Here is a 144179-nt window from a genome sequence, read left to right on the forward strand (position 1 = left end):
CTCCCCCTATTTTTTAAGAAAGAAATGTATCATTTTGTCTAGGTGAATTTGCAGAAGATCACAGGGCTAGTACATCCTAGCAGTCCAACTTCAAAGCTGAGACTCCTAAAACTTACTTTACATTGATGAGTTCATTTATGACCCTAAAAAGGCAGCCCATCTCCCCGAGGAAATAGGACAGAGAGCACGTGTTAAGAGGGGAGAAGGAGAGGCCTGAGCCTCAGAGAACAGGAGCGATAGGGCAGGAAGGCTTGGGCACCCGTGGAGAGAAAGGATCACGTATAGGTAAAGGAAGACCTCTGAAACAAGCCACCTAGTTCTTACTTTGAAACTCTCTCATTACCTAGATATGATCATATTGAGAGGAGTCAGTCAGATAAAGACAAATAGCCTATGATAACACTTATGTGTGGAATCTAAAAGAAAATAATACATAGGGGGAGTTTCCACCATGGCTTAGTGGAAACAAATCTGACTAGTATCCATGAGGATGCAGGTTCAATCCCTGGCCAGCAGACACGGCTTGGATCCCACATTGCTGTGGCTGTGGCACAGGCTGGCAGCTGCATCTCTGATTCAACCCCTAGCCTGGGAGCCTCCATATGCTGCGGGTGTGGCCCTAAAAAGCAAAATAATAATAATAATCATAATACAAAGGAACAGAAACAAACTCAAAGATTTTGAAATCAAATCTGGGGTTACCAAAGGGATAACTATGATGGGGTGGGGGGGAGGGATAGATTAGGAGGATGAGATTAACTCATACACAGTATTATATATGAAATAGGTAACTAACAAGGACCTACCGTATAGCACAGGGAGGTCCACTCAATGTGCTCTAATAACCCATATGGGAAAAAAGAATGGATATATGTATACATGTAACTGATTCACTTTGCTGTGCACCTGAAACCTACAATATTGTAAATCAACTATACCCCAGTAAAATTAGAAAAAGAAAGAAATAAATAGACCAACTGATGATTCACAATAGTCAAGAACCGGAAACCAACAAAGTATCCACCAATGGATGAATGGATAAAGAAAACGTGAGATATACATATCTATACACATATCTATACATACACATACATATATACATATCTATAAAATGTGTGTATATATATATATGGAATAGTACATATATAATGGAATATTATTCAACTATCAAAAAGAAGGAAGTCCTGTCTTCTACAATATGGATGGAACTTGAGGGCCTTATTTTGCAATATATACATGTATCCAGTCATCACAATGCATGTCTTAAATTTATGTAAGTTGTATGTCAATAATATCTCAATAAAGCTGGAAAACAAAACAAAACAAAAACTTTTTTTTTTTTTTGTCTTTTTAGGGCCACACCAGTGGCATATGCAGGTTTCCAGGCTAGGGGTCGAATCAGAGCTACAGCTGCTGGCCTACACCAGAGCCACAGCAATACCAGATCCAAGCCGCATCTGCAACCTACACTGCAGCTCACAGCAATGCCAGATCCTCAACCCACTGAGTGGTGCCAGGGATTGAACCCGCATCTCATGGTTCCTAATCTAATTCATTTCCACTGCGCCACAACAGGAACTCCAAGAACCCAACTTTTACATTAAGTATTTCTCAATCCAAAATAAAAAAAAAAATCTGAGGTTCACCCTGGATATAGCCTGGTATTGCTAGCTTAATGTGGTCCAGAGAGATTCTTCTGCAGTGAAAATATTCTGTGTATTAATTCCCTACTGCTACTACAACAAATTCCTACAAATATAATGGCTTGAAACAACACAGATTTATCATCTAGTTTTGGAGATCAGAAGTACTAAAATCAAGGTGTTGGCAGGGCTCTATTTCTACTAGAGGCCCTAGAATTCATTTGTTTGCCTTTTCTAGCTTTGTAGGGATGCCTTTATTCCTTGGCTCATGGCCCCAGCCTTCATCTTCAAAGCCAGCAGCTGAGCATCTTCCAATCTCTTTCTCTGCTTCTGTCATCACATGGCCTTTTTCTCACTCTGAACCTCTGGTCTCTCTTATAAGGACCCTTATGATTATCTTAAACTCATGCAGATAATCTATGTAGGAAGTAATTCATCTCAAGATTCTTCATCCAAAATCCTTAACTTAGTCCTATCTCCAAAGTTTGTACTAGGTAATATTCATAGGTTTTGAAGGTTTGGATGTAGCTATATTTAGGGCATCATTATTCAGCCTATGATAGTCAGTGAAAAACCAAGTTGCTATAAATCTAATCTCCTGATTGGAAAGGAACCACAAAGGTTAGAAATCATCCATATTTTTGAGAATGCGAAGAAATGAGAATTGTCCTACACAACCCATGAGTAGTGATGGATAGAGAGAAACTATGATGATCAACGATTTAAAAACTTGTATTTGTGTTTAGCCAACAATTTTAAAAGCACACATCCCTCTGACTGTCCTGCTGTTTTAGGTGCAGACAGCAGGGAAAGGAAGGAGAGCAGAACCACCTTCCTCACCTCTCTGTTTTGCTCCACTTCTCCCCCTGGCTCTATGGCTTTCCTTCCATCCTCTACAAACAGGCAGCACTCTTTCAGCAGTTCTGTTTGTAACTGTACCTGCTCTCATTATGTATATATAAAATCTGTGGTTTTGAATAATAGCACTGAAGTGTAGTGTCCAAACCCTTTTTCCACTTGAAGCCACACAAATTAGAGCCCTGTTTTAACACTGTCCACAGAGTCTATGTGTGTTAGTTAGACTGGGTTTGGCTACAAGCAATAGGACAAGGAAAGCTTCAACCAATCAGGACTCTGTCCTCCCCAACAAGGAGTCTGGGCAAGTTAAGATGGACAATAGCTCAGAGATGCCACCAGGGACCAGATTCCTACTGGCTGCTCCCACTTCTTTAATATGTGGCCTTGCCCACATGGTGGCAGGAGAACCACTGCACCTCTCAGCCATGGGTCCAGGTCTCAGGTAGGAGGTAGGTGAGCTAAAGGACAGAGAGAGTGCCAGCTGGACTATCTCTTCTGTAACATGTTCCCAAAACTCTTCTCAGTGATTTCTGCCTGAATTTCACTGGCCAGAAATGGATCAGATTGTCAGGCCAGCTCCAAGAAAGCCTGGGCAGGCCCGTGTTTTGACTTTCTGGATTCTCCTGGCAGAGGAAAAGAAGGAAAAAAGGAGGGTTGTGAATGGCTCTGGGTAGCCAAGCCTTGGCATCTGCATCTGCACATTCCAGACATCCCTTAGAGTGAATTTCGGGTCATTGAGTAGAAAGTAATGTATATCGTCTGATATGGAACTAAGTTGATCTTAGATCAAAGCCTCCTCTGGTGGTCAATCCCGCCTCCATCCTAGATGCCTGGAAAAAGTTAATTTTTGATAATGACAGGTATCTAGAAATTTGACAGAATGACAGTTCTATGAATTAGAGAAGAGTAGAGTATATCTATACCAGTACGCCACAGCCACAGCAATGGCAGATCCTTTATCCCACTGAGCAAGGCCAGGGATCGAACCCATATGCTCATGGATACCACTTAGGTTCTTAACCCACTAAGCTTAACAGGAACTCCAGAATTTTTTTCATTCTGATAACTTTTATTATTAATTTTCTTAAAGGAATGAAATTTAGCACCTGGAAGATATACCATCTAGCTTCCTATTAGTGATTAAACAAAATAATCACAACAGTTCTTTTCTAAAAGAATGCTCCAAGCAGTATGAAAGTACTAATTCCTGTTTTGATACACCATTTTTTTCTTTTTTTCTTTTTGTTTCTTTTTTTTTTAAGAGCAAGCTGATTTAAAAGTCAGTAATTTAAAAATATGGCTATAGTCATTGTTTGTTTGTTTTTTAATTGACACTATAAACGTCAGTAAGCTGGGTCCTGGCGCCGTGTCTGTCAGAGTAGCTGTGACCTCGGTGGATGATGATGATGATTTTTGTCTCTGGGTTCATTTTCTCATCCGTAAATGAGATTAGTGGATTAGATCACCTCTATTGTGCCCACAGTCAGTGCTTCAAAGAGAAGGTCTGATTTGTATCATCTCTTTGATCTTGAACACTGTTCTTGCTGGGTCAATCCAAGAAGCTGAACCTCTAAGAACTATTGGACAACAGATATATGACAGGAATGAGACCTTGCACAATTGTGGGGGGCGGGGAGGGAACACTGGGGAATTGATGGTCTCACTGGGGAGTTGGAAGATCAGTGAGTACCTGACCAGACAATCTGAGAGGCCAAACACAGGCAGTCACAGAAGAAGCCAGCACAGGCAGAGCTAGTGGAAGGGAATACAGGTGAAGTTGACTGGGCCACAGCAAGGGTCTGGACATAGGTTTGGGCCACTGTGGGTCAGCTGGTGAGAAGTCAGGAAGGATGGTTGAAAGTGAAGCAGAGGAGGGTGAGCTGAAGTGGAATGTGCTGCCACCTCCGACCATATCACCTCCAGGGAGGGAGGCTGCTGCTTAATTATGCCTCCCAAATCTTGCACAAGTTCTCTTTTGGCCACCTCTAACCCGGAACCACCCAAGGATGGGGATTCTAGGAAATACAGCTGCAGCTTAATTATGACAATAATAGAACATTTCTTGCCTACGCCACAGCCTCAGAAACTTGGAATCCAAGCCAGGTCTGCCACCTACACCACAGCTCAAGGCAACGCCAGATACCTGACCCATTGAGCCAAGCCAGGGATTGAACCCACATCCTCATGGGTACCAGTTGGATTTGTTTCCACTGCGTCACAATAGGAACTTCCGAAAATAGAACTATTTAATACCAAGCCAGCCCAACAAAGTGGTGGGATCTTTGTTCTGATTCTCTGAACTATTCAGTCTTTCTACATTCTATACATTTTTGTAGTTAATCTCAAATCCTTAGGGCAGAAAGGTAGGTAATGAACACTTTGAAAGAAGTATGGCTCTGAAAACCTCTGAGGATCTGGGACCATGTGGACAATCTCAAAGTGAAACTTCTGGTCTAGAATTAACCCAACTGCCTGCTCACACCAGCCCCTCCCTCCTCACAGATGCCCAGGCTGTGGGAGGAAAGAGTAGGAGGTTTTGCAGAAATGGGACACGGAGCCAGAAGGGAAGAGGAGGCAGTGGGAGGGAGTGGCAGGTGGAGATACAGGACTGAGAAAGACAGAGAGTTCAGGAGAAGAGAATAGGAGGTAAGAGAGGAATCAGAGTTTGGAAGAAGCAGAGAAGAGCAATGAAAGTTAGAGACACAATACTGAACTTATATCCAGCTGATTGTAAGAATTACCTAGGGAACATTTTTTTTTTTTTTAAAGGGCTATACCCTCAGCATATGGAAGTTCCCAGGCTAGGGGTTGATTTGGAGCTGCAGCTGCCGGCCACGGCCACAGCCACAGCAACTTGGGATCCGAGCAACATCTGTGGTCTACACCACAGCTCACAGGCAATATCAAATCCTTAACCCACTGAATGAGGCCAGGGGTCCAACCTACATCCTCTTGGATATAGTCAGGTTCAGAACCTGCTGAGCCACAACAGGAACTCCCAGGAACTTTCATTTTTCATTTCAATGAAATATGCTATATATCCCAAGGAACATAGATCATAAATATTTAAAGATTGATGCACAATACCACATCAAATATCTGCCACCCAGCTCAAGAAAGAGAATAATGCTCACTGTTAAGCTCCATGAGTGCCCTCCTCAGACTGTCTCTTGCCTTAGGAAGGTAACCTCCATCCTGAACTTCAAGTCCAGAAACATGAGGTTGCATTTCAAAAGCATGCAAAGGAGAGTAAGTGATGGACATGAAAGGGGAGTGGGTGGGTTTTCACTGAGCAATTTTTCTTCCTCAAGAGAAATGTCGGAGTTCCCATCATGGCTCAGTGGTTAACAAATCCAACTAGGAACCATGAGGTTGCGGGTTCGATCCCTGGCCTTGCTCAGTGGGTTAAGGATCCGGCGTTGCCGTGAACTGTGGTGTAGATTGCAGGCACGGCTCGGATCCCGCGTTGCTGTGGCTCTGGCATAGGCCGGCAGCTACAGTTCTGATTTGACCCCTAGCCTGGGAACCTCCATATGCCACGGGAGCGGCCCAAGAAATGGGAAAAAGGCAAAAAAAAAAAAAAAAAAAAGACAAAAAAAAAATGTCAAGGAGGTCCAGTATATTTTGCCTATAGCCTGCTGGGTGGTCCCTGGAAATACTGGTAAGGTCTGAATAAGCTGGCAGGGGTTTTGCAGAAATGGGACACGGAGCCAGAAGGGAAGAGGAGGCAGTGGGAGGGAGTGGCAGTATGGTACAATTCAATGTCATTGGCATTCACTCTGACGGCAGTATGGTACAATTCAATGTCATTGGCATTCTTTTCCCAGGCAAAAATAGTCCTATGGATATTCCACTTAAACAAGCAGAGTAACCTCATCGGCAAATAGGAACTGTCTACCAATTAAAGGCATTAACTGAGAAAGTTTGTGTACACAGAAATTCATTGTTTAATGGCCCCATTGAAACTCTTTCTTTGTCAGTGATAAATTACCAGAACCTTCCCATAAAGAGGGATCTTTTTCTGTTGCCTTTTCTGAGATTTCTAGATTGGTCTCTTTGGGTCCTTTTGGCTTCTTAGGTCCTAAGCAGCCAGTAAATAGAGGTCAGTCATAAGGAAGAGCTTGTCAGTGGGTGAGGAGTGGTACACAACTGAGAGAAGAAAGGCAGAGGGAGCTAGGCTATGACTCCTTTAGGAAAGGATGGTCTGCTCCAGTTTTCAGTCTTTGCCTGTTGTTTACACTTGGCCTGGCACTCAGAATTATTGAGCTGAAATGAGACAGACATAATTGGTCAGCCAAGCCCCCACAGCTTTCCAGTTTAGCCATGCTTTTTGATCATCTACTTTGATTCCAACCCCAATGTTTCCAAACCTCAAGCAGAGTTGAAATCCACAGAGAAATCTCTCCAGCATCCCTACATCTGCCATTTGCAGTGATGACTCAGAAGCGGCCACAGAGCAAGCCCAGCATCCTTCAAGCCTCTGCGTATAATTGCCTCCAGAAGGTCAGAGACGAGTCAGCATTTTCCATCCTATATCTTTGTACCCAGGTTGTCAAATGCTTTGTAGTCAACTCCTGAGCCTGAGCAGACCTAGGTGGGGGTGAGGTTTGAGCAGCTGTAAATGTCAGGCTTGACTTGTGGGAAAACTGCAAACTAAAGGCAGAATGTTTTGTCCCGAGTCTGATGAGGTCAGTGTGGTTATATGGCAGGTTTTCTCAACCTCAGCACTGTTGTCTTTGTCTTCTTCTTTTTTTTTCTTTTTATGGCTGGGCCTGAGGCATATGGAAGTTCCCAAGCTAGGGGTTAAATTGGAGCTGCAGCAGCAGGCCCACACCGTAGCTCAAGGCAACACCTGATCCTTAACCCACTGAGCGAGGCTAGGGAGCAAACTGGCATCCTCATGGACACTAGTTGGGTTCTTAACTCACTGAGCCACAGTGGGGACTCCCCATTGTCTTGTTTTCTTTGGATTTTTTTTTTCATTTTTTAAAGTTTTGTTGAAGTATGTTTGATTTACAATGTTTCGATAATTTCTGCTGTACAGCAAAGTGATTCAGTTATGCAATAGACACATCCATTCTCTTTCAGATTATTTTATCACAGAATATTGGGTAGAGTTCTTTATGCTCCACAGCAGGTCCCCATTGCCCAATCATTCTGTATATCTCAGTAGCATCATTGTCATTTTGAATCAGGCAAATCTTTGTTGTCTGGAGTCCTGCACACTGTAGCATGTGTGGCAGCATCTTTGACTTGCATCCACTAGATGCCAATAGCTCTGCGCACCCACCCCCCATCATGTTGTGATGATCAAAAATACCTCCAGACATTGTCAAATGTTCCCCAGGGGCCAGTTCACCTCCAGTTGGGAATGACTACATATACAATGGGTCCACAGCGGTTTTTCTCAAAACACCACTCTAACTCACCCGTATCAGAAACACCTGGTGGGCTCATTAAAATACAGGGTCTCAGAGGAGTTCCCCTTGTGGCTCAGAGGTAACTGACACGACTAGTATCCATGAAGATGTGGGTTGTATACCTGGCCCCTCTCAGTGGGTTAAGGATCCAGCGTTGCTATGAGCTGTGGTGTAGCTCCAATTCGACCCCTAGCCTGTGAACTTCCATATGCCGCAGGTGCCACCCTATAAAGATAAAAAAAAATAACCCAGGGGCCCAGAGACCATTCCAGAATCATTGGGATGATAACATGTATGTGTTTAATGATTGTCTTAAGGAATTCTTACATACACAAAATTTGCCAACCATGGTCTTCACTAATATTTGAAACAGGGATTTGATAATCCAATAACATTTAGCCTGTAAGTAAAACTATTTTAATATATTTCCTTTAAATGCAGGATTTTGTTTAATAAAACAGCTCCATGTCTCAAGATCAGGATTTGATATTATAACTAACCCTCAACATAATCCTCTCCAAAATAAAATGCAGTCTCGTACCTGGCAGTGATATTCCTTACTGCACCATGTCCCTTCTACTCCAGTGCCCAGCAGAACCTGCAAATCCCACTGTTGGATGTTCCGGTAAGTTTGAGCAAAGAATTCCACTGTTATTATGCAAACATATTACCTGGTAGAAGAAACTCTAAAACTGAGGACCACTTAGCTTTAAGGTTAGTCTTGGCATAGTACATGGAAGGATATAATAGAGATACATAAATCTAGATGTTTTTGTGTTTTGAACAAAAAGTAAACTTTTAAAACTAGACAATCTCTTAAGATACTTCGTGGAAGCCGCCCCAGTCTTAACATCCTTTGGTTTTTTGCAGGGAGGTGGGGAGGGTTCAGGAGGCAATGGGATTGGGTGCTACATGCTTGTGTTATCAGAGTCCTGGAGGTGGTGGTTATAGGAAATGTGGTACATAGACATTCCTCTGGGCGTGAAAGCTGCCCACTACGATGTGGGAGAACTGAAAGTAGAACGAAAAGACTCTAAAAGTTAACAGAGCCTGCCTTCCATTTTTACTTAAGGCTGACTCTGCCAATAACCACAGTAACTTTTGTGATGCGCTTACTACGTGCTTAAAGGGCATTATCTCACTTCATCTTCTCAACGGCTAGGAGGCAGACATTCCTATGATTCCTTCTGGCAGATGAGAAAATGCCAGTTTAGAGGTAGAACATGCCCTGGATGCAGCCCTCTCTTCTCTAACCCATGCTCTTACCCCTGCATGATGGGCTGCCTAGATTCCAAAGAACTGGACTTGGAAAACACCCTCTAGGGAACAGAGGTTCACGGGCTTCTGTAAATCTGGCAGTTGCTCTATTATAAGAGCATATGGCTTTTGATTTGGTTCACAGTTTGGGCTTTTCTGTTGCATCAGGTTCTCATCTGCCTGCAGAGATCGCAATGGGCAGTGGGATGAAGAAACAGAGCCGTACCAGGGTGAGGTGGGGACTGGAGGAATTCAGACGGGGTCAAGTGGACCATCCCTGGGGATGGTCAGCAAGGCCAGGTGCCCCAGGGACTGCGGGACTGAAGACAGTTCTCCCCACCACTGCTGCACATGTGGGCTGGAGCCCTTGAAACATCAGAGCCATCCAATTTCCTGCTTTGTGCTCTGCCCTTCTGCTGGATATTCCTTTTTGTGCCTGCTTTTCCTCTTAGAAGATATTCTCTTTCATGTGAATTCACTCACTTAAACATAAAAGGGAGGCAAGGAGGGTGATTCCAAGTGGTTTTTCCAGCTCTGCAGCCCCAGAGGAAAGGTTGAATCTCTGGAGCTCTGCAAAGACCCCAGAGGAGCCGGGAGATCTCGTGGGGGAGAGAAAGGGAGGGCTGAATGGCAGGTGGCTGTCAGAGCTGAGCCTCTGCAGAGAAGCATCAGCAGGGGTGGCTGTATTTAAAACAGGAGCCAGGCAGAGGACATGTGGTATTCTGCTTGGAAGGGAGAATTTTAATATCCAATCAAATGGGTTACCATTAGGATTTATTTGGATTGTTCTAATCTGTGACTCCACGATTCCATCATCTTTTCCTTCCTTTGTGTTCGATCTCCCATCTCACCTGGTTTGAAAAAGAGCCTCCAAAGAGGCGGACCTAAAGCCATGACGCTATGACAGTGTGACTTTTCTAGTTGCGAGCACACTGTATTACCCGGTACCCTGCTTGTGCCTCTCAAATTCCATCTCCTCAGGTAACATAGGGAATGTCAATCAGAACCTAAAATTGAGCTATATTTGTCTTCAAAACATATTATGTCCCTCCAGTTGGACACACCCCAAGAGGTCCAGCACCAGCCTGAGTTTGCAAGCAAAGCTGCCCATATACAGGTCCATTCAACCGCTCCTTATTCCTTCATCCTGTAAGCCACTTGCAAGTCCAAAATACTGTGCCCAAGGGCTTTTCTAGTACCTACTTCTTGCCACTGCAGTTTAGTGTGCTGATATTTCTCATGGGGTGGGATTTGGCTCTAAGTGAGCCACCTAACACCTGTTTTCCTATGCAAAGTGGCAGTCAGTGGGGAGGATAAGCCTTCATTCCGGAGCCCTTGGGTCCTGCTCTGTGTGAGCCCACCACTCCAACCCAGTTAAGTAGATGGGTGCTTCTGGCTTTGGGACAGAGACCTATCTATTACACTTGATGAGAAAAATGCTCAAAGTTGAAGAGAAATAAAGGAGACAGACTTGGTTTCCACATAGGAAGTGACTTGTTTAACACACACACCACTGAAAGAGCCCTGTCTGGTAACCCCAATTTCCATTCATCCAGCAGAGAGCAGCCACCACCTGGAGCCCAGACTCTGGAGCTTGCTCTCATAAAATAGTTTGCTTTTTAAAGAATCGCATCCATCTCATCTCTTGTAAAGACTTCCCTCGGGGAGTGTCTACTCTCTGAATAGCCACCTCAGAGATAAAGTGCTCCTTCTACGAGAACTGAGCTAATTACATTCATGTCTAATTCAAATGATTCCTTTTATCATGATGACAGCAGACTTCAAAATTGGTCAGATATTGTAAGGGGATTTTCCTTAATATGAGCATAAAAACATGAGAGAAAAGCAGACCTAATTACTGTGTCCCAATGCTGGCAGTGTTTTATTTCCCCACCCTTGCCCCCTTATATTGGAAGCATTGAAAGAAAAATAGACTGACTTAACTGTTAAGTTTCAAATTTGGGGGGAAGGAGCTAGGACTCAGGATGAGATTCATTCTGCGTCGTCCTATTTCCATATTTGGAGATATCCACTGTGTCTGAATTAAGGAATACCATGGAAAAGCTCCAAAGTATGAATATTCAAACTTGAGAAAGTTCAAAATTTGAATTGCAGTCTAAGAAATTGCTCCTTGTTTTGAATCATGCCCTTCAGCTTGATTAATGTCTTTCCTCCTATTTTATTGCAGTGTCCTCTGAGCTCATGGTGTGTAAAGACCCCCTTCTGGGTGCTCAGTTTCCATAAACTTCATCTCCTCTGCAACCATCAGGCACCAGGTACAAACCCTTCTGAACTTAGCAAGTGGGGGCACCACTGGTTGGATAGGATAGGAAAGGATGGGATGGGATGGGATGGGATGGGATGGGATGGGATGGGATAGGATAGGATAGGGACAGGATAGGAGTCCCAGTGCACACAGCAGCATGACCCTACAAAGTGACTTAATACTAATGGTTTCACTCTCTGCCTTCACACCTCCCCCTTCAGCCCCCATCACAGCTTTCCCTGCCTCCTATTCCAGAGATGATAAGAACAAGTTTCCAAGAGGGCAATGCATCATTCTGTGGTACCATTCCAATCTTCAGCAAGGGGAAAAGATGTGAATAAGCAGGACACTTTTTTGCATAAGCAGGATGGAAGATACTTCCATGGCATGATTTTTTTAAAAAGCCTAGAAGAGCTATCATTTTAAAATCTATTAGTCTAATGGGTTAATCACGTATTTTAGAAAACACACAGGATGAAAAGAACCTGAAGAAACATGGCGAGGATACCAACACTGTTCATTCAAGGGACCAAGAACTTATAATTTTGCCCCAGACCATCTTTCAGAAAAGATCTTCTTCCGCCTTTGACTCCACCTGGGTGTAAGACAGCCTGCTCAATTTCATTGTTCTGGAAACTCTTTCTAGGAAAATCTTGATAACTGATACAATATTTATTACTTCTGGTGAAGACAGGAAAGAGCGGGGACTTTTCCTCATTTACAATTCATTCAAATTTTATTAATTTAATGAAATTCAGTAATGTTCCATATCCGTTGGGCTTGATTGATATCTCTGTTTTGAAGAAGGTATAAAATTATCCTTAATATTTATTTTCTTTTTCCTTGAGGGAGTTACACCTAGACCTCCTCAGTCCATTTCCGTATAAATACAAGAGTGATACATTATGTATGTTTAAAGTTACCATGAAAATTTGTATGCAAATACCAGGAGTTTCTTGAGTGGGCAAAAACTCTTTGGACCTTAGAGCCTGGTAACCTGCAACCAAATGACAGGGCTCTCTCAGAACACCCTTGTAATTCAATTGTCTGAATACAGATTAGTGATAATCCTGGGAAGTGGTGAACTGATTTTGTAATATCAGCAATGAGAAATTTATGACTGAGACTTAATATTTCAGGATTACTCTGCCCTTCCAACTAACTATTGGAGACCAGCCAGCAAGCTGTAGTAAAAAAATAAATATTACAGTTGCTATGGAAACTGAGATCACCTTGGAGATGATTAATGCCAGTAGGGCTAAGAGTAGAGGCTGCAATCACATCATTTCTCGCCAAATTAATCGTGATCAAAGAGCAACAAACACTTTTATAAAGACTCACGAGCCCAAATCCTCTTTTCCAGACTTAAGAGTATTATCAAGTTTTGTTCTCTCTGAGTACGGAAGTCTCCTGGTAAACAGCTATATTTCCATTTACTGAAAAACTTTTTTTCTAGTTCAAATGTTGGAGCTGTTGAATGACTCTTCAGGGTACAGAAAAGAAAGTCTACTTCACAAAGGAAAACTCTCAAGCATTTTTTTTTTCTTTTCTTTTTTTCTCTTTTGCTATGAATCCTTATCTTTTGAGAATTGGGTGAATCTAAATTATTCTGATCTCTGAGGTTTTAACAGTTTGTGGCTTTTGCACAGATTGCCCTGCTTGACAGAGCTTTGCCAAAACTATCAAATATAAGATGTTATCAAGAACGTCTGTTATTGGAGAGGAGGAAATTATATTGTGTAAACAAAAGAGTTCTTAACAGAATGTTGAAACAATGAAAAAAATCTTTGTTATTCATGAGCGGTTGGAAATTAGGCCGTCCTGGCTTTGTTTTGTTTTATTAAAAATGTTTATTGAAGTATAGAGTTGATTTCCGATTTTGTACAAATTTCTGCTGTTAGGCTGTCCTGGTTTTGCTTTTTGTGTTTTGTTTTTGTTTTTTGTCCTTTTAGGGCCACACCCATGGCATAGGGAGGTTCCCAGGCTAGGGGTCTCATCAGAGCTGTAGCCACTGGCCTATGCCAGACCTACAGCAACGCCAGATCCAAGCTGCATCTGTGACCTCCACCACAGCTTGCAGCAGTGCCTCCACTGAGTGAGGCCTGGGATAGAACCCACAACCTCATGGTTCCTAGATGGATTCATTTCCGCTGCGCCACAATGGGAACTCCTGTCCTGGTTTTAAAAGACAAGAAAGTCATTATCAACAAAGATACTGTTTTAGTCACATATTTCTCTTAGAAATTTAAGTATCAGAGGGAGAAATAATGACAGAAATAGTTGTGTCTTCCAGGTAAACACAAATAGTTGTGTTTTTTCAGGTCCCAAGCCTGCGTGTCTTCTTTTTCTCAAGGAAGAGTTGTGTTTTTCATAGTATTACCTGAAAAACAGGTAATAAAAATTGATAAATTAAAATATGATTAAAAGATTAAAATTGATAAACTAAAATATGATTATTTAGATGCCTGTCATTTACTTTATAATACTTCCTCCTGGACCAAGTGATATTATTCTATGTACATTAATAGCAATGTGTAGCATGGCTTCTGTAGCAGAAAATCTGAGAAATTGCAGAGGCTTAATTCAAAGAAGATTATATCTCGATTCCTATACAATCCAATTTTAACATCCCACTTAATCTAAACATCACTATTTTGGAAAAACAACTTTCCCCTCTTTCTATGTAAGAAAAAAACCTGGTTCTTCCTTATGGTGTTTCTCTCTCCTATGATTCTACCTTTACTACTCAGACAAAAGACTTCACTTCCAGTCACCAAATATGTGGAGGTTTTTTCCCCCACACCAAGCAACACCAGCTGGGTGTCCGACAACTGAGCTCAGTTCTAACCCCATCTACCAGGAGATGATGTCATATTTCACAAGTAATGGCTCAGTCATGCAAGACCACCCCACCCCCCATACATACACAAAATTCAGATGCCAATTACCTGTGCTTCTGACTGACCAGCTGTAGATGGGAGGTCCCAAGGACCCCTCCTTGGATTCAATTAATTTCTTACAGTGCCTCACAGAACTCTGAGAAACACTCAAGCTTATCAGTTCTTTAAAGGATATGATAAAAGATACAGATGAACAGCCAGATGAAGAGATACATAGGGTGAGGTCTGGGGCGGTCCCAACTATAGGTGTATCTGTCCCCCTGTTTTATTATCAGAAAAGGCTTATTAGCATTGGGGTTCAACCAACCTGGAAGTTCTCCGAACCCCCTCCTATTGGGAATTTATGGCTGCTTCCTCATGTAGGCATGATCAATTATTAACTCCACTTTCATCTCCCTCTTTCCTCTCTGGACAGTAGGGATTGGGGCTGAAAATTCCAAGCTTCTAATCATGGCTTGGTCTTCCTGGTGACTAGTCCCCACCCAGGAGTCACCCAGGAGCCCACCCAGAGTTGCCTCATTAAAACAAAAGATCTCCTAGTGTCCTTATCATTTAGGAAATGCAAAAATTTCAGGAGCTCTGTGTCAGAGATAAGGTCAAAGTCAAAGACACATATTAGAACAAGAGATGTTCCTAGTGCTCTTATCACTTAGGAAATGACAGGGGTTTCCGGAGATCTGTGCCAGGAACTAGGGGCAGAGACCAATATTTATATTTTCTGTTATTTCAATTCACAAAAAGAGACCATGGATTTCATATGCCTCCTTAAGGGGACCCGGTGAAAAGTACACAATACCATCTATAAAATGTTCTCGCCAGAAAACCTCACCCATCAGACAACCAATACACGGGGGTAGAGAAACTTTTCAGATAACACCAAAGGGATGCAATCAGAATGTGAAAAATGATATAGTGCAAATGCTTTGTTTCCTTCAGCAAAGGAATTGCAAGGGGTGGAGGTGGGAGGGGAGGAGAAATCTAAAGGTTTAAAGAGACAAGACATATTAACCAACAGTCCCATGTGGACTTCATTAGGATCCCGATATGAAGAAACTGACAGAAAAAATTGTGAAACAATTGGAGAAATTTTAATACCAAGTGAGCGTTTGATAATATTAAGAAATTCCTGTTACATTTTGGGGTGTGATAATGGTGTTGCGATGAGAGAAGACTTCCTGAGGGATAAAAGCTGAAACAATGGTACACCCAGGGGCTCCTCCGAGATAATTCAGAGGGTAGTGGCAGTCATGATGAGACCCTTATCTTTTTTGATGTTTAAGTCCCTTAGCACCAACAGAGACTTTGCTAGTGAGTATGATAATATTAGCTGTGACTTTCCATTGTTAAAATGAGTGGCTTTCTAAAAGCACAATGGATGTGAGAGATGGGCTTCCTTTTATGAAATCTCAAGGAGGATGGCTAAAATGCTTCAGATTTATTCCTACACCTTTTTTTTTTTTTTTTTTTTTAAGGCCCACAATTCTACGTATGGAAGTTCCCAGGCTAGGGGTCAAATTGGAGCTGCAGCTGCCGACATACACCACAGCCACAGCAATGCCAGATGCAAGCCACATCTGCAACCTCCACTGCAGTTTGTGGCAATGTTGGATCCTTAACCCACTGAGGGAGGCCAGGTATTGAACCTGAATCTTCATGGATACTACTAGTAGGGCTCTTAACCTGCTGAGCCAACAATGGGAATTCCTAATTCTTTTTTTTAGTTAAAAAAAATATTTTTTTGGCTGCATCTGTGGTATCTGGAAGTTCTCACCCCAAGGATCAAATCTGAGAAACAGCTGTGACTTACTCCAAAGCTGGGACAACACTGCATACTTAACCTACTGAATGAGGCCAGGGATGAACCTACATCCTCATGGACACGTTATGTCAGGTTTTTAACACACTGAGCCACAAAATGAACTCCTATTCCTACACTTTTATGAATAGTTTTAAGAGTCCGTGGATCCTTTTATTTCATTTTTCATCTTTCGCCTGAAGGAATGATGCCTTACGTGTTATTTTGAAATTGTCCTATAGCCAAGATGTTGGTTCCAAGGATTCTAGTTGTGTCTGTTCCTTTTTGAAAAACGGAGTTGTGACTCTAGATGAGTGAATCTGAAAGTATGATGTTTAGCGGCTTCTGGGGGCCCTCAAGACTTGAAAGCGGTCCATGAGGTCAAAATTATTTTCTTGATAACGTTATGTGTTTGTTTTTCTCATTCTTATTCTCTGGTGAGTATACAGTGGAGTTTCCCAGAGGCTCCATGATAAGCAAAAACATTGTTGCTCTGACCGCTGGAGGGAGGAGGGCTTTTGTTTTTAAAAGTTGTCAGTTTTATCTTCTAATGCAATGAATACCCATAGATATAAAACACATAAACAAAATCTCTTTGGAGTCTTCAATAAATTTTAAGAAGGTACGTTTCCTGAGCCCCCAAAGTTTGAGAACCCCTTCTTCAGATTTTTATCATGTCTGCCTTGATCGAAACTGTCATGGAGGATTTTGAGGGGATCGAGGACATGCTACCCCCCAATATGGCCCCTTGGCATATTGAATATCTTAAAATGAAGGAATCTGAGAAAAGAGCAGAAGCAGGGAGGTCACTCTGATATCCCCACCTGCTCTTCTTCCCTGAGAGCAGGAGATTTATGTCCTTGTGACAGGCACCCTCCCCATACCTGGAGGAAGGGGGACATTCTTATCCCAGAGACAGGGGATGTGGGACTGAGAAGGCTGTGTAAACAAACCTTGTCACTTAGTCATTCACTTCCCCCACCCTCATCCCTGTCCAAACCCTTTGTCTCCTCAGTTCATCACATATTTATCATCCCTTTATCTGAAAGAGTATTAAAGGCTTCCTGCTCTGGTCACTTCTTCAGGCATCTTCATTCTCTTGCGAAGGTTCCCATGTACATGTAAAAAATTTAATAAAATGTGTGTGCTTTTCTCCTATTAATCTGCCTCGGTCAGTTTAATTTTCAGACCTGACCAGGGACTCTAAGAGTGTGGAGGAGAACTTTTTCCTCTGCTGCAGTATAATAATAGGAGCATATAAATTGGGAGCGATGGGGAGGATTAGAATTTTATCCAGCTTGCAGAACCATTTTTCTCTGACTTGCTAATTAATGTCTATCTTGTCACAGGACTTGGTCAGAGCCTTGCCTTCATTATAACCTGGCAGCAAGGAGGAGACTAGGTTCTGTAACTCTTGGTGAGGATTATAATCAACCAAAAAGAGTTTCATGGGTATTTGGGCCCACATTGCTAGGTCAGCTTGTAGTGGTAATGAAAACCATAAAGCATAGGCTCAGGAGACTTGGAACAGAGAGCTGGGGAGCTGGAGGCAAAAATAAGGTGACTGAGAAGATAGAATGGAATCCAAATTCAGGCAGAGAAGAGAGGAGGAGGAGTTGGAGGAAGGGCTCATAGGGAGGGAACACAGAGATCGGTTCTAGGTCCTAGAAAGAGTAGGGTCTGAGGCGTCAGCTCCTCCATTCCCAGCAATTTTGGGAAAAGTTCTCTAGCAGCTAAGCCAGCCCTGGCTTTCCTTTCTTGAGAAAGAAATTTCTGGAAGAAGAGTAGAGCCTGAGGAAATATTCTTCCCCCTGCCCCAACTGCCTGCAAAGACCAGGATGGTGTACTGGAGAATAAAGACATTCATTCCAAAGCTAGAGATAAAAGGCTATAAATCAAAATGTAATCAACTAATCTGGTCATTAGCATGAATTACCGTTTTAGATCTCTTCCTCTTGGGAGCTCAGAGGATGGAGGAAGTTGTTGTAAAGGGTCCTGTGTAGAGATAGGAAGAGTAGCGAAGCCTGAACTGGAAAGAGACATATATTAAAAATGTCTGTATGGCCCCATTGAGGTGGGTTAAGTAACCCTCCTTCCCTGGGTGCTTTTTCAAGTATGGTTAAGACTATGTGTTGCTCTGCTTTTCAAGTTTTGAGAAGACTTTGTTTTAGCCTCAGGACTGTTTTTCTTTTAAATAATGATTTTAGAAGTTCTGAGAAGATGTCACTGAGAAAGAAAGAAACTTAGAATATACTCAAATCCATTCAGATAGAGGTGACATGACTTAATTTTTCAGTTTCTGGATCATCTCAGAAACACTTTTCAAAACTGTTTGCCTTTGGTCTTCCTGGCCTCATCCAGCCTCTTCACTCATCTGAAGACATCGTTTCCACCTACTCATCCCTCATGTTGTCAGCAGTGGGTTCTGTGCATCCGCAGGGTAGAGCAGGCCACAGAGGCAGAAGGTGACCAGGCTGGAGTGGATTATTAGTGAAGAGCAAGGTGTGAGCACAGTGGCCATTTCTACACAGTAAAAGACTTGGTTATTTGAGCTTGTAAACCCCTTGAAGGATAGGCAATGTCCTAGTTTGCTTTGCTTCCACAGCACCTAACACAATGCCTGGTACCCAACAGGCTCTCAAAAAGTGATGGTTACAATGACTCTCTGAGTGTGGGATTGTGGGGGACATTTTAGTTTCTAAGTTATATGGTTCCATTTTGTTGGGATAGTGTATTTTAAAAAAAAATGATTGCAGATCTGGAGTTCCCATTGTGGTTCAGTGATAAAAAACCAAACTAGTATGCATGAGGGTGTGGTTTGGACCCCTGGGATCTGGCATTGCCCATGAGATTGGTGTAAATCACAGACATGGCTCAGATCCTGCATTGCTGTGACTGTGGTGAAGGCTGGCAGCTGTAGCTCTGATTCAACCCCTAGTCTGGGAATGTCCATATGCCCATGGGTGTAGCCCTTAAAAAAAAAGCAAAAAATAAAATAAAAATTTTTTTAAAAAATGACTGCAGTTTTTTCCATAACCTGCAATGCCACGCAAATAATTTTAAATGTATAAATAATGGTTTAAAAAATCCTGAAAGCAAAGGTGACGTAGTAGCTTGAGGTGTCAAATGAAAAGGAAAAACCTAGACCTGACTGAGAGACTAAATAAACAGGGAATAGTGGCAGGGGGAGCAAGACAGGGAGATGTGAAAGACATAGCTCTGATAGGAAACAGCATCCATTGTCCAAATGAGACAGGACCAGTTACAGGTTCAAGTTATGCCTTGGGGAACGGGAAAAAGAGAGCATGAGAAAAGAATAAGCCACAAATAATTATCTCAGTGTCTAAAATGAAGAGATGGACCAAGGATTCTCTGAGCATGCCACTTGATATAGGGCAGGGGCAGGCATCTGAGGAAATAGCATTCTCAGCAAAAAAGCACACCCTGTAGAGATACTTAACATGGGCAAATGCTCATGTTCAATGGACAGGAAGGAAGGTGAGGGGATGGAGCTGAGTGAGGTGGGTAGTAATAGATGAGGTCAAAGATACAGTGAGGGACAAGTTACATAGGTCCTGTCAGGCAGCCACTGCAGGGTGTGAGGAGACAAGGGATATGACTAATCCAGCTGCCATATTGACAGTGGACTATACTCAAGGATGGATGTACAAAGTCCAGTTATTTCACGTCAGAATTCCAGGAAATAAGATGATGAACTGAAACAGTGAAGGTGGTAAAAAATGTTAGGATTATAGATATATTTGGGGAGTTCCTGTTATGGCTAAGCAGGTAAAGAATCCAACTAGTATCCATGAGGATGTAGGTTCAATCCCTGGCCTTGCTCAATGGGTTAAGGATCTGCTGTTGCCATGGCTGTGGTGTAGGCCCACAGCAACATTCCTGATTTGACCCCTAGCCCTGGAACCTCCATATGCTGCAGGTGTGGTCCTAAAAAGAAGAAAAAAAAAATATATATATATAGAAACCAGAGCCAATAGCATTTGCTGAAATACCAGGTGTGGGGTATGAAATAAAAACTAGAGTCGATGATGGTAAGGTTTTGGGGCTGAGCAACTGAAATGATGGCGTCACCATTAAGTGAGAAGGGGAAGACAACAGATGGGCCAGATTTAGAGGGGAAGATGGGAGTTCAGTTTTGATAAGTTAAATTTCATTTGTCTATTAGACATCCCAATGGAAAGGACAAGAGTCTGGAATAAAAGGGAGATTTGGGGAGTTATGGGCATGAGATGGTTTAAAAAGCCATCTGATTACTGAGTAAATGAGAATAGATACAGAAGAGAGAAGAACTAAGAACTGAGCCCTAAAACACTCCCATATTAATGAAGAAAGGGAAAAACGAGCCACGGACACTGAGACAGGACTAATGAAGTAGGGAAAAAACAGGAGGATATGGTGTTCAAGAAACCAAAGATGAGGGAGAAAAAAACAGACAAATGAACCTGGTAAATGAGCAAGAGGATGACCAAGAGTGTAATATTTCCCCATTTTCCTTACTTCTACTTGATCTAAATTCAAACTACTTCTTTTCTCCTTGCTTCCAATATTTCCCAAACTATTCTGCAGATTACCATTAAGTTTATTTTATTTTTCCCCCCAGGGAAGTGATTTTATTTTATTAATTTTTATTTTTTTATTACTCAAATGAATTTATCTCATCTGTAGTTGTATAATGATCATAACAATCTGATTTCACAGGATTCCCATCCCACAGCCCAAGCACATCCCCCACCCCCCAAACAGTCTCCTCCGGAGACCATAAGTTTTTCAATGTCTGTGAGTCAGCATCTGTTCTGTAAAGAAGTTCCGTCTGTCCTTTTTTCAGATTCCACATGTCAGTGAAAGCATTTGATGTTGGTGTCTCATTGTATGGCTGACTTCACTTAGCATGATAGTTTTTAGGTCCATCCATGTTGCAAAAAATGCCAGTATTTTGTTCCTTTTAATGGCTGAGTAATATCATTGTGTATATGTACCACATCTTCTTGATCCACTCCTCTGTCAATGGACATTTAGGTTGTTTCCATGCTTGGCTATTGTAAATAGTGCTGAAATGAACATTGGAGTACATATGTCTTTGTGAGTTGTGGTTTTCTCTGGGTAGATGCCCAGGAGTGGGATTGCTGGATCAAATGGTAGTTCTGTTTAGTTTTCTGAGGAATCTCCATACTACTTTCCATAGTGGTTGCATCAATTTACAATTCCACCAACAGTGTACTAGTGTTCCTTTTCTCTATACCCTCTCCAGCACTTATTGTTTATAGACTTTTTGATGATGGTCATTCTGGCTGGTGTAAGGTGTTACCTCAGAGTGGTTTTGATTTGCATCTCTCTAATAATGAGCGATGTTGAACATTCTTTCACGTGTTTCTCCACCATCTGTATGTCTTCTTTAGAGAACTGTCTGTTTAGATCTTCTGCCCATTTTTTGATAGGCTTGTTTGTTTTTTTGGTATGGAGCTGCAGAAGTTGTTTATAAATTTTGGAGATTAATCCCTTGTCAGTCAATTCACTTGCAAAGATTTTCTCCCATTCTGTGGGTTGTCTTTTCATTTTGTTTAGGGTTTCCTTTGCTGTGCAGAAACTTTGAAGTTTGATTAGGTCCCATTTGTTTAATTTTGTTTTTGTTGTCACCTTTAAGTTTATATTCTTAGAAAATCTCCCTCAGTGTGTTTTTCTTTTTTTTTGAAAATGAAGGCATCGAGCTTCCTGACTTTAGACAATAGTACAAAGCTACAGTCATCAAAATGATATGGTGCTGGCACAAAAGTGGAAATGTAGACCAATGGAACAGGACAGAAAGCCCAGATATAAACCCAGGTACCTATGGCAACTAATCTATGACAAGGAGGACAGAACACATAGTGGAAGAAAGATTGCCTCTTCAATAAATGGTGCTGGGAAAACTGGAAAGCTACATGTAGAAGAATGAAAGTAGAACACTATCTAACACCATATACAAAAATAAACTCAAAGTGCACTAAAGACCTAAATGTAGGGCTATAAAACTCCTAGAGGAAAACATAGGCGGAACACTCTTTGACATAAATCACAGCAACATCTTGTTTGATCCACCTCCTAGAATAATGACAATGAAGACACAAATAAACCAATGGGACCTGTCATTATTGTCAATAATGACAATAAAGACCACAAATAAACCAAACTCAAAAACTTTTGCACAGCAAAGGAAACCATTAAAAAAAAAATCAATGTGTTTTTCTTATGCTTACACGGCCTAATCACTAGCCTAGGAAAAATTCCTTGGCCTGGTTCCTTGGCTTTTGAAATTATTGCTAATGTGAACTCCATGTTCCTTGGCTTTTGAAGTTATTGCTAATGTGAACTCTGTATTCCTTTCCAACTTACCTTCAAACTCAGTACTCCAGACAGGCCACATGTCTTGCAGGCTTTACTTCCTCCTGGTTCTAGGTCTTAACCTTGACTGCTATTTCCCTCTAAAAGATTGTCCTTGAAATATTTCCTTGATTCATACCAACCCTTCAAAGTCTCCCTCAAATTGTTTCTTCCCAGAGAGAATTACCTTTTATTTATTATTTATTTATTTATTTATTTTAGGGTCACACCAATAGCATATGGAAGTTCCCAGGGTAGGGCTCAATTCAGAGATGTAGCTACCAGGCTACACTGCAACAACACAGGATCCGAGCCACATCTGTGACCTATACCACAGCTCACAGCAATGGCAGATCCCCTACCCACTGAGTGAGGCCAGGGATTGAACCACATCCTCATGGATACAGGTTGGGTTCATTTCTGCTGAGCCACAACGGTAACTCCCTTTCCTTCTGATATTTCTTCAGCTTGTTAAGGATAGTGCAGTTCTCACAGTTGGTTCCCAAGGCCATCAGCAGCATCCCCTGAGTGTGTATAAGATGTTTAAGAATTTCTTTAAAAATCTATTTCTTTATCTATTTAATAAAATGAATAATGTTTGGAGTTCTTCTCACTTAACTTGGATATTTGCATCTTAAATTTTCCCACTCTTCTGGTATCTGCTGTTAGCTCACTGGTATAAAATTTCATTAAGAGTAAGTTTCTATTTCAGGTTTACATCTATGAAATGAAGGTAATTTGCATGCTCAGGCAATGTTAGAATTCCTGGGAGACTGGAGAATGAGGAAAAAGTGCTGTATCAGTCACAAGACCTTGGTAAATGGATTGTAACCTGCGATTTTCTAGAAACACTAGTCTGCAGATGATAATTTTGATATATAAATTCATGAAATGGAAATATTATGTACACCTGGATAACTGCTTTGTTGATGAAATGGAAATAACTGCTTTGTTTCGAATAGGACCCAGACCTTAAAATTAAAAGGCAAGTATATTGGACATAAAGATAATATGAAGTTAATGTTTCAAAAAGGCAATTGACCAACTCTAAAAGAGTTGAATTGATTTTGCATTACACAAATAGATTTTCTTTTTTTAAATTTTTTTTTATGGCTCACCTGCAGCATATGGTAATTCCTGGGCCAGGGAGTGAATCTGAGCCACAGCTGTGACCTATGCCACAGCTGTGGCAACACTGGCTCCTTTAATCCATCGTGTGGTGTTGGGGATGGAACCCTCATCTCCACAGCAGCCTGAGCCACTGCAGTTGGATTTCTAACCCACTGTGCCATAGAAGGAACTCCACAAAATAGTTTTCCTATCCTCTATGTTTTTAAAAAGATATACACAGCTTTTGAAATCACTTTATTCATTCTAGGATCAAATGACCAAGAGCACCACTGGATTAATTCCTTCTTTACCTTCCAGCAATTGGTTTATAGGTCAGTCCATGCCTTGTAGTCCGGTGAAACTTAAAATGTTATAACCAGCCACATATGTTCTCCCTTTCTTGTCATAGAGTCCTTTGCAAACTGACCCATAAACATAGGACAATGAAATACAGACTGTATTTTCCACTGTGAAAAAAAAGTACCTTAATTCCATCAATAACCCCTGGGAGCCTAATATGTGTCAGCACTGTGCAAGACTCTGAAGCATTCTGATGGGTAAAGTTTGAAGTCTAGAAGAATAGAACTATTGAGAAAAGAGTCTACAAAGACTGGGTGAAAAATCAATTCCAGACTTCCCTCAATTTTCCAGTATATGGATCAGTGACACCTGAATTGACAATAAGCTCCATTCTGACCAAGAGTCAACTCTTGGTGGACTATGGCAACCAGAGTGAGAGAAGAAAAATAACAAATATAAAATGCATACTCTGAAATATCCCCATTGTAGCACGTTCTCAGATTTTCTCCCTTTGCTTCCAATGTAAACCCATGGCAGTGTTACTATGAAATGACAGAATGGTCAACACCTCTCCTTTAACTCATCACCCAGGGGACAAAATCATCACACCCTGTTAACAAAAGTAGTAGTGAAAAATGTAAATAAATTTTAAAAGTTGAAAGAGAAGAGCATGAATAACACAGAGATTAAATGCTAAATAAGTAAATATGTGAGAGCAGGCACACTTGTAGGAATAGACCCTTTGGGTATAACTTTATAAACATACAATAATTGTGTATCAGAATTTCTTAGTGTATCATTGCCAGAACTCTAGAGTAAGAAAAGAATGGCTTGTATGAAATTTACTTTGTAAGCTGCTGGACAGCTTGTCAGCTAATATAAAACACAATGTAGTGTTCACACACCAAAGAGAATATATTTTACTTAGATTACTTCATAAGATAATTTTTTTTCCCTGTCTCTTAAGCAATAATGATCATGCTAGACTGTAAGGGAGAATTATTTATAGCCTATATTGAATATGATCCATGTTCTAAATGTCCTCCATATTTTTTATTCATATATATTTTATTTGACCCTCTTAAGGCTCTGAAACAGTAATAGACTATAATAGTCAACTCATAAAATGCAAGAGCCTTTGAAAGATATTTCCTTAACTCAACTAACTGGCTGGAAAGTTAATTTGACTGCTCAGGTTATTAACATTGTAAATGATAACACAAGGTAACACATTTGGAATTTGGAGATGCTTTAGGGAAAAATATATACCTAATAAATACAGAAAATATCTGAGGGCAGAAAAAAAGGGATTTCATTTTTAAGATAATAATCTCTGAACAGCTCTGAGCTATTGATGACTCATTAGTGGACAACCTCAAATTAATGATTAATTCTCTAACCCTGAGGGCAATTGATTCAAATAAGCTGGATAGTAAACACTGTACATGCCTACTAAAATATATTTTAAATCAACTAAGAATATTGTTTCACTGCTTCAGTGATTAAAAATTATAAGCTTGGTTTTGTTCCAAAATTAAGTATAAATGGAATACCCTTGGCTGTGCATGGGTTTTCAAAAAGCAGAAAAAAAATATGCCATTCTCTCCTATCTCTATTCCCTAAATCCCTCACTTCTTCCATCCCTCCTCGTCTTCCTGCTTTCCTTCTAGTATGTGTGGTTTATTGAATATGGATGCAAAGGACTCATTTTAGTTCCACAGATCTTGCTAAAGATAATATAATGGCTCACAGGGGCATAATGGCATAATTTTCATGGCAGAGTTACATAGTTAAACCATCAAACACAGGAAATCAATGTATAAAATAAGTACTGAAAATTCTCATTCTAAATTCTATGGCTTCTCTCCTATCGTTCCCTAGTACATCACCACCCCCATCAACCCTACACACACCTCTGTATGTGATGAAACAGTCAAACTATTTTCTGCCTGAAATGTTAGATACTTTTCTCTTTACCAGTCCTAATGAACCCAAAATCTATTCATCGGATTTCGAATGTATGGTTTTTAAAAAACATTTTTTAAAAAGCACAGTTTGATTTTTTTAGTTTTAATTAAAGTGTGGCTGATTTACAGTGTTCCTCCTATTTCTGCTGTACAGTAAAGTCACCTAGTCATACATATATATATATATTCTTTTTTTTTTTCATATTATCTTCCATCACGTTCTAACCTGAGAAGTTGGACATAGTTTCCCTGTGCTGTACAGTAGGACTCCATTACTTATCCATCTTAAATATGGAATCTAAAATATGGCTCAAATGATTCTACCTACAAAACAGAAGCATAATTTGATTTTAACTGGTGTGGACACTGGGAATCAACAGTCCTGGATTCAAATCTTGATTTTGCCATGAACTTATGTGTCACCCTGGGTGTCGGTGCCCATGTCCTTATTGCTTCTTAATTTCAGGTTGGATGTTTCTATTAAAAAGGATTCTATCTTTTGTGCCACGAATATTGTGACCTTGTCTAGATTATAAACCATCATATTATAAATAAAAGCTCTACATTTTGCTTAGAATACACATGCTCCTGGAGACACAGTCTACACCATGTGGTGATTAAAAAAATAAATAAATAAAAACTAGAGTTAGAGAGTTATTACAAACCTTAAATGGTGAATTAATAGAGGAGACAAAAATGAAAGTAATTTTCTTAATCATGTCTGTGATAAAGCAAGTTCTGAATTAACAGGTAGTAAAGGGAAAGGATAAGAGGAGAACACAGAAGCTTAAGGTTATGGGAAAAACAAACGAGGTGAGAATGACAAGATCCTATGTGTAGAGATGTATCATCTTTATGACTTATTTTCTCTTTTCTTATATTGTCAGCAATAGAACAAACACAAATGTAAATAAGTTTATTAAGGATGTGTGTCAAGAATAGGAATTAACCTGCTAACAGGTTGAGGGACCTCATATTGTCATGTTAATGAGTCCTATCCTTGGGCAGGTCTGATTTTTATTTTTACTATTATTTTTAAATATTTTAAAATTGAAATATAGTTGATATACAACATTGTATTAGTTCTGGGTGCACAAATTCAGTTTTTTTTTTTCAGATGCTTTTCCATTATAGGTTATCACAAGATATTCAGTATAGTTCCCTGTGCAACACAGTCCTTGTTGTTTATTTTATATATAATAGTGTGTATCTGTTAATCCCTAATTTATAATAACTTCCTAATTTATACCCCTCCCCGCTTTCCACATTTTCCCTTTGGTAACCCTACGCTTGTTTTCTATGCTTGTGAGTCTGTTTCTCTCTTGCAAATAAATTCGTTTATTAGATTCCACACCCAAGTCATATCATATAACGTTTGTCTTTCTCTTTCTGACTTTCTTCACTTAATATGATAAGCTCCAGGTCCATCCATGTTGCTGAAAATGACAATATTTCATTCTTTAATTTTTAAGTTACCTCAGGATGACATCAGCTATCGAGTAAAAGACACTTCAGTTAAGTGGGCCTTTTTTTCCCTGGTGCCATCATCCTGGGATAAAGAGCATATAGAGAGAAACCAACTGAGTTACTTTTGTTTTTGTTTGTTTGTTTTGTTTTTTGTCTTTTTAGGGACAAACCCACGGCACATGGAGGTTCCCAGGCGAGGGGTCCAATTCGAGCTGTACCTCTGGCTTATGCCAGAGCCACAGCAATGTGGGATCTGAGCCGCATCTGCGACCCACACCACAGCTCACAGCAACGCCAGATCCTTAACCCACTGAGCAAGGCCAGGGATTGAACCTGAGTCCTCATGGATGCTAATCAGGTTTGTTAACCACCAAGCCACGACGGGAACTCCCTGTATTACTTTAGCTTGAATTGATTTCACAAAGGACTTAAATCATGAGATGGGGATCCAATATCAAGCTTATATACCCTGTTATTGATATAATGTCTAAAACAGGATTGCTTATAAGGTGGGGGAAGGCTAACAGGGCAATTCATTGACAGTAAGAGACCGAAGAGTCTATGTTTGGCTCTTATAGTTCGTGCCTAGAGAACAAGCGATTAAGATCTTTGAATAATCTAAACATCATAGTTATATACCACTGGGCAGATCAACATTTAGTATTTAAAGTGCTTAAATAAAGTTTTAGTAAACTGATGGATTTTTCAAGAATTTATTTACTTCTTTTAGTTATTCATGGGGTGTTTCCGTAAGGATTAAAAATACGTTAAATTACGCTAAAACAAGTAGCTAAAACCATCTTCATCTAGTAAATTGTTAAATGCTGGCACGATACCATTTTGATACAAAGTTGTGCTAAAAATGCTTTTCTGTTTACCGATTTTTACTGATAACCACCGTTTCCTCTAAAATTCTGTAGATAGAAACACTTCATTTGAGCCAGAAAATTTTATAACTGATGGAAGCTCTTAAACCATCTATAGGGTTTTCTACTTTTTTGTGTATCAAAATCAATATTTCCTGCTTCAAGGAAGCTCTACTGCTTTTGTTTAAATTGTTATATTATCAGTGCTAATGCACATCTAAAATTGATCACCCAGAATTCCCATCGTGGCTCAGCAGAAATGAATCTGATTAGTAATCACGAGAACACAGATTCGATCCCTGGCCTTGCTCAGTGGGTTAGGGATCCAGCGTTGGTGTTGCCATGAACTGTGATGTAGGTCACAGATGCGGCTCAGATCCAGCATTGCCGTGGCTATGGCATAAGCCAGAGGTACAGTTCTGATTCGACCCCTAGCCTGGGAATTCCCATATGCTGTGGGTGCAGCCCTAAAAAGACAAAATAAATAAATAAATTAATTAATTAAAATAAAATTGATCATCCATTCTGCTTTGGGCTACCTGCCATCACCTGGTGTAGACACCCTTGACTCTGCTTCTAAGTCTGCTGACTACTGACTGGCTCACTGTTCTGAAGCAGCTTATCTTGTTTGAGGCAAATATTAAACCCTTATGGCTGCTGTAACAAATTACACAAAACTAGTGGATTAAAAGTACCTGTATTTATTCTCTTACAATTCTAGAAGCCCCGAGTCCATTTTCACCAAGCTAAAGTCAAGGTGTCAGCAAGGCTGGTTCTGATAAAGACCCTGAGGGCAGAATCCATTTCCTTGCTTTTTTCAGCTTCTAGAGCTTCCTTTCTTGCATTTCTTGGCTCATGGCCTCTCAGAGCCAGGACCTTAGCATCTTCCATTCTTTCCCTGCTTTGGTTGCATCATCTTCTCCTTGTAGTCAAATCTTCAGAAGCCTCCTTCTTATACAGACCTTTGTGATTGCATTGGGCCCACCTGCATAATCTAATCTAATCTCCCCCATTTTAGGATCCTAAACTTAGAGTTGAAAGTCCATTTGCCATGTGGGACATGGACATTTCAGAGGGCCTTTATTCACCCTACTACAAGAGGTATATATGTAGGGTGAGGACAGGGTAAAAGTTGAAAAGCTCTTAGGTGAAGCTTTTAGAGAGTGATACCTCACATAAATTGAGTGTTCACGATGTGCCCACGGTGGCACCATCCTGGACCCTCTGTGAGCATCAGACCATTTAATCTATGGCCATGGACCTTCATCCCAGGGCACCAAGAACCCCAGGTGTTTAGAGTTAGAAAGGACTTTATGTTGTTAATTCATCTCACATCACGCTTGAGGAACAAATCTCAAATTTAAGAAATTAATTAAAATTGAATGAATTAAAATTGGAGAGATTAAGTGATTTATTCAAGGCTACACAGCTGCGGTGGCAAAGTCATTGGGGGCATACTCTGCTCTTTGCACCTAATCCAGGCTAAGACCCCTCGGCTTTCCCACTTCTCAAGGGCACACCTCATGTTATGAGCACATTCTCAAACTCATATATCTAAATCCTAACCTACTGTACCTCAGAATGCAACCATATTAAATTAACTTGTAAAAGTTAATTAAGGTGAAATAAGGCCTCTAAGGTGGGGCTTGAATCCAACACGGTCATAAGATGACAATGACACATGTGGTCATAAGATGACAATGACACACCAGAGGCACAAAAAGAGTGGCCTTCTGCAAGCCAAAGAGACAGGCCTCAGGACAAGCCAAACACTTTGATCTTGGACTTCAGACTTGTTAGAAAATAAATAAATTTTTATTGTCTAAGCCACCCAATCCATGATATTTTGTATGGCAGCCTGAGCGAGAGAGTCCATATACTCCAAGGAGTCCATAGGCCTTAGAACTCTAAAGGACTAGAGGCAGCCAGTTCATGCTCCAGATTCCTGGGATTTCCCAGAAGAAGAAACGGAGTTTATAAGCAATTTGAAATATTTATAAAAGCCTAAGGGAAATGCACAAATAAATCATAACTAAAATTCTAGGTTTCATTGCTTTGGGGTAGAATTGCATAGTCAATATGGCAACATCAGATATTTCATATTCATCTGAAGCTCTACTTAGCAACACATGTCTTAGATTAATTTAAAATTAGAAATTTACTTATATTTCATAAAGTTGATTTGTCTTGTAAGTAAAAAAAAACCAGGCTTTTGGACAGAAAGGAGGCCGAAGAAAAATCACTGCTTCCAGCCCCCAATTCATTTATTTAAATCTTCCAAGATCCATGCTGTTTAATCCTCTTCAAATTGCTAGAGCTCTTTCAGGGGTGAACTGAGAAATTATATGGCTTTAGTCATTTGTCACATCAGGGGTGTTAGAGCCTTTGTTTTCAAATCTGGGAGTATCACTGACATTTGCTAAAATGCTATGTATCTGGTTATTTTCCTGAAAGTCAATGAAATTTTAAGTGAAAATGATCCCAAGTGTATTAGTCAGGGTCCTCCAGAAACTAAACTAATGGGATACAGACAGATAGATATGTATTATGAAGGACTGGCTCTCCTGATTGTGAAACTGAGAAGTTCTACAATCTGTCTACAAGTCAGAGAGGCCCAAGACAGCAGGTGGTGTTGTTCTAGCCCACATCCAAGGTCTAAAAACCAAGGGAGCCAATGGTCTAGGTCCCGGTCTGAGTCCAAAGACATAAGGACCAGGAGCACTGACCTCCTAGGGCAGGACAGGTTGGATGCACCAACTCAAGGAGAGAGAGAGAGCGAATCCTTCTTCTGCCTTTTTATCCTTTTCAGGCCTTCCATGAACTGTCATGTCCATCCGCATCAGTGAGGGCAATTTCGTTTCCTCAGTCTACCAATTCTTTTTTTTTTTTTTTTTTAAGCTGTGTATTTTTTCTTTTTTTTTTAATTTTTTATTGTTATTTCCCCAATACAATTTTTTTCTATTGTACAGCATGTTGACCCAGTGACACATACATGTGTACATTCTTTTTTCTCACATTATCGTGCTCCATCATAAGTGACTAGACAGAGTTCCCAGTGCTACATGGCAGGATCTCATTGCTAATCCATTCCGAAGGCAATAGTTGCATCTATTAACCCCAAGCTCCCAATCCATCCCACTCCCTCCCCCTTGGCAACCACAAGTCTATTCTCCAAGTCCATGATTTTCTTTTCTGTGGAAAGATTCATTTGTGCCATATACTCAGTCTACCAGTTCAAATGCTGGTCTCTTCATGAGATACCCTCACAGACACACCTAGAAATCTGGACATTCCTTAGCTCAGTTGACCTGACACATAAAAATTAACCATCACATCAAAATAACAAAATATGAAAATAGCTTAATTCAATAGGTAGATGGACATAGCTCTTTAACCTAATAGAAGCAAAATAAAAAAGCTGCTGTACCCAGTGCATATGTTAGAGTATCAAGCACCTTCCATAGAACACATATGAAAGTTTGAAAAACAGCACTTCCAGCAGAAATGTATTTTATTCAAAAAATAAAAGCAACTATAGGAAGAACACAAACTTGTATTAAGACTGGAGATTTATTCAATGCTTTATCATAAAACATTAAGCCCACTCGATTACAATACACGGGCTTAATGTTCTAACAAGTAATACTGTGCCTCAATCCAGGGAAGCTTTTGATGCCAATACAAGGTGGAACTGCGGGGAGCTACAAATACAAAGGTATCTTCCTTCTCCTTTTCCACAACAACTGCAATACTGATGTTCAGAAATGTTCAGGCATTGGGAAAAACCTGTAAAATTTCCTGAGTATTCCATTAAATATTTTTTTAATTAGATTACCTTATTGAAAAACAGGAAAAATTCTGGTGGAAAATCCATTTTCATAGTTATTCTCTTTGATAACTGAGAGCCACCATCCTAAGTATTTATTACACCATAAGAAAGTCTTTGGAGTTGTCATAAGGCTTTCTAGCACAAGGTAAATTTCAAGGCAATGTATCAAGGACTAAATTTTCTACAACGACCAACTGAGTGATATGTGCAGATGAAAGAAATGTCAAGGTTCACTGATTCTTTTCCGAATAACAGGATCTAAAAACTATCGGGGGAGAAACAAAGATGTGGGAATTAGTGGATATAAGATAATTACAGAGATGACTAGAAGAAGTTACTTAAAACTAGTTAGCATTAACTAGCATATAATATATTTTCATTCATTAGTCAATATTTTCTTCATATACATAATTATTTCAAGATAGTACTTCTAAACACTAAATTGTTTCTTTCATGTTTCTAGTCAGTTGCAAAGAAATTCCCATCCTCAATATCTAAAGTTACAGCTACTAGCATTTTGATATTTACCCCTAAGAATATCTGGCATTCTCAGCCATTGCTCTTGAATACATGGTTTCTTATAAAATATCACTAAAATAGAACTGGTATTGAAAAAGATACCTGGAGTTCCCATTGTGGCTCAGTGGAAACGAATCTGACTAGCATCTATGAGGACGCAGGTTCGATCCATGGCCTTGTTCAGTAGGTTAAGGATCTGGCATTGCCGTGAGCTGTGGTGTAGGTAGCAGACACGGCACAGATGCCCCGCTGCTGAGGCTGTGGTGTAGCATGGCAGCTGTAGCTCTGATTCGACCCCTAGCCTGGGAACCTCCATGTGCCGTGGGTGCAGCCCTAGAAAGACAAAAGAAAAGAAAAGAAAAGAAAAGAAAAGAAAAGAAAAGAAAAGAAAAGAAAAGAAAAGAAAAGAAAAAAGATAACACCTACTTAGAGCTCAGGGCCCTAGACACAACCAACTTAACCATTTAGTTCACATAGAACTAAACTAATTTTACCAATTCACGTTTTCTAGCTTGCACAAAAGCTAGATCTTTTCCCTTTTAAATAATTTAACCAATACTATATAAAAACAATTATTCAGAAAATCACACCTAGGATTTACATTCACAATCATTTAGAAATCTACGTTGAGTTTTGGGCCCGAATTTGGTACTTCTCATCCACACCTTGGTACCCTGCCTTTTCCAAACTGGACATTTCGTTCTATGAATATGACCATCAATGAAAGAACTTTAAAGTAAAGAAAAGGAACTTTAATTTGGATGGAAGTATTTTGTATTCATATTAACAAAAGAAAAAGTGCTTTCTAAGGAATGGAAAAAACAAAATCATATGTGATAATATAAAGTACTGCAGTCATAAGTAACCCAAAGATATAACCATCTCCATTACAGAATTTAAGCAGCCAGGCCTAATACACTACAAATTATTTGATTAAAAAGGCTTATAACCAAGGCTTTAACAAGGAAACACTGGTGAAAATAGGTTTAAAATATACAGCCTTGTAAAATAATAAATTTTTCAACATTAAAACCTTGTTTCAGAAGTTCCCCGCTTCAAGTTGTTACTCAAAAACTCATCATGTTCAAAACTCAAATTATTGTGAGATCTTGAAATCATAAGAAGCTTCTCCTTATTGGTAAAGTCTTTCTTGACGGCAGCTTGGGGCACAAGCAGCCTCTCCACTGGGTCCTCTTTGTTCTCTAGTTTCATATACCCTTTGCTGTTGCTTCGATCCAACCGAGGCCAACTTGGATGTTTCCGCTGTTCTGCTTGAACAGTTAGGGTGGAAGGACCTCGGTCTAAGTCTAAGGATTTTGAGTGGGACGAGAGCAAATGCAAGGATGTGTTGGACCCAAACTGTCTTCTAGCAGCCCCAGGAGACAAGAGCTGTCCAGCCCCAGGTCCAAGGGCCACAGAGGACTTGTACTGACTTGACAATGACTCACCAATGGAATTATTCCTTGGAAGAATCATACTGACTGGCTGGAAGGGCTGACTGCTATTGGGTAGGGGGAGCATCAGGGAGTCCATTGACAAATTCCTTGACCTACTTTTAAGGGTATCAGCATCCTCAGTGATGTTGTCTATACTGGGCTCATCAATAACACAGTTATTAAGTTTGATCACAGGCAATGTAAAAGCACTGATGGATGATGACACAATTGACTTGGTTTCACATTTCTTAGGGCCACTGGACTTATCCTCAGCTGTCTTGGAAGGAGGTGGATAGAGGCCACACACAGAGGCAGAGTTGTCAGAGAGCAAAGGTGGTATAAGATGCCCCAAACTCTTACTTTCATTTATCACAAGCTCATCTTCCTCAACAGAACTGTCCATCCGAAAACTGCTCCTAAAACCTGAAAAAGAAGCAATGGTGTTAGCTGCCAGTCTCGAGGCACAGGAGTTCCCATTCTGTTTTACTTCTGTTTCTCCCATTAAACCAGTGTAGATGCCGTTCATATGCTTTTGCTCCTTGATTCTTAGCGTGTGGATATCAATGACTGTGGAATAGATATCCCTCATGTGTATGATTTTGGTTTCTTTGTCACGATTCTCATGAAGAATGGCATTAGCACAAATGAAAATGAAAATGCCAATCCCCATTGTGAAAGGGCCAAGCATTTTCATCTTATCGGAATGCAAATGCTGCTCAAAGAAGCGAACCACCACACCGCCTTGGTTCCGGATGACCTCAGTTTCGTTTGTTGACAACGTTGTCTCAGCATCAATAAAATGTTCTTTCTGGGGCCAATATCCAAGGACTGCCATTGCAATTCCTACAATGGAGATAAGTACTCCTAAAATGAGAAAAAAACCAGATGGGGAATAAAGCCGGATTTTGCCTCGAACAACCACAACATCGGCCCGTGGTCGACGTCTGACTGGTTTCTTTTCCTGGGCAGCAGGTGATGGGCTGAGGTTGACATGATGCTGTGATCTGGCAGAGTCTTGCCTTTTCAAGGCAGCCAGGCCAGTTATTACTCCACCAGTTGCTATCATAGCTCAGCCTTTTATTCTGAAAAGAGGAGAAAAAGGTGACAATGTAAGTCCATTCTGAGGTATGTTCATCATTTCAGCCATTGCTTACATATTTTTGTTGTTGTGGTTCATATACTGCAATGGGGCAGATGAATATCTTTTTAATTGACGTAGTTTGGGTAGAAGTTTTGTTTATCAACTAAAGTAAAATTCTGGAGATTTTTTTTGCTGAATTAATATTTCTATTAATAATGAAATGTGAGCTCAAAGTATATTTTACTTAATTTTATCATTTGTTACATAAAACAGTTCCCTGGTCACAAGACACACATATTCCCTCCCTCCCTCTCTCTTTCTCTTTCTCTCTCTCTCTCTCTCACATACACACTATTTGTTATTTTAAAGAAATAGAAAGATCCAGAAAACTTACTAGGCACCAAACGCTATATTTATAGACAGAATATATTCCAGCAACTCACAGTTCTAAGGCCACTCTTGTGAAAGTCACCAGTGAAGTCTTAACTATCACATTTCATTCTCCTGCTCAATTCTCATCTTCCCTTCTTCTCTGTTTCCATGATATTTCTTGATGCCCTCCTTTCTCGAAACTCTTTTGTCCAGCTTTTTATCTAATCTTCCGGCTCTTCCCTGACCTCACTGACTATTTCAATTCTGGCTCATCTTCCCTCACCTAAAAGTAGACCTCTCCCTAAGTCCTGTCCTTGGTCATCTTCTCTTGGCATTCAGCTTCCCTCCTACCCCTCTACCATTGCCTTTAGGCTAATGAGTTCCAAGTCTCTATTTCAAACCACAGCCTGAGTTTCGATTTCACATTTCCAAGTCTCCACTGGGGAACTTATATACATACACTCATGCTCCACCAGCAAAGGTGAACTCACCTTTTACCAGTATTACTTGACTTGTCTGACTTTTTCAGCGTTCTCAGTTCTCAGGCTTGACTCCTCATAGTTCTCTTTAACTCCTCCCTTCTTCCTCTCATTTTACAACCAAGCTCTAAACCTTAGAAATGTTCATGAAAGAATGTCTCTCAGTTCCATCCCTTCATTCCAATTCTGCTCCTCCCAGCCTAGTGCAGTTCTTATTAATTCTTACCATTTATTACCATTATAATAACTTTCCAACCAGTCTTCCAAATTCCATTTCTCTTCCTCCACAATCAAGCTTACATGCTGAGGGCGGATTAATTATCCTAATACAGACCTCCAAAGAACTTTGTTTAAAAACTGGAAGTATGGATAAAATATTTCTCACTACCTGCCAAAGTTTTAATTGGGGATTTCAAACCCTTGGAATTTAGCTTTATCTCTGCTTGCTTTCATTTACATAAAACCAAAACGCAACAATATTCCCTATACTCCATACTAGACTGTTTCTGAGATTTTGTTAGTAAAATTTCATCTAACCCCCTTTTCTTCTCCCCCCATATTTCCCATATTATCACATACTCATTAAAACTAATATTCCACTTCCTTCATAAAGCCTTCTCAGAACTCACTAAGCAAATCCTACAAGAGTTCTTTCCTCAAAGCCTTTCGTCAAGTTTTCTATGGTAGCCACTGTACTATAATGTCTTAGTTCTTCCACTTCTTGTCGAACATCAAATTTAATTCATATTTTTATTACCAGAAACCTTTAATATAAAACACATAGCTAGTGTCACAAGATATTTGCTAAAATACTCAGTAAGAGAGTAATATTTTTCCTGAGATTTGCTGGATGACCATCATATTACTATACTAGCTTTCCTAGTTAAAAATTTGAACAAATTTAATACCAAACCAAAGCAACATTTTGTGAGTTGGTAAAATATTTGTCTTTATTTACAGTGAATAATTCTCAGGCTGCCAAATCTGACTGGTAGGAAGCAGAGGATATTTTCAGACCCACAAGGTCTCTGGCATATTTCTGAGAAGGTTTCTTCATGGCACTGAATTCTGTCGTGTAAGTTCTCCTTTTGAATTTCTATTTATAATTTCTGAATTATGTTTAAATAAGAGAGTTGTGGATGGTATCTACAGTTGTAGCTAGCTAAATTAGCTGGTGAGTAAATTTAGCCTTTGTTGGAATTATAACCTGGAATAAAATAGTTTAATGTTGGAAGAACAAACCATATTATAACCTATAGCTCTGGTCTATGGAATGTAGCCAAGTATACATCCTACAGTTTAGAACTTCTTTTTTTTAATTTTTCAAAAATTTATTTATTTTTAAAATTCTATTGGAATTCAGTTGACTTACAATGTTGTGTTAGTTTCAGGTGTACAGCAAAGCGAATCAGTTCAACATATACATATATCCATTCTTTTTCAGATTCTTTTCCCATATAGACCACCGCAGGGTCTTGAGTAGATTTCCCTGTCCTATACTGTAGGTTTTTGTTACTTATCTACCTTACATATAGTAGCATGTATATGCCAATCCCAACCTTGGCTAAAACAAAGCTTAGTGTCAACCTATGTTTTCTTGAACCAAAAACAGTTTCAGGAGTTTTGTTTTGTTTTGTTTTGTTTTAATGCTTAGATAAGATAGCAGATATCCCACTCAATTATTTCCATACGGAAGGATAAAGATTCAGCCTGACATCCTTCTGAATTGAATGAAAGCAAAGGCAAAAGGCTTTTAAATGGTTTGAAAGCAACCACCATGAATTGCCATTCCATAGACATTCCTTGTCTTCCCCAACTTGTTAAAACATTTTCTGCTAGTGATGCCATATTCTATTCCTGAAGCTGATAGAAAAAAAAGGGGCTGGAAGAGAAAAAATCTACATATTTTGAGAAAGACAGATGAGGAGAGGAAGGTGGAAAAGAGCAGCCAGTGACCAGACTTTTGTGAGCAGGCAAAGCCAGTTAGATGAGATGGGAAGAAAAGGCAAGGGCAGACTCAAGAGTGTGAATGAATGGAGGAAAGACCCCTGGAGGAGTTTAGAAATCAAGACTAGAACGAGGGGGAAAGGGAAGGCTCACACAGCTTCTGCAGCCAGTGGACCCTGGCCTGGCAGACAAGGGCACCAAGATGCCCAAGGATTAGCGAGCTCAGGTTGGGAGCCAATGTTCTTAATTCAATTCAAGACAATTCGACACTAAGTGAGCCTCTTTTAGGACTCGGGGCCCCACACTTACCCTGAGTCGGGAAAGTAAAAGAGCACAAACTCAGTCACTGCTCCAAAGAGCTTGAAAGCTAACCAAGAGCCTGAAATAGCTACATAAAACAGAATGCAGTAACCCCTAGAATAAAAGTTTCAATCAGGGAAGACCTTGACAGTAGGCTTCATGCTGGCAATAGCATTCTAACATTTATCACTGTGAATGGCAAAAAAAAAAAAAAAATCAAGTGAATGGACTTCAGGTCAAGAGAAATAGAGGCTGGGGATGGGAGCACTGGGCTGCTCTGAGCACACAGACGGCTCGAGGGAGGGGGCTAGAGAGGAAGGAGAGAGCTGGGTCCTGGAAAGGAGCAAGAGTCATTCCCAAACACTTGAATGGTACTCTCACATGCAATGGGTTTGGGGGAGATTGCAAAATGCTGTTGTGGTCATCTTAAGAAAATTAACCTCAACTTGCAGATGAAAGCCTTAATGGGGGACAGATATTGGGAAAGAGCATGCGGAGGCTAAAGACGTTTTTCAGTAAGAAGGCTAGTGAAACTCTAAGACCTAGAGGCAGTGAGTACACATCTTCATCTGCACCATCAACTTAGTCCAAAGTAGTCAGTATACACAAAGACAGCTTAAGTCTCCCTTTTTTATTTATGCTGCAAAGCCCCATCTTCTTGGACCACTTGGTTTGTGGGGTTTTTTGGTGGTGGTAAGGGGTTGCAGATAGGAACCCTGTCAACTCCAGTCTTCTTATTGTGACAAATCATAGCATTTTTTCTAAGTTTTAATAATGGCAATCATAGGAATAATAGCTAACGCACACTGCTTATAGCCAGGCACCATTCTAAGTGTTTTAGGCATAAAAATATATTTATTCACACAACAATTCTGGAAGTGGACAGAATCATGATGATCTCCATTTTACAGATGAGAAAACCAAGGCTCAGAGAGTTTAGATAACTTGCCTAAGGTCACACAGCTCGGGGGTGGCTCCAGAGCCTGTGCTCTTGCAGAATTTGAGATGCAGATGGGCTTCCAAATCTACTTTCACTTGAGGTCTTCTTTCCCTGTCTGTTTTTCTTATTTTGATTCCTGTTTCTCTCAAATCACCAGACCCTAAAGAATGCTTTGTGCCTTTAAAACTAGGACCATGAACCCACTGACTTGCATTTCTCAAATCACACTGACAACCTGGGGAAAACCACGGGGAGTAGAGGACAGTGAGGCCCATTCTTGGGTGAGCATCAGCTTGTCACATCTGCCAAAGTCCCCTTCAGCACAGGAAGGTGCTGGCTCAGAAGGGTCCACTCTCCACCCCCTTTCTCCCCTTCTCTCTACCCTCCTCGGTGGTGTAGGACCAGAACTTACTTCCTCAAACATCCATGCAAAGCATTTTTCTACACTGAATTTTATTTTGTTAACTTGACCACAGAGTTTTTGTTGATCAGTCTCTCTAGATCTGAAGCTTCACTCAAACTTTTGGAAAGCAAAGAAAGCCCTGTGGTAGGTATTCCACCAGAGACTCCCTCCTAGGTGGACATTGTTAATTTGTGTAGACAGTCATTCATGCAATTAGTAAAAACTGATAATCTGGTACTGTAGTAGACATAGGACTCAAAATGTGTATTCTATCCTGAAAAATATAATGATTAGCAGTGATCTTGTTGAGGAGGTCATTCAACTAGTTGTAAATAAACCTAACCATAGGGTCCGCCAGACTCAGCATTTCCATATTCTCCAAAAAGGTATCATCATTTTGTCAAATGCCAAACTAAAAGACAGATATACTTGTATTGACAACCCAAAACAAAAAACAATTAGTTTGGGTTAACTCTTGGCTGCATATAGATGATCCTATTTTTCATTCCCAGTGTTCATAAATCAGCTACAATTTTATCAGCAACAGCTATCAAGATTTCCAGCCTAAATTTTGCACAACACACCTTCTGCTTCACGGTACAAACCAGGATCCTTCTGGGCTATCTCCTGAACTTTGGAATCATACCCATTCATGGCAGATCTCAGAGATTACCAGTGGGAATCCAATCTCATTTGCTGTCTTCCTCACTACAGACATAGATTCCTGCGTTCTTTCAAGCACTATGTTACTGTCTACCTTGGGTGCATCTCCCCTCTGGACCTTGTTTTTTCTATGGCAAATCAAAGAAGCTCTTTGCTCTTGACTAAGAAGATTTCTGCCAGTGTATCATGTATTAACACTACACCATCCCACCTAAGTGTCAAGTTCATCCTCTCCTATTCTTGATCTGATTATATTTCTAAAAGCCTTATTGTTGTTGCCCTTTACCCTTTTCATAAGCTTAAGCTTTCTGGAATTTGCTTTCCATCGCACTAATCCATGCCAGTTTTTATTCACACCCCGTACACTTAAGTCTTCTTCTGACCACAATGACCTACTAGTCTGACCACATGTGAGCCTGCTCTACACCAGACGTGATTCTAGATGCATTCTGATACTTATGTCTGCGGTAATGGTAGATGGTGAGACGAGCAGAGTTGAAAGCTTTAGAAAACTCAAAACATTCCTTTCAGCCAGCTAAGAACCAAAAATGTTGTCTAAGATCCAACAGTGAATTAGAAGAAAGAATAGGATTGGAATTCAAGTTTTCCAACTCCCAGTCCAATGTTCATTTTTGGTTAGACATTTCTTTTTCGGTTTTTTTTTTTTGTTTTTCATGCCATCTCACTCTACCTCACAGAGTGCTTGGAATGTAATAAGTTCTCAGCAAGTTTATCTGCTGATAGTGAACTGCCTTGCTGAATGCTTGAATATGAGTGAAATATGTTAGAGAATTCCCATCGTGGCTCAGTGGAAAGGAGTATGACTAGTATCCATGAGGAAGCAGATTACATCCCTGGCTGCATTCAGTGGGTTAAGGATCTGGCATTGCTGTGACCTGTGGTGTAGGTCACAGATGCAGCTCGGATCCTGAGTTGCTGTGGCTGTGGTGTAGGCCAATGGCTGCAGCTCTGATTTCAACCCCTAGCCTGGGAACCTCCATATCCGCAGGTGTGTCCCTAAAAAGACAAAAAGTAAACAAATATACAAAATAAATAAATATGTTAGGCACCAGGGACACAAAGTTAATAACACCCAGGCCCTGATTTCAAGGAGTGTGGAGTCTAGCTGGAAAGCTGTCAAAGTACATGGTTTTTTTTGACCGAACCCATGGCATGTGGAAGTTCCCGGCCAATGATGGAACCCGCACCAAAGCAGCAACCCAAGCCACAGCAGTGACAATACCAGATACTTAACCTGTTGAGCCACCAGGGAACTCCAAGGTACACACTTAAAATGAATCAATTGCTCTGATGGAGGTATACCAGAGAATGCCCTTCCACACCGTCTGGAGGAATCAGGGGAGACTTTTGAGAAGCAGCAGCAGGTCACAGAGACATGGCGCATCAGGAGGAGTTAGCCACACAGATTCTAAATCATCCTCATTCCTCACTGTTTGACAAAGGTCCTTGCCCTATGGTTTTTCTTCCTCTTCTCAGCTGAAGTGTGCTTATTATTTTAAATACATTTGATAATTGTTTTACTTATACGTCTGAATTTTTATTCTTATCTTGAGGTTTAACAAGTTGCCAGACGGTAAGGCTATCTGCCAAAAGGAAGTAAAAATTAATCTAGGCCTTCAGGACCAAACAAAAGCATTACATAAAACCCCCATGTGGTATCCACAAATGTGACAGATGGAAATATTTTCTGTTCAAGCTAGAACAGTTTTAGGACTTCCTTCCCAGTAGAGACATTTTAAACTTTGAGAAGAGGATTTCTAATTTATATCTTTGCCAGAGTTGAGAGAGAAAATGCCTATGGGTGACTGATAGTTCAATCATATTAAAGTTTAAAAATAAGAATAGAATAGAAATCATTTTGTCATGTGTCGCAGGATGGTTTTGTACATCAGCCTTGGAATCAGCAAGACAGGGGTTCACATGCCTGTTTTATCACTTGATACCATGCAATCTTGGACACATTGTTTTAAACTTTTCTTATCTTAGTTCCTCTACCAGTAAAGTGGCAAACTCCTCTTTAATTTGGAGTATTCAGTACAGCGGGGTCAGAAGACCAGGGAGGACTTGAGTCTCTACACTGCACTTAATAGTCATCCTTGGACAATGGGCTCATCCTCTTGGAGCCTCAGTTTCCTCATCTGTAAAAGGAGGATAGTAATAGTACCTATAGGGTTGTTGTAAAGCAAAGGCAACAATAAATGTAAAGCATAGCTCAGGGTCTCAGAACTAAGGTCTACACCAGTGACACAGCTGTGTCTGACTTTAAGGTCTTTTTAAGGATAAAATGCATTAATTTACATATATAGATAGTGTTCCTTATGGCGTTGTTTATAGTAACTTCTCAAGAAACAATAGCTACTATTATTAGCTCTTCGTTGTTCAGTATTATTAATCCCTTCATTGCTCAGCTAGGCAAATCAAAATATATTTTAATATATTGTGTTAAATAATTCATGACAGGAAATTATGACTCCAAGTTTGTACTGGGATTTAGAGTCAAAAACTATCTAAGTGGAGTCTATGTATTTTAGTGGCCGAAGCACTAATAATTTGGTAGTTGAAGAGTTGAGTGTATGTAAGAGAGAGACAGGTGGGAAATTTATTACAGAAAGAATAAAGCATGATTTTTCTTTTTAATTCATTCTACTTGTTGAGATTTGGAGACTTGTCTGTGTCAAAAATAATAGTACTAATTTAAAATCAAGGTAAGAAAGCCCAAACCGGTTCATCTGATGTTTTTCCTATCTTCATGATGCAACTGAATCAAATGCCTGGGTAATCTGATCAATTCTGCAAGCACCTTCCTGTTTCTACTGGACATCTAGACATTTAAACAGTTTGAAAATAAAGAGGAGTATAGGGTTTGGGGATATGAGGACTAGAGAAGATGCTGTAAGAGTGATATAAATTGAAAATTTACACAATGTGAATTTTGTAACATGAAGTTTAAGCTATGATTTTATGTACATTCTGAAGACCTTTGCTGGCCTGCCTTGGAGAGAATGGTTTCTTTTCTTTTCTTTTTTTTTTTCTTTTTTGGCTGCCCTGCGGCATATGGAGCTCCCAGGCCAGGGATCAGATCTGAGCCGTAGTTGCAACCTAAATTACAGCTGCGGCAACGCTAGATCCTTAACCCACTTGCTGGGCCTGGGATTAAACCTGCGTCCCAGCACTCCCAAGATGCCACTGACCCCTTTGTGCCACAGCGAGAACTCCAAGAACAGTTTCCTAATGCTTAGCATAGTTGTACTTCCACATGAATGCTAGAACCAAAGAGAAATATAGATTTTTTTTATAATTAGCAGCATGATACTCAAATCATTAAAGATAAAATATCACGTACACCCAAGTGCCTGCTAAACATGCAGACAATGCTAGGAATGAAGAATGCACTTGGAAATCTATGTTATGTTCTTTGTTCCAATGCTTTCATAACCTGCCAGCCTGACAAACTCTAAAATACGAGCCTAAACCAATTACAAGCTCTGTAACAATGACATGGAGCAATTTCTCTCCAACGACTAAAAGCCATGAAGCCCACAGAACACAAAAATCTTCAGGAGGCCAAATAACAAATCCATAATAAGCTGTTAGAAAAAACCCTGCTGAGAGCCAGTAGGAGACATTTTCCACAGGAACAGAAAAAATCAGAAACCTATTTCCCCCAAAGTCGAAATACCCTCCCTGCCCCGGACCCCAATTCTTCACATCTGGACAAGTTCTTCCAATGACTGTCACAGTCGCTGTTTACTGCATTTCCTGGCAGGAAGTTGACTTGAAATTGGTGTAAAGAAACTATTGCTAAGGAAGTCACAAATTTACTAAGATGCAGGAAATTAGCTGAGATATTCTTGGATAAAGAGCTGAAGTATTTAATATCACCACCTAGACTTTTTATGTGGATCCATCCTCTATAGGAGAACATGTTTGGTAACTTCATCTCTAAGTAAGTGACCATGTTTTTGAAGACCGTATTGGAAAGTGAATTTCTTTTCCTTTTTTTTTTTTTTTTTTTTTTTTTTTTTTGTCTTTTTGCCATTTCTAGGGCCACTTCCCACGGCATATGGAAGTTCCCAGGCTAGAGGTCTAATCGGAGCTGTAGCTGCCGGCCTACACCACAGCCACCGCAACGTGGGATCCGAGCCGCGTCTGTGACCTACACCACAGCTCACGGCAACGCCGGATCCTTAACCCACTGACCAAGGCCAGGGATCGAACCTGCAACCTCATGGTTCCCAGTCGGATTCGTTAACCACTGTGCCATGACAGAAACTCCGGAAAGTGAGTTTCTAATAGGTAGTAATGTCCTTTCTGGTGATTTTAAATGCCCAAAAATCTAAACAAACTGCTGACATACCTAAAGGACAAGAGAAAATCTGGATGGCCATAGTGAGTTTCAATCCCAGTTGCTCCACTTTCTAACCAATATCTTGTATATGTCTATCAGTTTTGCACATAACACAGGTGTGCCAATACCGTTCAGAATGCAAAAGATCTTACCTTATTCTCTACTGCACATAAGGAACCATCTCTCACCAGAGCAAAAACACCATCTAAATTAGCACTGAGCCATGCCATCTCTTAATCCATTGTAACAGTATGGTAGTACCTCAAATTTCTTATAGTTTTCCAACTGACAGTAGCTCTAAGCTACATAGCATTTTTAAAACCCTAGAAAAACATAAGGAAATAGTCCAAACTATATCATTTCCACTAGAGAATTTACTTTTTTCCCCCATAAATAAAATCTGAGCAGGATTGCCTTTCAAGTAAAATAGAGGTGTGGAGGCCTTATGAAGGATGGCAAAGTGAAACTGCTCACAACTCATACACACAAAAAGAATCACACAAAAAAAGTTATTGGATCATGCTAAATTTCTACATAAATATCAGGATAGCTGGCATTGTTATACTACTACAGCATCTTATCTAAAAAAAGGTTTATTTTATGTCATACCTTTTTTTCTTTTTGGGTGTGCCCATGGCAAGTGAAATCGAACCTGTGCCACAGCACCAACTCAAGCCACTGCCATGACAACACTCCATCCTTAACTCGCTGTGCCACAAGAGAACTCCCTGTCATGGTTTTTTTAAAACATTGCTCCTTATCATTTTTTGTTACTTTTTGTTTCCTGAGTATTTTATCACTGGGTTTCTATTGCACATCAGTATTTTTTCTGTCACTATCATTTCTATCTTCAGAGGGTTGTTGTTTGGATGTAGAAAGGCAACTGATTTTTGTACGTTAATTTTGTACTAAGCTACTTTACTGAAATATCTCACTTAAAAAAAAACTTTTCAGTTCATTCTCTTAGTTGTTCTAGAAATAGAATTATATGATCCAGATATATTTTTGCCTCCCTTTCCCTGATTTTAAACCTACAATAGCTATTATCTAACTGTATCATCTGGAGAGCAAAGGTGAAGAAGTAAAAGCAGGGGTGACATGGACATTCTTGCCTCGCTTCTGGATTGAATGGGAACTGTTCCACCACAGAAGAAATACCAATCAATCAATGCCTGTTTTGACTTAAAAGATTTAAGAAGGAGTTCCCATCGTGGCTCAGTGGTTAACAAATCTGACTAAGAACCATGAGGATGAGGGTTTGATCCCTGGCCTCGCTCAGTGGGTTAAGGATCCGGTGTTGCTGTGGCTCTGGTGTAGGCGGGCAGCAACAGTTCCAATTAGACCCCTAGCCTGGGAACCTCCATATGCCGAGGAACAGCCCTTGAAAAGACAAAAAAAAAAAAAAAATTTAAGAAGATGTAGTTTATATACACAATGGAATACTACTCAGCCATAAAAAAGAACAAAATAATGCCATTTGCAGCAACATGGAAGGAACTAGAGACTCTCATACTAAGTGAAGTAAGTCAGAAAGAGAAAGACAAATGCCATATGATATCACTTATATCTGGAATCTAATATATGGCACAAATGAACCTTTCCACAGAAAAGAAACTCATGGACTGGAAGAACAGAGTTGTGGTTGCCAAGGAGGAGAAGGGAGTGGGATGCACTGGGAGTTTGAGGTTAAAGGATGCAAACTATTGCATTTGGAGTGCATATGCAATGAGGCCCTGCTGTATAGGACAGAGAACTATATCTAGTCACTTGTGATGGAATACGATGGAGGAAAATGTGAAAAAAAAAAAAATATATATATATATGGTGACTTTTCTGTACAGTAGAAATTGACATAACACTGTAAATCAACTATAATGGAGAAAGTAAAAAATCATAAAAATTTTGAAACTAAATTCATGGTTACCAAAGGGGAAATGTGAAGCAGGAGGGACAAATTAGGGTGTTGGGATTGACATACACACTACTGTATATAAAATAGAGTGTTAACAAGGACTTACAGTATGGCACAGGGTAATCAACTCAATACCGTATAATAACCCGTATGGGAAAAGAATCTGAAAACGAATGGATATAAGTATATGTATGACTGATTTACTTTGACATACACCTGATACTAACAAAACTTTTGAGGTCAACTATACTCCAATTAGTTTTTTTTAAATCAATGCCTGTTTTACTGAGGGTTTCCACCTAGACTTCTGGGATTCAAAAATAGTTGATTCAGAGCTGTTGCTAGAGAGGAAGAGGAAGATGGAGAAAATGGGCAAAGGGTAGAAAAGAAAGAAGAAAGACAGGAAGAAAACCCGGAGGGCGAGACGGAGAAATGTACTGGGAGAGAAAATTATGGATTACTAGTGCAACGTTAACTATCCAAAAGCATGAACAACTCTTGCATATGTCCTTAAAGGTCCTTATTTCTTTTCATCTCTTCTTTTAAAAAAACATTTACATAAGGACAGGAATTGTCCTCCTGGAGTTGGTGGAATGACTGAACCTTCTACAATTCTGACTCTAAATAAATCAGCGAAAAGGGAAAAATTGACAAGAATGATAGGCTGCATAACACGTCAGGAATATGAAAAAGGCTGGAAAGAATGCTTGGCAGTAAAAATGATTCAAGGGAGACCTAACCTAACATCAACGGGGGATAAAACTCTGTTTCTAAAAGCATTACACATACACTTTACGACTTTCTACAAAGGTAGGTTATTTGGGGGGTCATGCCTGAGATATTTTTAGCTCCAAATATCTGTTATACTTTAAAATGGTTGGCTTCACTGATAATTTTCTGTGAGAGGCATCAATCCAAGAGAAAAATGGACAGAAGACGTTAATAGTGAAATCATAGAAGAAAAAACTCAAATGTCCAGCTAACAAATGAAGAGCGCACATCAGTAGTAAGCAAAGAAATGCAAACTGAAGCAATTTCAAAAGTAAAGTTATAACTTCACTTGTTAATTGACATTGACACAAATGAAAAAAAGAAGGATTGATTAGGCTCATTACTGGTGAGATGTACGAACATAAACTCTAATCAGCTGCCAGGGAGAGGACAAATTGGTACTTTTTGAGGTTAATTTGAGAATGTCTTTCAAAGTGTAAATATCAGTTCCCTTTGCCATGCCCCCCCCCCCACATTTCACCTCTATGAAGACATCCTTTAGAAAGACTTGAAGAAGGATACATAAAAGTATGCATTCAGTGCTACAGTAAAGACAACAGCTTGAGAATAACTTAAAGGTTATCAGTAGAAGACTGGTTAAGTAGATCGTGTTATATCTCGGTAATAGATTATTATACAGATACTCAAAATGATTAATATAGACCAATAAGGAAAATTTTCACATCGTGTTTTTGAGATTGTGCAACAGAAAGAGTGAGATGGTGTTTATGTCAAATATACAGACTTGTGTTTGGATAGGCATGAAGTAATGGGAAGGCCACATCACAGCTAACGGTGCTTGTGCTTGAAGAGTGGGATTGTGGGGGATACCTAACAGAACCCTCACTTTCTACATATCCAAATACTCTCCTTTTCGCGAGGTGCAGGCACTGCTTTCATTCCATTTCCATCTGGGGGTTCTAATTAAATACAGAGCAAAAAAAAAAAAAATGCTGAAGCTTGAAAAATAAGAGTAAAAGGTAGACTAATTTGATAGATATTTAGGTAGTATGGTGGACTTATAAATTTTAAAACAAATATAATGTAAACTTTGAGGCAAAAACACAGGACTTGACAAAATAGAAAATGGCTAAAATTACAAACTCAACTGAACCATAAATTCAGGAATGAAAGATGGACTTATGGGAACTCATAATCTTGAAGCACAGAAAGCAATTCAACCTACCTGGGTGACCCTTGCATTTACTGGGTGCAAGGAAACAAAGGATGAATCAAGAATTGATATCTGTCTTAAGGAATTTATCATCTAGATCATGCTCAAGGATAATGCTGTGCATTGTCCAGCAAATCCTTTATCAGGACTGATCAGCTTCGTCTGGGTCTGGGTCATCCTGACTTATTCACGCAGCTCCTTCTGGCTTTCAGAGAGGATATGGCTTGATTTCTTTCCCCAAAGCTCAGTCCACGTTGACGACTTTTGGTAACTCTCACCTTACAACTTTGATTCACTTAAGTAAATAAGCTTCTTACGGAGACTATCCTGCAACTTCAGAATTATTATTCTCATAAAGCAGGCAGCCACAGAGGCTGGACAGAGACCTTCAGCATCATTATGAGAAGGAAACTGGACTGGGACTCCAAAATGTTCTTCTACTTAAACTGATTTATATTCATCTCCTGATAAAGATGACAGAGCAAGACTAAATTTCATTTAATTTTCATGCCTTGCAATGACATCTCTGTTCTGCCCCCTCCATTTGCCCTATTTCATCCTTTGTGAGCAGCACAGCCCAATGTCTAGAGTACCGTGAGTCACCCCATTGGGTGAAGGTCTGTCTGGGCAGAACCTTATGGCAAGAGAAGGGTGGGATGGTGGGAAGGAGACAGTTCTGTACTCAAGGCTTACCCCATGCCAGCCTTCTCCCTGCTTAATCTGAACCTAAAGAACATATATTTACACTGAACTTTTCTTCAAGGCATTAACATCCCTAGGGCTTATTTAAGATTTTATGCTAAGGTTGAGCTGTCCTATAAATTCACGTGACTTCAACCTGAATTTTTTAAATGCCTTCAATCAAATACTAATAGGATTATGATGGTATTTTTTGTAATGTCCATGCTTTTTAAATAAATACTTCACATTTGTTTACGTTTTTGATATGTTTTTGATCTTCAAACATAACTCCTACAGTACACTGAAGTATTTTTTAGATTTGCTGTCATTACATGCTATACCACAGGTTTCATTTGGAGTGTAACCAAACATTTATTGGCTTATTCTCATATCAGCTCATTAAATCCTTACAATAACTATGAAAAGTGATTATCAACATCCCCTTCATACCGAGGAGATAAAAGTCCAAGAAAAAATATAATTTGCATGTTCACTGCAAATATAGGACTTCTATATCACTTCTGAAGCCATGACATTACTTCCTAAAGAACTGGCTATCTTCCAAATGAAAGGGCATAGAGAATTGAAGCAATCACTCAGCTCGTTCAGCTTCAATATCCTTGGCTTTAAACTATGTATTTATAGAGTGTCTGGATTATCTTTGTATTACTGTTCAAATGACGAGGAAGACACTCCTTTCTTCCTAAAGCCTGCAAGATAATGAAATCTTGTAAGTAAATCAAATAACTTTCCTAACTCTTCCAGTTGAACACTGACTATGTGCCAGAGCTTGGAAGTGAATCTGACATTCCCTGTGCTCTTATCAGGGTGGGTGCCTAGAGCAGAGGGACAAGCAAGTACTAAGAAGCGTTCCAGGCTTGATGATGGAAGTATTGATGGGGCACAGGGAAGGTCAAAAGGAGACAGTGACCTTGGGGTAGGGGAGGGGGGAGGGAATGAGCCGAAGAGGTTTCATAAAGAAGGTGACCCTCAAGTTGTCTTAAAAGAAGGGAGGAGGAAAAGCAGAGAGGCAGAGAGGAATTCCCAGCAGAGCAAACAGAAGGAAAATAAGCCACAAGTAGATTAGCCATGAATTCAGACTGGTTGGGAGCTTAGACTCAAGAAACATCACTCTCCACCAGCAATCTCCCAAGTGGAACACAGAATTCAGTCGTAAAATCCTTAAGCCTTGCTTGATGGAGATACTAGTCACCCTCATAGCTCCCCAGCCAGCCCTGCCTGCTTGACCCGTGATCTCAGACAGTAATTCCTTCTCATAAAATAGCTGAGGACTCTGTTCTGCTTAAAAAGATATTTTAGGATTCACTCAGACTTAACCAGAATAAAGTTGACTAAACCAAGGTCTTTAGACTTACTGAGATCAAAGTAAATATCAGTTAAATGGTGACTTCTTAATACTGATGAATTCCAGAAAGAAGAAGAAAAGTTCTCTCTTGAATCTTTTCCAAGAGAACTGCCAAGAAGTTCAAATGATTCATCTGGAGATTCTGGGGGGAAGGACATAAATTGAGAAGAAAGAATCAAAAATTAAAAATGAGAAAGGAACTAGTGTTTACTGAGCTCTGATTTACGTTTTAGGGATGGAATACATATTATTGTATTTAGTCTTCAGAAAAAGTCTGTGAAGGAGGAAAAACTGTACCATTTCACTGAAGATCAGAGCGTGTAAGTAATTTGTTCAATACACAGCTAGGAAGCAGAAAAGCAAGATTTCAAGTCTAGATCTGTTTAGCTTAAAATCACGTGACTTTTGCTTCAATCATACTGCATGTTAACAGCCATAGGATTAGGGGAAGGAGGCATAATTGGAGATCTTGAGAGAAAACAAGGAGATGAGGGGGAGAAAGAAGAGTTTGTGATTGTGAATTTAGGATGCAGTGAGGTAAAATACGTCATTTAAAGAAAAAATATGTTATTTAAAGCAAGACATCAAATGCACCTCTGAATTATGCAGCACAGTGCCATGCCCTCAATAACTTGCAGTAGTTGGTGATGACAAAATGAGTTCAGCTTCTAACCTTTATAAAAACCCTAACTTTATAAAAGTTATCAAGATAATACATAGGAAATAATCAAGTTCCTCAAAAACAAACAAACAAATAAACCAAATACCACATCACCCAATGCATAGATAAAATAAAGATCAAATATTCTCCCAAAGCAAGTAATAGATGGTAACACTGAATCTACTTAATTGCTATGCATCCTATTGCTTTGAGGCATAATTTTTAGTATTTTATCTCTTTATTTCTAGAGATTTGACTGTCTCCAAAACTAAGAAGGAGATGAAAAACTGACTCCTAAACTATTACATTGGGAAGGATAAGCAATGAGGTCCTACGTACAGCACTGGGAACTATATCTCATCTCTTGTGAGAGAACATGATGAAAGAAAAGACGAGAAAAAGAATTTATACAACATATACAATATATACATGTTGTATCAGTTTCTGCTATGACTGACACAACATTGTAAATCAGGTATACTTTAATAAAAAAAATTTTTAAAGACAAAGAGAGGATTTAAAACTGAAAGTTATTGGAGTTCCCGTCGTAGCTCAGCAGTTAACGAACCCGACTAGTAGCCATCAAGACGCAAGTTTGATCCCTGGCCTTGCTCAGTGGGTTAAGGATCCGGTGTTGCCGTGAGCTGTGGTGTAGGTCGCAGACAAGGCTCGGATCCCACGTTGCTGTGGCTCTGGTGTAGGCCAGCGGTTACAGCTCCGTTTGGACGCCTAGCCTGGGAACTTCTACATGCCACAGGTGCAGCCCTAAAAAGACAAAACAAAACAAAAAACCCTGAAAGTTATTGAAATATAATTTATGTACAACAAAATGAACACAGTAAATATAAAGAAAAACCTGTCTCCTGTTATCCTAAACTGATAAATAATATTTTAAAATCAATCGGTTTAAAGATTTTACTTTTTCACCTAAAGTATCACATGAGAAGTATGAACTAAGGAAAAGTCAGCCAAAGGTTTTTACTAGCAATGTTTCTGCAAAAGTTTTTTCTTTCTTTCCAGAGGGTAATTTGTTTTTTCTTTTCCTTTTAATTATATTAACATTAATTACATATCAACTAATTATGATACATTCAAATAAAGGAACACTACATAGTTACAGTTTTTTAAATGCAGAAAACCATTTAATGACCGGAAGTAATGTTCAAAAAATATGCTAAATGAATATAAAAAACAATGTGGTGAGCAATCTCATTAATTTGAGAAATATATTTTATACACACACACACACACACACACACGGCTGGAGAACAGACACCAAAATGTACACAGTTGTTTATAGCCTACTGATTGAATTACACAAATGCCCCTGTTGTACTAGAGATATACACAGAGAAAATACCCAGGATTTCCCACTGTGGTGAAGTGGGTTAAGAATCTGACTGCAGCAGCTTGGGTTGCTGCGGAGACATGGGTTCAGTCTCCTGCCTGGCGCGGTGGTTAAAGGATGCAGGGTTGCTGCAGCAGTGTGGCTTGGATTCAATCTCTAGCCCAGGAACTTCCATGGGCCATGAGTGAGGCCATTAAAAAAAGAAAAACCCCAAATAAGCCATTTGGAAAAGAGCTGATTTTATGGTCTATATAAATATAATTTCTAGTCTGCTCATCTATTAATAAATACGCCAAAGAGGACACTTAAAATCTGGACTTTCATTTCTTCAGGCTCATGTGTGTCTTTATTTATTCTCAAAAGTCAGATTACTCTGTTGTTAAGTCGAGATCAACTTCAGAGCTACAGCCATGAATTTAAAGCTTGAATTAGTCAACTAAATGATAAAACTCTTTGAGCAAAATTGCAGACACATTAATTTTATCTCCTACCAATATAGTTGAAGTAATTTTTTGTAATGATTTTGAGAAGGCAGACCAACTAACTAGCTAGATGCCCTGAGTATAATAATAATAATAATAAAAAACTCATAAATTTCTTAAATAGTTGGTTAAATGGTCCAAATGTTTTTGCTACAAGGAAACCATCCCTTTATTGTTCTGACCAAATACAGCCTTCATAAGCGACGGGCAGGCAACTCCCTTGACTTTCTCTCTCTACAAGGTCTTCTGGGATGAGACAGTTCCCATGCGTAGGAACTCATAATCCACAACAATCAAAATAATATTTGGGTAGACCCATCAAAGAGAAGACAAGTATTATAATATCAGAGAGAGAAATAACTGGGATCATTACAACCGTTCAAAAGCAACACGCAACACTGAGCAAAGCCAGAGCCTGGGAAGAAACCAGCCCTGGGAAATGGGGGGTATGATGGAGAAGGAGCACCAGAAGAGGGCAGATAGAGGGGTGCCGCTCAAAGCTTGGCAGCATTGGTAGAAATGCCAGCTTGTTAGAAATGCAAATTCAGCGACCCACTGCCACACCCTGCCTCAGGAACCCTGGGGATGGGCCCAGCAACCTGTTTCCACAAGCCTCCAAGTGACTGATGTGTACTGAAGTCTGAGAGCCACTGGGATGGAGGAATTTTCTTAGACCCAGTCTTTACTCCAATGGAACAGTAAGAGAGACTGCTGACTGTTTCTTCTAAAACAGAATGCTTTTGGAGTTCTCACTGTGGCTCAGCAGTAATGTACCCAACTAGTATCCATGAGGATGTGGGTTTGATCCCTGGCCCCACTCAGTCAAGAGCAGCAGCATAGGCCAGCAGCTGCACCTCCGATTGGACCTATAGCCTAGGAACTTCCATATGCTGCACTTGCAGCCCTAAACAAACAAACCAACCAACAAATAAAACAGAATGCTTTTTCAGGAATGGAAGGAGGTGGGGAAGGGAATGTTGTTGTTAGGGAAATATGACTCAGAAAGACAGTGTCCAGCAGTGCTGTTGTATCACAGAAACGCCTCCTTGCTTCCCCAAGAATTATTGCCAGGCCACGAGGATGGAAGAAATGAGAAAGGAAGAAGTTAATTAGCATAGGAATCCAAGGTCCCTGCAGTGAGAAAATGTCCCCTCATTCTCTCTTTATGGCTGAACTTCCTTTGAATGGGCTCAATACCTTTGTTGCACAGTTATTCTGTTCTTCGTTCACAATTAATGGAGACAGACTAAGTTCCAGATGCTTCTGGGCACTGGGGATCCAAGGCTAAATGATGACAGGGTCTTCACTTTAGAGGTGCTCACAGGCTAGAATAACACATTTAAGATGAAAGTGCCAACTCACATACTTAAATGTAATCAACCAACCATCCATCAAAAGACCCAATGGCCAATTCTTTGCTATTTAGCAGGAAAGAATTTTTAAAAAAAATAAGGCAAGAGAAAAGTCTCCTGACAAGTAAAAAAGGGGAGACAAGAGAGGAGGACGAAGTGAACCTATTTTTGTCTAAACTCTTTAACTATGATCTGACCTGCTTACTATAAGCAAGACTTTGCAGCTAAACATGGTGCAAAGGAAGGTGCAGAAACAGGGTTGGACACTCAAAAATAATGAACTTGGCTCCATACAGTGAAATGTATCATTCCAATTCTCTTTGTTCTTTAGCAGTTTATACATAACAGATTTCCCATCTGGACAGAAAAGAATAACCTGACCACTGTCACCTCTAAGTCATCTGAGTCCTGATGTTGTATCTGTGTACCACACTGAGGTTTTTTCCCTCATGCAAAGTTAGGAAGTCTTGCAGCTCTTTTGTTTTCCAGACACAGGCTTTACTTTAAAAGTTTTATTTTCTTAGGGGACACACAGCCACAAACTGGAAGCAGATTCAAGTTATCATTATGAACAATGTTTGTAAGCAATGTAACTTATAACAATCTCTAATATTTACTCAGTCCTTGTAAGGTAGCAGGCATTGAGCTTAGTGTTTTATTTACATCCACTACATTAACCTTTCTGACCATCCTAATAGGGCAAGATGGTGATCATTAGGGCTGTTCCCCAACATTTCAGTTCTCTTTCCAAGTCTACAGGCCCATTGCTGGATTTCACTTTCTGAATCCTATGAATTTAGGTAAGAGAGATGGCTTGTCCTGGTCTGTCAAATGCAAGTGAAAGGATGTATGTCCAAAGACAAAAGCCTTTAAGAGCCAGTGTGTGATTTGCTATGATCCTTTCTCCTTGCTATGATGATTGACAACCTCCCAGAAAGTAAAAAGTCAATCATCCCAGCTCCTCGTATGTATGATGTAAAAGAGCTACTGGTCAACCCACAATGGACATGAGTGAATGAGAAATATATCTTTGTTATTATAAATCACTGAGACTTGGGGGTTGTTTGTTACTGCACATAACCTATTCTGACTGATACAGATAGGTACTACTGTTATCCCAATGTTATAGACAGAGAAACTGAGAGTCTAATGGGCTGAAAAAATAACTTAATAAAACACAGAGGGTTGGTGTCATCAGGTAAATGTCTTTTGTTTAACACCTGATCCTCTGGCTTCAGGAGCCAATAGAAATTCATTAGCTGATTCCTCAAAGATTCCCCCTAGTGGCTCTAGTTCCCACTTTGCCAAACTGATATGTGATAATATCGCATGACTATATGGCTCAGTTTGCCCTCATCTAAAGAGATTAAGCACCTTGCCCACTGTGATTCAGCTGGCATGTGACAAAAGGAAGGATACATACCTAGATGTTTCCAACACTAAAGCTTGCAATTTTATCACAATGCTATACTGCTTTCATGGTTAAATGTATCCAGAAAAACTAAAAGTTATTGTCCTTAATGGCTATAATCTTGAGGTAATAAATTTTAAGTTACAGATTTAGGTTTTTACTTGTAAAGTGAAATTACTTACCCTCTCTTCCTTATAGGCTGCTATCAGCTAGGTTGTTCAAATGTTTGCAAACTATCCATCAATAGAATCAGAAGTAGTAAATAGTAAAACTTCAGCTCTGAGACATGGTTTTTAAATGGCTCTAAATAACGGAAGTAATAACTTTGGATTCAGCTCTTTTAGAAGAAAAGCTCTTTATTTCCATTATTGGGATGAAAACATTTCTAAAATATAATGCTTCATTCCAGCCTCCTCAAACAATATTAAATATAATTTAATTTTCTCTAGATGACTCACAGTTGTTTTGCTTTGTTTTGATTATGAATATCAACTACGGCATGATTTTCTGTGATACTCTGAAAACCTTGTGAAAAGTCAAGGTCTCTCCTTAAGAGCTCATGATCAAGAATGGGAAATGGCTTTTTAAAAGCAAAATCATGCCACTAGGCTAATGTGGTTAGTGCTGTCACACAAGTGTGGTTCCACAGAAGCATGGAGGAGGGTGAGATGAGATGACTGCTATCAGCTACACTGGCACTGGAAACAGCGGGTAACTGCAACTACCTTTTCCTGTCCAGCTCTTCTTTGGGGCTTTGGCCTTAGAAATGAGAAAGCCAAGCAAATAGATTTATTGATACCGTGTGCAAATTAAAAGCAAGTGAAGTGGGAGTGAAGACTTGGAGGATACATACGCTCTGGGCTTTATGACGTCTATTTAACTTGTTTTTTGAGTTTGGGTGTGTGTGCCTACTTCCTGGTTTTGCTGTACTCTTAATAAGCCTACATATTTCCAGTAAGCATGAAGTATTATCCTAGACCATCCTTTATATGTTAGAGAGCTGTTTTGACATGCAGCATGACTCCAAAAAAAAAGTCTTTTCTAGATTTTGCATTTCGTAGACATTCTTATAATGGAAAATCATTCTCCTTTCTACATTTAAGGGCTTACTGATACATTTAAATGCCTCCACCTGAAATCTTCTTTCTACATATACCCACACATTGCCAAGTCACTTTGAACCTAAATAGACAAGGTTGTTCATGATACTTTCAAAAAACTTTTAAAAGGCACCACTCACTTGTGCTCAAATTTTCATCATTTGCTTTTTTTTAAGCTCAAATTGTCATAATTCAACATCAAAAGTAACTTTCATACCAGTCTTCCATTCATTCATTTTTCATTCATCCTCAAATATTTATGACACATTTACTATGGGTCAAGTACTCTGCTAGGGGCCAGGGATAAAGTGATGGACAACTCAGACTTGATCCTCATCTCCTTGGATCTACCTGTTGAATGGTAAAGGTATACTTTGAACAAATAACTACAAGTGTTGTATGTATCAGGGAATGTAGGGTGGCGTGGAAGTCAATATCAAGGTGACCTAACCTAGTCTGAGAAGTATGAGGTAGTGACTTTACACTGAGATAGTGCAGGAAACAGAGAGAAGAACAGAAAGTTTCAGGACTCTGAAATAGTAGAGTACACAGTTCTCAAAGAAATGAACAAAAGCACTGTGACTCAGGCAAGAGGTTGAATGTAAAGGTTGAAAGGTGGTAAGGGCAAGATCACGTGAGGTTTCATAGTTCATATTAAGGGCTTTGAACTTTACCGTAGGAGACACAATGAATGTGTTTTATGAAGGGATAGACCAGGATCATAATCTGCATTATTATAAGATTCCTGCCACCATAAGAAAGGAGGCAAAAATGGATCTAAGAAGACCCATTAAGAATCCTACAGCAGGAGTTCCCCTTGTGGCTCAGTGGTTACAAAACCAACTAGTATCCATAACAATGTGGGCTTGATTTCTGACCCTGCTCAGTGGGTTGAGGGTCTGGTGTTGTCATGAGCTGTGGTGCAGGTCACAGAGGTGGCTTGGATCATGTGTTGCTGTGGCTGTGGCATAGGTTAGCAGTTGAAGCTCTGATTTAACCCCTTGGCTGGGAAACTCCATATGCTGTAAGGTGTGGTCCTTAAAAAAAAAAAAAAAAAAAAAAAAAAAAAAAAAAAAAAAAAAAAGAAGAGGAAGAAGCCTACAGCAATCCAGGTAAAAGATGATGGTAACTTAAACCAACCAGGGTTGTGGCCATGGGGTGAAGAGGTAGACAGAACTGAGAAGGCAGTTCAGAAGGTAGAATAAAGAGATCTTGGCATTAGAACAGATGTGGGAGGTAAAGGAGAGAAAGTTGTCAAGATGATGCCCACTTGCCGGCTTGAGCAATTGGATAGATGATGGCACCTTCTAGAAAAATAAGGAATAAATGAAAAGCAGCTGTTGGAAGGGAAAGTTTAGTTTTGAATGTTACTGGTTCTTATATTCCTAGAGACTTACTGTTAATTGACCATATGTATACACACACACACACATAAATCTGATAATCAAAAGCTGGAAATTTAATCCACTGATAAAACAAGCATGAGGCTTAATGACTATGAATCATAATAATGTTGTTTTTCTTAATGAAATAGAATCTTTGAATCATTACACTAGTCAAATACTAAATGATGAATGTGATTTTGGAACTAATTTCTGTTCTCTTGCAGCATTATTTATGTTATAACTTGAAGGGGAATCTCTGCAGCAATTAGCATGGAATAATTATTAAACTTAATTTATCATTAAGAAAACAAAAAACAAAAAAGCCTGATTCTAAATAAATGTCTTAATAAAAATCAATGTAATCATGACATTTAAAAAAGGAAAACAGCACCAAGGTCTATAAAATATTCAGTATGTGAAACACTTTGAAGGCTTGGAAGAAAAGCGAATTCAAAATGTTATTGTTATCAAATTATTTCTAGTTTAGTTTTCAAATGACTTGTTTCAACAAAGATGATAAATACAAAACAAAGTCATTTGAAACTTAAACTGGAAATAAATTTGGTAACAATAACAAAACAGAAACAGACTCACAAACAAAGAGAACAGACTAGTGGCTCCCAAGGGAGTGAGGGGAGGAAGGGGAATGGACAGGAGTTTGGGGTTGGTAGATGCAAACTTCTACATTTAAAAGGATAAGCAATGAGGTCCTACTGTACAGCACAAGGAACTACATCCAATCTCTTGGGATAGAACGTGATGGAAGACAGTATGAGAAAAAGAATGTATATATATATATATATGTATGACTGGGTTACTGTGCTATATAGCAGAAATTGACACAACACTGTAAACCAACTATACTTTAATAAAAATAAAATAAAATAATCAAATGTGTTCATCTATCTGCAAAAAAGATGATACCTTTTCACTAATGACATTTACAAATACTATAATACTTCCTTACACACACATAGCACAGTAACTCTTTTACACATCAGATTGAAGTTTCCTTTTAAATAAGGGCATGACCGCAGACACCCTCCAAGAATCATCTTGTGGGCAGCAGGGAAGGAGGGGTCTAATAACACTTAAGTAGAGAAAAAGAGATCTCATGAGCAGAAAAGGGGTGCCACAATTACTGTCATTATTTAGTAACCTAAGAAAGAGGGGTTCAAAGGAGTCCCAAAGTCCTTTCAAAAGTTAAGGATATACTAAGTTATAAAAACTTTGGTTCTCTTTTTTCTAACTACTGACACGTAGTTTTACTAAAATTATAAAGAGCTGACTTCTTCACCAAGCAATGATGCAATTCATTAATAATGAAGCTTGCTGTTGGTCAGTCAAGTACACAGAATTGAGGAGCACAGAACACATGGTTCATCTCTTCAGCTCCCAGTTTTATCTAGTGGTCTCTACAGGGTGCATGGGGAGTTACTCTCTTCTGTTCATCTTCCTGACTTGGTACCTTATCACGTACCCAGTAAGAGGAAAAAACCCTCCTCCTTTGGGCCAGACCTCTGATCTTTCCATCCTCAACTGTCTCTAATTCCCCGGCTCTCTTTTCCTTGCTTAGACATCTTCAGGGGCTAAATTTGCAAGTCCTTACATTCCACTGAATTCTATTCTGGATGGGGTGGTAGGGATGGGTTTTAAGTTCTCATGGATAGATCATCCACAAAAAATAAAATCTTTTATACTGCTCCCCAATAATTTGCAAAACAATACAATCATTTACAGTGTCTTAAAATGATTTACCTCCTATGAGTTAATCATGACAAGAGTCTCTGACTCTTCTCTTCCTTTAGATTTAATATCCAAAGCTCAGTTTGAAAATTCAGGATATTCCTGGCTCCAGAAAAACAGTGTGTCAAGCAAGGAAAAATCTCTCTCCAACCACATATATGCATTTGCTGGATGACTTGTTTATTATGCATTTCCTCCATCAGACCACAAGCTTTAAGAGAACATTTTTGCTCATAAATTCCTAGCATAGCACTTGATGCATAATATACTCTCAAATAATAGTTATCGAATGAAGGCGAAGTCTATAGAGAACTGGATTTGCCCAAGTGATGCTACACAAGTCATTTTCTGTGCTCATGAGGTTGGAATTCGAGAGATAACGTAGGCACATATTCTTGTACCCCGGACTGCACAATGTACATGTAAAGAATTATATATAGTATTTCCAAACACCATTAACAAAAATTCATCATCTTCACCAAAACGGGTCATGTGAAAGTTAAATGGGTAGTAATTTGGAAACAATAATACATTTAATTCCCTTTTCTTCCAGGGTTTCAACATGTATAAATATTCAATATACTGAATATTTTATAGATATTGTGGCTTCTTTTTCCTTTTTACATTTTAAATGTCATAATTACATTGATTTTTATTAAGATTTTTATTTTGGAAGCAGCTGGAAGCAGACTCTTTCTTGTGGTTTTCTTAATAGTAAATTAAGTTTAATAATTATTTCATACTAATTGCTACTAAGACTCTCCTTCAAGTACCAACTAAATAATACTGTTAAGAGAACAGAAATTAGTCCCCAAATCACACTCATCCGTAAGCATCTGGCTCTAGTGTAGATTCCAAGGTTCTATTTGGAATAGGGAAGTTAATGATATCCTAGGCAAACGATGTTCAAAAGCTCTAAGGGAGCAAAACATTTGGTATGTTCCAGGAAAAAAAGAAGACCTATTGCTTGGGGGTGAAAAGCACAAGATGAGCCTGAAGAGATGAATGGGGGCTGGCCATGCAGCTGTACATAAGAAGCATGGAATTTGTGAAGTGTGTTTAAGTAGGTTAGTGACATGATCCTATATGCAGGCATCACTTTGTCAGCTGTGCGGATAATGAATCACAAGGTGTCGAGAATGGCATTGAGAGGTAGAGCAGGTACAAGAGGTTGGTGGATTGGACTAGGATTGAGACAGAAAAGGTTAAAAAGAACAGAACATCCCACAGAATATAATGATCTAGTCTACATAAAGGATAAAGGAGAAGAACCAAGAACATTTTCTGATCTCTGACTGGGGCGATGACTGTCCCATTTATTGAGACTGGGAAGAAGAAGATTTGTGATGCAGAGGGCAGTATGGAGCACCAAGAATTCCGGTGTGAGCGTGCCAAGTTTGAGATGCCCATGGCTTCCAAATGGGAGATGTCACACAGGCAGCGGCTATAGAAGCATGAAAATAGGGGATGCCTACTTGACATCTGCATTTTACATTTCACAGGCATCTCAATGACAAAAGTTTAGCACAACTGAGACTAAAGGGTAGTCCAAAGTAGAGGGAGTCTTAAAGTAATTCCAGGACCAAGATCTGGGCTGGAAATACAAATTCAGGGTCATTAGTATACATCCCACGTATAAAACGGGAAGTACCTTAGACCTTTTGTCTGATTTAAAAGGCCACAGATCTGATGGAATGTAAACGAGGAACTGTTGGTACCTGGACTCTGAAATTTTCATCATGGATTTGGGACACAAAATTCTCTGAAGACAAGTTACTCCTTACTAATTAATGCACATGTATATTTTGAAGAAGATATGCTATAAATATGTTTGCTTATCTCTGAAAGCAGACTCAATTAAACATCAAAGCTTCGCTTTATTAAAATATGTATCTTCACATTAAAAATAAATCTTAAAAAAAACTGACATGAGGAAACTCAAGGAATCATTTCTCTTCAATTATATATTCCAGAACCTTGGTTAAAAAATATGACCACAGATATTCCAAATTTGGCAAATTATATTAGGTAACTTCTAAACCCACATTTTTATTTTTACGTTTTTTTATTTTTTGACTTTGTTTGTTTGTTTGTTCTTAAGGGCACACTTGCAGCATAAGGGAGTTTCTGGGCTAGGGGTCGAACTAGAGCTGGAGTTGCTGGCCTATGCCATAGCCACAGCAATGCCAGATCCAATCCATGTATATGATCTATTCCACAGCTCATGGCAACACCAGATCCTTAATCCACTGAGCAAGGCAAGGGATCAGACCCACATCCTGATGGATACTAGTCTAGTTCTCAACCCAGTGAGCCACAGTGGGAACTCCTAACCCCATATTTTAAAATGGCACTGAGTTCCAAGTTCCTGTTGCAGCAGAGCAGATTAAGGATCCAGCATTCTTTCTGAGATGGAGGTTTGATCCCCAGCCCAGCACAGTGTGTTAAGGATCTAGCATTGCCACAGCTCTGGCATAAGTCACAGATGCAACTCAGATTCAATCCCTGGCCAAGGAACTTCCATATGCTGTGGATGTGGTCATAAAAAATTCTTTTTAATTTTTAAATAAAATAACATAGCTTTGAGTTCCATTCCCCTTCGTGAAAAATCCATTCCTAAAGCCATTTGGTGAGGCTGAGCAAGGCAGAAATCCACACGGAAGTAGGGGAGCCATGATGGCTGAGAGTGGGGTGTCAGAGCTTAGCTAGAATGAGGAAGACATATACTCAGATGGGTGGCAGCCCCAAGCAGGGGGTCGAAACCCAAGTGGAGGAAAGAAGTCATCCCCACGGGGAGAGGGTTGGGATGCCCAACCATAAAATTGCAGGGCCTAAGCAAAGAAAGGAGCAAATTCCACCTGCAGCTATGGCCCAGCACAGGGCATCAGAGCCTGAGCAAGGTGAGGACGCCCTGTGTGAGGAAGAAAGGTGACCTGACATGGGTGTTGAGACCTAGACAGCATGTGGAAGGAGTGCTGTTCCACTGCAGCCCAGTGCAGGGAATCAGAGCACTGACAACTAGGAAGGAGTCCCCAGGCAGTGGGGTGGGAGCAGCAGTGAGGAGAGATTGTGCACTTACTGAGAGGGTCTGTGAGCAGCAGCAACACTCTGCTGGCACACCTATCATCTAAATCTTAGTTTCTAAATACCATTCTCCACTAAAAGAAATCACAGCTTCTGGGGAAATGGCTAATTTCAGAGCTAAGGCATGGAAAATATAAGATGATCTCAGGGCGTTCCCATCATGGCGCAGTGGAAACGAATCCAACTAGGAACCATGAGGTTGTGGGTTCTATTCCTGGCCTCACTCACTGGGTTAAGGATCCGGCATGGCCATGAGCTGTGGTGTAGGTTGCAGACGTGGCTCAGATCCTACGTTGCTGTGGCTGTGGTGTAGGCTGGCAGCTGTAGCTCCAATTAGACCCCTAGCCTGAGAACCTCCATATGCTGCAGGTGTGGCCCTAAAAAAAAGCACACAAACACACAAAAAAATGATATCAGAAAAACATCCACCCCAAAAAAAGTAAGGAAATGCTCAAAGCATAATAGGAGGGTGTGTCAGAAAGGGATAAAAGCAAACTTGAATAAGCTCCCACTGGCCAAATATGGGATAACTGAGCATCAAAATAAATAATGATAGTAACAGATTATAACTCATTAAACTATGAGACTATAATAATATAAACTCATTTATGTGTAAACTGAAAGATATTCACATAAATTCCAAGTACCCCTCACAAAAAACTTATCAACTAAAAATGGAAAACAACGTGAAGCTTTACAGTGGTGGATACCCATTTATCCAGTAACCAAAGTAAATATCATTATCATGAGACGAACTGAAATCATACACTGAAGGACACAATGAGAATACAGTGCCATGAGGGGATCCAGAATAAGCCACTGTGGCATAAAAATTATTTTAAGCTAAAGGCATTTGAGTTCCTGAAATCCCTTATCTGCCTAAAAGCAGAGCCTCTCAAAAGAACTCAGAAAATTCAGTTGTCATAAATCCCATCCCTGGGAACAACTCCAATCTTCTCTTTCAGAAAGAGAAGTTGGCACTACAACCAAACAGATATGGTCACAAAACTATTGTATCTCTCAGCTATTCTCCTAAGGCCTATTTATCTTTCTAAAAAAGTTATTTGTTTTTCCTTAAGTGCCCTTTCTCTCCACTTCCCTTCTAAGAAGTTATTTGTTCTCCCAGAAGCGTCCCTTTGGCCTTCCTCATGCCCTATGAAGATGGCCTATCAACCCCAAATCCTAACTCCCTCTTTGAGTCTCATTTCTTTGTGAACTCCTGTGCCTGTGTACATTAAATCTGTTTTTCTTTCCTCTTGCTAATCTGTGTTTTATCAGCTTAGTGTGAACTAAAACACTAAAGAGGGTAAAGGAAAGGTCATTTTCCACTCCATCCACCACTTCTGCAAGACTCCCACCAAAACCTGAATCTAAAAACAAGGGAGCATTAGACAAATCCCCACTGAGAGACATCCTACAACACCCGACCATGAAAGTTTTTTAAGATCATGAAAGTCTAGGAAAGACTAAAGAAACACTCTAGATTGAGGGACACTAAAGAGACATGACCACTGAATCCAACACATGATTCTCTGGACTGGATTTTTCTGTTGTAAGTGACATTATTGGGACAACTGGCAAAACTTGAGTGGGGTCAGAGAATGAGATGGTAGTACTGTACCAATGTGAATGTGATGGTCATACTGCAGTTACGTAGAGAAGGTCTCAGTTTGTAAGAAATACACACGAAAGTCCTTGAAGGTGAGGGTATCAGGCCAACAAGTTAATTTCAAGTGATTTAGGAAAAAAATGTCCTTTGCATCATATGTGCAAAATTTCTGTAAGCACAAGATTTTAAAAAAGTAAATGCTTCAAAAAAAAATGGCATTGATTTGCTTTAGTGCCCCATCCACTCATCCCAACACTTAATTACTGGTTTGAAACAATTCTCCAGTGTCCACGTGAGGTGCCATATTGAGTTGTCCAAAACTTCCAGTGGACAAAGGCAGCCTCTTGATGTAGAGAGTTGCCAAGTCTACAATCCACTGTGGTTTCCCTAGAGCTACAACAACACTGATAACTTATTCTTAATTAAATAAGAAAGTCATGCCCCCCCAAATTCAATCTTATCAGAATGAAGATATAAGTTCATTAGCATTTCATTTGGGCTTTTGAAGTAATCACTCTTGTCATGTTCGCTGATTATCATTTAGCTTTGTTTAAACAAGAGATCTGCCACATGAACAGGAGCAACGTCTCAATAGTGCAGGGGTCTTAATAATGCAAAACTATATCATACAAAATCCTTTCACCAGATAGACTTCCTCGCACTATTAGACAAGTTCACAGAAATAGGAGATTTTTCTTTAAGTAGCTCTTTTTCATACTTAAGCAACCGATATGCATTCTTCTTAAATGAAAATTTGCCAGAAAATGCCCACAATCATGGTTAGAGCATTAGGACTTAATAGATACACATTTTTTTTTTTAAAGAAAAGTTAATGTTAAAGGCATTTAGCCGTGTATCATTCCGCAGATTTTTAATCCATTCGAATTTTTGTCAGCCTTTTAGTCACCACTTACTAAAAAGATCCTAATGCATAAAATGACAGCAAAGCAGTGCAGCCAAAACCACAAAGCTGGTCTTCAGTTCCTCCCTAAAGCCTGGACCGCACAGGGAATCCCTGTTCTCAGAGAATTCACAAAAGAGCTCTGATCACAGGGACACTTGAAAGTCTTCCCAGGAGATTAGATAACACTCAAGTCTACAATTTAACTTGAACTGATTCATTTTAGCTTCAAGAATCATGATACTCAACCTAGCATTTTATTTTAAATTTATATATAAATGCAGTGCACAATTTTGCTCTTAGTCATGTTATATAAACTGCAATATGACAGACCTTCCGAAAATTAACTTCCATATTTTTCTCATGGTGGAAGATTACAACCTACTTCAAGAACACAATTCAGTGTTTTTACTTAACATGATTTTTTTTTATTAAAGAGGGGAAGTGTTTTTCATATATAAGGCACAATATTCCAAACAGAAACATTGCCTCAAAAATCACATGGTGATTTACTATAATTAATCCTCTTCCCAAATGCTAGGTCATAGGCTTTTAAGACGCTGAATTATCTTCCTCTTTTATCTAACCACCTGCTAGTCATGAGATATCAAAATACTTTATAAGAATGACAGTCAGGAAAAAAATCCTATCTGTCTGAAGCATTTCCTATCCATCAACTCTTTGAACCCGAGCCAATCCTGCCACGATGGGATGTGGGAAACACACTACTAAGTAGAATTAAGCAAGGCTGGCAGTTCTACCCTAGTCCTCCAGAAGCCTGTCGGATCCCTGGTGATCGTAGCGATTAACTCTTATGGAGAAGCTTGGTGTGCCCAGGGGTCCAAAGTGTCCTGAGATCATTTATTTAAGAGGACTTCTGACTTTATAAAACAGTGTATTTCATATAGAGGAAAGCAGGCTAGTTTAGAGGATAAAACATAAACAACCGCTTAAAGATATACACTAAAATTTAAAAATAGACTTGGAGGCATCATGTGTCAGTTCATGTCCTATGGGAAGCAGGTGTCAAGACAGAATTAGAACTACAAGGGGGTGGGAGGGAAACACCTGTGACAGATAAAGAGGGCAGGGCTCAGGAATAGGCAGAGGAAGCCTCAGACCATCATAACTGCTTGGCACACATAAGAGGAGAGAGAAAGGAGAAGGATTGAGTAGGAGAAGACTCAGAAGTGCAGCTCTGAGAAGGTCTTAGCCAGCCTAGCCTCAAGAAGACCGCCCACTGGAACAGTCCCCGTGGGGCAGAACTGGCCTGGCCCTCGCCCCCACTGTGCTCAGGCATTGCCCTGGGACCAGCCCACACAGAGAGTGGCCCTGTGGGAATGCTGTGACAGATCAAAAGATGTGGCACCTGCAGGCTGTTGGCCTACTATTCCTGCAGCAGTTTGCTCCAGAAGGGCAAGGGAGGTCAGAGCACTGCCTCTCACGAAGGGCTTCAACACAGAAACAATGAAAGTAGCTGCCCGGTACACAGGTACTTACCACACAAGAGTTTTCCTGTCATTCTGCTACCTGAAAACTTTTTAAGGTTTTTCCATTTCCACTTAATAATGCGCAGACTCCTTAGCAAAGCACATATTTTTGGGGGGGGATATGGACCCTGCTTTTCTCTTCCTGGTCAACACCGTTTCCACCAAAAATTATAGCAAAAGTGACAGAGAAAAGAGATGAAGAAGGGCTCTTGCATACAAGCAGATAATCTAAATAGGCAGTTTTCATGGTAACTTAAGAAGATATTACATAAATAACATTCCTAACAGAGGCAAGCGTATTTCACTTCATTGAACATACATACTTTTGATAAACTATGCATGTCAACTCTGTAAAATTAAATAAATCGTAAATCTAAGATTTATAGAAATCCCTCGAGTTTGTTATGAGTTGTTTAAACTGCACACACCATATTATTTCTTTTTGGCTTCTGCAGAATATACTGCAATAGGATATATACACTTTGAAAAATCTATATTATAAGCTGAAGGACTGGACCCAAAGAGGAAGGGAAAATATTGAAGATATAGAAAGGCAGGGATAATTCATAGAGGTAAACTCTGGAAGAGAAGAAGTTCCCATTGTGGCTCAGTAGTAACAAGCCCGACCAGTCTCCATGAGGGTGTGGGTTCCATCCCTGGCCTCGCTCAGTGGGTTACGGATCTGGTGGTGCTGTGAGCTGGGGTATATGTTGCAGACACCACTTGGACCCCACGTTGCTGTGGCTGTGGTGTAGGTTGGCAGCTGCAGCTCCAACTTGACCCCTAGTTAGGGAACTTCCATATGCCACAGGTGCAGCCCTAAAAAGCAGCAGAAGAAAAAAAAAATCTGAAAGAGAAATAGAATTATGGAACATTGAGGAAGCTAAATGAGCCTTACCTCCTCCTAGAAGCTGGGGATAAGAATAAAAAGAAGACAGGAGGAGAGAAGGGTGAAGTTAAGTATGAGGTTGAACCAGATGAAACTGCTGATACTGCAGAGAAAAAAGGTCAAACATCAGCAATTTCATATGGATCAATCTCATAAGCCAAAACAATCACCCACGAACTATTTCCTGGAGCACAGCAGGTAATCAATACATGTTTAGTGACTAAAAAACACAAAAATTAAGTTTCCTTAAAGTTGAGTAGATGCCCAAGTAACTCTCATATGTATAATAAAAGGGTTCTTTTGTAGATCCCATCGAGTTAATAATATATCCCTAGTAATATGGAAACAGATCAGTTGATTGTAGGGTTTATACTTCTTTCATCTTAGAATTGATAGGTCCACCAAGCCTCTTTTCTCCATTTTCTACTCAACTGATTGTCATTTTTCCATGAACAGTGTTGTTGTCTCTCCCCATCAGATGCAGAGGGTATCACTTTTCATTCCTTAAGCACTATTTCACTTTTAAAATTTCATTATTTTAATTATTTGAAATGTATCAATATGTTTTTCCCATCTATCACAGAAACATTATTTTTTTTCATAATGGTTCATTTGCTTGTTATGTCTGATATATGTCGATTCTATTTGTGCTAAATACATTAAGTATGTAAACGTATGTGTGTATATATCTAACATGTATATATATTTATATATTTTTAAAAATCAGGAAATCTATGCCCAAAATATGCGTAATCAATATCTCTGGAGAGAGAGCTTATAGCTGACTTCTATTTACTTCTTTATACTTTTCAGAGTTATCCAATTTGTTTTTTTAACAGACAAGTTAAATATTATTTTCACAAAACCACACTACTAACAATCACAAAAACCTCATCTCTTCTTAAGAAATTTGATTTTTGACAACATTTATCTCACCAATTTGGAATAGTCTTAGTTTAAAAAAAAACTGATCAAAATCCAAAAAGTCTGAGGAATTTCTCAAAATTCCAATAAAAATATAAGCAAACAAAGATACATAAAGAAAGAGTTGGTGCAAAAGACTCTCCTTAAAATTTTTAATCTTCTATATTACCACCTGCTAATATCTGCAAAGCACCCATTGTGCAGTATGAAATGCCTGGCTTCAAGCCCATAAATGTTAGAAACATGAATAAATAAAACCTCTGAGAGTGGAGGAAGTTTTTACAAGCTTTGGTTGATATTTTTAAGCTCCTCCAAAATGTAAACCATATTGATTGTGCACACAAGTTCATAATAAAATATGTCTGATACTTTCTTTTGAAAATGATTTGGACACCAAATATCCCTCGTCACTATTTTCACATTTACTCCAGGAAGGAAGATGACGATGTTGAATTAAAGATGTTAAGTTAAAGATGAAGATGACATGTTAGGTTTTAGCCACTAAGGGCATGATCACAAACTTGATATACCTGCCCTTTTGAGAACTGTCATCAAAAAATAATGATTGTCTTAAATGACCACACCATGATGGTCTCTGTATATTAAACTACCATTATGCATAGCACTTGCTTTAATTTCAATTCAATCTTTGATCCAGCTAGGGTTACCTTCTTGGATATATAACACAATCCAGTCAAGGAAGTGTGTGGTGAGACTGTTCTAACATCGTTACTAGCGAAACCTTCTTCACCTGATCAGTGAATCTAAAAGTAATTGTTATGGACAGAAATTTAGTTCGTTTATTTAAAAAAAAAAATCACAGAGAATGCTACCCAATAGTCTGTGATAATCTGGGTGGGGAAAAAAAAAAAAAAAAAACAGAAAAAGAATGGATGTGTGTACTTGTATAACTGAATCACTGTGGTACAGTAGAAATTAGCACAACTTTGAGAATCAACTATACTTCGATAAAACTTTAGAAATTGAAAAAAATGAAAAAAATCACTTCTTAATATCAAGCGTAGTACGAACTTTGTAAAAATGACTTAATTAAGCAGTTAGGATTCTCAACGAGAATCCGAAATAATTTCTGAGCTACTTTCACTCAAATTGGTTGTTTATATAATCATTCCCTCTGAAGAAACAATTTCTGAGATCTGTTCTTCCTGAGCATGCCTTCACACATGTGCTACTCATGTTGCAGATAGTATAACAGAACACACTGTCCAGGGCAGGCGATTGGAGCTGCTTTTCCACAGCCTCCAAAATTACAGATTGATCTTGACATGTTTCAGCTGGCTGGCATTTCAACTAAGGGTTCCAAGCACTTGGGAGAGGGGGAAAAAAAAGACTGAAATGACCCCTTTTCCGCAACTCAGTCTAGCTACAAGAATTAGAGCCCATCCATCCAGCATGACTATATAGCTAGTTAGAACTGTTTTGTGGGGAAAGGAGTGAGGTTCTTTTTTTTTTTCCTCCATTCTATAGGCAGAAAGAACTATAAAGATAGATATTCAACATACCTAATACAATTTACTGAATACCCACTCCTCTCAAAACATTATTATATAATGAAAATAATACCATACAAAGAGAAAAGACCAGCGTTCTGGCACCGGCTCTAGCACTGGCCTATGGCAAGTGGCCTTAGGCAAATAACTTAAATCTGCTTGGCCTCAGCTTCCTGGGAAATAAAGGCAATGGATCATATGAACTTTCAAATCCTTTCTCACTTACAAGTGTAAGATTCTGATTCACTGTTCGCTAAAGGGTCTTGAGACTTTTGCAAAAAGGCAAGTAAATCACACCCACTATCCTCTGTTTACCCAACACCATAACCTCTATTCCAAAGAGAGAACGCCGAACATCCTGGAAGCTCCAGAATGTAAATTCAGCCTTCACTCCAATGCGCTGTACACACCATTTGATATCTTAACAAATGCATTAAAAATGCCAAAAAATAAATAAATTAGCAAGGGCACTGTCAACCAGACGTGAATCGAAGAGGATAAGCTCTGCCAAAAAAACGTCCTCCCACATGTAAAGAAACTGGTAATTGGAAGTAAGAGGAATCCCCCACCTCCAGGAGCAGACCGTGCAGAGGCGGGGCGCCCCTGCCAATACCCAAACCTTTGCCAGAAGCAGAAGCAGCGTGGGGAGAGAAGAAAGCTCTTCCACCTCCACGACTCTGAGTATTTACAGGGATTCATTCCAGTTCCTGGCAAGAAGCTGCTGGCAGAAGTAAGTATTCCCTTCTGTAGGAACAGAAGGGAATTTCAGTGTGATAGCTGTGAAACAGCAGAATCAGACCAAGCTTTAGCAAAGGGTCTCTCTTGCCTATCAGTCCAGCCCTGCCCTTGAAGCAGTCTTAGCCTTACAGAGTCTGGGTTTAGAAGAAGGGTATTGGTTTCTTCCACATAAAACAGTTAAGAGCCTAATCTTCTGGGGTCAGTATAGGTTTTTGGAGAAAGGGACAAATACTGACTTCAAACTCTAACTGACTCACAAATACAGTTGATTGACTCCCTAAATACAACCAGAGATGTGATTCATTGCTGCGTCACCTCAACAGCAAAGCCGTGTACAAATAATGGGGATGGAAACTCATTCATTATTCTAATTAAAAACGGCAACATGTGATACTCAATCTGTCAGATCGAAAAAGGAAGAGACATTCTTTCTCAGACAGTGAGGTGACATTTCAAAAGATAACATGTGATTAGAGATTTTTCCAATGTAAAAATTTATAAAAGTAGATATTTGAGCAATAAAGAAACACGTTCTTTGACCCAACATGGTTCCTTCCATGAAATCATGGGTTAAAATGGTTAGGGACGTTGGTGCTGAGAACGCTGTATTCCAGGTTTCCCTGCTTTACATGTCAGATCTGAAAAATAATCTTTCTGGGAAAAGGACTCTTGAGACTATTGCTTTTAGCAGCAAACTAGTCTAAAAATGCTTAGGTAGAAAATGACAAAACACCAGCACCTTTTTTGGCTGAGGCCATGCGATCCTAAGAGAGTCTGGTCCACTGAACACAATCTTTCATCAGGCTCTTTACATGAAGCTGTGACGGGCTCTGGAGGCTTGAAACGGATGGAAAACATCTGCCCACTGCACATGTGCCTTTGATGTTTGAGCGGGTCATTTCTGGCCCCCAGGCCATGATGTGACTCCATTTGTTGAAAAATGACTTCATCTCTGTTGCCAAAAGTATAGACCTTTTTAAACAGCACTCGACTGTAAGAATTGATAAATTTTTTCTTTTGGTGTTTCTCCCTCCTGAGATCAAGTTCCTAGAAACCAGCAAGAGTAAAAGGAGGCAACATGCCTTAACCCCCAGACCCTTTGATAGGCCTCCCTGTGCCACCTATTACAGATGATCTGCCTTAGCTAAGACTTCGAATTTGATCTTACCTTCAAGATGCCATACCTACTGATGACTGGATTCCATCCAATGGAGAACCTCCATGGTTTCCTTTCACTCCTAATTTTGCTGATTAATTTTGTTGATTTATGCTGATTCTGTTTTGTTCCTGCCATTTTGTAAGCCCACACTGCCTGATTCAATCTTCTGGAATCCTAGCTTTCATCAACTATAAATAGGTATTAAACCCTACTATGTTGCCAAGAAATGAGCTACTCAGTATAGAAACCAAAATGAGTGAGAAATCAAAACTAGTGCAATGTCAAAAACTCGCAAGTTAGGAGTTTCTGTTGTGGCGCAGCAGAAACGAATCCAACGAGGAACCCAGAGGTTGTGGGGATTGATCCCTGGCCTTGCCCAGTGGGTTAAGAATCCAGCATTGCCATGAGCTATGGTGTAGGGTGCAGACACAGCTCAGATCTGCGTTGCTGTGGCTGTGGTGTAGGCTGTCAGCTGTAGCTCTGCTTAGATCCCTGGCCTGGGAACCTCCATATGCCGTAGGTGCAGTCCCAAAAAGCAAAAAAATTCAGAAGGGAGATGGGAAGAATCAGCACGAAAGCATGGAAGCATGAGTGGACATAGCAGGTTGGATTCTGATGGATAAAGGGTGTTGGGATGCTACCCATGGTGAGCCAAAAGATAAGCAGGTCACCAAGGGCCATTTACATCAGGCTTAAGAGACTGACTTTCATGATAAAGGCAATAGGAGACACTAAGGAGTCTTGTGACACTGGAGGCAGAAAGGCTGGTTTTAAAGACTGCTGTGATAATGCAATAAGCAAGAAAGGATCAAGGCCTTCACTGAAGCCATTGCACTTGAAATGGATAAGAAGGAGCCACACAGAATTGAAATGACAGATGGGATTAACTACATTTAGAATGGGTAAGCAATGAGGTCCTACTGCACAGCAAAGGGAACTATAGCCAATCTCTGATTGGAAGACAGTATGAGAAAAAGAATGTATGCACATGTTTGATTGGGTCACTTTGCTGTGCAGCAGAAATTGACACAACACTGTAGATCAACTATACTCTAATTTTAAAAAAAAGAGGATTTGGAGGGATTGGCTGGGTGGAAACAGGGAAATGGTGAGGGAAAGAGTAAGAGATGGTTCTCAAGTACCTGGTTTCAGAGAGTAACATCATCTACCATTTATTAAGAGGGCCAGGCACTATTTTCTAAGTGATTTGCATGCATGACCAAATTTGATCTTCCCAACAACCCTGGAAGATCAGAATCCATTTGATAAATAAAGACAATGAGGGAACAGAGGAGAAGTCATATGCACAAGGTCACTGAGTTATCAAAGTGCAAAGGAAGATTCTGACTCCAGAGCCTAAACCAGTCCTTGGGATAAAGAATCCTGAAGGAAGTAAGATGATGAGTTCAACTGTATACGCACCGGGGTCTGTTTCTGGAGTTGTGATTTACCTAAGACAAGCTCTCTAGAGTGGCTAAGAAGCATGATTCCAGAATTAATATGGAGGTTCTAAGCTAAAGATACATACTTAGGAATCTTCAGGGCATGGGTGGTAGTTGGACTCTGGGTGCAGAAGGTGTTATAACTTTTAAAAAAGAGGTGGACATAAAGAGGTACCTTTGATCTCTGCTTAGACCTTGGAAGCCTAAAGTCTCAAGTATCTAAGGCCAGATTTCCCTTTACTTCGAGTGAACCCACTGCATGATGCTGCTGATGACCTGGACCTGGGAGAGGAAAATCTGAGAAGAAGCTGGTGGCATTAAGGATTTCAGGAAAGAGACTTGAGGTGATGGCAAGCCCTTGCCCTTTATGTCCAGAAGAAAACAAAAAAATCCACTACATATAATGAACCAACACAATCACTATAACTGGTCAGTTCTTTAAGTATCTTTTCCTTTTTGTCCTTCCATATTCATTGCACTTCTGCCCCAGTGGGAGCTGTGGCTCAGTGAAAGACATAGTACTGCCCTCTACAGGACGGGGGGAGGAGCACAGGCAAGCTGATAATCACACACAAACCCAGGGATGCCGCAGGACTGCTATACACAATGGTTCCCAACTGCAGGCAACTTTGTCCCCAGAGAACAAGAGGCAATATCTGGAGATATTTATTTTATTGTTCAACTTGGTCTGTTCTCAACACTGAAGTTACTGGCATCAATAAGTAGAGGTTCCCCATCCTGGGATGCATGGGACCAATCTTCCACAACAAAGAACTGCCTGATCCCAACTACCAAGAGTGGGAAGGTTGAGAAATCCTGCTGTAATGAAGGAGATCAAAGCCCAGGCCAGAGGGACCAAACACTCAAGGCTGCCCTGCACGATCAAAACACTGGAATGGATTCCAGAAGGAAAATGCCAGGCAAGGAATGGAGATCTGATCTTAGTGGACCCATGTTCCTTGCTGAGCAGTATTTTTGGCACAATTCCAATCCATTATCAGCTTTACTTAAATACCTACTATATACAACGCATTCTCCCCATGATATGGAAGACAAATAGTCATAAGACAGCATTTGCCTCCTTAAGTATATAAAGAATACTAACTCCTATCAAGTTTTTTCATATGCTTCATCATTTAATCCTCAGAGTAATCCTGTGAAGTGAGTAGTACTAGACTCACTTTGCAAATTCAGAAATGGCTCACTGAAATTAGATGACATACTTCAGACCCCAAAGAAAGTGGCTCTGAATGCTGGAGTCTCTCCAGTGCTCCTCCCACCCTCTGCATGACAGCACCCTACAGACTGTGGGTCACATTCACCTGGTATGACAACAGACACTGGTCGTTTCACCAAAATGGGACACATTAAAGCTTGCTCTACAGTTACAGTGAAGAAATTCAAAATGCTTCTTGGTTAAAACTAGATGGCTGAGAGGTATCATAAGATCTCATTTCTCAAGGATCCAGAGATAAAATAAATAAAACTGTATGACTGATAATCATGTCTATTAAGCTCTGAGATTTTGTAATCAAAGAAAAGTTAAATGATAGTCAAAAATAGTTTGAAGGCTGTGGTGTATTTAATTTTATATACTTTTTTGGAAACTGAGCGAGCATTCATAATAATTTTCAGTTTTCAGTTAACCAGAACATCCAAGAAACCAAACACTTCTGGCCATTCTTGATGTATGCTTAATGCACTCATAAGCAGAATAACTTTTATGAGTAATTCTTAAGTGTCAGTATGAGCGCTTTTATGTAGCTAAGTCTTCCTAAGTAAGGTATATGAACAAAGAACTGGAGTGAAGATCCTATAGCTTTTCTATAACAAAATAAGCCCATGTAACGAGCCCATGGAAGCTTGAACATATCTCCCTTTGCACAACTGACCCAGAAACTTTACCGAGAAATTTCGAAATTTTTCAGAAAATCTGAAACTTGGTAAATCATCAGAATCAATTGATGCTGTTCTGGCTGTGATCTCCTGTATCTAAAAGTAATGGTTTCTCAATATTCTGGAGCTTTATCATTGTTTTCTTCCTATCATATTCAAAATTTTTGGGTTGCGGGCCCTGGAATCCACATTAACTTTCTATATTACTTTCAACTTTATATACTATTTTCCTCTCAATTTTTTATGAGATGATAGAGTTGTCAGTTGAGGGAGGACATATTGTCAAAAAAGAAAGAGCTCCGGTGACTGACCCCTTATTCAGTGAGCAACCAAAGAGAAGATTGTTCACTTTTCCAGGATGTTCTTAGATGAAGAATTGTTACCTTACATGGTGCAGTGAGAATCAAATGAGAAGGCATGAACAAAGCAGCTCGCAAGGTACATGGAGTATCTGTTGTACGTACTAACAAATGTTAGGCATCCTTCACAGAAAGATGAAAGTTGAGTGCTAAAGTAACATCTTCCTTGCATAGCCCTTTATATTAGGAAAGGCTGCCTTTCAAGGGGTCATGTACAGTGCAGCTGGCTTGGGGAACCACACACAGTTCCTGGTCCTAGCTTTCCTTGACCCTTTTCTGTAGGTTCACACCTCCCTCTTTCTCAACGGTATGAACACTGGAATATCTACTCTCCTTATCATTCCCAACACAAGCCTTCACTGCCTGTTTCCAAGTCTATACTTGGCATTCTGGATGGTGTGCTGCAGTAGAACATGCCCTGAGCTAGGAACAAGGAGACCTCTGGCCCCTTTCCAGTCTGGTTCCTACTTCCACTAATACTCCACTGATATCTTGCTGTATGACTGCATCTCAATTCTAAATCCCTGTTCCCTCATATGTCACATCAGAGGACTATATTATAGTCTATCCAAATCCAATGATCTAGAATTATAACCTAAAATTATGTATTCAAAGGTTCTAATTTTTTTAAGAGGGGCCATGAAAATGTCACTGACATTTTTAGTTATTTAAAGATAATGAAGCTAGAATATAGTAGTATTTTCTTTCTTTCTTTCTTTCTTTTTTTTGTCTTTTTTTTGTCCTTTTCAGGGCTGCACCTGTGGCATATGGAGGTTCCCAGGCTAGGGGTCTAATTGGAGCTACAGCTGCCGGCCTACGCCAGAGCCACAGCAATGCCAGATCCGAGCCACGTCTGCAACCTACACCACAGCTCACGGCAATGCCGGATCCTCAACCCACTGAGCGAGGCCAGGGATCGAACCCGCAATCTCATGGTTCCTAGTCGGATTTGTTTCTGCTGTGCCACAACGGGAACTCCTAGTAGTGTTTTCATATTATGTTTATTTTGTATTTATATTCAATACACTTTTACTGGATGAATGATGAACTTTTTTTTTTTTTTAATTTTTCTTGGAATTCCTGTTGTGGCTCAGGGGGTTTAGAACCCAACATAGTGTCCGTGAGGATATCAGGTTCAATCCCTGGTCTTGCTCAGTGTGTTAAGGATCCGGTGTTGCCACAAGCTGCAGTGTAGGTCGCAGATGCAGCATGGATCCCATGTTGTTATGGCTGTGGCACAGGCCTACAGCTGCAGCTCCAGTTCAACCCCTAGCTTGGGAACTTCCATATGCCACATGAGCAGTCATAAAGAGGGAGAGGAAAAAAAGCTTTCTTGTCTTCTCCTTAAACATAATAATTGGTGTTAAAAATATTTCCATTTAGTGATGGACTGAATGCTATGAGTTAATGGTTATGTAGGCACCCATAACTGCAGTGATTAATGTAATTCATATAAACTATAATAAATATGCTTTTTGTAAGGATACTAAAGCACTTCTTTTTTTCAGTCTTGGTAATTTTAATGTTTATAATTGAGTGATGCATGCATTATTTAAGTACTGGAATTATTTAAAAAATCAAATATGTACTTACATACATAAAAACTAGTAGCAATTGTTTCTGATGACAGGATTGAGAAAGCATGATTATCTAATTATGCCACTCACTAAAAGAATCACCTTATCATTGCTTTGCATGCAGCTGTCCAGGTTTCCCAGCAATACTTGCTGAATAGACTTATCAGAAGAAGAAAAAAAACAGGGTTATATGAATTTAGATTATGGAGTGATAACACACACAATCAAGAATGCACATATAACATCGATCGACACTGAACTTATCTAAGCAATGAGTTGTCATACTCTGAAGATAGGTCCCATTTTCCCTAAGGACAGATATAATACTTCTCTTGATAATTCATTCTGGGGATTATCAATTTAAGAAACAACTATATAGCTAACTTTCGAATGTTAAATTTAAGCACGTTTCTTTTTTTTTTTTTTCCCTAAAGAGGGAGAGATCTGATTCTTACATTTGAAAGCTATTGATATAAGCCTTCTCTTCTCCAGAATTATCCTAGTTCCTTTCACATTGTGCAACTTCTTAATCAGGCCTTTCTGCTCACCTAGACTTCAACTCCCTCACTTCATGCTTCTCGTGGAGATCACTAACACAGACGTGATGCTCTCCACAGACTGTCCACTCGTGTACCATTTTTAAGGACGTTACTGATGTTTAAAAGTTCATTCTCAGAGTTCCCATCGTGGCTCAGTGGTTGGCGAATCCGACTAGGAACCATGAGGTTGTGGGTTCGATCCCTGGCCTTGCTCAGTGGGTTAGGGATCTGGCATTGCCGTGAGCTGTGGTGTAGGTTGCAGACGTGGCTGTGGCTCTGGCATAGGCTGGCAACCACAGCTCTGATTCAACCCCTAGCCTGGGAATCTCCATATGCTTTGGGAGCGGCCCTAGAAAAGACAAAAAAAAAGTTCATTCTCCTCTTTCCTGAGTGTAAGCTATGTTTCTCCTTCCACACCCACCCAACCCATTTATGAGAACACCCACCTGTGAAAGGAAAATGATCCTGAGAAGCATAAACAAACTGTAAATTTTCAATTCTCTGAGACACTGGAACATCTACCTCTCATATCTTTGTATTCTTTTCTAATTTCACAAAAGCAAACTGGATTTTGAGACTTCCAAAGAGAAACACCATCCCCACCCCCTACAATTGGAAAGGGCTCTGAACCACTCTAGTCAGAGAGTTTACACCTAAATGCTCCCAAATCTAATTGACAAAGAGCCTCAAGCATAACTGCTTCAAGGAAACATAGTTACAGGTTTGGAAACCAGCCCTATTGCAATTTTACTAGAGAATTTCTTCAATAGTTTGAGTCCCCTGGGCTGCACCACCTGTAAACAAAGTTGAAAAGTCATGTGATTGAGTCCACGTGACCATACTCCAAAGACACAGGATGGCCCACTCTTTGAAAACCCTATCCAAAGAAAATATCCCTCTGCTATAAAGGAATTATGGGAGTTTTCCCAAAGGCCTTTAATATTGTTATGTTATTCTTATTATAAACACAACAGGGCTGGGGGACAGTTACAGACATGTAACACCACCTTCTTTCTTTTCAAGAATTTCAGAGCCTGTGTACCACCGACTTCACATGACATAGTATCACAAGATGACAGAGCTAGAAAGGACCCTAAAAGTCAGATCATTAAAGGGCCCTCTGCTACCCTCTTACTTTAATAGCCTTAAAGGATTATTGATGAATGAGCCTTGTGGTGTGACTGCCTTCACAACTGAAAGGTTTCCAGTTTTTCTTCACTCCTCGAGGGAGTGCCTGGGAGTTCTGCAGGATCTACAAGAGGACTTGGCTTTCAACTGCTGCTGATGAAGAAAAAGGAATACTGACTTTTGAGCATTGTTTTAAAATAACAAAGCAAAATTTACAAATTTGTTTCATCAAAAAATGTTCCAGAAAATGATAATGAGGTTTCCTTTAGTAATTCTAAAGGCAGACTGTAAACGTGAACTCTTAGGGCAATCAGAGCTTGCTCTGACAAACAGAATCCGTGTCCAACACAGCTTTGCCCATGGTGGCTCAAGGGGTTAAGAACCCAACTAGTATCCATGAGGATGCGGGTTCAATCCCTGGCTTCGCTCAGTGGGTTAAGGATCTGGCACTGCCACAAGCTGTGGTGTAGGTCACAGATGGGGCTTGAATCCCTTGTTGCTGTGGCTGTGGCATGTGCAGCTCCGATTCACCTCCTAGCCCGGGAACTTTCACATGCTTCAGGTACGGCAGGAAAAAAATGAAAAAAATAAAAGGAAAAAAAATTTTTAAAAAAGAAAATGTTCCAAGGTTATATCTGTTGAGATTACATTTTTACTGGATTCTTTTTTCTTTCTTTCCACTCTTTTTCCCCCCTTGGGGAGGGATGTGAAAAAATATTTCAGTACTAATCATCTAGAGTAGCTTTTAAAACCTAGAGTTTCATTTCTGCCCAAGAAGGTTGACGTTTGAAAGGGCTAGAGAGTGAGCAATGTTGCATGGATGGGGGTGGTAGGTGGATGGGTAAACTGGCATTTGAGCTGATGAGGTTAGAAGGCTTCTCTAACCACTTCCCCACATTCTCTCTACTGGTCTGAAAAGATAATCGATTCCCAAGTGCCAGTGTTTATGGCTGACAATAATAAGGTTTCCTTTAATAACACTAAAAGCAGACTATAAACCAGCACTGTTAGGGCAATCACAGCTTCCTCTGACAAACAGAATCCGGGTCCAGCACAGCCTTCAGCTGTGCCCCCAGCAAACAGCCACCACCCTTTCAGCAGAGATTTCAAACACCCAAGTGCATCGATATCACGCACCCTTCCTCTGAGCCCCTGTCTGACTTTGCGAGAGATCATTTCAGGGATGGGGCTGGGATTGCCTCAGAGAATGGAAAGCAAAAAGGTCTTTCAATACACTAGAAACTGAAATATTTTTCAATACTTTATAGACGTCTTTCCCAACACTGCTGTACAGACCCAGATCCAGACACGTGTGTGAAATAACAAATACAGGAAAATTCTAGATAATGTAAATGTGAGAGCCTTTTGCTCACACAATATATCAACAATCTTCCTTAAAATATCAATGGGATTTCAGAAAAAGAGGAGTTTCTTCCTCAACTGAAGAATAATTTGCTCAGTGTTCATTTTGCATTTCAAAGCATGACCAAAGGGTGAAAGTTTGCCCCTAAAAACTCATCTGAAAGTTCTTCTCTTGTGGTTTATTTATAATAAAGGGAGATTACATGGTGTGATGCGTTAGTTGATGCTCAGACTCGTAGAAAAGGTTTTCAAAAAGGAGAATGACAGGCCAGATCACTGGTTGCCATGTTATCACCCTCCTTTTATTCCAATCAGAACATAGTGTAATTTTAAAATTACAAAAGTGCAAAGAGATGAATATTTCCTTTAGACAATGAGCTTCTAATTAGGGGCATTTTCTTTGGGGGATCTGGGTGGAGATGAAAGACCCAGAGTGATGAGGAACAGTCCTGCTCAAGAGCCTCTCAACAAAACGGTCACTTGATGGTACAGTGTTTTACCAGAGTAGCGGCCTATCTTTATAGTCCATTAAAAGTATTTATTGGAGGAATTTTGATTTGGCAACATAAGACAACTGCTTTATGTAATAAGGTTAACAGAAGAAAAGGCCTGACTAATCCTGACAATAAACTGTTCGGAATTTAAAGGAACTCTGTTAGATCACTGGAAGAATAAACAGATTATAAAATAATCATAAAAAGCCATCTTCCCAGTGACAACAGGCCCCCAGAGCCCTGAAGTCATCCTAAGCTGTCCCTCACTCACCTCCAGGCACAGGGTCCCAGTAGGGAGCCCTGCCCCCCATCTGATCTTGCAGTGGCTTCATACGATAAGAAATTGAAGGCTTTATTATATGATCTCCATGACTAGTAATTCCCCAAAAGTGCATGCTTGGAGCATAATGTTAACAGGGAACAAGCCCTTTCTAAATAAAGACTTTTTTCCTGACTACTTTCTTCTGTATTTATACCCAAAAGAGCGTATTAAACCTGATGAATGGTCTTCCTGTTTTTCTCTCTACCACTGGATGGGATCCTATTAGAGCTAAATCATTTTGCAAAAAGAAAATAAGTGCTCTCCAAATGTAAAATTTTGTAACATTAGGAGAAAAAAAATCCCCAAGTGTCTGACACTGTAAGCTTCTAGGAAGAGGAAAAGAAAAAAATTCCATAAGAAAACTTCAGGAGAATCAACTACACTTTAATTTTAAAAAATACAATAAAAAATAAGAAAATAAAAATGTAAAAAAAGAATTAGGGGATCATTATTATTGACACGTTATAAGTGTGATCTGATGATCACTTTAAATATTAAACTTCTTTTTTAAAAAAATACCAAAATGTCCAATGATTCATCTAAAAACATGCTTTTCTTTCCCAAGATTGCTAGGAGATAGAAAATAAAGTTTTAACTATCCAAAGAATCAATATTTCCTTTTTTATTAATTAAAAACTATCATTAAAAACACAGGTAACAGACCATCATGCAACCTTCAGAAAAGTATGTTTACCAAAAATTCATCAATGTGACAAATGTTAATATTAAACTAAAAAATATATATTAAGAGTAAACTTATTTTGTATAAAATACTAATTAAAAATAACTTACAACCTTGAGAAAGTACTTAAGAAGTGACTTCTTTTTCATATTGTTTGAATAAATTATTTCTATAGACTTTGTGGGTCCGTGGGCCCTCAGAGTTTGAATATTTGTCAAAATTATTCAGAAAATTTGAAAAAGGGAGTAATAATCCTTTGTACTCATAACGACGACAGTGTTCACCACTTTTTGATGTCCATTTTTATCTCTATGCCAATCAAATGTGATTCACTAAAACACTAAGAATTAAAACTGGAGACATTTATTGGGTTTTGAGCATGACAGCTCATAACTTATTGATCTGCATTTTCAGAGAAACTGGAAAGTACTATCTAGATCAGAGCTGAGTTATGAATTATGTTTGGGGAACAAGACTATTTGTTAGTGCCAGGCCCTCAAGTGTTCAACTCTCAAGTGTATGAAGACGGCTTCATGATGTTTCAAAACATCACAATGCAAAAGGCCAAGTAAAGGACTGGATTATCTATTGTCATTGGTCATTGAATACTCCCCATCTGGCTATGCTCTGGAATGCCAGGGTGCCCAGCCTGGCTGCCTCATACTGTTTCATTCTGCTCAAGATGCCCAGCCTGGCTGCCTCATACTGTTTCATTCTGACTTCTTAGCAACCATGAAGAAGAAAACTTCTAAGGTAGCTCCTCCTCTGAACTAGCTAACATGTTTGGCTTGATAAGACCTACCCGTCAATCAAGGTGACACTATCCCACCCAGGAACTCCTCAGAGCTGCTGTCCTAAGTCAACCAAAATCGACAATTCAAAAACTACCTCGACAAGTCTTAAACACAATAGAACAGCACACCTAGCCTCCACGAGCTCACACCACCCATCAGGTGAATTTGCTTCCAGTCTGAGCCCCTTAGGATGCCGGAGCAGGTGACCAGAGGAGCCTGGCCACAGAAGGATGACTTAACAGAAGAAACTTAAGAGCAGAAATTTAGCAGACTTAGGAGCAGAAATGTCCCTGCCCAGAGAATCAGCTTTGCCTCTGCCCCCAAGAAGACAGAGAGAGAAGCTACCTGGAAGCAGGGAAAGAGCACTTCCTATTTTAAAAAGAAAAACTAGATGATTTATACTACTTACGCTATTATGCTAGTTTCAGGTGTACAGCACAGTGCCTCAGTATTTTTACAGATTACACTCCATTAAAAGTTATTCCAAAATTAATGGCTATAATTCCCTGTCCTGGCTGCTCACCAATTTTATACATAGTAGGCTGTATCTCTTTATCCCATACCCTCACTTCTAGTGGGGCTGCAGCCCTCCCTATCTACTGGTCTCCAAAAAGCGAGTGCTCAAGCTCACATCCCTGGACCCGAAATGGTTTTATTTTTCAGTAATATTGCCAATGGCAACACCACTAATGGAAAAAAATAATTCCCCTTCCACTCTCCATTCAACTCTTCTTGTTGTCCTGAGGGAAGCAATGGGTCCGTTTTTACTATTTATACCCTTGGGTCTAGAATAAAGGTAGAAGGTAGACAGGTAACTCTCTGTGCATCAGGTTTAACTGCAGATATGAGCAAAGCACCTCGAAGGTGCTGGAAGGTGCAACCAACTCTCCAGAACAGGTGCAGGAAGACTCCACAGAAAAGTGCCATCAAGGTGGGCTGAGAAGAAAGAAAAGTCCTCCCCCCGCCCCATGAAAGGATTTCAGCTGAGGCAGAGATGATGGCTGTTTCACACACAGCGCATGCGCAAAACAAAGGCAGGGTGGTGGGAGTCAAAGGAAAAAAACGCCAGGTGAAGGACTGGATTATCTACTGTCACTGAATATTCCCCCTTTAACTATGTTTCGGAAATGCCGGGATGCTCAGACTTGCTGCCCTCATGGTCTCTGCACTTCGTGCCCCACGTTGTGCCAGATTCCTTCCTTACATGACCTTTTATAATCTAACCACCCTCCAAGGAAGCCACGGTGTCCCTCGCTAAGGACAGTCAACTGAGGCTTGGTAGGGTTAAGTAACTTGAGCAAGATCATGTAGTTTTTAGGGGGTAAAGCTTGAACTTTCCAATGATTTTCAAATTATCCCTGGCCATGGGAGTCTTTTATCACATAAAATCTCACTTAAATTATATATGGTTCAGATACTCAAAGGTTGTCTATAGATTTTTAAAAATATCTTTGAAGGGGACCCACTTCAACTAGGCAGCCGGATGACAAAGATTTTGGAAAAAATGGAAAAGAGATTGTAGATCAGAGATAGGATCCCATTCAGAGATCATCCAGGCAGGTCGAGTAACAAGCCTTTCAAAAGTTAACCTTTAATTAGCAAGTCCTCATATCTCATTGGCTAAACTACAGAACTAAAGGGTAAAAACCAAATAAACCTTTCTGGTGGCTACACTTGAATTTTAAAATGACACTCTCAGAGTTCCCACTATGGTGTAGCAGAAACGAATCCGACTAGGAACCATGAGGTTGCAGGTTCAATCCCTGGCCTCGCTCAGTGGATTAAGGATCCGGCATTGCCATGAGCTGTGGGGTAGGTCACGGACATGGCTCGGATCTAGAGTTGCAGTGGCTCTGGCGTAGGCTGGCGGCAACAGCTCCAATTAGACCCCTAGCCTGGGAACCTCCATATGCCATGGGAGTGGCCCCAGAAAAGGCAAAAGGCAAAAAATAAAATAAAATAAAATGACACCCTTTTTGCACAAACTGCTTCTTATATGTGCACCTCAACAGAAAAAAAAAAAAAAAAAAAAAAAGACTGTCTCCCACTCCACAGGGATAATATCATGCTATAATTTATGTCTGACAGCATAAGGTAGCTTAGAGACTGCCTGCCACTCAATGTACTGCAGTAGTAGAGAAAGATGGCTGACATTCTAAGAGCACTGAACTTGGGAAAAAGTCAGTAGAGTCCCCAGCACCATAATCCAGGCTGGTGGTTATTTTTCACTCAACTTCTGCACCAGGCACCAGTTATCTAAAGGGAAGTCAACTTTCTCTTTTATGAAAATCCTCTCTGAACTGGAAAACAGCCCCACTTCTCTACTCAAAAGATTATCTTCAGTGATGGTTCGCCAAAAGGCACAGAATTGAGGAAAAACAAATTCTTTTTTTGGTTGGAAATAAGAATATGAATCACCAAATATAGCCAACAGTATCTGGCATTACTTCCCAAGTCACATTGTTGTGGTTTTACATAACTGATGGACACTTACGCCAGGACAGATAAAACCATGGGTATGCTCACCTTCTAAGCATTCAAGTAAGAAGAGAAAGGTGCCAAAGGAGGTGTGAAGGATGGCCATTGACACAGGGGACCCTGAGCAGCATAGCACAAACTCCCAAAGGATTCAAAGTCCAGGAGAGTTTTTCCATTTTATACTTTTCAGTCACAACTTAAGAACCTGACATAGTGTCCATGAGGAAGTGGGTTCGATACCTGGCCTGGCTCCATGGGTTAGGGACCCAGCGTTGCCACAAGTTGTGGCATAGGTCACAGATGCTGCTCAGATCCGCTGTTGCCATGGCTGTGGTGTAGGCAGCAGCTGCAGCTCCAATTTGACCTCTAGCCTGGGAACTTCCACATCCTTCAGGTGCAGCCATTTAAAAAAAAAAAAAAAAGTACTATGGACGTAATAAGCACTAAGGGTTTTGATAAGTTCATATTACAAATAAGGTTATTCTTGAATCTTAAATAATCTCAAAATGATAAAAAAAAATGAAAAGACTATTAGAAGATTAGCAAAACTGGAAACGTAGTTAATCATCTCTAATTTGACAATGCTCACACAAGGAAGATTTACGATTTTTGCACATTAGTTTCATGTACTACCGGTGACTCTCCACTGTGTCTTTCCCTGTAGGAAAGTAAGAACAAGGACGTGATGCTCCCTCCGGGTCCACCGTCATACAGAATGGGCTAAGCTAAGCTCCCAGATGGAGAGGCTAAAGGCAACCTCAAATACTAGGTGTCATTTCTCTTCCATTTTAATGAGCTGAAATGCATTTGTAATAAGAGCCAGGGTAATCCTCTGAGTCTTCCACCAGCTATCCAAGCAACTCTCTTTTCAATTATGTAGTTTCCTTACAGTGTCTTAGAAAAGTAGAGAAGAAAATAGCTAAAACTTTTATTTGTGGGTTTTAAAAAACAGAAAAAATTAACACAACATTGTGAGTCAACTGTACTTCCATAACGTCTTTTTAAAAAATAAAATAAAATGAAATTTGAAAGAAAATTTATCACATAGATAATATATCCTTTAAAATAAAGTTATGGGGAGTTCCCGTCATGGCTCAACGGAAACGAATCCGACTAGGAACCATGAGGTTGGGGGTTCGATCCCTGACCTTGCTCAGTGGGTTACAGTTCTGGTGTTGCTGTGGGCTGTGGTATAGGTCACAGATGCTGCTTGGGTCTGGCATCGCTGTGGCTGTGGCTGTAGGCCGGCAGCTGTAGCTTGGATAGGACCCCTAGCCTGGGAACCTCCATATGCCATGGGTGTAGCCCTAAAAAGCAAATAAAATAAAATGAAATAAAATAAAACAAAATAAAAAGTTATAAAACAAATAAAGTCCTAGGGATGTACTGTGCAATACAGCAACTTCAGTTAATAATTATCTATATTTTATATTTGAAAAATTCCTGAGAGTAGATCTTAAAATTTTCATCACAAGAAAAAAATCTGTAACTACGCGTGGTGGATAGATGTTAATGAAATTTATCGTGGTGAGCATTTCACAATATATACATATATTAAATCATTATGCTGCATACATGAAACTAATATATTACACATCATTTATATCTCACTTTTTAAGTATATATGCAAATGCTTTTAAAAGGTCAAAGACCTACTAAACTGGAAGGCAGCAATGGACCTGATAGTAGAAATAGATGAGTAATCAGCATAATAATGAAACTGACCTTCAGATACACTATTCAATCATGATTTTACTGTGAAGATACGACGTGTGAATCTAGTCTGTGCTCATTTAGCATCAACAACTGGAATTCAAAAAAAGACTTCCAGAAATTTCTAATCCCATCTCACCCAAAAGTTTGTAAGCTTACACTGCATGAAGGTTGTACTGATAGGTTAAACTGGAGACAGAAATTGAACCCTAATCTTCAGAAGGGCTTCAGAAAGAAGCATGCTGCAAACAAAGCTTTCTTGTTAATAGCATGTACCTTTTATCAGCGACACTCACCCCTGGCTCTTCTCCTACCTCCAAGGCTGCGACTTCTCTGTATGTTTCTCTAACCACCTTTAAAAATGTGGAAGTCCCAAAAGCATGCTCCTAAGCCACCTTCTTTGTTCAGTCTTTATTCTCTCCATGGCTTTATTACCAAAGAGAAGCTAAGGACTCTCAAATTTATGTCTCCATTCTAAAAAGTTCTCATCTGAGCTCCACACCCATCTGTCCAAACAACTACTTGTCTTTTCCCCTGAGATACCTCACAAGCAATCAAATGTAACGTGTCCAAAGCTGAACTCACGAACTGAACTTAGGAAATGCCTTCCTCAGCTATGTGAATATGACCACCGTCCATGCTCAAATCTGGGAGGGTCCTGGACCAGTCACCCACGTGCTATCAGCTGCCAACGTCTGCGGATGCTGCCTTCAAAACCTGTCTTTACTCTGTCCACCATTCTCGAACATCACCACCACCACCCAATCAAAGGCCCTGTCATCTCTTCTTTTATACATTCTTGCCTCCTCCAGCCCCTTCACCAATAAGCTCCCGGAATGATGTCCAAATACAAAACAGTTCATGTCATTCCTCTTGTGTTCAAAGCCTGCTCTTTGGCTCAAGTCTCCAAACCTTACCATTTCCCTCACAGCACGGCATGAAGGCCCTGGCCTGGCTTGCAGTCTTTCCTTCCACCCTCTCTGCCCTGCTCACTTTGACCCGGGAACAGGGCTGGCTTCCTTGTTCCTCAAAAACAACCCAACTCTTTGCTTCCTCAACCTTCCTGCTTGGGTCTTTCTCTCTGGCAAGCATCTTCTCCAGACAAGCTCCTCCGGTCGCTGGTCCCATCTTATAAGTTGGGGGAGCCTTCACTAACCTGTGACTCATGACCCTTTCTCTTAGAAACCTGTGTGTCTTCATAGCATTCATCATACCTATTATTTATGATGTACTTTTTGCTCCCTGTCCACGCTTTCACAGCCTTCCCCCAATATCATGCACAGTCAGTAACTAGAACTCAGCAGTTGCTGCATAAGCATCTGTTGACCAAATAAATGCTTATATTTAAGGTTGTTTTCTGGGCATGCTCCAAGTCATGAACCCTGACAGTTCATGACTTTAATCCTGTATCTGCATCCAATACTCAGTAAGTGGACTTGAGAAAAAGTACACCGCCTCTCCAGACTTCACATTCCTCCCTGTTGTATGAAAAAGTCTCTTCATAGCTCTCATATTATGATCTGTGACTGCCTAATGTTTTCAAACCACAACAAAATTATATTCACACTCTAAGTAAAACATCTCCTTTGGGATGCTCTGGGCTATTCCTGCTTCAGTCTTTATCAATGTCACTTTCATCTGATCATATCACTTCTGAGAATCCTGAATTAGAGCTCAGGCCCATCAGGCAGGACCTACAGGTGATGAATGCAGAAGCCTAGGTCTTCAATCACAGCATGTTCCCTTCTGAGACTAGTAATGGCCTTGAGAACTGGACCCAGCAAAGCCCCCACTGTAGGTTACTTCCTGGCAGGTGCTTCCTAGGCTACTCAAAGTCCAAAGTTCCCTGGGGCACCAAGGGCCTCTATAAGCCCCTGCTTTGTTTTAATCACACTGGCCTCTTCCTATGCAAACATTCCAAGCCAATTCCCATTCCCGACTCCCTGCTCCTTCCTCTGGCCTTTGCACTTCCTGTTCTCTGCCTGGCACTGTCCTCCCAACGACATGCTAATGATTCCTCCCCTGCCTTTCATTCAGGTCTCTGCACAAGTATCAGACCTAACGACAGGGGCTCTCGGTGTCTAGGCTGCACTACCAGCAACCCCCATCCCAGTGCTCTCTGTCCCTGAGCCGAGCTTCATTCTTATTTGTCACACCAGACTGCACGTGTCTTGTCTGTCTCCTCCAGCTGGAATATAGGAATCATTAGGAGAGGAACTTGAGTTTGTTGCCTGCTACATGTCCAGTGTCTAAATCAGGAGGTACTCAGAAAATATTTATTGAATGAATGAAGCAAGCAATGAATGAGTGATGCTCTGCTGGCAATCAAGAAGGCTGCGGAATCAAGAATCTGTCCATCTAAGGCTGCAGGAGTATATGAAGGTCAGGAAATTCGCATGAAGAATTGGAAGTGGAGCTTAGGTCCCTCGACCCTAAAGCTGGGGAGTCAAAGGGGCAGGGTTCATGGGGAAGAAGGTAGGGCTGTGAGAGCCGGGGGGAGGCCAATCAGTGGGTCTCCTGCCAAATGAGCACTGAGTGTCTGGCAGTTGGGGTATCCCCAGGGAAATTTCAGTAGAAACGAGCATCAGGACGCAGGTGGCCTTGTTACCTGAAGATGGATGGCAAAGGCTGCCTTTCTCCTCTCTGTCTTCTGTTTATAATCTGTATTTTAAAAATCACTTAACCAAATTACAAACCGAGGGCTTCTGTGAAATTATCCACAGTTTTACTCACTACCATCTCCTTTCCCCAAGCTTACACTCAGAGAGACCCAAAGATCATCTTTCAAAATTCTCACCTTTGCTCTAAGGACTTACCGGATTGCTCTCTGGATTGTGAGTTGCTGCAAGAATCGTGTTAACTCCCAGCACTGCTCATGGTGGACAGAACTCTCCACAAAGGTCTGTTGACTCAATAAGTGTATTTTGGATGAGATCTCCCAGAAGACACTGAGCTAAACACTCATTAACAAACATCACTAATTATATCCTATTATCATCTATACTCCACTATGCAGGTGCTGGCAGAAGAGTTCTGAACAGAGATGGGTTCGAGGATTGGGAGACTCAAAATAAATAAGGAATTTTTACATGTGTAAAATAAAGTGTGATAACACCAGCTGATGCTCATGAAACTTTTATGTAACATGTAGACTTTCTAGAGATTTCCACCTATATTAGAGTGAGGGAGAAATATAGAAAAAAGATAATTATAGCTCTAATTAGATGTTATTTTCAATATTTCCATTTTTAATTTTGAATATAATTGCAAATATTGTTAATATCCAGAGTACAATTAACATTTTATTTAACTCTCTTTTCAAAGAATGATTTGGTCTTTTCATAAAAATAATGCATCTTAAATGTGATTTTCATATTCTAGGGAGATATTTTACTGACAGTATAGAAGAGCCAGTATAATTAATTCAGCAAACATTTACAGAATGCATACCATACACAAGTCACTCTGCCAGGCACAGTTAAAAAACTTTAAGCTTTACACAAAAACTTCAGAGTGGACTGATTAAGCTATTTATATTCTATGGAGAGAACTCTATATTAATATGAAATATTTGGATTTATATTAAAAACGCTTTGAAGGCGGATATACTGTTTGTGGGATGTCTTCAGCCACATAATGATGTGGGGCGCATCTTAAGCAAAACTGCCCAGTGAATTTCTAACGTGAACATTGCTTTTGTTCCCAACTCCAGTACCATCATCACCATGGGGTACTGTTTAGCATCCTTAACCTCACCCTCTATTTTTATTTTCTTATTTTTTGTCTTTTTTTTTTGCCTTTTTGCCTTTTCTAGGGCCGCTCCCGCAGCATATGGAGGTTCCCAGGCTAGGGGGTCCAATCAGAGCTGTAGCCACCAGCCTATGCCACAGCCACAGCAACGAGGGATCTGAGCTGCCTCTGCGAACTACACCACAGCTCATGGCAACGCCAGATCCTTAACCCACTGAGCAAGGCCAGGGATCGAACCTGCAACCTCACGGTTCCTAGTCGGATTCATTAATCACTGTGCCACGACGGGAACTCCTCTATTTTTAATAAATGACCTCAACCATCATGCTCCAAGAGAAAAAACAACCCTTTAATGGCTTCCCAGTGCCCTGAGAATAAAGCCTGCCTCCCCTCCCTCGTATGCAAGGCTGGATGGACTTAGCTCAAAAACCTCAAATGCACAGAGGTCTTTCCTGACCCTCTGATCTACAAAAGCCCAGGCGCTCTGTTACATCAGATTCCTTACTTTCTCATAGCACTTCCTACTTCCTGAAAGGACTTATCTTCCTCATTTAGAATGTACACTCCCCCACAACCTTCATTTTGATCCCTATTCTATCCCCAGCAACCAGCACATTTATTGAATCAATTATTAATTAATGCACTTCCCACAGCGCTTGCATTTACTACTCTATGCATGGTATGAGAACTTTTCTATGTCTCATCAGAGAGCAAATAATAAATGTATAGGTGACACTTTCCTACATGGTTTTTCTACATTATCATGGTGCAAGATGTGCTCCGCCACTTGACCAAACGGGTCATGAACATAATTCAATAGCAACTACTGGATGAATCTCACTAAATAATGATTTGGTAAACTAATGAATGAAAATAATTTTGCTCAAGAGTATTGACTGAGATCCACAAAAGAAAACAGAGTCATAACACTATAATAATATTTTCCTCCAACTTTTAGAAGAAAACCCAAAGCATCTTTGTTGTAGTTGTGAATCATATCTGCAGCCAAATAGCTGTTGTGGAAAAACAGAAACTGGCATTCGAAAACCACCTCGAGTTGACTGCTATGGTACATTCGATCATTCCCTTGTCATCTCAAGCAATGTTTGGGGGCAACAACACATGCCACAGAGGTTGGAGTAAGCTCCAGTTCCTCCTCCTTGTGGATTAAGTCAAGGTTTATCACTCTGAAAACTAGATACCATGATGGACTTTGTGCATCCTTGGGAAAGGGAGTAAAAACAGAAGGTTCAAAATGCAGGATCTTTGTTTGGCTTGTGTTTGGGGAATCTGACTAAGCCAGCAGAGGACCTCTGGGAGAAGGGGTCTCTCAGGTGTTCAGATCCTACCTTAGGGCCCATCGCACCTCAGTTCTACCTGCAGGCACAACCTGCTCCTGAGCTGCCTGCTGGAAGCACAGCTATGAACAGAACAAACAAGGGCCTGGGCTCCCTGACTGACAGCCCCTTCAAACGGTGTAGGCACCATGGGCACAAGAGTTGCAAACATGGCACGATTCCAGGATGCTGGGTCCTGACCACCAAGCTACAGAGGCGGGACTGGCGGAGGGTTTGCTCTGAAAAATGGGGTCCCTGTCCAGCGTCACCTTCATGGGCAGCTTCTCCACATCACCATCCATCAGAAGAGTGCCCTCACACTATGTGCTTACCATCCACTTTTTTTTTTTGGTCTTTTTGCCTTTTCTTGAGCCGCTCCCGCGGCATATGAAGGTTCCCAGGCTAGGTGTCTAAATGGAGCTATAGCCACCGGCCTACACCAGAGCCATAGCCACACGGGATCCGAGCCACGTCGCAAATCATACCACAGCTCACGGCAACGCCGGATCCTTAACCCACTGAGCAAGGCCAAGGATCGAACCCACAACCTCATGATTCCTAGTTGGATTCATTAACCACTACACCACGACAGGAACTCCACCATCCACTTTAAAAGTCATTCACAAGCTAATCTTCTCTCGGTCATGCACCCCTACTGTATATTCAGGACCACTTTGTGAATAATTTTTTTAAAGAGATCGGTCCATCACAACATTTGACCAGTCTCCATTCTAAAAGAGAGGTGTCAGTCACAAAGGAACAAAATCAGCAGTTAGCATACACTGCGACTCATTTTTAAATGGTGGCTTTCCTTATTTAAGAAAGAAAGAGGAGTTCCCGTCGTGGCGCAGTGGTTAACGAATCCGACTAGGAACCATGAGGTCGCAGGTTCGGTCCCTGCCCTTGCTCAGTGGGTTAACGATCCGGCGTTGCCGTGAGCTGTGGTGTAGGTTGCAGACGCGGCTCGGATCCCGCGTTGCTGTGGCTCTGGCGTAGGCCGGTGGCTACAGCTCCGACTCGACCCCTAGCCTGGGAACCTCCATATGCCGCGGGAGCGGCCCAAGAGATAGCAACAACAACAACAACAAACAACAACAACAAAAGACAAAAGACAAAAAAAAAAAAAAAAAAAAAAAAGAAAGAAAGAAATCCCACTAAATAGTACAGGGAACTACATCCAACCTCCTGGGATAGACCATAATGGAAATTTTTAAAAAGAAGGGGTGTGTGTGTGTGTGTGTGTGTGTGTGTGTGTGTACATAACACACACACATATACATGTATAAATACACATACATATATATATGTACGACTGAGTCACTTTGCTGTGCAGCAGAAACTGGCAAAACACTGTAAATCAATTTTACTTTAATAAAATTTTTTTACAAAAGCAAAAAGTAAGGAAGGAAGGAAAGGAAGGGAGAAGGAAGCCCTGGCATAGTGAGGGGTGATTTCCATGCACTGTCATTCCCAAGTTCACCTATTGTGAAAATCAGTTTGGCATTAGTACCGAAAGTCTCAAAATATTCAAAAGCTTTGACCCAGCAGTGACCGTCCATGGATTGTGCTTAAAGAATAATATGAAATAGAAACAAAGACTTCATCGAAATCCCACTTATAATACCCGATATTTGGAAAGAGCCTAAAGGTGCAATTTTAAGAGAATAGTTAAAAAATTATGGTAAATCTTATAATCAAATATTATATAATATTAATAAAGCTGGCAGAGAAGCTGGAAAATATTTAGGACATAAGGTTAAGCAAACAGAGCAGGTTGTAATATGTTATTAACTATGGAAAAACTTCATTAAAAATAAAGGGAATAAAATGCCAAAATGCCAAATGGCTGCTTTCAGGTCATGGAATTATAGGCAAATTTTCTCCCCGATTTTTTTAGACAATGTATTTTCCAAAATTTTCATTGGAACCATGCATTGCTTTTATGATTAGAAACAATAACATCCCTTCAGACATGCTAAGTAACCCTGCTGTATCACAAACACTTGCACATGTATGTTCTGATTCTTGTACTGAGCTGATCTGATATGTGGGTGAGCTGATCTGATATGTGGTTTGCCCAGTGAGCCAAAAATTTGTGCTTCTCCTATGCCAAAATCAGCTTAGAAAGAGGATTGAGATTCCTTGATTCATACTGCATTTCAGCCCAAAGATGCTGATTCTCAAAACCGAAAATATGCCTTAGCAGATGCCAACCTATCAGCACCTCTGTGATTAGCTCACTGCAGAAAAGCCTCCTCCTCCTCAGCATACCTTTTGTCCCAGGAGCCTCTATTATTCTTTATCTATTCACATATCTCTACGAGCTTTATTTAAATGCATCATAATCACTGATTTACATGTGGTTCTCTCATTAAATCATGAGATTTTTGAGATCTTTGTCAACCTGACAGCCCCAGAATCTAACACAGTATCTGGTAAACAGTGGACACTTAAAAATTATAATTCAATAAATTTTTACAGTATAGGTAGAAAATCACCTCAATAACCCACAAGAGGAGATTCACTAACAGTATCCTATTGTAATGGGAATCTTGGTTGGTGCATGAAAGCAGATACACTTTGGAATATAATTTCCAGGTTATGGAAGAGCAGAGTAGCCCTGATATCCGGGAGCTGGCCCTGGTCTTCTCCTGTTGAGTGGAAACAATTTCATAAAGCATCAATATTCACAATGCCACTGCAACCATGAGGGATCAGGACAGAAACAAGATCGCAAATGTAATCATATCAGAACACAAACAAAAACACGAATATTATCCAACTCTTCAAATGACCAATATTCCCCTAATCCAGCAAATGAGTGTTTGCTGCTTCTTTGCCAATTACAGTGCCAGCCTCTCTAGTCTTGCTCCTTCTAGATAAGCTTTATTAAGATACACACTCATAGGATTATCCCTGCTTCAATGCAGAGCAAAGTCCTGCTTTGTTAAATCCTCTCCTAAATCACTACCAAGTCCAAATCCTACAATCCCTCATGTCCTATACACTTCTACTACGACCCCTGCCCCCAACATTTTCCTATGGTGAACATTTTCCCTCATTGTAACAAGCAGCAAACCCAACCTGTTCACCTGCAAGTCATTTCCGAAACTAACATGGGGAAATTGTTAGTTCTCCTACCTGGACCACCCTCTTCTCTTCGCTTTGCCCATACATACTCATCAGAACTCATCTCCTCCTAGAAGCCTCCCCTGATCAGCCTTCCAGGTCGCAGATGGTTCCATTCCTTTTCATTTCCATAACATTTATGTTCAACTGCTACTCTTAAGTTTGTATTTCAAGATACTAGCTAGCACTGTGATCTTGATTACTCCTGAAAGAGCCTTCAAACTCTAAAATATTATTCTACTGTGTAGCTTTAAAAGTTTTAAGTATTTATCTCCCTAAACAGGCTATGAATTCTAGCAAATATGCCTCAAATATTTCTTTTCACTTACCTTTTTATTCTGCTTTCTCTTCTCATACGTATACACAGTCCACTGCACATAGAGGAATCTACATCCAGCCATAAATCTATGCAGAGACCAGTGTGACCTTGCATTTGTTGGAGAATATCACTCACATTCCATCAGTAAATAGTTTCATTTAGAGCATCTTCAAGCATAGACCTCTGTAGCTGGAGTCCACATACTGGCCACACTCAGTGTATGCTCGTACACTTCCTCTCTAACTTTCTCTTTATATGTATCTCTTTCTTATGTATCATATTTCCAGGCAAAGTACCTATATAAATAAAGGTAAATTCAGGCCATGGCAGCTGGCAGAGGTCCCTTCTCTTCAACTGAAATCAGTGACTAAAATTAAGCCCTCCAAACATCTGACTTGCTGATGTAACCGTCCTGCATAATGACAGCAATCCTGTGCTGAGGGGGAAAAAAACCTACTAGATTATTAGGTTTTCTGCCAAAGCTGGATCTAGTCCTGATGGACAATGCTGTCCAGATGACCTGCTCTCAGCTCAATTCAGATGTCTAAACGTTTCCCCACAGTCTCCCTTCCCAACCACATGTCCCTGCTGACTGCCCCATGTCTATGGCTCTGACTTGAAATTGACCTTGCCCTGCCAGGACCAGGATGACTCCCTGAAGATACAAGATGAGGCTGAGATTCAGAGAGATATCCGTTTCCATGACAGCTCCTTCATCTTCCAGTCTGCCTCCAAGAGCTTAGGCAAGTAATTTAACCTCTTTAAACCTTCATTTCCTAGCCAAAAAAAAAAAAAAAAGGCCATGATATATCTCCTCCCAGGACTTTAATGAAGATTTGGTGATATTATGTATCTAAGGCACATGGCAGACACTCTACAAATGTTAGCTCTTTTTCTCCCCTAATCGTGCCTGAGGACTAGTAGAAAGAACCTTGTCTCCCTTTGAGAAGCTGCCCATTATGTCTTCTTATTGACTTAGACCATGAAGAATATTTAAAGCAGGGCAGATGGTACAGTTCCTGTTCTCAGATTAACAATCAAGCTCTGGTTGTTCTATTGATCTGCCCACCTGTTCAACTTCCTGATGCTGCTCCCACCCACTTTCCTGGCTACACTCAAGCCCCAAACCAAGAACCTACGTGTGTGCTAGTCTTTGTGGCACTCTGGCCCAGTTCTGTCGCTGAACGTGGACGTTCTTCACCTTCACCCTGATAGCCTCTCTTCCATCCTCCCTGTCTGACATGGACGTGCAACTCTGGATGCCCTATTGGAAGACCAAGTTTGGGGCCCATCCATCAATATGGCCTGATACACTGCCTTCTGGCCTTGACCTTGAGAGGTGGTGTTGCATAGTTTAAGCACAGGCTTTTATTTTGGACTGCCAGGGTTTGAATCCCAGGTCTACCACTTAATGACCAAATAACCTTGAGCAAGTTATTTACCTTCCTAACTTTTAGGTTTCTCACTTAAAGGGCTTTTATGAGACTTCAATAATATCATGAATATACAGCATGTAACATGGGACCCGGCATACTAGGTAGGTTTTTAATAAATGTCAGTACTATACACAGAAAGGTTGTGCCCCTAAGATGTGTAGCGGCCAAAGGCCTCTTTTCTGTACAGTCCAGCTGCTATGAATCTACTTAGAACATGCAGCCTTCTCACCTACTGGCCCAGCCTACCTTCCTGGTATGGTCCTTCCTGATCTGTTTCATTCTACCAATGCTTCTGTCAACACACAGATTCCTTCATCCTCACCAGACCTTCATAATGTTGCTTACAAATGACAATATTCTAATTTGGGACCCATCATTTCAGGTCTCCTGAGTGATAACTGTAGTCTGTGCCTGCCGCCTTCCCTCTGCACATTTCCCACAAACTCCATGAGTATGTATAAACAATTGGGCATTGATGCTTTGTGAAATTGTTTCCATTCACTTCCTTGTTCAAACTGTCACTGTGTCATTGGATCTACAACATCCAACTTCAGAGTCTTCGATCTCATGATCCCTAGATAACCAGGCACTCTGGAAACAAAATCCCTAGGCTGGAAATAAGGCACAGGGGTATCTGCTGAAAGCAAATGGACATAGGTAAATGGTGGGCTCCTCTTTCAATAACATTATGAGTCTTCTCAGCAAAGTCTGACATGGAGGGAAATTATCTCATCACCAGGCTTTGCCTTAGCCAAGAGAGAAGAGGTCCTACTTCTGGAATTTGCATGGCCTTGGGTACTTGAGTTGCTTGCATGTGCAAACTTCACACTGTTGTGCAAGGAGCTATCCCAAAAAAAGGAGGGGGCAATTCTTCCCAATAATAGACATGTTGTTTTTGATTGGTAGCATCATTGGCTTGGGAGATCTATAAGATCTTGACAGAACTGTCAATAATGGTGCACCTGCCAGTGTCTTCTTCCCCATCCCACTAAAGCACCACATGATCCAGTCCAAGACTATTGCAGGAACACCCTCTGCCAGACATAGATTGATTCAATGACCACATAGCAGGGCCAATCAGAGCCATGTCAGGAGATTTCTATAAATGGGACCTGGATGAGACAAGACTTCTCCTTCTTATAGATCAAAGGCCCAGAAATGCAGGCTTGGAACTACCAACACTCGCCTTTCTCAGCATGTAGAAAGGGGCTTCAGAATGTAGCTGATCCAGAAAGAAGAGAAGCTGAGGAATGGGGAGAGAGAGAAAGAACTCAAACAGACTCACGTGAGGTGTTGGTTATAGCCATGACCGAAGCAAAGTCCACGTCTGGACTTTCCAGTCACACGAGCCAGCAAAACCATTTTCGTTGCCTAATCTAGTTAAACATAGTTTCCTCCTCGAAGGTATAACCAAATGAATCCTGATCAAGTTCCCTCCACAAGAACACAGAGTGGGGGGAAGGGGACTTGACCCCCTTTAGTGCCCTTAATGCTTAGAGTGACAAGGACACTGTAGGAAGGAATGTGCAGATCCACATCTTCACACTCTGCTCCCATTCTCATGAATTTTGTGTAATTTCACCTCTGGTGACAAAGTTTCCAAAGCACAACTTGTTACTGGAACATATCCCGTTAATTAACAGCACAGTGGTCCAAGAAATCGGCCCCCCGCTCCCCAAGAATTTCCTTTTTCCAATTGCACTCAAAGCTCTTGGAAGAGGAGTTCCCATCGTGGCGCAGTGGTTAACGAATCCGACTAGGAACCATGAGGTTGTGGGTTCAATCCCTGCCCTTGCTCAGTGGGTTAAGGATCCGGCGTTGCCGTGAGCTGTGGTGTAGATTGCAGACTCGGCTCGTATCCTGCGTTGCTGTGGCTCTGGCGTAGGCTGGCAGGTACAGCTCCGATTAGACCCCCTAGCCTGGGAACCTCCATATGCCGCGGAAGCGGCCCAAGAAATGGCAAAAAAGACAAAAAAAAAAAAAAAGCTCTTGGAAGAGCCTTATCAATGACTCTAGAATAATCATACCCCAAGACTTTCTGCTGGGGATGGGGAGGGGGGTGAGATGAGGAGGAAGCCCAGAATAGGAGTAATCAAACTAAAGATTAATCAGCGCTCAAGGGAGTTCCCACTGTGGCTCAGCAGTAACAAACCCAACTAGTATCCATGGGAACACAGGTTCGATCCCTGGTCCTGATCAATGGGTTAAAGATCTAGTGTCCCTGTGGGCTGTGGCATAGGCCAGCATATGCAGCTCTGATTCAACCTCTAGTCTAGGAACTTCCATATGTCACAGGTGCAGCCCTTTAAAAAAGTTTTAAAAAAATCAGAGTTCAAGACATTTCAGGTCTTGATCTCACAATTGGAGAGTCTTATCTTCCAGAATGTAACCTAAATTTTTACTCAGAAATTTGAAGCTCCTCTACAATGGGATGCCACTCTTAGCTCTCTCTCCCATTTACCCAGGGTTTCCAAAGTGTGTTCTAGCTTCTCCCATCTCTACAGATCCTGCAGAAAGGCAATGGAGCATACTGGTGCCAATGTGCTTTGCTGTACTAGTCTTAGTTTCATCACATTTCTGCTTGAATTACCTCTGGGGTAATGAAAATCAACCATTATTTGTGAAATTTTGCCATTATTTGTGAAAATTCATCAAAAGTCATCAAGTCCTACATAACTGTCACTGTTTATCATTTTATTACATATTTTGAGCTCATATAATCAGTGATGGGCCAGATGCCCCAGGTCAGATCTCTTTCACCTCCTATTATCATGGTCATTACTCTTTCCCTGTGTCCAGCACAGCCTCCAGTCTGTCTTCCCCTAACCCAAACTCCACTCACCACACCACCTCCACCCCCACCCCCACCGCATCCTGACTTTCCCTCTTCTTAATTTCTCTAGGGCTCATCATGCAGCATTTTTAAAAAAGGATGGAAAGATCACAGTCCAAAGTCTTTGGTCTGTCGACGAGTCCAGAAAAGCCTAGAAATGTATTCAGAGCCACCTAATCAGTGTCTCAGCTAGTGTAACAACTTAAGTTTTCCCGCTCCCCATCCATCGCCCTTGGCATCCACCATCCTGCTTCCCAGTGTGACAGTCCCTTGATGCTCAAGGACCATGCCAGGTGCTCAGTAATCTATGGCACATTTTCCAATTCCCTCCCTGCCATCCTGTAAGCTCCCGTAGGACAGGCTACTTTGCTATCCATCAGGAAGTCTGGCACCACAACAAGGGTTCACCCCTGTTGTTTGAATGCCTGGGCACATATCAGACATTATCAGACAAAACACATATTAAGTCCTGAAATGAATACACTTGATAAAACTGCAAACCACATATTCCTTAACAAAAAGAAGGGTCGGTCCCACTGCAGACTTTTTTTTCATCTCCACACAAGTTCTTTTTGCAAATGTGTTCTGTTTGACATCAACTCCCTAGTGCTATCTCCTATTTAGGTAGAGTAATACCAAATGACATTTATTTTAAAATTGCCTCCTCTTTTAGACTCTATAATCTATTTGATCAGTAATATGCATTACCATGAGGACTTATTTTACCTTCTACCGATTTTAAGAAATGTAAAAAGTGACATCTGCTTTTATCTTTGTTCTTATCTACTTTTCTACATTAAAATGAGCTTCTTTTCCTTTATGCTGAATATTATCATGGAAATCAGACCATTTAAACAAACGATTCAGATCCATTCCCCCTATATGTCAGCAGTTATCTTTCTCTGCCAATGAGCTGTGGTCAAAATTCTGAAACTACAAAAGTCCAAATATAGCAACCTAACTCCTGGGACATTCAAAAGCTTAAGTAATAATTCCTCCCAAGTTGGAGCAACAAGTGCTCCACCTTCTTTACAACGCTCACTCCTGAAGAATCCCTTCTGAATATGGGTGCCTTGGAAATACTACATTTATTTTCCTGGACCTGACTCAGAAGCAACAGGTAAGCTCTCTCTGTGCCAACCGCCTGGAAATTGCATACAGAAGCTTCCCACACAATCCCTTCCTCTGCAGACTTCCCCAGCCTAGGATACAAAGCTAATTATAACCAGGGTTACAAATTATAGCTAAATCATCTCACAATTATGCGCTCTCTAGTAGGACTTCATGAGAGAAAATGATTCCCAACACTCAGATATATATTTTAAAAGTTAAAAAAAAAAAAATCCCATGACATGAAATTCCTAAAGCATTTAACTATAGTTTCTACCTAATAGAAACATAATTTTCTGTTTAGAAGAACATTCGTTCTTCACTTAAGCTGTTTGAAAAGCATGAAAGCAAAGCAAATGTTTCTGTATGGGTAAAAAGTAGTGGAAAAATAAAGTAAGGTTTCAGAAGTTTTGAAATTTAGCCTACCTTTCACAAAACAGTAATATACTCTAGCATCAGTAGTCAAATAACAAACTGAAGGTCATTTTACAAGTGTTTCCATAATATAAGATGTGACAAGCCAGCAAAGTAAATAGCTTTCATAGGAGCTGGTAATATTTATTCATAAAGCACTACAGAAAGTGTATCTCACAACTTGGTTGGACAGTAAAACCTAAAGAGTTCAATATTTTTACCTACAAGTAAGAATATTTGTCAATTCTTTAAATGTTTTCTCTACATGCATCTGTCGACAACTACTGCCGAAGGTCTTCAGAAGACAAAACAAGACAAGAGACACTTTACTTGAACGTATTTAGTCCAACACTAGGTTAAGATGTGCTTGGATTGACTTCAATTAGTAAATTACATGTGTACGAAGCATCTGACTTTTTGGCATTACCAATGTCTCGTACTGAATAATGAATTGTTTTTATTACAAACATCACTAACTCGCACATACACATATTTCTCAATCGAAATCTAGAGGCAGTAAACACACACAGAGACTTTGTACCTACGAAATGTGAAATGCTGGCTTCGGCAATTAATTAGAGCAAAAGAATGATTAATGGAGCAAATCTTGCAAACCCCCGGCCCTTTCTCTTAAGGACAGAGTATACAGGGAGAAGAAGAGTGCTGAATTTGACAAATAATTGCTTCGCCTCTCCATTTTGCCTATGAAGATATTACCACATACAGATATTGCTTTAGGAAATCCTGACCACACTTCGCTCTTTGCCAAAGACTACTATAAATTAACGCCGTGGACATCTTTACAGAGAATGCTGACTCTCTGGAACGGAGACAAAGGAGGGTGTAGCTTGGAGAATCCCAGCCAGGCGCTCCGAGGCTCTGGGTTCTGGGAGGCTGCCCCGCACGGCTCCTCTTGCGCTCTGGGGACCGGGCAGTCCAGAGCGGACAGCGGGCTTGGTTTATTTCCCAAACTTCAGGAGACAGTGTTTATCCTAACTCTGGGGGCCGAAGCGGGGCGAGGGGTTGGGTTGGGGTGGGGGGGAGTGTGAAGCAGCGCCCCGTTTCGGCTGCACGGATGGCCCACCCAGCCCGCCAGCCCCAGCAGCACCCTTTCCTTCCCCCTCACCTGTCCTGAGCGCGGGGCCTCGGGGGTCCAGTCACCTCTCGCGGCTCTGACTCCCGGAGCGGTGGGACGTCGGGCGCGAGCCGAGCGAAGGGAGCGATGGGGACGGGGGCGTCAGCTGGAATCTCAGCAGGCGCGGGCAGCCGCGGTCTCCCTCCCCATCCCCGCCAGGCTTGGGCAGCGGACGCGGAGCGGCCACAGCGGGCGGATGAGTCAAGCGAGGGGGCGGGTGGCGAGGGGTGCTGGCGGGAGGCTGGGGGTGCGGGAGGCGGCCTCTGGGCCGGGCCCGGCAAGGGTCGCCGGGCGGCTGGCCGCAGCCATAGGGCGCACGGAGTCCGAGCGCTCCTGCTCTCGGAGGTCACCCGGCGCGAGGCGCGGGGCAGGGGACAGGGACTCGCTGCTCTCTCGTCGCCGCCGCCACACAAGAAAGACAAAAGAGCCCCCGGGCGCTGGGAGGGGAAAAGTTTTCTGCTTGTCTCCAGAGAGATTTCCCCACCAAACCTCAAGCCTCAAGCGCTGCAGAGGCGGCTGGGGGCGGAGTGCAGGGTGCAGGGCTGGCTTCCAGGAGGGGCGCCACGCGATTGCGATCCGGGTGCGCTCCAATCTCCCGCCGCCCACGACCCGTGGGAACTCCCCCCCCCCCCAGGCCCCCGCCGTTCCACTCTCCACCCGCTTCCTCCTGGAGGACGCAGACAAAATCCAATCCTCCCCCTCCAGGACCCTCAACCCCCACAACTTGTGCCCCAGCCGCAAAGTTGCGCTTCCAGAGCAGGGAGCACTGCAGAAAAAAATCTATCTTTGGGAACAAAATACCCGCTCTCAGGAGCTCTTCTTTGGGTTCGAAGGCCAGAGGGTGAAAACGGACACACCCACCCCCCGGGCGCGCCTCTCGCCGAAACCCTAGGTCCCAGAGTCTGGGTCCTGCCAGCTCCCGGAGCAGTGGAGAAGCCCCAGCTGATTCCCGGTTTTCCTAGAGCAGACGCTGCAGGACCCTTGCTCCACGCCCCTTGGACTCTTTCTTATCTGACTCCTCCTGGGCGGGTCGGGGTCCCCCTGGCGGGCTGCGCGGGCGCTGCGCAAGCCGAGCCAAACCCGTCGCCGGGCGGACACTGTCAACGTCCAGGAGCGCCCATCCGGTCTAGCCCAGAAAGGGACTCCAGGAGCGGGTCCCTCGGGCGAGGGTCATGAGCAGGGCGGACGACAGAGAACCTGATCGTTGAGGACTTGGATGAGCAGTGCTCAGGTTCAACTCCAAACATCACAGCCAAGGAGGGGTGTAGGTTAATCCTCCTTGCCCCCAAACATCCGGTGAGTGGGGACTGTGCCCTATTCACAGAGTAACATGTTATGATGGTCACCTCCTATTAAGCAGAGTCAGAAGTGAGGATTAAATATACGCAGGTCAATTCCGTAAATAAAGTTGTATGTTAAACTCTGAAATACCAGATAGCCCACCCATGACCCTGGCATGTACAGAGCTTAGCCGCCCCCAGACCTGGGCATGGGGTGTACCTGTGTGTCCCCAGGTGGTGACTGGAAGGCAAATATGGCATTCTAGTGCACTGTATCTGTGTTTTTCAACGTGCAGTCTACTAATCTCATTTTCACTTAGAGTTTGTTTCTGGATGTGGAAAATGTGTGGGGTGAGGGGGACAGAATTCCATGCAAAACTTTAACATTTAAAAAAATCTTGGAGGAATTCCAGTGGTGGCTCAGCGGGTTAAGAACCCACGTTGGGGGTGCGAGTTGGATCCCTGGCCTCCCTAGGTGAGTTAAGGATCCTGCAAGCTGTGCTGTAGATATGGCTGGGATCCGGTGTTGCTGTGGCAATGGCTCTGGCATGGGCGGGCAGCTGGACCCTTAGCCCAGGAGTTTCCATATGTCACAGGTGCAGCTGTAAAAAGACAAGAAAAAAAAATCTTGGAAATCAGATATGTGTGGCAATGAGGAGAGACTGCTGTAGAAATGGATTTCTTCAGTACAATCTTCCTGGCTTGACTAGAAGAATTTGGAGATTTGGCACTTTTAGTAAAAATTTCACAATCAAAATGTTAAAAACAGCTAAAGAGGTTGGAAGTTGGAAGGGGGTGGAGAAATGAGTCACCCCTGTAAACCATCTGTAGTTTTATTTTTGCCCCACCTGCTCCTATACTCTTTAGCCCACAGCCACCTGCTCAACTGCTTAGGTGTTCTCACACATTTGTCCAGGCGTCCCATCAAAGGGGTGTGATTCCATGGGGCCTTCCTTCTAGCTGTAGCCTCTACATTTCATAAAGAAATATCCTGAAGCCACATGTCTCTGTAAAGCCCCTGAGAAAGGCTATCTCCTGGTTATGTTCACTAGCTTCCTAGGGAATGAATAATGGGCTCATAGTTCCCATTAAGATCATTAAACATGACATCCTAAGACAAGCAGTGACACATTTAAAAGGGTCATCTAATCATTTTACACATTGAAGGACTGAGCTTCACTCAAAGAGGGACTGGTGAGGGCCATGAAAGAAGGAATAAGCACATTCTTTTGGCCACAAATATTGATGATTCACTTCTGAACTTAGATTTCCGTGATTCAACCAAAAAAGAAGAAGTAGAAAAATGGACTATTTAAGATTACCAGAAGGGAATTATTTACATTCCTTTTTGAAATAATTACTATTAGTCTCAGAAAAGATGGGGTAAAATGTCTTATAAAAAAAGGATTATCTACAATTCAGTAGACCAAGCAACTCCCAAGATACTAGTTATAAATTCTGCTCCGGCATTGAGTGCTCAAGACAAACCCAGGTAAATTATTTAATCTCTGCTAATGGCCAGTATCTCTCTGTCTGAAAAAAGTGCAGTGAAAATACCATGCCAGTAATGGATTTTGAATTTAGCTCCATATCCTCTTTTGAGATAATGGATGGGACCTCTCAATATCAAGCTGCACTGCACTTCACACATAATATTATTTTTGCAGTGTCCTTCTGAGATGTGTAAATTTCCACTAGAAAAGCCCATCTTACAAGAGTGCATAGTGGGAACAGAACATTCCCTATAATTCAAGCTCAACTACCTACTAACAGAGGGACTTTGAACCTCATTTCTTCCATGCCTTTAGTCAGAACAAAGTACCTATTTCAAAGAGTTCTTGCACAAATTAAATGAAATAATACACATAAGACTGTGACACAGATTCTTAACACATACTTAGTTTTACATGCATAGTAAAAAAGAAGACTCTTCCTCTGAAATCAAGAATTAACTTGAGGAGTTCCTATCGTGGCAGAGCAGAAACGAATCTGACTAGGAACCAAGAGGTTATGGGTTCAATCCCTGGCCTCACTCAGTGGGTTAAGGATCTGGCGTTGCCATGAGCTTTTGTGTAGTTTGCAGAGATGGCCAGGATCCTGCTTTGCTATGACTGTGGCGTAGGTTGGCAGCTACAGCTCCGATTCAACCTCTAGCCTGGAGATCTCCATATGCGGCCCTAAAAAGCAAAAAGAAAAAAAAAAAAAAAAAGAATTACCTTGAAAAAAATGTTGAAATATGAAAATCAATATTTTCATTCTTGGTATACTATAAATGTAAGCTGGATAGATGGCAACAGATTTTGAATGGGTTAATTTTGAAAACATACACTGGTATGAAAAATAATAAGTCTTCTTAAATAAGTAGATCATGTAACAAGGCTAAGGGAAAGCTTATTAGAAAGTTTGTGTGGAATTATACTCATTTGCTTTTGCCATAAATGTAGCCCATAGCATCTACAGACCTGAGAAAACTGAAAAAAAAAGCAAAACAAAACCACTCAACCAGAAAATAAAAAATATCTTCAATGGAAAGCAAATGTGATTGTTTGCCAGACTCTTATCTGAATTACTTTGCTCCAGCTGTGAAATAGATTGCCCCTGAGGAATCTTTGCTGGAACCCAGAGTTACTGTTTCAAAGAGGTAAAGAAGGACAAAGTCAAAGAAAATTATCTATCTGAGATTATCTTTAAAATATGGAATTAGGTGGAAGGAATCCAAGGAGAAAGAAAAAAGATAGCAGAAATACATTTAAAAATAAAAATTTTAAATCATTTTTATTTTACTGTTATTTTGACTAGTATTTGCCAAGTTTAAATTTTTTTCTCTCTCATTTGGTGCTATTACTTGACTAATAGTTGAGTAGATTTAACAACAGACATTGTTACTAATTTCTCTTCATCAGATGTGCAAGTTAGATATTTCAAATAGATATTTTATAATGTTGAGGCTGATAGTATTACTTAAATATTTTATGAATCCTGTATTAATGCCCCATTTGATAATAAATCTGATTACTATCTACCTGAGGAGTACTAGAAGCATACATTTTTAAAATGCAGAAGCAGGTCCCCCCTGTCCCTTCTAAGCCCCAATTCTTTCCTCTGGACAGATCTGTACCTATCTCTATAAAGGGAAGGATCACCATATAGCTTCTGGCTATCCAAGAAGTACTTTAAAAAATATTCTGACTGTGTGTTTCATTACAAGAATCTATTCACAGAAGATATTAGAGATTTGACAGAAATGGCAGAGAAGATGGCTGTGGCTACCCACCTGTTCCACTGTCCATGGTACTGAACCAATCAAGGGGCATTAGCACCTGGCCACTCAAAGTGTGGCCTGACATTTGGCAACATGGACATCACTGGGGAGTTGTTAGAATAGCAGGATCTTAGTCTCAGTTCTAATCTACTGAATGATATTCTGCAATTAATAACATCCTTATGTGATTATTCTGTTGAAATTTGAGAAGTGTTGCACAAGGACACAATTTTCATTGCCTTGTGACTCTCCTGGTGCTCTGCTTATATCACCTCTCATTTTAGTCCCTCCAGAGGCATATCTCAAAGGTTGCCCTTTTAGCTACATTTATTTGCTGATGGCAGCGTGCTGTTACACAGAGAACATACCCTTTGAATCAAACAACAAGGTTAAAATCTCAACTCATACTGACCATTCTGAGCTTGAATTGTTCTCATTCGTACTGTTAATAATTATAGTATGACCTTATAAGGCTGTTTTAAGGATTCGATGATAATCAAATTGTATTTTTTAAGTACTTGGCCCGGTACATAGCAGGTGTTCAACACATCTCTCCACCACCATGCGAGTGCTCTATCCATTACCCTGGAGGCGTGCCCTCTCAGCATAACACTCTCAGGCATGGTGAAAATTTATTGTAAAACAGTTTAATCTCCACTTTATGCTGGAGATTAATCAAATCAACAGCACATGGACATTAAATTAATAATATTCAATAAAAGAGAATTTCAAAACCTACCAAATCTTTCAGTTTGGTATTCTCCACTCATAATTGCTGATCTGGAATAAAGAAAGATAAAGTCTTTCTTGACAATTATATTAGATATGTTTTTAATAATCTGGTACAAGATGACTTGGCATTTTGAATTCAAAAATATTTATAAATATCTGGATGCCGTAATTATACTACCAACAGAAATCTGTACATCACACGGCTGACTTTGTAAACAGTAATCACTTACACTTATGTGTAGACCTTAATTAAGCCACAATGTTGGTAAAATAGAAAGCAGTTTAAATTGTGCTATTTAAAAGCCCGGGGAATACCCTTTCACACATTTTTTTTTAGAACAGGAGGAAATGTTGACATATTCATTTTTCAAAAGAAACGTCTAACCTGATCATCTGTTCTATCACAATAGTCATTTAATGAGTTTTGACCCTTAGGATCATTGCCCGTTGTGTACTGCTGATCTAAAAACATTCGTTTCCATAAGGGAATGAGCTGTAATGAACTTGAGCAGGCCAAATCTTCTTTTAGGCACTACATTCTGTTTTTAAAGTTGCTGGAAAACAACAACTTTAAAATACCTTAGCTATCATTCTTTTCAGCTGCCTTATTTTAAAATTTATGAACACAAGATAAGTGCCTGTCTCAGAATCGCAAAACCAGAGTGGGAGAGCCATGACCAGAACCCAAGTCTTTCCTTTCTATTCCTATTCAGTGAGTATTCAACACTTGTAAAACATGAACCAATGATAGGTTGCTTTGAAGTCCCTGGGGGATTGAGAGATTTCAGCATATCCCTAGAAGTCTATGCATTTCCTCACCCTAACTATGTCTCTACACCTAAGGAAATGGCCTTATGATAAAATAAGTAGAGCTTTGTAAGTTTTAATTGTTCATTCATTGATTCAGAAAGCATTCACATAATGCATTGGACATTATATTGCATTAGGGTTCTATAGAAATGAGAGGTTCAGAGCCCTTTCTTCATATCTGTGGACTGGTATGTTTGGCCCTCTCATAAGCATATCATTACAATATGAAAAATGCCCTAATCAGGGTACAAGATGGTGATATAAAGTAAGGTAATCCTTTCAGAAGCTATACCTCAAAGGAGATTTCAAAGACATGGAGATACAAGATCTTGGCGTTAAAAGACAAGGAGGCTTCAAAAGGTGGACAATGGGGGAAAGAATTCAAAGAGGAACAACCGAGCAATTTCCAGAGGAGAAAACAGTGTGGTACATTCAGAGGTGTGTCGGTAAAGCTGGTATGGATAGAGTGTGGAAGTAAGCCAGGGCTATATAAAGGAGTTCGGAGAGGCAAGCAAGGACCAGCTCACAAAACATCTTGCATTCCAGGTTAATGGGGCTAAGTTTTATCTTGGAGAAATTAAGGAACGTTAAACTATCCCTTTGGTGGCAGTGGTAGAGCTTGGTTAGAAGGGATGGGAGACTCAGAAGCAGGCAGGCAAAGATAGTAGAGGATTTTGGTAACAGCCCAGGTAAGGGAAGATGATACACTGAACTAGGTCTTTGAGAATATGGATAAATGTGAGAAATTCAGAAAATAAATGTCTTTATATGCAGTTTCTAGCACTGGTATTCAATGATCAGAGCAATGCATCGCCTTTTCTCTTCAGACTACTTCTGTTACGTAAGAAATGAAGACTAAGAGTTCATTGGCTGTTTTAACCTCATCTAATTCTGTGTCCTCAAAAACATCTGATTTGTTCAAAGTTGGTAGCTGGGGCTACCAATGGGGAATAAAATTAAAGATTGAAGATTCTTCTAATTTTTACTTCATACAATTTTGTCCTTTAAAAAAAAAATTTTGGGGGGGTGCAGGTGTGGCATATGGAAGTTCCCAGGCTGGGGTCAAATCAGAGCCATAGACCCTGGCCTATGCCACAGCCACAGCAATGCTGGATCCGAGCCACATCTGCAACCTACACCACAGCAACACCATCTGGAAGCAACACCAGATCCTTAACACACTGAGCAAGGCCAGGGATTGAACCCCCATCCTCATGGACACTAGTGGAGTTCATTACTGCTGAGCCACAATGGGAACCTCTTTTAAATAGCTTTATAGTGACATCATATTATCTTTATAACAAACATTGAAAAATTGACAATAACAACCATCAAGAACTTTCACACCTCTCTAACTGTGGACCTAGCAACAAGAGAGAGCTTCCTTATAAATGCCAGATTTGGGAAGTTCACCTCCGTATTTTCAGAGCTTTTCTCCAAACCTGACATGTACAAACAACCACAAATTTAACAGCCAGTCTTCACCATCCAATTCATCAGCCAAAATACAAAATTTCTGAAATCCTTCCTGAGATCTGCAAACTGAATTGAAATCTTCCTGAACTTTCACTGTATCTAAAGAACGTCCCAAGGAATCTCTTGCAAATGCAATCCATCTGCAGCTTTACTGTATTTCCTTCTTTTAGATGTGTGAAAAAATAATTTACTTCAAAATGTGGAAAAAGCAGGATAATGTTTGCCTGATTTTTCGATATCTTTCTAACAAGAACATTATCTGTTTATATTCTTCTGCCTCTATGGGAGAACTTTTTGCTATAGTATATTTGATTCGCAGCCATCAAATGATTTTTTAAAAAGACAGAAAGTGATACATTATTGCTATTAGAGACATTAATCCTATTAACTAGCCTTATACCAAATTTAGCATTTCTTCTCCTGACAAGATAAATTCCCATTCTTCAAGTGTTTGTCAAATCAGCTCTTTTGTCTTCCTGTAAGCTTCCTCATTAATTACTTAAACAAAAGTTGACACATGCCAACAAGAAATGGTGAACAGTGCTTTCACAAAGTTTACCAAATATAATCCTGAACAATGCTCTTTTACAGTGTTTTATAAAGTGTATAGCGTGCCAGAAGGCTTTCCTTCACAGATTGATTAATTACCCAATGGAGAATTTGAAATTACTTTTTTAACCTTGGGCAAGAAGATACACATTGAAATGTCTGGAATTCAAAGAGTTTAACTTGCCCAGATTCTGGCACCTAATAAATGTCAGGCCTAGAATAAAAATACAAGTTCCTTGTCTTGTTGCTCAATACCCTTTCTCTTCTGGAAAATGACCCTAGTGACAATACAGGTGATTTGCCAGGGGTTACTACAAGTCAAGAGATTAAGGGCCCATAATCTATTGGGCCCGAAATTTTGAAGGAAGCTTTTTGTTTGTTTGCTTGTTTTTGTCCTTTTAGAGCTGCACCCACAGCACATGGAGGTTCCCAGGCTAGGGGTTTAATCCGAGCTACAGCTGCCAGCCTACGCCACAGCCACAGCAATACTGGATCTGAGCCGTGCCTGTGACCTACACCGCAGCTCAGGGCAACACCAGATCCTTAACCCACTGAGCAAGGCGAGGGATCGAACCGGCAACCTCATGGTTCCTAGTCGGATTCATTTCCACTGTGCCACAACAAGAACTCCTGAAGGAAGACTTTTTAAAATGGAAATGAAAAGATGATTTATGAGAGACGCTTACAAATCCAAGGACATTTAAAGGCAAAACACTGTATCAAAGAAACTCTGCATTCACATCTAATGATTTGATCTATGCTTCTAGTTTACAGCACGGGAGATAGAAAAGTAAAAATCCACTTTCTTCAACAGAAGGAATATTTTGATAAAAGTGTTTGAATCACTTGCAATATGAAAAGTGAAGTAACACTAAGCTGAGCCACTCAGGTTTGAGAACTATGAATTAATTACTGCAAGCCAGAAAGAGTCTGATTGTCCTCTTATTTTTTCCCTACTGTTCCAACAGGTGAACAAATATTCCACAGGAATGGGAACCTACTGGATCTAGAACAAGGTAAGGGACTGAGGGTAGAGCACATTTTGATGAGCTCCACGTCAGGGAAAAAAGAAAGCCAAGAAGGCCATTGGGGCCTCTGGTGCCATCTTTGGGAAGGCTAGAAGCAATAAACTTGCGATAACAACTCTTTGCTCTTGTATTCAACACACCTTTCATGAGTTCTTATTATCACGTGCCAGGCCCTGTTCTGGGCCAGCTGCTCCCACCTTTAATAACTTAACTCCCAGAGGGGCCGAAAAAATCATTACCTGCAAAACATAGCATCAGGAAGTGATCAGTGCTATGAAGAAAATAAAGCAGGGAAAGAGGCTAAAGTGTGGTCTAGGGCTGAGAGTGCAGTTTCATACAGAGGCATCAGAGAAGTCCTCTCCTGGAGGGGATTATTAGGGAAATATCTGTGTGGGATAAGGCTGGGTCTTGCAGATATAAGGTGGAGGGAATGGCAAATGCAGAAAGACTCTGAGGTAGAAAGTTCTGGGCGTGTTTGGGTACCATCTGGAAGGGCAGTGTGGTGATGCGGAGGAGGGAGAAGTGAGTGTTAAGAGATGAGAGCGGTGGAAGGGTCAGGAAGCCCACTCATCAGGGCCTTGCAGAATTCAAGCTTTAATTCTAGATATGATAGGAAGCCAGGGAGGCGTTTGAAACAGGGGAGAGATGTCCATTTTTTACAATCAATTTGCATCATCATGATTCTAAAAAAAAAAAAAAATGGAATAGATGAAAAAGCACCTCAACATGGAAAAACCCTGCAGAATTTTAATTGGCACAAACCTTTTGTGGTTTCTCCAACTATTCAACACCCCACACCACTGCACACCCAGGGTAAGATGTTTTACTAGCAGCCACCACACTGAAGTTTCTTTGTTTCTGCCACTGCCTTTCCTGCTCTGATCCCTCTGGCTCCTACCACCCCTTCCCTGTATCTGTCACATCATCTGTCCTACCAAGGATAGGCACCTGGGCTGCCCTGCTGAAGCACAGTCTCCTTTCATTGCCTGGTGGGTTCAGCATTTTTCTTTTTAGAAAACAGAACTCCTCACCAGGAACCATATCAAGGGATCACAAACCTTCTCCACTAGAGAGGAGCTTATTTCTTTTCACAGCTTTTCAGTGAAATCACCTGGATAAACAAGGAGACCGTGGCTAAGGAAGAATCCAACACATCATCCAAGTTTAGGAACAAAAGCGACACCCAAATCAGTTGGGTCCCCCTTTGGAGACACACTGAGGGAGCTGCCGCTGAGGGCACGTAGGGGGCAAAGATCTGAAGTGCAGCTTCCCCTGACTCAGTGCTGAGAGAACCAGGGGCTTTAATAGTAGTCTATTGGGTTCTTAAAAAGCAGCTCAATTCCGCAGGGACCAGTGGCTCTAGAATATCATACTTTGAAAGGGAACCCATGTCTGAGTGAAAGCTGTTGACCTGTGGATACGTATATGTTAGTATGTTTTCTTCCACGAGTCTCAGGTTTTTAGGGTCCTTATTATGATCCTCTTTCTGGCCTCATTCGCCTTTTCCTCCATTACTCTAAAATAATGTATTTGAGACAACCAGACACACATAGTCAAAGGTCACTTTGGGGAACTGATTGCATTTTGTAATAAATTTGAGGTTTCTAAAATCTGGGCCAAGGACAGGACAGACAATCCCAGCAAACTCCCTAATTTGTTGCTGGAGGGTGATCCTAAATCATGTCCTTTTAAGTTGTAGCCTTATTTCCTTTAACAAGTGCAGTGACAGAAATTGGAATTTTATTTCTGAAATTCATTTCAATCTACAAAATACCCATATTAATAACCTAAATCAATAAAACGAAAAAATGTCACAGGCACTTAGTTTCTAGAACTCTCTTCTCAACTCTAGGTTTGATCAACTGCATGGACACAGAAAAAACTGGCACCACGTAGAAGACAGATGGTCGCTTCTGTTCGTGGCTGTGAAGATGCACGAAGTGACCTTCAAAATGAAGTGCTATCAAAGAAAAGTTGAATTGGAAGCACTACTCTGGACCAAATTATTCTACATCCCCTTATCTCTCCATCACTGGATACTCTGTCTTGGGCAGTCAAGCTACAGCAGAGCAATGGCCTTCTTAACTGATGGGGAGTTGAGCATTTCAGAGGTAAAGGGTTGTGGACTCAGGGAACCTTCATCACAGAGACCCCAAAGGAGTCAAGAGAAAAGTGCGAAATATGTACTCTAATACCTTACCATGCTTTTTGCCCATACAAACATGAGGAAATGGAAAACGAAGGCTTCATGTCCAGCCGTATAGTTTTTCAACAGTTATGAACCAAAAATATACAAGTTATATCACAATGGATCCTTTTGGTGGAGGCCCATTACTATAAAACCTCTTAAGAATCTCAGAATGAAGTCATGCTGTTATAAGTAAGTCTCACTAGAGCATAATGTGTACTTTCTTTGTTGCTCATAGAAACCACGAATTCCACTCCAAATAAAAGTTTCCTCTTCAGACACATGCACCCGCATGTTCATGGCAGCCCTATTCACAATAGCCAGGACATGGAAACAACCCAAATGTCCATCAACAGATGACTGGATTTGGAAGATGTACACAATGGAATACTACTCAGCCATAAAAAAAGAATGACATAATGCCATTTGCAGCAACATGGATGGAACTAGAGAATCTCATCCTGAGTGAAATGAGCCAGAAAGACAAAGACAAATACCATATGATATCACTTATAACTGGAATCTAATATCCAGCACAAACAAACATCTCCACAGAAAAGAAAATCATGGACTTGGAAAATAGACTTGTGGCTGCCTGTTGGGAGAGGGAGGGAGTGGGAGGGATCGGGAGCTTGGGCTTATCAGACACAACTTAGAATAGATTTACAAGGAGATCTGCTGAGTAGCATTGAGAACTATGTCTAGATACTCATGTTGCAACAGAACAAAGGGTGGGGGAAAAAATGTATACATGTAAGGATAACTTGATCCCCTTGCTGTACAGTGGGGAAAAAAAAATTTAAAAAGAAAAAGGTTATCAGACACAACTTAGAATAGATTTACAAGGAGATCCTGCTGAGTAGCATTGAGAACTTTGTCTAGATACTCATGTTGCAACAGAACAAAGGGTGGGAAAAAAATGTAATTGTAATGTATACATGTAAGGATAACTTGATCCCCTTGCTGTACAGTGGGAAAATAAAAATAAAATAAAAAATAAATAAAATTTAAAAGAAAAGAAAACCATCTACTTACAAAGAGGTGAAAATAAAAATTTCAAGGTAAATACAAAAAAAAAGAAAGAAAGAAAAAGTTTCCTCTTCAAAATGTTTAATGTCAAGCTCTGTGAGCATGAAGACCCCAGACATCTTGCAACGGTAAGTTTAAAAGGAGACATTTTCACACTCTTCAATGATCTTTAAGTGCAGCACTGTTGCCTTATCCTTGACTTTGCATTAGCACTTGTGTTGATGACAGAAGGGATATTTGAGGCTCTTTTCACTGGAAGTAATTTATAAGAATAAATGTGACCATTGGTGGTTACTAGTGGCAGAGGTGAGGGTTCAATTACAGTGAGAAAAGTCATAAAGTGAAGAGGTTTCAATTCAAAACTTAAGTTGTGAGTCACACTTGGGCTTTTAAATATGATGAGGAAAACCACGTGCTCGGTAATTTGAATGGCCTTTTGCTCATAAAGCCTTAATATCTTTCTTCATTAACGTCGCTCCTCGGCTGGAGGTGATCCTCCCCTTTCTTTCTCAGAACGACCACATTAATTTTTAATCAAGTCATTTTCTTGCTTAAAATTTTCTATGGCTGCCTATTGCAACAAGATAAAACACAAAACATTCAGCTTATTGTGGCAAACTAGGGTGTGCTTGACTTTTCTAGATTTCTCTATAACCCCTCTCAGGGCATTAACAGAACCGCTTTACCTGGTTGTCCTAATATTCGGCTTGAGAAATGGACCCAACCCACGATCCATGACAGGTACTGAGAACTTTCCAGTCCCAATTACAAGGGTCTGTTACCACGTTTTTCTTGAGCCCCTTGTGATCATAGGGGAAGTTACGCAGCCCGACTTCTTTTATGCTCTTTGGAGACAGCTGATGAATTCTCACTTCCCGGCTGGCAGAAGCAGCTTAAAACTGCGTTTCTGTGTTTACTCTTGCAAAGAATGGGTGCCCACAGCCTGCCACGCGCCAGGTACACGGACTTGAAAGCGCTCTGAATGGGCTCTGGGGGGATTTCTGGAGCCCCGGATTCTCTTCCTATCCCCCCCCGCCTCTAAACCCATCTCATTCACAACTTTGCCTAAGTCTTGCCTTAGCCTAGCCTAGGGAATTCTTTTTTTTTTTTTTTTTTTGGTCTTTTTGCTATTTCTTTGGGCCGCTCCCGCAGCATATGGAGGTTCCCAGGCTAGGGGTCGAATCGGAGCTGTAGCCACCAGCTTACGCCAGAGCCACAGCAACGCAGTATCCGAGCCGCGTCTGCAACCTACACCACAGCTCACGGCAGCGCCGGATCGTTAACCCACTGAGCAAGGGCAGGGATCGAACCCGCAACCGCATGGTTCCTAGTCGGATTCGTTAACCACTGCGCCACGACGGGAACTCCTAGCCTAGGGAATTCTTATTCATCAACCCCAGTAGTTCTGTCTACAGGAACACAGCTCTTTCTATTTCATCCAAAGCACCCCTTTCAGGACAAGGAACCCCCTCCCAGACAGGAGAAGTGAGGAGTTTTTTCCATAGCCTTCAGACAGGAAATGCCTCAGTGGATGACCGCGCATGCTCCTTTTCACGGATTGATAAAAAGAGATGGTGAGTTTTGGAAATTTTGTCCTTTTCCTCTCTAGGCCCCTTTTTCTAATATCTTCCTCTTGAGTGGGTCCCCCACTACCTCCACGTCCAAACAGGCACTTCAGGCCTTCTTGTTCGCTTCAGGGTTCTCCCACCTCTCCCTGCCCTCTCCTCACTCAAAAAATTCACCTCAATTCAGCACCCATCCATGAAGTGCTTATTAACTATTGGGCCACTTGGTTATCGTCCCAGCTTGAGAGGTTTTGAGCAAATTGTTGGATTAATTTGACAGAAATTTATTCACAGCACAATTTGAGGTTGATTAGAGTCCCTTTTTCCTCCATTTGTGTCCTATTCTGCGTTTGGGGTTCAAACAAGGTGTGCAGAAATTTCAACAGAGGAGATGGAGGGAGTGAGTTGAGCATAGTGGAAGCAGGTGTTCTGAAATGGCAGAAGGAAATTTTCCAAAGCCAAAGTAAAACTAAGACTCTCTCTCTCTCCCTTGCTGCCTTCCTGCCTTCTTCCCTTCCTTCTTTCCTTTCAAATATGTATACATAGAGGGTGGGGAATCAATAAGATGGATGGCCTATCAGAACCAGGGAAATTCAGAAGCAAATGTTTCTGGAGAAATCTTTACACATAATTCATTAAGAGAGAAAGTTGCATTACCATTTAGATTTTGGGATTTTGTCAACATGCAAGCAAACATATAGACGGATAGCAGTAGGGATGTAGCAAAATTACTGGGAGGGAAAATAGTAATGTGTCAGTAGATGGTCTTACTGGTAGGGGGTAAATTTTTTAAAATATATTAACAAATTTTCTGCAATGAATATTTATTATTCTATGATAAGAAAAATAAATTGTTAAGACAGAGGAAAGGCAGAAATAGTTTCCTCCCTGAGGGTTGAGGCTTGTTGGCGGGGGAAATCTAGCAAGCCCCTCTGTTAGGGGATTTACTGGGGCAAAGACGTGTCCTTGGCCCTTTGTCAGATGGGCCCTTTGTCTCCCACCGTTTCCCCAGAACCTCCAGCCTCTAACCCATCCAGCTCCTATTGTGCCATTTGTCTTTTGCTCCTGGCACTAAGTTCCCCCCATAGTGAGTCAGCATTCATCTGACCCCCCCACCCCAGTGTAAGAATACATGGACTATGTTTAAATCAGAACAGTAAAGGAGAATCAGGGCCATAGGATACACTTAGCTTTGTGACAGTACTGCAGAGATGCGTCTTTCCTTAAAGATTTCTCCACCCATACACAGGCATGCTATTTTTGTGCTGCCCAGAAGTTTCCAACAAAGTCCTCTGTGACTGGAAAGCATCTGATCATCTCTTGGTCATGACGTAAAATGTAGATAATTCACTTAAGATCCCCAGTTGTGGAGATTTGGAGCTGACTCGAGGGATGTCAGAGAGAATGGAGAGAATGACTGTTTAATGAAATGAAATCTTTTCTAAATTAAAAAGGTTCTTTAAAAAAGATTCTGAGAGCTGTTGATAACACATCCCTGAAATTGCCTCTTGTGCCAGATTCAATATAAAATTACACAAAACCCCAATGTACATAAAAATCAATAACAACAATCCTTAAAGTAATTAAATGCCATCATCATTTCCAAAAAGTTGTCCTCTTCCAAAGTTTTCTAAAATTACTTATTTGCCTCTGTCCTAGGAAAGTCAGGTTTTGTTCCTAATAGTTTTGAACCAAGCTCCCCACCCCCCCCCGAAATTTTCTAAGTTCACCAAAGCTTGGTCAACATTTCCTTTTCTTTTATACACCATAGATAAAGACTTTGATAACCTCCTAAAATTTTAATAATTTTGTTATTGCTACCTTTCAAGAAAGCTATTTAGCTTCTTATAGTAGGTCAAGAATGGTTAAAAATCAGTTAAGATACTGAGTTACGTATGAAACATTATGTAATTACAAATGGGTTAATTTTCTTTTTTCTTTTTTAACAATAGAGTCTTGAGGAGTTCCCTTCGTGGCTCAGTGGTTAACGAATCCAACTAGGAACCATGAGGTTTCGGGTTCGGTCCCTGGCCTTGCTCAGTGGGTTAAGGATCCAGCATTGCCCGTGAGCTGTGGTGTAGGTTGCAGACACGGCTCGGATCCCGCGTTGCTGTGGCTCTGGCGTAGGCCAGTGGCTACAGCTCTGATTCAACCCCTAGCCTGGGATCCTCCATATGCTGCAGGAGCGGCCCAAGAAATGGCAAAACGACAAAAAAAAAAAAAAAAAAAGTAGAGTCTCTCATTTTAAGCTATGATTAAAGAAAAAATATATACATTTCTGGTATTATGGGACTCTGTCAAGGTGATATGTCATTTCATATTTTTAAAAAGAGAGATCCTTGAAAAAACAAAAACACACTGTGGTTTGCAAAGCCTCTAAAGTGAGTTTTAAAATGATTAACTTTAATTAATTATGAATGTGATTTTAAGATATTAAAATTAATAGCCCAATTCTTAGCTAAAATTAATTGAAAATGATGCTTAATGCACAGGTTGCTTAGCAATTACATTTTTATGTTTTCATATTAATTTTCCAAAGTGGCTGCTCAGTTTATGCATGATAGCACAAAATAGCTCATTGCGGATTCCAAAATAATTTTTTCTGAGGCTTGTAAGCAACATCTTGCTAAAAAAAAAAAAAAAAAAAAAAAAAAAGATTCTGAATCTCTGGTTCTTAAACATTTAATTTTATTATTTATTAGACACAGGGCTGTTTGAAAATCTGGTGAAAGGCATGGTTTCTCATCCAGAAAAAGACATGTGATCATATCTACAATTTTTTCTTATACTTAGAATTCACTGTTGACCTGATATCCTTTAGGGCCATCCAATTACCATCCAATTATCCACAGACGTGAGGTTAAGCACCCTTGTCCAAAGGCTAGGTCCATGTTTTATGTCCATATCAAGAGACATGTCTGTGTTTTTGCTTTGTAGGAACCATTTCCCTGCCAAGTTTAATCCATTGGTAGAATAACAGGAATAGTTATGATTGTTTAAAATTCATCGAGCTAAATTTATGAAGGTGTTTGGATGTGGAAAGCACTTAATTATGCATTTTAACATTTCAGACAGTCAGCAGGCTTAGAGAAAGCAGAGAAGACATAGTGAAATGACATCCTTTAGCCACTGATTTCCTGAAAGGCTCCCAAAGAGCATGTTTCAATGTGTTTAACAACCTGCTACAGTACCAACAACTTCTCACTCATCTATCCTGCCATCAACACCACTTGTGTTATGTCAATTCGAAGACATCTTGCAGATCCTCAAGGACAGATAAAAGTCATTCCACATTGAAGTAAAGATCTGACCACAAAGACACCTCTATCATCTGTGCTATGGAATCTGCAGCCCCAGAGATCCTCATTCACCTCTACTTAAAATCAAAATGTCATTGGAATTTTTAAGCCAGGGTGAGCCTACACTAACTAGAATGGATTTCATTTGCTTCTGAGGCAAGCGAAGTCTGATTTTATTCCGTTTCCTATACAACAAATCTCAACAGGTTCATAAGAGACAAACAAACAACCAGCAAACAAAACTAAAACCTTAATTAAAAACAAGAACTCGGCATTCTTACTGTGTCTTAACTCTAAACGTTATTAATGTTGGACCATTTACATCATCCATTAGAACTGTCTGCGTCGTCAATTAGCTGAAGAATGCTGGTGCCATGTGTTAAAGCAAGATAGCGTGATAGACCATATTATTACCACTCAGTTTTTCTTTCTTTCTTGACAGCAAACTGTCAAACAATACACAAACAGACCCTAACACTGAGAGTTTGTGGAATCTAATGTTAGTAAGGCTCAATCATTAGAGGCACCTAACACTCTGTGCAGCCCAAATGTATTGGAAACCTTTTAATGCTTCTGGCATCAATTTTTGCTTCCAGACAGATTTCACTCAAAGAGGACACACCTTGTCTGGAAACCTGACTCCATCAGGGAAATTAAACATCATCAGAAAAAAAAAAAAGTTTCAAGAAGAGATAAGCAAAATTTGAAGCAACATAACCTTGAACTTAATCATAAAGGATGCCAGGTGGCTGGCTACAATAGCAGGAAACAAAGTTGTCTGTGAAAAAAAAAAGTCTTAAAATGATATGAATATAAATATGATCAGAATATCAAATTTTTTTTAATAATTTTTTTATTTTCCCACTGTACAGCGAGGGGGTCAGGTTATCCTTACATGTATACATTACAATTACATTTTTCCCCCACCCTTTCTTCTGTTGCAACATGAGTATCTAGACAAAGTTCTCAATGCTATTCAGCAGGATCTCCTTGTAAATCTATTCTAAGTTGTGTCTGATAAGCCCAAGCTCCCGATCCCTCCCACTCCCTCCCCCTCCCATCAGGCAGCCACAAGTCTATTTTCCAAGTCCATGATTTTCTTTTCTGAGGAGATGTTCATTTGTGCTGGATATTAGATTCCAGTTATAAGTGATATCATATGGTATTTGTCTTTGTCTTTCTGACTCATTTCACTCAGTATGAGATTCTCTAGTTCCATGTTGCTGGAAATGGCATTATGTCATTCTTTTTTATGGCTGAGTAGTATTCCATTGTGTATATATACCACCTCTTCCGAATCCAATCATCTGTCGATGGACATTTGGGTTGTTTCCATGTCCTGGCTATTGTGAATAGTGCTGCAATGAACATGCGGGTGCATGTGTCTCTTTTAAGTAGAGTTTTGTCCGGATAGATGCCCAAGAGTGGGATTGTGGGGTCATATGGAAGTTCTATATATAGATTTCTAAGGTATCTCCAAACTGTTCTCCATAGTGGCTGTACTAGTTGACATTCCCACCAACAGTGCAGGAGGGTTCCCTTTTCTCCACAGCCCCTCCAGCACTTGTTATTTGTGGATTTATTAATGATGGCCATTCTGACTGGTGTGAGGTGGTATCTCAGTGTAGTTTTGATTTGCATTTCTCTTATAATCAGCGATGTTGAGCATTTTTTCATGTGTTTGTTGGCCATCTGTATATCTTCTTTGGAGAAATGTCTATTCAGGTCTTTTGCCCATTTTTCCATTGATTGATTGGTTTTTTTTGCTGTTGGGTTGTATAAGTTGTTTATAAGAATATCAAATTTGATTAGATCTAGTAGTTTCTTTTTTATAGAGAATCCAAAGAATTTTTGTAGAATTAAAAGATGTGATTTGAAGACTCCATCCTGATTTTACCTTAACTCTTTTTATTTTCACTGAAGTGATTAGCGTTTGTGGTAAGCAGAATAAGGCTCCCCATAGATCACCACGCCCCAAAGCCCTAGGAATCTGACTATGTTATGTCATATAGCAGTGAAGAATTATAGCTGTGGATGGAGTTAAGGTTACTAACTAGCTGGCCTTGAAATGGGGAGTTTATCCTCGATTATGCATGTAGGCCCAGTATAATCACAGTGAGCTTGTAAGTGAAAGAGAGGATAGGAAAGTCAGAGTCAGAGAGAAATTTGAAAATGCTATACTTCTGATTGTGAAGATGGAAGAAGAGGCTACAAGCCAAGAAGTGTTGGGAAAGGCAAGGAAATTGATTTTCCTCTAGAATCACCATAAGGAGACAGCCCTGTCTCTGTGGGGACACCTTAACACCTTGAATTTAGCCTAGGCAGACTCATTTTGGACTTCTGACCTCCAGAATTATAAGATAATAAATTTGTGGGGTTTTTGTTTTGTTTTGTTTTTGGGGCCGCACCCGCAGCATGTAGAAGTTCCCACACTAGGAGTTGAAAGGGAGCTACAGCTGCCAGCCTACACCACAGCCACAGCAACATAAGATCTGCCGCCATGTCTGTGACCTACACCACAGCTCGTGGCAACAGCAGATCCCTCACCCACTCAGCGAGGCCAGGAATCGAACCTGTATCCTCATGGATTCCTTCCTGCTGTCCCACAATGGGAACTCCTAAATTTGTGTTGTTTAAATCACTAAGTGTGTGTTATAGCATCAATAGGTAACAAATAAAGTATTATGGACACATATTGTTTAACCAACTCTGCATTAAAGATTGGGTACAGGAGCTCCCACTGTGGCTCAGCGGTTAATGAACCTGACTAGTATCCATGAGGACTCAAGTTAGATCCCTGGCCTTGCACAGTGGGTTATGAATCTGGCATTGCTGTGAGCTGTGGTGTAGGCCACAGATGAGGCTCAGATCCTGCACTGCTGTGGCTATGGTGTAGACAGCTCCTATTAGACCCCTAGCCTGGGAACTTCCATATGCCACAGGTGCAGCCCTAAAAAGACAAAATAAAACAAACAAACAAACAAACAAACAAACAAGACTGGGTACATACTGAGGTATAAATCATGGTCCAACACACTCAAAAAGTTTAGTGGAGAATAAGACTATATTTTTAAAATATCTGCTCTACATATCATGTAGTGAGTCCTATAGGGGAGCTTTCATGATATCAATTGCCCTGTGACTTTTGAGGAGCTCATTAGGAGGATAAATGTGATCTTATAAACTGAGAGAAATAGAAATTTATGTCAAGGGAGTTCCTGTTTTGGCTCAGGATGTGATCCTTAATTCAATTCTCACTCAGTGAGTTCAGGATATAGCGTTGCCCCAAGCTGCAGCAGTGGTCACAGATGCAGCTCGGATCCTGTGTTGCTGTGGCTGTGGCATAGGCCAGCAGCTGCAGCTCTGATGTGACCCCTGGCCCAGGAACTTCCACAGGCCACAAGTGTGGCCTTAAAAAGAAAAAAAAAAAATGTCAAATATTTGAATTGGAAAGGCCAGCATTTTACATTAAATTAGGACTGGTAGCCAGACTACTAATATTCTTTCTTCCACACCCAACCATCTGCTGCAGAAGTTAACAGTGTGAACCAATTCTTAGAAGTCTTATTTTCTGAATGAGGGGGTTGGGCAAGAAAAAGTGTAATCATAGTTTCAGGTGTCCAAGTGTCCTCAGTGCAAATGGCAGGTGGTGGATGCTGGTGGCCCTGAAAGTCAACATCCCCCAACTTGTGGCTTGCTTCAGCCTGGTTTGACATCTGATGGTCTAGCTGTGGTTTCATTATAACTTACATTCAGAACTTCAGAGCTGAGTCACAACACTTTATATAAATGCTTTTTGAGTATAAACAGTACCTCACATCTGAGGTGGTTGGAAGTCAATCCAGGGCAGGGTCCATCAAAAGACTGTGTAGCATACTCTAAATTCCTTATCTTGCACATAGGAATTGAGATTTGAAAAAGAGTGTCTTGCACATCCAGAGTCTGACATACATACCAGGAAGCGCTACCTCCCCCTGAGAGGGTCACAATTTATAGCAAGTACCCTTCCCCCTGACATAGAGACTCAAAGACTCATCAAGGATCTTTCTATCAGTTGTTTGGGCACCATATACAGGTGTGAAGAACAGTGATGGCAGATGCTCCGCCATTATTCACGTGAACAGCTGAATTTTTAGGTGCTGCTCTAACTTACAATGACCAGCATTTCAGATAAAGAGTTCTCCAGCTTAGTACTCCATACACTCGCATTTTAGAGCACTTATGGAACACTATCTGCTGTTGAAATGTTGATTACTACATTTTCAGGTAGGGAATGATTCTATTACAATAGGTGCTTGCGTAAGACTACTCCTTTACAGTATGTAGGCAAAATGTGGTGAAATTCTCCTCTGTTTCTGAATAGAAATCACTATGAGGTGCTCGTTTGACTTATGGGAAATACACAAATACAGAGTCAGCAAATGTTACTTCCATGGGGGAGTTCCCGTTAGTCAGTGGTAACAAACCCCATGAGTATCCATTAGGAAGTGGGTTTGATCCCTGGCCTTGCTCAGTGTGTTAAGGATCCGGCATTGCCATGAGTTGCAGTGTAGGTTGCAGATGTGGCTCAGATCCCGTGCTGCTGTGGCTGTGGTATTGGCCAGCAGCTACAGCTCCAATTCATCCCCTAGCCTGGGAACCTCTATATGCTGTGGATGCAGCCCTAAAAGGACAAAAAAAAAAAAATGCTACTTTTGTGGGAAAGGAATCTGAAAAAGAATGGATATGTGTACATGTATAGCTGAATCACTTTGTTGTACAGCAGAAATGATCAGAGCATTGTAAATCAACTATACTTCGATAAAACTTTTAAAAAAATGTTACTTCTCCTCAACCGGTATATTCTCTACAATTGTAATTAGCACCCCTCTTTCCTTCTTAAGAATGAAAATTTCCCAAAAAGAGTCCCATGCACTAGGTTGGAACCCTTGAGGGTAGTGTAATACAATGATTACACACAGACAAATCAGGATTTGAATCCTGGCCCTACCACTGTGCATGACCTTAGCAATCTGAACCTCTCTATAAAACTAGAAAATATTTCATAGCTTTTTTTAATGATTGAATAGATAACTCAAAGTCCTTAATAAATTGTATTAATAAGTGCTAGCTTTCGTTTTAATAGCCAAAGCATAGAAATCTACTGACACTGAATATTTGTTGATAAGGTTGGCTTACAAAGTCCCAGATTTGATAATATTTGAGTGAATAAATGAGTTAATGATTGTAGATCTGATTTGCTTAAGTCTATAACATGCAGTGAGTATACTGTTCTTTTCTGAGTAGGATGTAGGTGCTGGTCCTCTCTCAGGAAGCTGCACTAATGGAATTGTCTCCTTGATGGTGATTGGCCTGGGCTGAGCCAGCCCCTCCCCTGAAGCATTCCCAGAGACAGGTCATTCACATTTGAGAGTTGGTCAGTCAGGCTGAGGGCTGGACTCGTCAGTCTTAGCACATTATTTTCCCTTTCTGGAATATACCTACCCATGAATGGAGAGAACTCACAACCTTGGCCTCATTTCCAGTCCCCCATGGAACATGACAAATGCTGCTAATCAACTGCCTGCTGACAAACTGGCTCATCTGGGAGAATAGGGAAGCCAGCTTGAGAGAAATAAGAACAGGGGCTTGACCCTTGACTACTCTTGAGCGTTGGCCCATCCCCTCCAGCTTAAAGACAAAGGCAATCGGTGTTGCCAAGTATTTTTGCAAATGTTATAAATCTTTTAAATAAAACGGGCTGACCGATAAATGACATGTTTCCTTTTTACACTGAGTGTGCACACTACCTGTCTGTTGGTAACAGATTATCATACTATTTAGAAGGACTGGTTGTTGATATTTCACTACATTTCTCCAATGACCACACTGATGGTGCAATATGGTCTTGATGGAGGGGAAGCTGAGCTTTTATTCTGGATCTGCCACACATCTGCCCCTGGCTTTGAGCAAGGGGAAGGAAACTAGCATTGTTGAATGTCTTCTATGTACTAGTCTCTGGGTGAGATACCATGGGTGCAGGTAAGCTCTTTAAATCTTCCAGCAACTCTCCAAAGTAGCTATAATGGTCCTCATTTTGCAGATGAAGAAGTTAAACCTCAGAGAGACTATACAACTTGTCCAGGATCATTGAGCTAGCAGATTAGAAAACTAACAATTCTGCTCATTGCAAAGCCTTTGCTGTTTCTACCATACCACATTATCTCTGAAACATAGTCATCTCATCTGTAAAATAAAAGAGATGAACTAGATGGAGCATTCATGTTTTCTCAGTACAGAATCACACAAGATCGATATCCAATGCCATATAGATCATAGCCTTTTTTTTTCTTTTTCTTCCTTTCCTTTTAAAGCCATTTTCTTTAATAAAATGCCCATGCATTACGTAGAAGTATTGCAGAATTATTCCCTGAGATCGTAAATTTGTTTAAATACGTTTTCCTCCTCCCCCCGTCTCCCACTGCTGTGTTCAAGCAATGGGCAAGTCTACGCTCCTTTAACTCAAACAGTATTTGTGGCAACTTGGGAAGCAAAGGCCACGAAATCAGAGAACTTGCCTAGTTTTTGTAAAAGCCTAAACCCTTTGACAATATAATGATGAGTGTTCCAAGGAGCGATGAGAGAGAAAGAAAGGTGGTGCCTTTGAGGTCAACAGCGGGAAAAGGAAAGATTTCGACAGAGAAGGAAAAGAACAGAGATCTGTGTGCAGGAACCTGAATGTAGCTCCAGGGCAGAGACCTAGAGAAGTGGAAGTTCACAGAGGGGCCAAGTATCCTCTGGATCCCATTGTGGCTGGGCCTCAAGCATGGTCTTTGCAGCCTCCATCTGGCATAAAAACAAAGAGCACACGGGTGTAAAGCATGAGGATGACTGTGATGAACTGGAGATGAAACAACCTTCCTTCAACTTGTCAAGTACCATATTCACTTCCTCCATTCTCATGCAGCCTAATGACTAAGACTGAATTTCTCTCCTTATAGGAGCTTAGAATAGATTTTATATGAATATAAAATAATAAATAAAGGTGTTATTTCCTGCCACCAGAGTTTATAGACTGAATCACACCTGTTCTACAGCAATGGATGTGACTCAAATATGAGTCAAGTGCGTACGGAAGCTTTTTTCAAAACTGTCTTCCTGTTGTTTATAATCTCTCATAAGGCCCCCCTTCTATGGTTTAATTTTAAAAGAATTAAATATGAGCCACTCAAAATTCTATATTAAATTATACCGAGCTTCAGTTAGAATTGCTAATTGATCCGAGCCTATTTAACAACATAATTGCTAGTCATCACTCATGAAGCTATTGCGCAGAAGGGCTTAAGAAGCACTGGGTCACTAGTTCATACTTAGACTGCAACACACAGTTTTGAATCTTGGTTACTTCTGGGGAGGAGACAGAGCACTGGGATCAGGGGAGAGGACACAAGGAGGTCAGTGAGCTGTGATCAAGTTCTAACGTCTAGATCTCAAATGAGTGGTAAGAGGACAAGGCTTTCCTTTATTATATATACTTCATAATTTAACACATGCATAACAAATAATCCTTTGCATGTTTCAAATATACATTAAAAACGTCTAAAGCTGAAAACCTCCAGCAAGATCTAGGGATTGACATCTCCATTTGACTATATATCTCAAACTTTGTATGTCCTCCCCCGCCAAAAAAATTGTTCTTTACCCATTCTCCTTCTCTGTAAGTAGCACCACCTTCTACAGACTTAGTCACTCAAAAAAAAAAAAAAAAAAAAAAAAACAGGAACTATACTTCATTTCCTTCTCCTTCCCTTTACACATCTTAATTCTCACATTCTGTCAATTTTACCTCCTAAAATATACCCCCAAAATCTCAACTTTCCTCCATTTCTACTACTACTGTTCTAACCTAGTCTCAGCTTCTGCAGGAGCCTCCTAACTGGTTTCTTGCTTCCCCTTTGACATCCTCATAAACCACCCTCCACAGAAGAGTCAGAGGTACTTGAAAGCATAAATCAGATCACATCACTGTGGAGCCTTTGCAGAGGTGGTCAGGAGTAGGTCATAAATCCCCAATGGCAATGCGATCTGATTTATGTGACCTACTCCTGACCATCTTTGCCACTTCATCCCCAACCACTCTTGCCCTGCTGTCTGTTTTGTTTTATTTTTCATTGCTTGAGCTTGCCAAGCTCTTCTCCCTTTTTAAAAAAAAAAAAAATCACTGCTTTTTGGCTGCATGCAGAAGTTCCCGGGTCAGGGATCAAACCTGAGCCACAGCAGCAACGATGCCAGAGCCTCAACCTCTAGGCCACCAGCGAACTCCAAATATGTTCTTACCTGTATGTCTTTGCTCTTGCTGTTTTCTCCTCCTGGGATGATTTGCCCCTAATCATTACAGAGCCTACTTCACCTTGATGTCCACCTCTTGTCATATCCTAAGAGAGGACATAATTTGCCATATTGAGTAAAGTTGTAAACACATGCACACACACATATACACATACAACAATCATCCCTGTCATATCAGAAGCCTTCTTTGATGTGCCTCTTTACCCTATTCCCAGGGCCTAGAATACTTGCCTAATGGATAGTAGGCACTCAGTGATAACTTGTTGAATAAGGGAATAGTGGCTATTCCAAAACCATATGGTTATAAGGTCTCACATTTCAGCTTAACATTTCTAGTCATTTCATGGCTCGTTTTTATTAATATAAATGGATCTTTATTTTTACCATTTTTTTAGCTGGTTAGTATGGGTACTTAGTAAAAACTAACTAATTTTGTATAATTATTTTGTATCCAGTCACCTTCATGTGTTCTCTCTTCAAGTCTAAGATTGTTTGTTTTATTTTGCTTGGCTTTGGCGACCCTACAGCATATGGATTTCTCAGGCCAGGGATCAGATTTGAGCTGTAACTGCAACTTAAGCCACAGCTACAGCAACACTGATCCTTAACCCACTGTGCCAGGCCAGGGATTTAACCTGCCTCCCAGTGCTCCTAAGATGTCTCCGATTCCACTGTCCCACAGTGAGAATTCCAAGTCTAAGATTTTTTAAGTAAATTCTCTTGAATTTTCTATTATACAATCTTATTTTCTGAACGTAATGTTAGTATTATCTTCTTTATCACTGTTATATGTTTTATTTGCCTTCTTTGTATTATTGCATTGGACAGAAAATTAAAAGCAAACAGTAAACAACAGTCTTGTGATTCTGATTTTAATAGAAATAACTGGTGACATCTTTATTTGAAGTCTCCATGCAAACTCTATTTTTTTCTGCCTGTTGATTTAATATGTAATATCTTTGAGTTACAATTATCTTTCATACTCAATTATGGCTTAATCTAATTTCTATCCCCTTTTACTTCAGCTCATATTCTAAGAAATCTATCCTTTAAGATGACTTCTGCAGATCGCTAAATTCATCCTTACTGTGCTAATTTTTAAATCAATGTCAGCAAATAATCTTATTTTCATGTTCTTAAGAGGGATAAAGAATCTGGAGGTTATATAAGTGACAGAGATTTTGATGTTGGTTTTTCAGAGCAACAATTTTCCCAGTTCTTCCAAGCCTGATCAAGGAATCAGGTAGCAGCCTCAGGGCCAACACCTATCCAGCTCACGAGGAAGAGATCCTAAGACATCTTAAATAGACCCTTTCCACCAGTGAAGTTTGATACCCCGGAATCCTCTTCCTTCATCTTTTTACTTGTCACTACCAATGTCTGAATTTTTACTTTTATTTTTTTAAAAAAGTTATTCTAGCTCTGGAGTGTCTGTTGCACAATTCTCCCCCCTTTTAATGCACTTGCTCAATAAAATATTTATTTATGCGTTCCTCCAGCTCGCTGGTCATGGAAGCCATCCTGGTCCCTTTGGGCTGCTGTAATAAATGACCAAGACTGAGTAGCTTAAAAATAATAGGAATTTACTGTTCACAGTTCTGGAAGTTGGGAATCCAAGGTATTGGGGTATCAGCAGAGGTTGGATGAGGGTCTTCCTCCTGGTTCCTCGTCAGTTTATTTTCACTGCGTCCTCATGTGGTAGAAGAGTCGAGAGACCTCTCTGGAGCCTCTTTTATAAGAGCCGTGATTCCATTCACGAGGCCTTTGCCCTCATGGTTTAAGTACCTCTCAAAGCGCCACTTACTAATACGGTTACACAGGATGCTGAGATTTCAATGTATGAATTTGGAGGCTGGGGACTCTAACATTCAGACTATAGCAGATGCACTTGAACACTTTATTGACACTTGAACACTTTAAGCTCTAAACCATCTCTAAAAACATAGCTACAAGATTAAATCTCTGTTTTGCACCCACTGAAGTCCTGATATTGGTAACTTTTTGATTAGTTATATAGAGTAAAACTTTGATAGCAATATAAGCTCATAAGTACAGTTTAAGTGAAAAGTTTTTAATACAAAATATAATCATTTTAACTGCATCCTGACACCACATCAATACTACACCACTACCCTACAATGTCATTGCATCCTTATATTATGCCCCCATATTCTTGTATCCATCGCAAGCCTAGACAATATATTCCCATGCTCTGGGCCTAACTTTCAGGTGACTATTCTCACTCCATCATACGTGAGAACTGTTATCCTCAATTATTTATTGTTCCCACATTTAACAGAGTAACTGGACTATTTAGCTTCATTAGGATACCCCTCCGGACCTCACGTTGGGTGCTGTGTATCTGAAAGTTGATGGCAAAGGTGTCAGGCAGATGCCATTGTTCCTTAAAGTGAAGGTAGTTTCAGTAACACAGGCAAGTCTAGTCAGCTGTGCAGAACTCTACTAGACTTTTTTTTTTTTTTTTGAGATTTGTTGTTCAGGCTAATGTATTTAGCTATTATAAACAAGGGAGTGGTGATGACAAGTCACCACCATATTGAAGATAATTACAAAAAATATGGCCTGCCTAATCCAAAACAGGAAGAGGAAGTGGATTAAAAGTGATCAATACATATAAATGTGCCCACCTCAAATCAGTCTCCTCTGTTCTGATACTCTCAGTCTTGTCTTAGTAAGTCTACCATCTTTCCTTTGTACTCTTAAACCTTATACTTATTTTCTCTCCATTTAAATTTCCCCATGTAAAATCCGTCTACTTGGGATCCCAAATGAGTTTACAGATTTTATTATGCATATGCCTTAACGTTGACAATAAATAGATGCCATGAAGAGAGAGTTCTAGCAAACTGGGTCAATATTTGGATGACTGAAATGAACGAAAAATATTTTCAAGGTTCAGGGATTGTAGTTTACTAAACAGTCTTAGCCTCAAATTGTTCTGTCATCCTACCAGCAGCCTGGGGGAGGTGAGCTGAGAGTATGTTGGGTAGAAACTGAGAGAACCCAGCTTGCTTTGGGGTTGATCTTGTGTGTTGCTGTCTGATAGTAAAAGGTCAAAGTCCAAGATGACTGGGCAAGTGCAGTTCCCTTCTGGGCTGATGTGAATAACCAGAAGATCTACTCTTTTAGATGACGTGTAGAATCAGTATTTCCTAGGCACTGATGACATTTAAGTGGTAGCATCTGGATCCTAAGAGAGGTGGGAAAAAAAGGGAATTTGGAATGGAATTAGAACCCCAGCCTGTATCTCTACATAGGAGACAGAGTTCAGCCCATGAGAAAGTAAGGATTGGCAAAGGCTAGGCAGTTGTTTGGTGATAGCCAGCAGTGAGGGTCCAGAGCACACATCTCCAGGCCCAGAAGATCCTGCAATATGAGTCAGAATTGGGCATGAGTCCCATCCCGCAATAAAACCTACCAGTAGAAACTGTGGGAAGAGTACCAGTCAATCATCCCATGGATTTGCTTCCAGAAACCCCACCAGATCTGCAAGGCAGGGCAGCAGGCGGATTTCCAAGCTCAGTTTCTGTGGAAAACTCAAAAAGTGAGTAGAAGACAGGCAAGAACAGACAGGGGCTGATGGACCGTATGTGGAGAGTTATATCCTCCTCGACTGGTTCATATTTAACCTCATTTCTAGGGATAGACAGTGATGGTCTCCTTAATGTTAACTGTTGATTTGAAAATATTTACCTTTTGGTTAAATTTTCATTCAGTTCTTCCTTATCTTATTTATTTACCTCTCTACTCATATGTTTCTCCAATCATAATATGGGCATTGCAATGATTTTTATCTTATAAATTCTTTTGTGTATTAAAATGACAAAATTAAAAGTATATAACATTGAGCAGAGTGCCTGTTATGTAACCCTCAATATGGTGATTATTATAAATATTAATATCCATATCTATTCCATACAGATTATAAACACCAACTGTTAATAAGTCTGCACTAGGCTTTATGCCAAGTTGACCATGTATCCACTTTTTACTTTGATACCTTTTTGATGCACAAGTTTAATAGATATTTTCACTAGATTCATTTTCTTGAAATAGTTATCTGGCTTTTTGTCCATTAACTTATAATTTGCTAGCTACTAAATATGGAATCTCATGTTTTTTAGTCCTCAATTCTCTAAGAGTTAAGCTTTTCAATTTCCTAGATGAAATTAATATCCCTTTTAAAGCTATAAATTTGAAATTTAATGGTAAAGTCAATGACTGGGTCTAATTCTAGAATCTTGAGGAATGTAATATCTTTTTACTGGTAGCTTTTTTAGAATTAACTCTCGATCTTCTTATTAACAAAATAATGTTCTGATTTTGATTGATTCGTTTTGCTGGAAATAACTATTTTACAAGCCAATGTTTATCCTTCATAGTGAAACCAATTGGCTTATATCTGTCCCTCTATACAAACTTTGTGTTCCAGGGTTTGCAGATTCAATCAAGGAAATGAGTATATGCTCCAGGAGAGGAAGGTTAAACATTTCACAGTTTATGAGGTACATACTGGGAAGAAATATGTTATGCCAAGACAAATGTTTTCCTATGAAAAGAGACAGTAACAGATAAGTTATCACAGAGTTATTTGTTTAGTGAATATAGTTCTGATTTTTAAAAACCCAAAGTAAATTTCAATTTAAAATATAACTGTCTGAGTTCCTGTTGTGGCTCAGTGGGTTAAGAACCTGACTAGTATCCATGAGGATGCAGGTTCAATCTCTGGCCTTGCTCAGTGGGTTAAGGATCCAGCTTTGCTGCAAGCTGTGGCATAGGTCACAGACACAGCTCAGATCTGGTGTTGCTGTGGCTGTGGCATAGGCCGGCAGCTACAGCTCCGTTTTGACCCCTAGGTTGAGAACTTTCTATATGCCACAGGTGCAGCCCTAAAATTAAGGGGAAAAAAGCATAAAATATAACTCTCTTGCAGTTAATATAGTTGCTGCAGTGTTTCTTCTAGCTAAATCAGGGCAACTGCCTGTAGTTAGGTAACTTGTGCAGTTTACAAGTCAAGGGGTAGAACAGACATTTGTATTATAATCTATAGCACTAGTACCACCCTTTGAGTTATACAGGGCACAATATATACAACTGTACTCAGCCTTAGATATGTACATATTTGAAGTGTTTTAAATTAGTAACAATATTAAATTTCTGTTTATTCATTCCACAAAGAGAAAAATACCCACATTTCAAATAACAAACATTTATGAACTGACTTTTGTGAACAAATATTTATGAATTGAGCTTATTACAATGCCAAAGAAAGAATTCCTACCCAAAGGGAGCATAAAAGGAAAGCTAGACAGATAAACAAACAAACAAACAAAAAACAGAATATAATGCATGTATTCAGTTAAGGAAATTCACAAGATGCAATGGAACAAAAGAAAAGGGGCATTTACTACAACCTGGGATTACAGAAAAGAATTACTGGAAAACGTGTTACATGAACTGTGCTTGCAGATGACCAAAAGTTTGCAAATAAACAGAAATTAACCAGGTATTTCTAGAGAGAGAAACATCAGGAGTAAAGTCATAGAGGCAAAAAAACACAATGGTGTATAGGAGATACAACCAGCTCAATACGATTTAAGTTGAAAAAAATAAGGTCAGGAGTGAAGAAAAATGAAGCTAGATTTAAGGCAGGTCCAGTGAAGTAGGAAGAGAGTCAGAGAGTCCAAATTAGAGGCTGTTGCAACAATCTACACAAGACTGTGGGGAATGTTTAAACTATGAAAAATATGGCAGAAATGGAGAGGAGGGAATAAATTAGATAAATATTCATCATTCATTCATTCCTCAAATATGAACATTTGGGACTGTGATAGCCCCTCTGAGTTTGTAGACCAAGTCCCAGTCCATGTGGCAACTGCAGTCACATAGGGGAGACACACAAGGGAAAAACTCAAGGGTTAGGCATCTGAGAAATGTGGACATGAGCAAGTACAGGCAATACAGGCTGCCTTCTGGATTTCTGGGTGAACAACTGAATAGATTTCAGACACATTCCCTGAAATCAGTAATACTGGAAAGGAGAAGGACAATGTCAAGTCCAATAAGGGACACGTTGAATTTGACATTTAAAGAATAATCTCAGTTGTTTAACTAAACCAAAATTACAAAGAAACATAAATTCCAAATGAACAGCAGTGAGATTTCTGCTAAACTAAAAACCTGCTAGGTACAGCTTTTGTTTGCAAATGGATACAATTCTCCAGGGACAAATTGCACCTGCAGAATTTCATTTAAGGCTACACTGATATTTTTGGCAATAAAAAAATACTTAACTTTAAAATGGCAAGATTATCATTTTAAAGAGCAGGAAAAAAAAAAAAAAAAAAAAAAAAAACAAGACTTCCTGATTCCTCCTCGGCAAGCGTTGCAGGTTGGGTCCCACCCTAAGACACAGTAAAGGATTAGTTCTTGTGTGAAGGTTGCACCCAGGCCAGATTAGGTGATGCTGTCTGGGCAAGTCTTATGCATGAATTAACATTTTTCTGTTCCAAGAAATTTTCTCCAAAATGTAATTTTGGTTATTTTAGTTCCAATTGTTTTCAAGATCTTCTTTAGGGTCTAGGAATTTACTTTGTCTAATTAAAAGATCATTTGTCAAAAAAAAAAAAAAAAGAAAAAAGGAGTTCCCGTCGTGGCACAGTGGTTAACGAATCCAACTAGAAACCATGAGGGTGCAGGTTCGATCCCTGGCCTTGCTCAGTGGGTTAAGGATCTGGTGTTGCCATGAGCTCAGATCCCACATTGCTGCGGCTCTGGCATAGGCCGGCAGCTACAGCTCCAATTCGACCCCTATCCTGGGAACCTCCACATGCCACAGGAGTGGCCCTGGAAATAGCAAAAAGACAAAAAAAAAAAAAAAAAAAAAAATCGTTTGTCTTCCTTCCAGACTAATTTTCCTAATAAACAGAGTTTTAACCTGGTTTTTTCAAGGGAAGAGAAATGGCTTTAAGGAAGAGAAAAACACACAGTAAATTGGTACAAATGTCCAGAAAATGCTTCATAATTTGAAAAAAGCTAAGAGCAGATCTAAGACTAAAATTTTATATTTTTATGATAAGGGAGTAAGTTCCAAAATTAATTATGTTTCAATATTCCATAAATCGATACAACCATATAAAAGCATAGAATTCCAAGAGTGTTCTTCACATTATTTTTAACAATAAAATCAAACACACTTAACATTCTCATGCTATGGCAAATTGGGGTAGCAATGTGGCTTAAAAAGGAAAAAAAAAAAAAAAGAATTACTGAATTTAAAGTCCTGATTTTGAGTCTGAAAATAAGAGAGCTGACCTAATTATTTCAAAAGTAATTTCTCATTTGAAAAGTCTACTATTCTAAATCAATGTTTTGGGATTCAACTAATCTTTCTTAACTATTACCCTAATATTTAATAACATTTGATCTATCTAAAATGTAAAGAAATATTTAAAAGCCTTTCTTATACCTAAAGTGTTCTGTTTTTTAATCATACAGGTATATTATACTTATAAAAAATGTTTCAAATGTTTACAGCCATCTTGTATGTAGTAAGTCTTTCTTTCTGCATCTCACATGCGCCATCATATTTTAGCCATTCATTTATTAACACTCATTGATTTAAATAGTTATTGAGCATATGCTGCATACCCAGCACTTAGAAGGCACTAACAAAAGAGAACAAGAATGCACAGTCTTTTTTCCCCTTTCCCTTACATTCAGATTGTGAAACTGAGCAGGACCCTGCAAGGCCTTCCTGAAAACAGAGCTCCTCACCCCTCCCGTGTCTCTTATTTGTAGAAAATCTTTAGCCTCTTAAACCTTCCCCAAGTTCCAGGAGCAAACTGAATCAGAGAGGGAGAATATGCCAAAGCAAAAGAAAGCAGTCAAGCAAGACAAAATAATAATTGTTTAGCCATAAAACAAAATCAAGGACTTTTGTTCCTCTTCAAGGGCTGTTCCTAATATTCTAAGCAATAGTCCCATGTTATTTTGCAGATGCTAAAACCCCCATCAGGTAGAAGAAGTTACCTCCAGCACATGGACCCTAAAGTGATTGGAACCAGAAGGTTGATGATGCTGACTCCAAAAACACTATCTGATTACCTCATTACCAACGAATCAGAAGAATATCCACAAGCTGATCAGGCACCCCTCAACCCTCTCCCTCATCTTCCCTTCCTCGAATTCTCTTGAGGAGTTCAGACCTTTTAAGCATGAGTTGTCCACTCTGACTTGCCTTCACCACAACCTGGTGTCAGTAGATTGGCTTTACTGCACATCAGGCAAGCAGACCCAAGTTTGGTTCAATAAAAGTTAGGAAGAAAACTACTATGTCATATTTTCCATGTGTCCCTTTAGTGTAAACACTTTTATATTAACACTTGCCCTATGAGGTTAGTCCTATTGTTATCCTATTTTACAGACAAAGAAAATGAGGCACAGAGGGGTTAAGTAACTTGTCCAAGGTCACACAGCTAGCTAGTAGAAACAGAAAAGAACAGGGAAGATTAACAGTGCAAAATGTTAGCATGTCTTTGTACATAGTTTCAGAGAAATACAAATGGGGAGAGTGAATAAGACAGTGAGATGAAGTGACTGGTCAGGGATTTGTCTCCAACAGCATCTCAGAAGGAAACAGGGAATGTGGATTGATAAGGAGGAAGTGGAGCCTGAGGACACAAACCCCTTAAACCCTGCTAGGCACCGCTAGGGAGCCTGGCTTTTGTTGGGTTGTCAAAGAGCTACCCATCATCCTATTTTCTCCCAGTCTATTTTCTTTAGATATGTCTAACACTTATCTATCAGAAAGAAGATTCATTAAAGAACATAGCAGGCAACATTCTTTGCTGTTTTGACTTTTATAAAATGTTTCATTGTTAACTACTTGTAAAACAGTTTTATTTCACACGTCAATGGCTGTTGGCATGATAGTCATTGTTTGACTTTCCATCTATTATTCCAGGAACATTTTCTATTGTAAACTTGTAAGTGTCAGAAAGAACTAGTAGCTTGAGATTCAACTCTAGTAAGTCTGTGTTTACCAGCAAATCACAACCACACTGCCACCTAGTGGGATTTAGCAGCAGCCTCCAGGATTGACAAATCATAATTCAAGGATCTCAAGCCCATGATTCTTTTTTTTTAATTTAATTTTTTTTCTGGTTTTTAAATATATATTTATCTTTTATTTTTTTAATTACTCAATGAATTTATTACATTTATAGTTGTACAATGATCATCACAATCCAATTTTATAGGATTTCCATCTCACAAGCCCATGATTCTTTAAAATTTCTGTTTATAGATTCGTTGCTTGGAGTACGAAATTCATTTGGCTATGGAAATTGATATCATGAGTGATTGTTAGATTTCCAGCTTATTCACAAAATCATTCACCTCCTAACATATTCTGAAGGAACACCTTCCAATTCCGTTGACCCATCTGCAGGCACAGGTTCTCGGTCTTCCTGTATCACACACATGCTCCTTCTGCTTTTACTATTTTGATAGATCCTGAGGAAGTGCCTGGCTCTCAGCCCTCCACTCCAGCATGTTGTCTCAAACTGTCCTCTGGCCTTGGGCAGAAAAGGAATCTCCAGGGAGGGAGGGGTCAGTCTCTTTCTCTCAGCCTGCTGCTGGTTCCTGGTGCTGGCCCAGCCTCTGTCCCCTGCCCCCCCACCCCAGTTCAGGGCCAGCCTGCTGTGAGTCTCCCCACTTCTGCCCTTGCCTGGCCTCCTCCAGCCCCCTGCAGCCCTGCCTTGCTGATGGCCCAGGGGCACCTCACTGATGAGTTCTTATCAGTGACCCTCACCTTGCCTTCCTGGCGCTTCTTGACTGGAGAGGTAGTTTTCTTCCCTACGTATTCCTCTATCCGAAATACTTTAGTGCATAATGAATTAATACCTCGGTTGCCTTATATAGGGAAGAAAGAACATGGTCACTTAAGAAAATTTCCATTCTTCTGATTTCCTGTGAAAGCCTTTCTCCTAGAGTTGTGATCGATATATGTCTATGGGTCTATTAGCTAAGGAGACGCTGCCATACAATCCAGACCTTTGTTTAAATTCTTTGTTATTAAAATGTATTCTATTCTGTGACTTAACACATGACCACGTGAGAGACTTTCATATACTCTATTGCATCGCCATTGCCACCGATAGTATCAATCACACAGCAAGTCTTCAAGACACACTTGTGTGAATGTTCAGTGAGCTCTAATTCCTCTTGGGAAGATGCTTGTGGACTGGCCACCTATTCATTTAATTCTGGACAATTGCCTTCCCATCAGTATTTCAAGATTCTAGGAAGGGGCTGGACTCTGCCACTGTCTTCTTTCTTCCACTCCCTTGTCATCTCATTGCTAATGGTTGCTAGGGAAAATGACAACCCATGGAAACTATAAGAACAGCAAGGCAGATGGTAGCTATGAGGTAAAACCAAGTCGTGTCTCTTAGGATTTCTCATTAGTCCACCCGCATTGAATTCTTCAAAGATCATAGACTAGGAGTCAGAAGATCTGCGTGTGCAGATCTGTCACCTATTGGCTGTGCAAACCAGGGCAATTAACGAACTTCCTGAAAACATTTTCTCATTTGTTAAATGGGGATGACAATAATAGAGATGTACAATCCCCCATTTGCAGTTCCAAAATCCTAAAAGCTATGAAGACCAAATGCTTTTATTTTCTTTCTTTTTCTCCTTCTTTCCTTCCTTCTTTTCTTTCTTTCTTTCTTTTTTCTTTCTTTCTTTCCTTCTTTCCTTCTTCTTCCTCCCTCCCTTCCTTCCTTTCTTTTTCTTTTTAGGGCCATACCTGCGCAGCAGTATGTGGAAGTTCCCAGGCTAGGGGTTGAATCGGAGCTGCAGCTGCCAGCTTATGCCACAGCCACAGCAATGCCAGATCCTAGCCAGATTTGTGAACTACACCATAGCTTGCAGTAACACTGTATCCTTAACCCACTGAGCAAAGCCAGGAATTGAACCCATATCCTTAACCCACTGAGCAAGGCCAGGAATTGAACCCACATCCTCACAGACACTATGTCAGGTTCTTAACTCATTGAGCCACAACAGGAACTCCCAATGCTTTTCCATGGTTCATTTGGTATCAAGATTTGACCTGTATGGTATGAATTAATGTAAGCTTCTTTAGAACTTTTATTTATATTCTTGGTGTGTTGTTTAATGTATGGTAAAAGCGCCAATGTATCTTTCTAAAAAATTAAAAATTCTGAATTCCAATTCTAGCTCCAATGTCCACACTTTAAGCATACACTTGGCCTTAAGCATTTCCAAAAGGGGACTACAGATCATGGGGTTGTTGCAAGGTGTAATATTATCATTAATGAAAGCTGTTATCACAGTGCCTGGATATTTTAAGCCCTCAGTAAATGTAAGTTATTATTATTTTTAAATTTTAGCACCTACAAAAGACATTTTCTCAGTCCTGCATGGGCACAACCAAGAGCTCCCTCTTCCCAGCAATGTGTTTAAGTTTTCTACTCCCCCTCTTTTCTCTTTCTTTTTCTCACATTTTCTTCTCCTTCCTTTCTCGCCTCCTAATATCCGCCCCCCATCTCTTTGAGAATGTAATAAAAGATAAGGATCTTATTCCCAGGAAACTGCTTCTTAGCATGTATATACACACTTTCACATGCACTTCAAGGAAAACTCAAAGTTCCCTAAAGTCTATCCTGCTTTGGGGAACTCATTTTTATGGAATTAAGTGATATTATATGTGTAAGGGAAAAAAATCCCATTCACATGGTAGATTTTTTTTTTTTTTTTTTAGGGCTGCACCCATGGCATATGGAGGTTCCCAGGCTAGGGGATGAATCAGAGCTGTAGCCGAGGGTCTACAACACAGCCAGATGTGAGCTGCATCTACAAACTATACCACAGCTCACAGCAATGCTGGATGAGGCCAGGGATCGAAACTGCATCCTCATGGATACTAGTCAGATTTGTTTCCACTGAACCAGGATGGGAACTCCTGGAATAATTTAAAATTATTTTCAGAATGATTTCATACTAAAAAAAAAATTCAATGCCCTCCTTTAACAGATACAGTTGTGAAGTGTTTGGAGAAAATTGAAACATCAAAATAAATAAAAGAAATATATAGATAAATTCCTTTCCTGATTGGCCTAGGCAGGTGAATAAACCAAATAACCTTTTATGGATACTACTAGTTCTAACTTTTCCATGATTCTGTTCTTGTCAAAAACTTACATTCATCTAATATGTTTAGTTTATAGAGTGATTTCACATCTATTATATCTATAAATTCCTCACAAACCTATTGGGAGCCAAGAAAGACAGATATTATCATCATTTTAAGACAAAAAATTGAAATGCCAGAGATGCCAGATGATTTGTTTCTAAGGTCACATAACTGGATCTCCAAAGGTCCAATCCAGCAAATATACCACCATATATCACTGACTCTTATGATAATGATTTCCAAGTAAACCGTGTCCATTCGGAGCGATCACTGACATTCTAATTCATATATGCATTTGAGTTTTTTTCGATATACATATTAGATTAGTTATATATATATATATAAAATATATCCATGTTCCATATCTATCCCTATTTCTAACATACTTATAAGATGGCTATGACCTCTTCTCTCCCCTCCCACACTTGCATTGACTTCCATCCCAACACTTTCAAGTTATAGAGCATGTCATTATGAGTCAACAGATGTTGTGAAAATCAAGGACTGGAACACCATATTTCTCAATGCTTGTTAGCTTGAAAGCACAATATACTACATAATTTCCAAGGCACTTCTGGACTGTCCATATGTTGAAAGTCAAATAAATCATAATGCAATAGAAGTATTAGATCTAGTGACTATGTGCTAACCAGAATTTTTTAAGGTGCTAGTATTCAAAAAGCACTGATCATTCCTAGAAGTAGCTGGAGGGCATTTTGTCACATATAGCTATCCCTGGAAAAAGCTCAAAAGAAGTCAAATGCCAAGTCAAAGTTTTATTCATAGGACACTTAGTCTATTTCAGCTGTGATGTCTTTATGATTCTCCTACTGAGAGAGATTTAATCCTGAGGGATCGAGTCATTTTCCCACAGCCAGATATTTATCTAGAAAGAATTTCCACCTGTCATTTTGTTCATTATTGAATTTAAATTCAATATCCTCTTTGGTTACTTATGGCTAAATGCCACCTGATCCTCAAAAGTCACGAGTTGGGCTCTCTCAAAAGTAAGAGGAGTTATACATGAGCAAGTATGACTAATACCTAAATAACACTTTCAGAATGTGTTCAGATTTCAGATTGCTAATATTTGGGGAGAAGCAGCCAAGTGATTCCACTGACTAGAATATTAATAACAAATAAACCAAAAAAAATCTCTAAATTCTTCAAGGGCTTTTAAACTCATTCTTAAGCTGCTTGGATTACTGCCAGTGTTATTTTCAAAGCAGAGAGCAAGTCTACTGTAAGAATGTATGGCTTTGATTCTGAGGGTAAAATGAAGACCTATAATCTTTATATTTTTAAATGAGGAATTATGACCTATCATAGGTGCATATCTGAGATTTATAAAAGATTTTAGTAAATATAGTCTTGCTCAAAGATATCTGTTTTGGGGGGTTTCTTCATTTCTGAACCTCTAAAGGGCTATATTTGCCACTTCAAATGTTGTCTTTAACTGAAAAGATGATAAAAAAAAATTATAACCATCAGGGATTTAGGCAAAAGAAAAAATGAAAAGAATGTATTTTGTGCCTTTAAATTCCTTTTCTTCCTCTTTAACCGAAATCATTAATAACACCTCCCCAACTCACATACTTTTATGTCCTTTCCATCCTCCCTTTCACCAAAACCTAATAGCAAAAAGGCAGCTGGGAATTTTGGTGATTTACAGTGGATTAAACACCTATGTTTATTATCAATCCTTTGTAATACTCCAAAACGAAAAAAAACAGCATAAAGGGCATAAATCTTCAAAAACAAAGAAAATGGGAGAACAGATAACATCAGATGAAAGATGTCAACAAACTTCCGGCTCAGGGAAGCAGATGGATGAATAGTAATTGATTGAGCAGATCAGAGAAAACAGAAGTGTGAGCTTGCAGGAGACAAAGTTGCTTAGCTTCTGCTGAACCTCAGAAAGACTCAAGTTTTAGGGACAGTAGATATTTCTGAAAGCAGAACTTGAGCACAAAACTGCAAACTGGAGGAGAGGTTGACAGTTTATGTCAGGGTTGGTTAGGACACCCTCACTCCCAGATTCCTTCTCTAAGAGTCTCACCCTTTTCTACTTCTGTTGAAGAGACTTCCCTTTGGAGAGATTTACAGTTGAAAATGGAGAGTGCAGTGGTATTGATGAAAGGCAAAACTGAAAAAAGGCTATTAAATAGAATCTTCTAGCTTTACGGTAAGACTCTGCAGGTCCTTGTCCTCCATGCTGCTTATAATTGAGCTTTCTTTTCTAGGCCAGAGACAGAAGAACTCCTTAAGGTGTTTAGCAGTTCTCAGTCCAGGGTAATTTGTCCCTTAGGGGACCTTTGGCAATGTCTGGAGACATGGTTAGTACTAGCATCTAGTGGTAAAGGCCAGCCATGCCCCTAAGCAGTCTACAAACACATAGACTAGCCCCACACAACAAGGAATTACCTGGCATAAAATGTCAACTCTGCACAACGGCAGTGATTTTCAAAGCACGGTCCCCAGATCAACCCATCTGGAAACTTGATAGGAATGCAGATTTTCTCAGGCCTCTCTATAGATCTACTGAATCACAAACCTTGAGCAGTGAAATGAGTGATGCTTGGCCCTCTGTTTTAACACGTCCTCCAAGTCATTCTGATCCAGGTACTGTTCGACAACTACCGCTGAACCATTGCTCCAAGAAAATTGCAACTCAAGAGGTAAAGAAATGGTGAGAGTTGGTGATCCTCCCAGGCAAAAGTCTGTCACTGCCTCAACAGTCTCTCATGGCATGCGAAACCTCACTCCTCCCCCATGAGATCCCCATCAGCTTGTTGGTGCTTTCTTCTTAAAAAGAACAAGCACCCAGATAAATCACAAGATTCTCAAGGAAGTCAGGGGCCAAAATAAACAAAATGCGTGTGCGTGGGTGGGTGGGTGTGTGTTTACATTGCTCCTTGAACACTGTGGAGGTCAGGACTGAAAATATGCATATAAGTTGGTCCACCACATCAGCAGTTCTGCCTCCATGGATTCCACCAAGAACCGATCATATAGTACTATAGTATTTACTATTCGAAAAAATTTACATATACGTGGACTCGAGTAGTTCAAACCCATGTTGTTCAAGGATCAACTGTATACACACATACACTGAAATTCCATACAAATGCACCTCGGAATATTCCAGATTTTGGTTCTCCACTAGCACAGTAATGCAGATGTCCCCATAAAGCGAGTCACATGAGTTTTTCATTTCCAAGAGCATGTAAATGTTAGTACATTAAGTATGCAATAGGATTATGTCTGAAAAAACAATGTGCTTACCTTAATTTAAATGTATTTTATTGCTAAAATATACTAACCATCATCTGAGCCTTCAACAAGTCATAGTAGTAACATCAGAGATCACTGATCACAGGTCCCCGTAACAAATATCACAATGAAAACATTTGAAACATTGCACGAATTATTAAAACGTGACACAGTGACATGAGCAAATGTTGTCTGAAAAGTGGTGCTGATAGACTTGCTTGATGCTAGGTTGACACAAACCTTCAATCTGTAAAAAAGAAATATATATATATATATATATATATATATATATGAAGCACAATAGAACAAGTTTTATCTATAATTAATTGACACATCAGGGTTCCCATCTTGGTTCAGCAGTTAATGAATCCAGCTAGTATCCATGAGGACGCGGGTTTGATCCCTGGCTTGGGGATCCGGCATTGCCATGAGCTGTGGTGTAGGTAGCAGACCCGGCTCAGATCCCAAATTGCTATGGCTGTGGTGTAGGCTGGCAGCTACAGCTCCCATTCAAACCCAAGCCTGGGAATCTCCATATGCCATGGGTGCAGCCCTAAAAAAGATTAAAAAAAAAAATTGTCATGTTAATATTCAACAAAGGCAATTTT

The 144179-nt window shown here is 40.2% G+C and overlaps 1 protein-coding gene across 4 annotated transcripts; it reads right to left on the minus strand.

The window, feature by feature from the left end:
- Window positions 1-31720: 31720 nt before the first annotated feature.
- On the minus strand, window positions 31721-103022 carry TMEM200A (transmembrane protein 200A). Of its 4 annotated transcripts, XM_085016058.1 has the most exons (4): window positions 102500-103022; window positions 51699-51895; window positions 50480-50611; window positions 31721-35093 (listed from the first exon to the last, which is right to left on the minus strand). In XM_085016058.1, exon 4 carries the CDS (start codon window positions 35075-35077, stop codon window positions 33602-33604), a length of 1476 nt encoding a protein of 491 aa, XP_084872184.1. In that variant the 5' UTR covers window positions 35078-35093; window positions 50480-50611; window positions 51699-51895; window positions 102500-103022; the 3' UTR covers window positions 31721-33601. The 4 variants fall into 4 exon arrangements, with proteins under 4 accessions (XP_084872184.1, XP_084872190.1, XP_084872195.1 ...); XM_085016064.1 differs by lacking the exon at window positions 51699-51895; XM_085016069.1 differs by lacking the exon at window positions 50480-50611.
- Between the last annotated feature and the right edge of the window lie 41157 nt (window positions 103023-144179).

This window comes from Sus scrofa, chromosome 1 (genome assembly GCF_054392235.1).
Source record: "Sus scrofa isolate SSC_HxYL_T2T_F1_AM1 chromosome 1, Sscrofa_HxYL_maternal_Yorkshire_Landrace_v2.0, whole genome shotgun sequence".
NCBI lineage: Eukaryota > Metazoa > Chordata > Mammalia > Artiodactyla > Suidae > Sus > Sus scrofa.

Coding starts and splice junctions, on each gene's coding strand:
- TMEM200A (XM_001927883.7), bottom strand. CDS start 35,077: ATGATAGCAACTGGTGGAGTAATAACTGGCCTGGCTGCCTTGAAAAGG.